The sequence below is a fragment of the Semicossyphus pulcher genome, unplaced genomic scaffold, assembly GCF_022749685.1.
Source record: "Semicossyphus pulcher isolate SPU_LCO1_2020_fin unplaced genomic scaffold, fSemPul1.0.p SCAF_5, whole genome shotgun sequence".
NCBI lineage: Eukaryota > Metazoa > Chordata > Actinopteri > Labriformes > Labridae > Semicossyphus > Semicossyphus pulcher.
Genome location: NW_027211726.1, coordinates 7,560,662 through 7,684,077, shown reverse-complemented (window position 1 = coordinate 7,684,077; position 123,416 = coordinate 7,560,662). Strand labels below are relative to the sequence as shown.

Below are 123,416 nucleotides of genomic sequence, written 5' to 3'. Positions count from 1 at the left end.
TCCCATTGTTTGAGCTAATAGGATCACCAGTAAGATGTGAATGGTTTCTTTTCCCACAGCGCGTCCTCACAGCGGTCCTTTTGGCTGGTAAACAACTCGATGCAAATGTCTTGATGGTCGAAAGCCAACGATTCCATCAACATTTGGCAGGAGCTGATGCACAGAGCTCGCGCATAATGCTATCGTTTGTTTTAGCATCTCAACAATATCATGCTCTCTTGTTTCAAACGGAGGCCCCGGAGGATATTTCTGAGGCTCTGCTGCTTGAAATAAATTACTGCTTTAATCAGGAGATTTTAAACGTCAGAAGGGTCGGAGAGAAGTTACGAGTCGGGGAAGCGTCTTTGAAAGCACAACAGACTTTACACAGGACGAAGTTAATCCACAGTAAAGATACCAATGAAAATAAAGCTAAATATGATGCAAAAAATCACAACTCCAACTTGTTAACATGTCAATAACTAAATAAATATGTCCCACTATTAATGTCAGCTCTGGTTTTGTATTTAATGGCCTGCTTTTCTGGTCTCTACAAGTGTTGCGAGTAAACAGCAATCTACTATGGCTGAATAAACAAAGAAAAGATGGATGACTACAGATACAACTTCAACAATAAGTGAAAATCCAAAGAAAAAGAAACAAACTCGACGCTCAGATGAAGCAAACAGTCTAAAAAGGAAAGCGACCGTCAGCGAGGAAAATCAAGAGTTACAACCGGAGCCAACCGTGGACGTCACACATGCAACACTGTCTGGATATCTGGGAAGTGAGCTCCCGCAATTACCATTTATCGCCATAGGTACCGCCAAAGAGAACGAAACTGAGATCTTTGAGATTATCACTTTAAATAAAGATTAAAAACACTGAAAACTAAAGCCATTATATACATATTATATATATATTTTTACAGCTTCTTGAAATACATTTTAGACCTAAAAAAATCCCATCTGGACTTTTCATGGAGACAAAATTGAAGGTAGTGCTATACCCTCGCTGTAAAGAAATCTGGATTAAACTTCTCTTCCTTTAATGGCCCAAATTAGTTTTTAGTTTCAGTAGTTAACAGCAAAAACTTCTTGAATCACTATGCAAATATGAATCTGGATGAACTACCAGCAAACTACTGCAAAACGTAGTTCAACTATTAGTTTACTACGGAAGCCCTAAGCGGACATGCATCCATACATTTTATTTACTCTGTTTAACGAGTAACTTCTCGTTGTTTTCTTGAGATCTTGACTTGTTTATCTCGTTATCTCAAGATAACAAAGCTGCACCACCGTAACATCAGATGATCATAACCCGGATCCCCAGAGCTGCAAAAGCACAAAACAAACATAGAGACAGGGTCAACTTGAGTCATTAGTGCGGGCAGTGGCAGCATGGCATGTCCTGGTTGTTTTGTTTTCTAGTTCGCCAGAAAATGATCTCATTATCACAACAAAACAAGCTTTGTCATCTCGAGATAACGAGATAAATAAGTCCAGATCTCGAGAAAAACAACCAGAAAATATTCGTTATCACTGGAAAACAGAGTAATTAAATATATGGATGCATGTCCGCTTAGGGCTTCCGTAGTTTGCCACTGCACAAAGCTGGAAGTAAAACTTTATTGAGAAATTCGTTTTATTCCTGTTCCAAGTTTTAGCTCCACTTTTAGTAGTTCACTGTCAGAAATATGACATGAAACTTTGTGCACTACAAATGGAGGTAATTTGAGGCATTTTGGGGTAATATGGGTAACATAGCGTGTCATCTTTTGGAAATGAACACGGCTTTCTCCGTGATATAATATGTCATTGTGACATAGATGCTCTGAAAATACTTATAGATTTTCTAAAATTGTTTATTTAAAATGAATTTATCTCCAGTAATCAGAGTCTCCGGTGCAGGAAACTATTCATACTGAAATTTGCGTCACTTCTATTTAATTTATCAAATATCTGATTCACCACTTTACACTAATCTGTCCTTCTTTTCTCTCTCTTCCCATTCTTCTGCCTCGCACCTGGGAAATAAGCTTTCCTCACAGAAACGCACGAGGTCCTTTGATTATCACAAAACATGCGGCGGCGGCGGCAGAGATTAAAGTCGTGCGCGGCGCTTCATATTCATCAGACTCGCTGATCTGTTCCCAAAAACCTCCCGTGCTGTTATCACAGCGCGTCCTGTGGAACATGACAACAGTAAAGGTCTCTCAGTATTGAAGGTTTTGCACACGTGGGTATTGTTAAGATGTTCCAGTCCTCAAGCGCATGACTGAAACATGCTGTTATGCAACCAAGGTCAGTGAACACAACATGCTTCACAAACATACTGCAGTGAATTAACCTGAGGAACATATCGGCAGGTCATCAATCAGTGTCCTCTTCTGGTTCAGCGACGTGTCCTTTAAAGCTTTAACACAGTCACGGTTGTTATTGTCTCTATTGTTTTTATCGTAACAAAACTTGGCAAATTTTTCTACTTTCACGCCAAAAATCATTTCACAGTTTTCCCTCGCTGCGCTGGGGAGGATGTGTGAAGCGATGTTTGAAGCAGTGGGCCGGCCGCCTGCTGTTTTCATTGATTCTAACAAAACAAACATCTGCTGCGTCCTGGCTTTTACAGCGGCCCTGTTTTTATTCTGAAGAGGATAAACATGAGCAGCGTGGCTCAGCGAGTAAAAGAGAAAAGACTGCAGGTGTAAATGTTGTATAAGATCCAGTGAAATGTCTTCACAAGCAGGTGTTACATCCAGAGCTGAAGTTATAGAAATATTCTACAGAGTACATGTGTGATACTTAGAACTTAACAACCGTCCATCCATCAATTATACCGCTTATCCTGTTCAGGGTCACAGGGGGCTGGAGGCCGGAGGGTCAATAGGCAAGAGGCGGGGTCGCCTGTCAATCACAGGGCTGAAATGTTTGCTGTGTTCAGAATGCCATACTACCCTAGCAGTACGTAAAATGTAGCATGCAGTATGCAAACAACAGCAAAATGTGCAGTACACCAAAAATACCCGGATGTCGTACTGATTCGGAAAAAAATCTCCAGTATGCATCGGACCAGTCTACCTCACTTACTGTATCCCACAATGCAAAGCGCTGGACCGTCACAGCGGCAGTTGAAACGGCAGACGGCAGCAGAAGAGCAGAAGGGGGTGCTGAAGCTAAAGAAGCAGCTTTCTGCTCTTGGCAAGGCTGTTGTTTAGTTCCGCTTTCCAAAACCGGAAACTGGCGCCTGGTGTTGCATACGGCGAAATAAATTTGAACAGCTCCGTACTACATGCTGAACACAGTCTGCAGTATGTAGTATATAGTATATAGTATCTGATGAAACTAGCAATAGACAACCTTTTAAGCTACTGGCAAAGTCACCAATCAATTGAAACATGCAAACTCCACATTAAAAAGACCCCAGCCAGCTGAACCTTCTAGCTATGAAGCACAGCACTAACCACTGCACCACCATGTGGTCTACCGCAGGTCTCTCTTGAGAATGAGAACACACGTCTCACTGAGATTAGCTGTCGAAATAAAATAAAAAATCTCCTGTATATATATATTTACCACAGCATCACAAAGCTGACAGTGCGGTGGGAGGAGCCTACGGAGGACGCCCACGAAAGGAAGAGGACAAAGTATGACTGTCATGAGTTCTTACTGTTTAATTTTGTATTTAATATATTGTGTTCTTGTCTTGATTTAGTCTTGTTTAGTTATGTAATTAATTTGTGTTTCATTGTCTAGAGATTTTCTGCTTGAGTTCTGCTATCACAGTCCTGAGTTTGGTTTTTAGTGTTTCCTGTTTTATTTTGTAGTTCTTGCCCTATGTTTGTTTTGTCTTGTTTTACTTCCTGCCTTTGTGTGTTTTCCCGCCTGTTTGATTATGTGCCCTGCCCTTATTGTTTTCACCTGCTCCCTTGATTGTCTCACCTGTGCCCGTTTAGTTTCACCTCCCCAGCGTATTTAGTCTTTGTCTTCCCTTGTCCCGGTGCTAGTTAGTTGTCGCCCTTCCTCTGGAGTGTCGTCTGTCCATGTCCATGCATCGTGTTATTTCTCTGTGATCCCAGTGTTCCCGTGGATTACTTATCGCCTGTTTTGTTGGACCTTTTTTTACCATTGGACATTATTTGCCTGCCCCCCTTGGATTCCTCATAGCAGTAAGCCTTTTGTTTTCCTTGTGCCTTTTTGTTTCAATAAATACTTATTTTCAGTCTGCATCTGGGTCCTCAACCTTTTGTTTAAACCCTAAACACGTGACATTGACCAACTAATAGTCACGTGCAGGGCTGGTAATCCAAATGTATGCCCATCGATGTAGGCTGCAGAGGTTTTGTGGGACACTCACTCCACAAATCCTTAAGAATGCTGGGCATCAGAGGACTGGCAAGGACAGAAGCATCTGGAAAAGCCTCAAGATGGCTCTGGATCCGGAGAGGAGGCCCATGGGGATTAGCGAGCGCTACATGAACCATGAAGTTGTGGCCTGATCAACCACGGCTGGGTCGCCTGGGCGAGGGTGTCTGATGTTCAAAAGCCCTGAAACATCCTATGAACCCAGGATACATCACTGAAGATGTGTTATTAGAATATCATGTATTCTCTTAAAGGCTAAAATGTGATTCTTTTAACCGTACACATTCGATGTATATCCATATTCACACGTTTATAAGTGCTAAATGCTAACGTTAGCGCACTCACAGTTACAATTCTAACATGCTAACGTTTGGAAGGTATGCTGTTTACCACATTCTTAATTTAGCGTGTTAGCATGCTAACAGTTAATAATTAGAACCAGACAAAAATAACGGCTTACGCTTGGGACCGTCGATGGATTTTGTTCATAAACTCAAGTATTGGACAAATCAAAAACTTGTCCGGCTGGTAGGGCGAAGAAGAGAAGTCAGAGGACACCAAAAGTATTTAGGGTTCGTCCTCCAACCATGAATGTCTGTACAAAACCTTAAAGGCACTCCAACAGTTATTTTGATCATCTGGACCAAACTGAACGGCTCAAACGAAAACCAGTCAACAAATAACTAAACAAACTAACAGTTGATAGAATCAGCAATAAATGTTCATGTCTGAAGCCCTTCTTAGTTTGCCTTTGGCCCAGAAATGCTGGAATATTGTTCTGGATGTCTGCAGTCACAAGGTGGACTCTAATCTCAGTCAGTTACAAGTGTGGGAAAAAGAACAGCATGTATATGTCCTTTACAGGCTACTTCTTTAGGACATTATGTAATTCCTGAGAGTGGTTAAGTATGTGCTGATAATGGATGTTATCAAGTATTCTCATATCGCGCTGCTTGTTGACACGATGTCTGCCTGATGAGACCTGGTACATGACCTCTTCTGTACCTGAAAGCGAACTCATCAGATGAGTCATTTCGCTTCGTCGTTTCTGCACGACGTCCTGCCAAAGAATTACGGGAAGACTTTGAACCTTTTTGCAGTTCAGACGTCACACCTGCTCTAATGAAATACACCGACCCTTTAATCTTCTCTTGCATTGAAGAGCACTGTGTGTTATTTACTCTTCCTCCTCTCATACCTGAGAACAAGCTTCTGCCTTCACTACTGACACATTTCACTTTGAATCTGAAATGTGTTTGACATTTAAAGCAAGTAACCTCAAATACCCAGCATGCAAACCGCCATGTTGCTCCCTTTTAGTTAGCTGCATGTACAGAATATAAAAGCAGCTGTGTGACTGAATACACATTAACCTGCATTTGCTTCAGAGGTTAAGCTCAGGCTCTGGTTGCACTGGGCAGCTCCCACATGACACAGTGTCCCCTTAAAGTTGATGGATCACATTGTGAAGTCTGGAGTGCAGAGACAAACCTCCCTCACTCCCCCTGCTGCTCGTGTGAGGAACTGCGCCCTGCAGGGACACAGGTGGACACAACATGAGAAATTATGGCTGATGGTTAAATGAACTGTAAGTAAACTCTCAGTTTGTTCCACTGAGACTTAGTTAGAGATGTCATCCATCTCTCTGATTCACAAGTACAAAGGTTAACCTTTCTTGCTGTCTTGGCAGATGTAGGTAATTCAAGATTCATACTCAACCTTTTTAGACAAAAAGTACTGTGCTGGCAATGTGTGAGTTTAAAAAAGGAAGACACATTTCATCCTCTTCATCTCCCCGACCTGTAAAAGTCACCTTAATCTGAAGGTTTACTCTTTGTAGAAAAATAATGACAAGAAAAGCAAAGGACTCAGCAGAGCCGAGAAAGATCACCGAGGTCTGTGAGCTGTGAATCACCTAAAAGGCAATCTCTGAATCTGTGTCTCTGAGCTTGTTAGCAGGCACGCTGAGTCCATATTAAATTATTGGGGTTGATGGATGTGCTGTCTCTCCTCTCATGGCTCAGTGTCATGGAAACAGCAGGTCTGACTCCGGTCAGAGCTGAAGGGTGAACACCTGAGAGGCCGGGTCCACAGCAGCTCATCTGCCTGTTACTCTGATAAAGCAGGTTAACTGAATCTCAGAGGAGGAAAGAGATGAAGCCGTGATGCTGTTTTTTGTTGGTATAATATCATTATATTATTATGTATAAAGGCTGGAACTGAAATTAACTTCTGTGATAAGAATGATAAGGATTCATGGGCCTGTGATGACACAAAGGCCTCCGGTGGCGTCTTTCTGACTTCTCCGGTCTGTTGCAACACAAGCAGATTTCTACGGAGGCTCAGAGCTGCCATGCTGGCAATATTTTTAATGCCCTCATTTTGAGATCACAAGTTTAATTTTTCCTTTTCAGACAGAAAACAACATCATCGAAGAGTATAACGAGAAAAAACTGTTTGGGGTCTTTTGTCAAACGTGGAAATTTTAATTTCCCATAAAGCAGCAGGCAGAGTGCACGTTTTGTTTAAAAGCAGGAAGTTAACAGCAGCCGAGAACGCTGAGTTTGAGAGCTTTTAAACACAAACACATAAAACATAGTCCCACAGGTAAGGACTGTCTGACGTTGAAAAAATCCAAAATATAAAACTGATATGTTGTTTATATTTAGGACTTTTTTAAGTGGTTTCAATACGTGTTTCTCTTGTCCATGTTTGCAGCCGTAAAGAGGTTAGCTTCTGTTTCAGTACTCCAGCCGGCATTCCTTTATACCTCATACAACCCCGCTCCAAAAAATCGCTTTAAAAGCTTTTATTGAGCAAGACCTACTGTTTTTTTACGGAGCCCCTGAAGTCCCAAAAGGTGAGAAATTTTATCTTGTTCGCACAAGATAATGATTTTTTTTGTTGTAACTTTTGGAACTTCGGGGGCGCCGTAGTTTTTACCTCACAAGGTATAAACTAAAAGTAATTTCTTTTTTGAGATCAGTTTTATTTCTTTAACATTTGCAGCACTCTGGTTAGATAAAGTGTAACAACAGCACAAGTATGGAAGCATTATCAATCTAGTGCTCGCTATAATCAGTTACTGATCACGACAGATCAAGGAGAAGCTCTGTAGGTGAAACTCCTGAGTGAACTGAAACCAGCAAGGAAATGTTTGTTTTAAAACACACGTTTTTTTTTCTCTTTTTAAGATTTCACTTTGTCAAGATTGTTTCCATTAACTCACATTTGTTTGTGCAATCCCCCGGTAAGGAAGAAGCTTTTTTTCTCTTATGACACACATTTATTGGCAATAACACAACTGAAGTCCTGGTAAAGTAGAAAATGTTCTCTCTGTGATTGATAGATTGAACTGGACGAGTTTTACAGGTTTCAGCACCATGGACAGAGGATCTTACAGCTGAGCTGTCCATGGTGCTGAAATAATACATCACCACACACAGGCAGCAAGAATGTAACATTTTTTCTCAGAATCAGATATGACCGACTCTGCAGCTGTAGTTCAGACAGTATGTTTCTGGTTAAATTGGAAGCTGATCTGCTTTTCTTCTCCTGAGCAGAAAGAGGGAAAACATCTGGGTCGACAGAGTCACCATGGAAACTTCAGGTTGCTTCAGGACATAAGAAACCAATTACAAAACAAACGCCGTGCTCGGAAAGTATAATAACCCCCGGGGTAAAAAAAAGTATCATAATGACTGTTATTAATTTCAGAAGGCTAAGTGAGAAGAAGCTACGAAACCCCTCATCTTCTTCATCATCAAAAACACCACTATCATGATCTTTACAACATAAGAAGAAGAGTTTTTTCCCCCTGTTTAACACCAGAAAAATGAACAATCCGTATAAACAATAACATCTTCAAACGTGTACAATCGTTTGAGGACAAGAGGACCCCCAGATAACATCAGCCTCCGCTCTCAGGTTACATAGCGCGTGCCTCATCCCCGTCATCATTTCCAGACGGTTATCCCCCTCAGATCTCTCAGCATAGCTCTGCCGGAGACTCACATGCTTCATAATGATGGTACAGCTGTTGGCAGACCTGTCTGAGCAGATCAATAACACAAACAGAGGGCCGAGGGCGGTCCATGAACATGAGAAATATGAAATTAAAAGGTATTTCTTAGCTGCCCACTTTATATGTTTAGTATTTGGCTCTAAAGAAAAACACTTTTTGAGTTAAACTCTTCCAGCACAACATTTGACATTTAAAAGGAAATTTAAAGGGCAAATCCACTTATTTAATGAAGCACACATTTTAGCCATGATAGCAGCTTGACTTTGGTCCAGACTGAAATATCTAACATATTCATGTCCTCAGAGGAGGACTCCTGATAACTCTGGGATTATCTTTCAGTTGGGACTATCTTCAATAGTCAATCATAGATTTTGGCTATCATCTGTATTTTCTCTAAAAATTACCATGAGGTTAAAATTCTGGTTGTCAGAGAATTATCTTTACAACTGCTGGCATTAGAGCTCACTCATTTTAGCATACGCGTTCGTGCCGCTTAGGGATGAAGTGTAAAAACTTTGATGAGCTTCTAAACCACCTGCTGAACCACACATTGCTCCCGGGCCGGCGGCATAGCTGTTGGTGTGTGAATCTGATGACTGATTGACAGTTGGCACTTTACATAAGAACAGTCCATTTACCATTGTTGTTAACGCTCCAAACCATAGACTGTGTAAAAATGGATGACATGACAGCTCCCTAAAAGTGAAGCCAAAAGCTCTCTATCGCCCCCTGCTGACTGGCTGCAGTATAGCTCATAAAGCCCGCCTCCTCCATGTTAACAGATGGGACATGAGTCAAACTATAAAATTAAAATACACGTCAAATACATTTTTCTCAAACATGATTTCTGTCATTATAGTTCTTATCATGCTGATTTATGTCCAAGTGTTCATTTTTATAACAAGTTTACTTTTAATGAGTTATTTTATGCTGTAAAAATGGTGATTTGACAGCTCTGTTGACAAATCCGGCTCCTGCAGCCGATCTGTTCCGGTTTTGCAGAGTGGAGGAGGAACGGCGAGAGGAGACGTAACTAAAACAATCACTGCAGTCATTGAAGTTTCCATATCTGTGAACGTTAACTTCAGACCAACACAAAGAAGCTGTTCTGCTGTTAAACACGGCGGCGTGTGGGAGCCTTGCCGTTTTTTCGGTAAGTAAAGTGTGTGTTTTGGTTAGCGGAAGTGGCAACGGCCGCTTCACCTGCCGATCTCTACTGCGGACTGGACTGTTTTGGCATCAGTTCCGTACAATGAGAGCAGATGGAGACGCGCCGTCCAGCTATATATACAGTCATTGCTCCAAATATGCTGAATCCTACAGCTCCCATAATGAAACTTAAAACTCTTTCATTAAGAGTTCACACTACAGGGGGATTTACAAAATATGATATAATATACCAAGAAATATTTGAACAAGAGGAACACCAGAGTGGTTTAATTAAAACAGACAAAAACACACAAACAATTTAGTGAATACAGTATATTTAGAATAAAACTGTGTGTATAGATCTGAATATATTATAACTGGCATGTTAATGACTCATTGACTGTGCTGCTTACTGTTGGTTCTTATCTGACTGGCTGCCGTTCACTGGAAACAGTGGAAGGTATTGGTGGGATCAGTCTGGTGACGTTTCTTGTGAATGCAGGGAGCAGCGTGCAGATCCAGAGCTCCATCCATCCTCAGCCTGAGCTGCATGTGGACGATTTACATCTTTTATATCATCATGTAACTTTTTATCAGTAGTGGAGATAAAGATGGAACTACAGGTGGAAAACCAAACCCGGTCCTTTAACAGCAGCACTGTGGGGCTGCCGGCTAAACACGCGGTTCTGGGGATGGGTGTGGATAACTTTGTTTCTCTGCTCATATTTGGACTCATCTTCATCCTCGGTGTGCTCGGGAACACGTTGGTGATCACGGTGCTCGCGCGCAGCAAACCGGGACAACCGAGGAGCACTACCAACATCTTCATCCTCAACCTGAGCGTGGCGGACCTGTCCTATCTCCTCTTCTGCGTGCCCTTCCAGTCCACCATCTACATGCTGCCCACGTGGGTGCTGGGAGCCTTCATCTGCAAGTTCATCCACTATTTCTTCACCGTGTCCATGCTGGTCAGCATCTTCACTCTGTCCGCGATGTCCGTGGACCGCTACGTGGCGATTGTCCACGTCAGGAAGTCCTCATCGATCCGGGTGAGGAGGCACGCGCTGCTCGGGGTGGTCATGATCTGGGTCCTGTCTCTGGTGATGGCAGCTCCGGTTGCGCACTACCAGAGCATCGTGGAGAGGGAGGACAACAACACGTTCTGCTGGGAGGTTTGGCCGGACCACCAGAGGAAAGTCTACGTGATGTGCACCTTCGTGTTCGGATACCTGCTGCCTCTCTGTTTGATTTCTGTCTGCTATGCAAAGGTGGGTGCGCATGGATCAGAGTCAATGAACGCGCAAATATCTACAGAGTTAATAATGGATTTTCAAATTTGGAGTGAACTCACGGAAGATTTAGACAAGAAAAGTTAAAAAAAAATGATGTCAAATGTCATGTTTGATCTGTTTCATTGCGTAAAATTGCTTCTTTTTAGCCAGAGTACCTTGGCACATCATCTGTCCAAGGAACTGACATGGGTCTCGCACAAAGGATAAAGATTATTATAAGTAATTTATCTCAACAGCTTTATCTTTCACACCTTTTTTTCGCAGGTTTTAAAACATCTGCACAAAAAGCTGAAGAATGTCTCCAAAAAATCCGAGCTCTCCAAAAAGAAGGTTGGTGGGAGCTTCTTTCTGTCTCTCTATGACAGGTCTGTGCTTCTTGAATGGTATATGTTCACAAGGCTCATTGAAAAAGATGCTATAGGCTTGCACATATCGAGCTGAGATTATAGAACTTTAATTGAAAAAATTAATCTGCAACTTTTTATTTTTAAATGGATTCAGTCATTAGTAAAGCAAACACGCCAGAAATGTGTTGGGTGCAGCTTCTGAAATGAGAGGATTTGCTACTTTTCTTGTGAGTCATTTCTTGTCTGTAGGTTTTGGACAGCTGGCGTGATATTGGAAGATATTACCCTTGATTCTGATCAGATGGGTGGGTCTTAGACTAAACAATGGCCAGAAACCTTGCAAACATTTTGCTCTACAATTGGAATGAAAAGTGATCATGTGAATATCATAAATAAAAGAAGTGGACGTAGCCCCTGGATCTACAAATATACACTAGTCAGCCCTTGAAGAAGCCTCGAACCTGCATTATTTCTAACGGCCAGCAGGGGGCGACGCTGCAAGTTGCAAAAGAATAACACATTGTGAAGAAGTCTAGGAGAAAATAGGCCAACTTCTCAATGGATTTATTTCTGCTTTACAACAATTATGAATGAATGATTTTATGGTCTCAGCCACTAGTTTGAAGTCTTCTTTAGCGCAGCATGATGTTCATATATTAAATCTCCTTTTTACAGTAAACAAGACAGTAAAGCAGGATATATTTCATGACGTGGCTGCCACTTGATTAGCAAGTTGCTACCAGTGTATTTTTGAATTCGTTTTTAGCCGCCTTAATATTTCTTCTTCAGCATTCAGTTTTACTAAAAGGGCCAATCTTTTTTTTGTTTTAATTCTGATTTAACAATTACATTTTCTTTTTTTAAAAAGTCTGAATTCCGAGATTTCTGACTTCTGAATTCATATATATATATATATATATATTTTAATTTAATTACATTTTTTATTTTATATTATATTGTTTTCTCAATTTTATATATTACAAAAAATACATTCCAGCGGCCCTAATCCTCTTCCGTAAAAAGACGCTATAAGGATTCGGCTGTTATTTTTCCCAGTAAGCACATTCCGTTTAAAGTCTGTTTTTTCGCTAGCCAAAAAACATGAATTACAGATGCACCTCGCTAACCAAGCTACTTAGCTAGCACTAGCTCATAACGTAGCGTTTGCGTCACTCAAAATGTGGTTATATCTGGCTCCAAAAAACGAAGATGGCGATCGGCAAACTTAAGCGATCAAAACAGTTGACCAACTGTTGACCTCATGTTGGCTGCTTCATATTCGTATATATGCCGTTTATGGTGAAAAGTCTTGGGGATTAAATTCAGTCAGCAAAAAAATTTAAAAAATAGATAAACTGACTTTATTGACTCCATGTTTTGTCACCTTATATTTGACAATCACACTGCACTATCCATAAAATACATCTCTTTTATTGTTATACTTAATCACTTAATCTCTTGTTACTCTTCCTCCATAAACCACCCAGATATGCTTCAATTAATCACATGACATATTATTCCAACTCACTATCTCCTCCACAGACGGCTCAGACAGTCCTGGTTGTAGTCGTGGTCTTCTGCCTGTCATGGCTGCCTCACCACATCGTCCATCTCTGGGTGGAGTTCGGCTCTTTCCCCCTGAACCAGGCCTCCTTCGTGTTCAGGATGGTGGCTCACTGCCTGGCCTACAGCAACTCCTCGGTCAACCCCATCATCTACGCCTTCCTGTCCGAGAACTTCAGGAATTCCTACAAACAGGTGTTCTGGTGTCAGATTCCCAGTAAGTGTCCTGTGAACGATACGAGGGACCTCCGCAGCAGGGTGGAGGCGGCGCCATCCACCAACATCAGTGTGAACTTCAAAGGTCACGACTCACAGATCAGTAAGATGCTTTGATGTCGCTGCTTGTACAGAGCCTGGATGATACTGGAGGTCAATACATTAACTAATATTTGTGATGTTTTAAATTACAATGCAGATGTACAATCAGATTTTTGTTATTTATCATACTGTAAACAGCCTTGAATTCTGCCACTAACCACTGATACAAAGGTGAATGACACTGTAACATTCACATGACCAATGTTTTATGGATCAGGCCACTACAGGAGGGGAACTCTGCAGCTGTGTGAGGTTCAATTTGTGGATCAACTCACCCAGACAGATGTCGGAAAAAAACATTTTTCTCTTCAAAAATAACCTTTTCAGATCACGACAGGTCGCAAAGGTGAAATTCAACCTGTCCTCAGAGAAACACCTGATATTACCATACTGACCTTAAAGCAAAGTGCGTGTTGAACAAGCAGAAAGCCTTCTCAATATGTGTGTGTATGTTTATGTTGTGAAACAGTTGCTTAAGTTCAGGCACCAACATGACTTCTCCTGGTTTAGAAGAACGACTGTGGTTGTGGTTGAACTGCGAGACATTATGTATCATATATATATACACCACATAGTCTCACATCAAAGCAGATATTTTGGTTTCTGACTCTCAGCAACAACGCTAATAAATGTAGCTCCAAAAAAATGGTGAACTATAACTTTAAAACTTTCCAGCTGATACTTTCAAATGAATAATTGTTGCGCACAAGTGCAGAAAAAGTGTGAATCAATGCCCCCTAGTGGAAACACTGTGTAATAACAGCGCTGTTTCTAAATCTCTGAACTGAAATTTGATTCCTATTGACGGATAAAAATTGGACAAAACCAGCCAATGTCCGTATTCTTACGGTCAGGTAAAGAAGGTATGGTGAGGAACAGAGACATTATGCTTGGTCTCCTGCAATCTCCTGCACTTGAGTCAGATACACTTATCTGAAAGCGCACACTGCTTCCTGAATTACATCAAACATTACAAAGTGGAAGTAAATCAAGAGTCCAACATGGATGCTCTTTGTGACTCTGGACATTTTCTCTAGTGAAATTTGTTTGCCAACGTCTATACCAATGCACTGGATCTATGATGAGCTGAAACACGCCTGTAATATCGGCCACGTAGATGTATTGGTCAGGCTCTAGTTCTGACACAGTTAGTGCAATAATGACATTTGTAATGACTTTTTTAACAGGCCCAGTTTGAGGCGGGATGTAATAACAGGAGCTCTTATGGGGATAAATTGCAGCAGAGACTCGAGGGTTAAACCATCTAAGAGAGCTGTAGTCTGAACAACGTACTCCATCTGTAATGGGGTTTCAAGTGTCCGGCTGATGATTTCCAAACTACATTTTAAAAAGGTACAGACAGTTCGATTTATGAAGCACTGCCTTCAAGAAAATACAACAGGCAACAATCGCCTCCAATATCAAGGAGATCAGACTCTGCTTTGATTGTTTGTTGTGTCTGAAGGCTGAGTGGTACATTTTGCCTCTCTACCAGAGAATGTCTGGTACATGCCGAGTAATTAATAATGCAGCCTTTAAATGGTGTTTCAGAACCATCCTGTCCCAAAAGACAAAATGTTAAGGTGGAATTAAGTCGCTGCAGGTTCACACCTGAGCTAACAAAGCCTATTCACAAAAAGGATTGGAGTTTGGGAAGTCTGCAGGGAAAGTTTTATAACATGGCAGTTTGCACATTGCCTCCCGTTTCTCTTTAACATAACCCAACTCAAAATGTAAACTCTCTGAACACTGATTTCTGTTGCCTGAGAATCTCTTATTTAAATGTTGTACTCTTAAAGGTAATGTCACTGTAAAATGTTTGAAAAAGGGGCTATTATGCCATATTTTGACATATAATGTTACAACGTTGGATGTACAGACTAAACGTGGGTGAAGTTTCAAATCTGGAGGTTAAAGCACGTTGGAGTAATCCCCTGATGAAAAACTGTCTCAGTCTGCTGTGAACGCTTGCTTTCATTCAGACTTTCTCACAAGCCCTACTTTGTGAAGTCACAAAGTGGAGGAAGTCTATATTTGGGCATCTGCCCGAGACAGAGCAGAACTTCCTGCCCCTGGCACAGCTCAAGGACACGCCCACCCAGCAGCTCAGTCTGCCCTGGAATCTCCTTTCACTCCACCACTCTGCTCAACGACTCTGCTCGTCAAGTTGGCCAATCAGAAGAAAGCGGATTTGTAGGGGCGGGGTTTCTTAAAGGGACAGAGCTGACTGAGTCGTTTCAGGCAGAGGCTGCCTGAGGGCCTGCATAGAGCACCAGTGTGAGAAAAATGGGGAGTGAACTGTGAATTATGCTAAGCTACTCCGCAGGTATCACAGTGAAAAGAAGCTTGAAATTAGCATAATACCCCACCTTTACACTTCTGCTCAGACAAATGCATAAAATCCTACTTATATAAGTGTATAATATGTTTGTAAATAAATGTCTTACACAGAGAAATGAATAAATTATACTGTAAACTAATCATGTATTTTCTCACTCATGCATGAACCACATCATTAACCCACTTAAGGCACACTTTGTTCTCATGTGATCAGTTTCACTAAAGCAGAGTTCAGCTGCTTCACCTGCTTTCTGATGGCACAGATTACAAACTGTTTCCTGTTTATCCCCGAGGCTGATTAGAACGAAAGAAAAAAAAAGGTACTGCTGCCTGCTCCTCTTTGTGATGTCCATCCCCTGCAGTCACTGTTACATGGAAAAAAAGGATTTACTTTCAATTCATACTGCCTTAGAAAGGAGAGACAGAGAGACAGAGGATCTGCACATGAATATTAGGGTTTATGCGGAGCGTGAAAGGATTTCATGTATGAAAGAGCAGGTACAATACATTGCTCAAAATACTTTTCTTTTTAATCTTCTCAGGTTTGTATGACACCCTGCTGTTAGCAATTTTCTTATTACTGAAGTAGAAGATGTGTTATTATGAGGCAGGCACGTCTAAGTTGGGGATAAATTAAACAGCAGGGTGATCAGTAGCATTCAAACACACAGAGAGCTGTCAAAGCCTCACTGATGCTGATGTTTGGAGAACAGGTTTAATGCAAAAGTCCCTGTGTTAAATTTTGAATCAGTTGTATTAATAGTTTTTTTAATGAAAGGAATTCAGATGTGTTTCCTCGTCAATACATCTAAATAAACATGAGTTTTAACGATACGCAGAGCAGAAATAAGGTGGATGTTTCTCTTTGGTTTCTCTAATACATCCAGCACACATTTCTTTGTAAAACAAGCATTTTAAAATCCACTTTTATGTTTTTAAGAATGTGAAAATTAAGAGTTTGTACAGAGGATAACCTCGTTACAATAGGAGATGAAAATTCACCGTAGAGACTAAGATGGTAAAATGCCGCTTAGAGCGTTAGTGGACGATAACTATGATGTGTATCGTTCCAAAAACAATCCAAAGTTCAGATACATTTTTTTTTTGATGATCAAAAGTACTGAAACAAAAGGGAAAAATGAGGACTTGAAAACCACGATAGTTAAGCTATGACAACGACGGTGAACAGAAAATACTTCCTGCTTCCTGCCACCCAGCTGAACAGATACAAACAATGACGAATCCACCCCAAAAGCACATTACCAGAAATAATGATTAACCCCCCTAAAAGGAGTGAAATGTAACAAAACATCAACACAGGTAAATTATGGCTCCAACATTCACCTTCTGCTCCCTCAGCTTGAAACAGATCTCCAGTAGAGTAAGTCCAATCAGCGCTAATGTTCATTCTCAGGCAAACTGTTCTTCATAGTTGGTGGTTAGCTTGTAATTAGGGAGAACATGGTAATTGAGACCTCTACTGAGACATGGCACATTGTGATTGACGTCAGATTGGAAAGGTGAATGTTGGTTACCTCCTGAAAGTCTGCCGTTTTGCGGTCTTGCAAATACAAAATTAAAACTCTTTATTCATTCACAGTGAATATAAAGTAAGGAGGAGAAGAGGACACAAAGTCTTTAAAAAACATTGTCACTTTGTTTTGCCACCTGCAGGTCAGCTGTGTAAAACCACAGATGACCAGCAGGTGGCAGAGTTAGACCAGGATTCAGTCTTTCATCTTTTCTTTTAGGCTTCATTTTCTTTTCTTTCATTAGTCTCTATTCTTTCTTTCTTTCTTTCTGTATGTCTGTCATTGGTTCCTTCCTTCCTTTTGTTTCTTTCTTTCACTCATTTTTCTTTCTTCATTGCTCTTTTTAAATGAAATTTCCTCCTCATTTTGCCCTCCTCTCTTTGGGATTGTTTGCAGGTTTATTTTTATATCTTTAAATCAGTTTACAACATTATTATCACAAAGTCTTTGGAATTTGGTTTCTGCTGCTCAAAGCCATAACAAAAAAAATCAAGCAACATTTTTTCCTTAAGAAATAAAATCCCACTTACTTTGGCTTCTTGTATAATTTTGTTGCATTTGGTAGTTTTTCTCTCTGTCGTCTAAATCAACCTTAATTCTCCCCCCACTGCTTGTAAATTAATTTCTAGATCATCTATGCTAATCAATAGCCCCGCCTGATAACCTCTCCCATTTCTCATTTCCCCCTGTGGCAGCTGAGGTCTCTATCCCTCCCCTGGGACCCCCACCCCGCCTGTTCAAAGTGTCATAAATAATACCAGCTAATTAGATATGAATTGATCGTGTGTAGGTTGCGGGCGTTTTCATCCATCACTCTAAAAGCAGTTTAACAATAGATTACCAGCCGATACCTCCCGGAGGAGCCGCAGTGAATGGAGCAGGAGGCTACTTCAGCGTGTTTGATATGATGGGGGGCGTCATAAATCTGCTCAATAATAAATATTACTCACGTTCAGTCTTTAAATGCTGGAGGTGGTGTTATTAGCACAGAGGAGGTTATGAATCATTACTTCACTGGAGGGATCTGGGTTTGTTTGTTTGCTGTAGATTATAGGATCTTTCTGTTTTTTTCCTCCATACTTTTGTCTAAGATTACAAGGTTTTTATTTATATTTAATTTGGATTATGTGCTCAAACCATATCAGATTTAGCTGATATTTTATTTGCCTTTTCTTCAATATTTTGAGCACAAAAAGTGTTTAATTTACAGGAGCTAATGCACACTTAAAGCAAAAAAGTAAGATAGATTACCAAGCAGAAAAATTTGCAATCAGACCTTGAAAAACTCACAAGCCAACTGGTTAAATTAGATCAGATAAGGAGTCTAAGGACCTTTGGAAATCATAAAATGTGTGGTGATTATTCCATTTGGTTGGAAACACAGAAATTCAGAGCAGAAAGAGTAAAAACCGAGGTGTTAAGAAGATTTCCTGTTGACGTGCTTAAAGCATGGACAAAGCATGTAAAGTGCTAATTAGAAAATGATACAAAAACTAAGACAGTGAACATCCTAACTGCCCTAACCCTGTAATGGTCTGATATTGCAGTTACTAATCAAAGTTACGCTGAGTTGCCAAAATGCAATGTGTGTTTTTTGTCCTATAGGCTACCTTATGACGGCATGGTTGCAGTTCAGGGCAGGTCACACGGGCTAAGAGGCATTAAGCTAAACAAAGGAGAGAAGGAGACATGAAAGGGAGTGGAAGAGAGAGAGAAAGAAATATACCATTGCCTTTAACAGCTGGACGTATTGTCATTACTTTGACTTTATCTCAGTCACAGATACAAAGAACATCATCCATGGTCGACTTTATACAAGCAACAAAACAGTGAAAACTTAGGTAGCAAAGTAATACAGTATAGTATAACTAACTTACGTTGAAATGTATAGCTTTTTAATGGAGTCATAAGTAAGTTAGCATAGCAGGAATTGTTAGCATTTAACTGTCTTTAAGTACAGCTGACTGCTAGCGTGGCTGTAGCAGACTCTTGCTTAATCACTGACTGTTTCTTGTTTAATCATCAATAATTAATGACACAAATATTTATCCTACTTAATATATTAAATCAGGTTTCAGAGGTCTTATATGACCATTATGCCTCATTATACCTACATACTACATATTATAGATATTGAACTAAGATGGTTTTCCTTTCCTTTCTTTCTCCCCTTTCACACCTGATTTCCTTCATATTATTTCCTTATGACTTCCTGTGTTGGTTTTATGATGTGCCAGAGCTTTATGTGTTGGGATCTTTTGAACTACAACTGTAAACTGTATTTCCCATGTGTACTTGAATGAAAAAGCTAAAGCGCACTCCTTTTGAAGTGTTTAGAGATTCCCTTTTGTACACCCTTTGCGCCATGAAGTGACTGAAATCTTGGCTTCAGAATTGGATCCAAAGTGTGCTGAGCCTTCCTTTCTTTATATTTGTAACCTGTGAGTTAGAGATATTTCTTTGGGTTAAAACTTCTAGTAAACAGATTGCTTTAGAGATAGAAATATCTTGGCCCCTGTTGTGACACAGATAACAGGACGTGAGGTTTGATCTCTCTCTATCCACCTGCCCTCGCCTCCTCAGTTTTCTGAGTGCGGCCGATGAAAAGGTGCAGCTCGACAACCACAGCAGGTCTGGCTGTCAGCCTCTCTGATTAATGGCCCTGCTGAAACATGTCCAGCCACATTAGAGCCCCATGTATCTCCCAGAGTCCACACAGGCCTGGCTCTTTGTTCTGATGGGAAATGGTGTCAGCCGCTCACTGCTGCTCGCCCAGAAACAGATAAAGATTTACTGTCATCAGAGGCCAGATTAAAGCGCACAAACGCAGACATTGATTTCTGAGAGGGAGAGAGCGGGAGGAGGAGAGAAAAAAAACGACACATTTTGGGGAGGAAACTCATTCCAGGGCTGGCGGAGATATGATCAGCTTATTTGGGAGGTGGATAATATGGAGCCCTCTCCCAGAATGAACTTTGAAAGAAGTAAATTGTAAATATTGATTTCTGAAATGAACTGTCAATCTCACTTGGTGAGATTATTCCTATCATCTTGTCCGGAGGGGGCCAATGAATTCAAAACGGCGGACAAAGAGAGGAACGTGCTGGATTTCTGTTAGGGAGTGCTCAAAGGAGCTTTATTCGCTTAGTAATGGTTGTTCAATTTCATCAGATAACAGCTGAGATCTCATCGAAGCCGGAAAAATGAAATGAACTGTGACTTCACATCCAGATCGCAGCTCTTGTCCTCACTGAGATCATCAGAGAGGAGCTTTAAGAGGAGCCCAGTCCACTTTATTACTGGTCCCTGTGCACTGGTGGGAACAAAGACCACTTTCCCTGACTAACCCAGAGGTCAAGTGTGAGGGCCAGTTAACGGGGTGTTGACATATAGAGGAGTCTTTCTGTTACAGCTGAAAGGGTTTGCTCACACAGAACATAAACATAAAATGTTCAACTTACCCTTGCAGTTGAAACCATGATTTGTTACATAAGCCATGACTTCTGCTTATAATCCAATAAACTGGACTTTATGTGGTTCTAAAAGCAGTTAAAACTACCACAGTTAATATTTTCCCCTAGAACCTTTCATGTGAAGAAATAGTACTATTTAGTACTATTTGTTTGCAATTTTACAATTTATTCTATTGCTTTGAACACACTATCCAATAACTGGCTCTAACTTACTAGCTAGCTATTTTTCTAGCTAACTTCCTTGCCAACTGCTAACTAACTACCTATTACCTAACCAGCTTCAGTACATAACTAGCTAGTACGGAACTATCCACGGATCATGAGCTAGCGTCGAACGGTAAAGATTTAGCAGCCGTTTCCCCGCGGTAGATATTCTCGCGTGAAATTGTTATTCTCGCGTAATCTCGCGATATCGTTTCAACCAACTTGACTTCGGCGGAGATGTTGGAGAGAGACTGAAGTTGTAAACACAACAAGGAGGAGGCATTCAAACGGTTCACCTTTAAACAGGTAAGACGTGAAGTAAATGTTCTCAGGCTTACATTTAAAAGACTTTTACTGTTGTTTTTTACTGAAGTGTTGTCCTAAGTGAGGCAGGTGGTTCTGTTTGTATATAAGTATGGTGTAGCAAAGGCTATCTCAAAACCTTGTTCCTACATTTAGGCCTACTACATGGTTACATATCACTATAGGGGTATAGTTTTTGTGTGTGATTGATTTAACTGAAGCCTTTATGTGACTGTTTCTTAAGAGTGAACTTTGTTTGCTAGGCTAATAACTGCAAAAACAAACAAACAAACCAAAACCATGCCATTTATAGCAAGAAAAAAAGGTCATTAACACCTGAAGCCTGATCCTTCACACATTTTCTTTGCAATGTACACACTACTAATGTATATTATTGGTGTCCAAGTAACCTCTCTGGGTCTTCTGTTCAAAGAAGTAGTTAATTGAACGGTTATGTTGCAATATTTAAGGTGTTATAATTTCATATTTATTATGTTTCTTTTAGTAGCATATATAAATGTAACTTTTCAAATAGTCCCTTCCTAGTTTAGAAACTGAAAGAGATTCTGCATATGCTTTCAAGGCCTCTAAACACTCTGAAATGTGTCTTTCTTTAATTTGCGTTACAGCATTAATTAGTCTTTTAAAGCATTATGTCTTTTTTTATTAATCCCGACTACCTTTATGGATAGAGCCTCTCCTTGTTTATAGTGACCAAATTATTTCTGTCTCAGGCTTGAGCTTTTTATCTTTTGTCCTGTGAAGAAATTATCATCCTTCTATTAATAAGCAGGAAAATGAACTTGATGTGTCAGCCCCTCTTCTTCTCATTTCAGAGGTTTTGCATACAAACTCTCACTAGGTGGCAGTGCGCTTCTATGCAAATCCAGTTCCCCTCCGCTGACTGTTCGGAGAGAGAAATCACTGAGGATTTCTACAACCTCTGTGCATCTGTAGCTGTTTGTTGCTCCCCTCTACCTCACTACCTAACCCTAGTCCTTTTTAAGAAACAGCAAGCTCACACACACATCCTTCCGCTTCGATTACACTGCGAGTTAAAGTAAAACTAATGGTGCTCATTTTCAGCAGCTGAACACTGCACTCTGCAATGTCCATCATTTATCAGTGTTTCGGTCAGGATGTGTTGAGTGCGCTCAAAAGTTTCAGACAAACAAAGGAAGTGATTGCAGCTGTATATTATCTCTACATATATATGCACTGGGCTGTGAGCTTATCACTCTGATCACTGTTCCCATTAAACTTAATTGATTTAAAGCAAAGTGCCACATTTTCCCCCCCTCTGCCTCATTTTGACAAATGAGTGTCAGAGGCCAGCGGCTCTCAGCAGCTGGGTGTGTTCCTATCAAAACCAACCGTGAAATACAAGGACAACGCCTGCAGCACTCAGTGTCCTTTAATTGCCATTTACATAGTAGGCTAATCATTATTTTTTTATGTCCCCTATTATCACCACGATCACCCCTCTCCTCTCCTCTCCGCTCTGTCTCTGTGGGCTGAAACAATAAGCTGTTTGTCAGAAGTGATGCTCTGATGGTCGGGTCACTGATGGAGGAAAGACAACAGATTATTTTAGAGGGACACACAGAGTCACAGCAGCCAGGGTTTGGATTAAAGCTGCATTTTTACAACTCAAAGAAGGTGAACAGTTAATTTTTCTCTGATGCATTTGGCAGTTTTATTCAAATCTTTGAAGTTCCATCAGCACAGTATCAGCCCCTTTTCCTAGACTGGGGTAATTAAATAGGCTAAAAAATGTTGACATTTTATGATTAGTCGTGTTGACTCTCGCCTAAAGCAGGCTTTGTGCTGAGCTAAATACATTTTAAATGGTCCATAGGTTACTCTTTGGATAAATTGGAGATTAATTTAGTCTAAAAATGTTAGAAAAGAGTGAAAGAGGCTCAACACAAAGTCCCAGGGCCTGAGATGACGTCTTCAACTTCTGTCAGTTTCTTCAATTTGTTATTTTACACCAGACATGATAATGAATGATCTGTAGCCTCTTGCTAGACAAGGCAAGTTTATGTATAGAGCACCATTCATACTTGAAGCAATTCAGAGTGCTTTACACAGTTAAAATACAAAAAACAAAACATATTAAATATATGTTCAGGTCCGGTCAGCATTATACAGAGTGGTGGAGTTCAGGTGACTTTTAGATCATCAGGTTGTGTTAGTAATGAGAGATCAGAGGAGGCCTGAAGCCTGAAAACCAGCAACGTTTCATAATAGAGGACGAAGGTCTCTCAAAAGGGGATGACATTAGGCATGAAACAGTTTATTCTGTAAATTCATATTATGATCCATTTAAACAACCCCCACTTTCAGCCCAAACCCAAGATTAAACACGGACTAATCTAAACTGAAACTGAAATATAAACAGCATCGTCACATCATCCTCAGCAGGCTGAGTCTTCAGATTAAACGTTTTTAGTTTTACATGCAATAAGGAAAAGAAAGGAAAGCCCACACACCAGCTCAATGCCACAAAAAGTTTAATTATCACAACAAGCGACGCGGGTCTTTTGTGGCATTGTGGAAGTGTGCGGGATTTCCTTTCTTTTTCCTTGCTGCTGTTTTTTGATTGCCCCGCACCGACGTGATTTGCGTATAACAACCCTTCTTCAGTTTTACATGTAACGCAATTTGTACTGATGGTGTCAGGATTAAGAATGCAAGGAATAAAAAAGATGTTTTTTTTTTAGTTTAAGCTGCTTTTTATCCTTCCAAAAAAAAATTTTTTTTTTTGCATAGAAAAAACTATATTCTCTGACTTTCCTCTCGTAACATCTTTCTTTTCCACTCAGTTTAATGTTATTTTACTGCTGATCTTGATGCAGTGCTCATGTTGGAGAAAAGCTAAACTTCTTACTAACTAAACTAACCCTAACCCATTTATCTATGACCACGTGTGCAGTGGAGTCTCAAGTATTTCCCTCTTGAATGGTGTGGAGTAGAAGTATACGGCTGCATAAAACAGAAATACTCACGTTAAGTACGAGTACCTCAGAACAGCACAATACTTGAGTCAATGTTCGTTGTTATTTCGGACTGAAACAGAACCGATTTTCTCTCTGTCTGCTTTGAGTTTGGACTTTCTGAACTGTTTAATTCTCTTTTAAACTTTGACGAGCTGCTCTCTGTGCCAGAGCTGACCCGCTTTATCCTCCGCTCCACGCATCACGGAGTGATAATGACAAATGGAGGCGATGTTTACTAATGATTAGTGGAGATTGTTTCAGCTCACTTGTAAAAGCTGCGTTTAAGAGCTGTATTTATTGTTCCATTTGCACATTTTGTGAGTGTGTTTGAGAGAGGACTAATCGTTATTAATTAGGGTCATTGTTTTAATGCGTGTGTGTGTGTGTTTATGTGTGCTTCTTTTGTATGCAGATGTGTTTCTGTTTGTATGTGAACATCCGTGTGTGTGTGTGTGTGTGTGTGTGTGCGTGTGTAGCCCTGAAGCCATACTCAGCAAGCTGTGACAAAGGTCCATTACCTTGTCTGATCACAATGGCCTGTGATCTATTAGCATCATCTAAAAGCTACATTAGGATGAAGTGGAGACACTCATAAACAGAGCGCTCGGATCGGGCCTTTTAATGGCCTCACTGGTTTTACACGGAGCCTCTCTGGCTTATTCCCCCTGGTTTGTAGGTTAATGCATTTTCAAGTACCCACCAGACAACACTCAATTGACAATGAGGCGTGCACATCAGCCATTCAGTCCCAGAGCAGGGAGGATCCACCAGTGAATCCAGATGGGAAGTGAATGGCAGCTTTTGTTGAGGTATTGAGTTATTAATTTAAAATCTTCTGATGTGCTAACCCAATTAAAAATGTATACATGAAAACCTCTCTGTGAGTATGGAAAACATGCTGCCCAGTCATTCATTCATGTATTTCTAATGAGTGGTTCCAAGTCCTTTTTGGCCTTTGACCCTAATGTATAGATCTTAGATGTGATTACACCAATCTCCATCATTATTTTGATCTGATTGGTGTGGGCCTTATCCCCAATACCCGACCCCAGTTTTTAGGCTGTATCATTGCTGAAACAACTCTGAGAGAGGTGGTTAGTAACGTGCATTGGTGTTTGCCAAGGGGACTTTTTATGACCTGAGATTTTCTATGATTTCAAAGTATACATTTGACAAGTGAGAGCTTTAAAAATAGATTCACACGTAAATGTGAAACAAGGAAACAAAACCAAAATATAATTTTAAATTTTTCGACCCTTCCTATCCGTCTTCTACCCACACTGGGCCCTAACCCCTGGATTAATAACCACAGTTGTAAATCTAAAAAGAAAAAGAATGTGACCGTTTGAAGATGAAACCTAATGAGAAATTATTATAAGGAGAAATATGGTTAATTGCACCATAAAGGTCACAAACAAAATAAAATCAGCTCATCCTTTGTCACTAACTGACTGTATCAGCTCTGTTCCTGATTGTAATCCTGGTTGAGATGAAACTAACGACACAGAAAACATCAGATAAGTTTAAGAGTAAATCGAAACTGTAGCAAAGAAAGGGCAAGGAACAAAAAATATTGGGTTAATAGCAGCTATACAGAAGCCCTAAGAGCATGTGCATCTATACATTTTATGTACTCCGTTTTCCCGTGATATCTCGAGACAACGCTGCACCACCGTAACGTCACATGATCATAACTTGTTGCACAAAGCAAACATAGAAACAGCTTAACTTACCTCATTAGCGTGGGCAGCGGCTGTAATACCACAGTAACCAGTCTGTTGCTTTGTATTTTAAATCGTCAGAAAATTATCTCGTTATCACGAGAAAACCAGCTTTATTTCGAGGTAACGAGATAAATAAATCACTCGAGAAAACTACTGAAATTATCAGTGGAAAGCAGAGTAAATATAATGTACGGATGCACGTCCGCTTGGGGCTTCTATACAGCTAACCAATGTTTGCAAATAATGTTTAGATACATTTATCTGACGTGATTATAGAAGTTTGAACGAAGTGGTTGACCTTTTTGTTTTGTGAGTAGATGAAGAAGGCAGGCCTTTTATTGTATCCCTGTTGTTTGAGCTATCACAGGCTGTATATTAGGCCTGTAAAACACATTACTTTTAACAGGCTTGTATTCATGGTACAGAATTGAAATAAGTTATCTTTTAAAATAGCGAAGTAGTGCGTTCAAATGGTTTATAATAGTCTCACATTAAACACTCCTTTTCTACCTATTTGAACCCTCATACAGGAAACCTAATATTCGTCTTTACTTATGTTTTCTGTCTTTAAAATCGTATGTTGCTGCCGGATTTTCCTTGAAAAATACACCCCTGAATTCAAAGAGTACCTGGTCAGAATAAAAGATAAACTAAAATGAATAAATCATATTCACCTACTTCAAAGGTTTTATCGTGTCATTTGTGGAGCTTGGGGCCTGAATGTAAATGAGACACAGACTAATGCATGACAGACATAAAAGAAATGTTATTAAGAGGGAACGACGCTGAAATCAATGGAGTGAACTTGAAACACGGCGGAATACATTTACAACAGTGCGATAATTAGCCACAGCTCATATCTGCAGCGTGGAATCCCTTAATTATATTTTGCATGATTTCTGCCATCTTTTTATCAAACCATAATGGTCGGATGAGTCTTCAGATGAGATGAGTTCAGATGTCCGGTGCATAAACGGTGGTGTTTTTGATATGCAGAGAGGGAGCATTGAGGCCCGCTCGTGTTATTGTGCGTGAAATTATCATAACCCGGTGCTGCCTTCAGAGTCCTGCAAGATGATCCGGCTTTGAGCAGTCGCTAAGAGCTTCGCTTTACAGGAAATGCAAATTGGATTGTCATAAAAATAAAAAATGGAGGCAGAAAGACGGAGTGTCAAAAAAAAAAACGGAAACCCCGGCCAACATTTTGACACGATAAACAAATAAAAGATGATGAAAATAAGCGCTCTGGCAGCATGACAGTATCAACAGACATTTTCAAAGTGTAAAACCTGATGACTTTATGTATCACTGCGTGTTCTGCATTAAGGCCCGTCTCTGTGCAGGAGCCGGGATATTCTGCTGATTGATATACTACAGTGAGCCATATGGACGCTGTGTTAATCCAATGAGGGAGACATCTGTGAGATGATTTATGATTTTCTTCTGATTGGTAAACTGAGGGTTGCATCAATGACATCATCAGCATTACTCAACCCTTCGCTCCGCGATGCCAACACATTTCCTAATTGATGAAGTAAGACGACCTGCAGTTTGTAGATTACAGCGGACAAGACAAAAAATATACATTAATGTACTTTAAACAGGAGTGTGACACTTTTAAAAGCATTTAAAAAGTAGCTGAAAATTAAGAAATATATAATTATAAATATTGCTTATCCAAAATGAAGTCACTTTAACATTGTTTAAAGTCGAGGTGAAATGAAAAATGTCATTTTAATCCTTTTAGATCACATCCTCTGTAATATTGTGCATCTATTTGACAATATAGGCCAGAAAAAATACAGAAAATTCATTTCTTCGTATTCTTATATCAAAATCTGATCATTTCTTCTTCCGGTAAAACTAAATTTCACGCGCGCTTAGGTAAGTTAGCACAAAACAATTTCAACCAATCAATCAGCAACAGTTAGCCGCAGAGCACCAAGAACGCTCGGTCAGTTAGCTAGCTACTGCGCTGTGGAGAACGTCTGTCTACGCCCACTTCTCAACCATCAAATCAAATCCCTCTAATGATATGTCCCGCCTGCACGTCCTGTTTCACTTGGAAATCAGCACGATACGGAAGCTAGATACTCTCGAAATGCCGTTTCAGCTTGACTTTAACAAATAATAAGATCTACATTTATTCAGAATGAAAGTTCGTTAAAGGCACAGTACCTCATTTCCTCCACTAGGGGTCTCTCAATCAATACAGCCACATCAAAGGACGTACTTTTATTAGCCACTTTCCCATCTGGAAGTGTTTTGTTCTAAGAACGTTCTGGGAATGTTATGTGCGATGTTCTGGTTATGTTTCGAGTGGAAGGTTTTTTTTTGGTTCCCAGAATGTTTCTTTTAACAGCAGGAGAACGTTCTCTGAAAACATTTTCAGCAAGTTGCAGTGAGAATGTTCAAATCACTTTTTTTATAAATCACGTTCCGATAGTTCAGGCCGTATTAACATCCTGAAAAGATCCTCAGAATGTTACAGTGAGCATGTTCTGCCTTTGTTTTTATCATTGAGCAAATGTTTTATAAAAGGCGTTCTTGACATCCCAGGCCTCATCCTGAAAATATCTTCACAATGTTGCAGTTAAAACGTTTTGTCTTAGTTTAAGTTTTAACGTTACAAGAACTTTATTTGAAATGATTAACATTCTTAAAACGTTCTTTGAATATTAGATTAAAACGTTTTCTTTCAAACGTTATTAGAACTTGTAGGTAATGTTAGCCAACATTACGGGAACGTTCCCTGCTAGCTGGGTTTACACTGCCAGTTCAAAGCGGGATTATCACGCCTCTGTTACGTCTCGTCTTTAATGTAAAACGTCAGGAGGCAGAGTGGTGGGGCGAAGACATTCGGCTACTGAGCCGGCATCAGAGGTAACAACAGAGGCGAAAAGACGTCTCTGTAAATGGTGGCTCGGGAGGGTCGAACAGTGCCGTGTCTGTGAAGGATGCGCTGTTTGTTTACACGTCACGCTTTACGCTGGCGTTGCTTGGTTCAATGTAAAATGGCAGAGAACCGCAATGTAAAAAGGGCTATTGACTTTTTGAAGTAGCATAGGATCATGGGAGTTGTAGTCTTAAAAATCAACCACCATTGCAAAGGAAAATCTATATGAACAAACTCGGACAGAAATCATGTTCATTGACGAGGTGTGTCGTAAAAAAAATTTCACGTTATGAATAATTATGTTTATTGAAGTTAGATCATTCAGATTTCATACTGATTAAATAACTGCAAGTAACATTAGCTAACGTAAACAGCCCGCTAATTTCCTTCCTCACTTGGATGTGAAATCTGGCGTCTCCCTTGTTCCCCGAAAGACAGGCAACCAATTGAAACGCACCGCTACCATGAGTAGAACTGAGATAAAGGAAGTAAACAAGTCAACCAATATGCAACATTTTAATGCAGAATATTTACCGACCTTTTAAAGGAAAAAGCAAAGAATGTGATCAAAAGGAAAATAAAGGACATGAAAGAAAACAAAATTAAAGGAAGGAAAAGAAAGACGATAATCTAATCGGAAAAGAAAGAGATATGGAAGAAACATAAGAAAAAGAAGGAAAAATAGGATGTAAAAGAGTTAAAGTGGAGACAGATTGAACGATTGAACAAAGTGAAAGGAGGGATCACAAACACGTGCGCTGACCCTGAAAACTGACCCGCTGACAGTCGACGTGTGACCCAGCTGTCTGAGAACGGCTCTCCAGGTTTGACTCCCACTGGGACGCCGTCACCTCAACTTACACCAGCAGTGATGTGAAGGCTGGAAGTGGACAGACCCCCTCCTCACTCCTCCTCCTTTTACCTATTTATTGAGTCTCTTTAAATGATGGATGGTGCCTGAGCTTGATTCTTCTGTTTTAGCCGTCTAATTAAGTTTTCACGAGTCACAAAGAGAAATAAATGATTCAAGTGACTTTAGTAGTTAAATTATTTCCAAAAGGAAAACAAAGCTGATGATTGCAATTTTTATCCAACCTGCTCAGTAAACTTTGCAGATTAACTTCTTGGTTTGACTTGGTTTTAAGTTCACACAATGCAGTGAGAATTACTGACATTTTTATCTGCTAGGACCTTTGTTTTCTCTTCCACAATACTTACTCGATGGTACAAGCTTAAATACTGTGATAGCAAAGTGTCCAGTTTGATTCTGGGTGCTTGTGTTGCATATAATTCCCCATCTATGTCCACCGCTGAGTGAATGTCATTAAAGTTTACTGAAAAGAGATGTCCACACTTATGTCAGTCAGTGTTTTAGGATTTCCTTTAATCCTCTGCATCTTGTCATTTTCTTAAAATATTTGGTCCCTTTTTGGTTTGTAGTTGTGGAGCTGATATTTGATTGTAAAATTAATATTTGATTTGAAAAAAATCGGCACTACCTGCGAGCTCTCGCCTGTTCTAACGTGTTCTGATACATCCTCGCGCGCACTCTCTTGGTTCCGTCTTTGAATGCACACAACGTCACTTTATACGTTAATTATTAACTTAAATCTGGCTGTAACGAGCCAACACAACGACTGTGTGGTGATGATGACGGAGAATTAAAGCGCTGAATGTCTGTTCTACCGTAACCTAACTATTTTATTTGTTTATTTTGCAGGTGTAGGAAGCCTATGATGATCTTTAAAAAGGCATGTTTATGTTTAAATAAAAATATATTTGCAAGTGAGTTTTAGGGATGCACGATATTGGATTTTTTGCCGATATCAGATATGCCGATATATTTTACAACTCACTGGACATATTGCGCAAAAAAATAGATATTCTATATTCAAACCTGTTTTTTTTTAGAAAGAATAATTGAACGTCATTTTTTGACACCACTGTATGTAGTGCACTCACTATTGATAAGTACCTCAAAGAACCCCACTTCAAAAAACCAGAACTGCCCCTTTAAGCTCTCCACTGACTATCTTTTACCAACACAGCTAGCTACTGTCTGTTTTTAAGGACCCTCTCAGACACGACATAATAAGAAAAGTATTTACTGTACATGTGAGATGATCCTGCAGAAGGAAGAGTAGTTATGTAATCACCACAAACCAGCATTAAACCTGCCAACACTCTCACACTAACTGTCTCGCCATCACTGGAGGCATCAGGCACAGTTTCAATCCATTTCAGAAGAAAATTCCTGCTTAGTTTCTCCTCATTAATATTTAAAAACCAACTTTTTCTTTTTGGCTTTTTATGCCTTTGTTTCAGAGAGAGGACAGTGGATGGTGGCGGAAATGGGGGAAGAGAGAGTGGGAGCGACATGCGGCAAAGGGCCGAGGGTGGGAGTTAAACCCGGGGCCGCCGCATTGAGGACTGTAGCCTCTGTATATGGTCACCGATTTAACCGCTGAGCCAAACCGGCGCCCCAAAACCACCTTTTTCTTATTTAAGAATAGAACCAACAGTTGTATGTTGGTTTTCAGTAGATCCAGGGTGGAAAACAAAAAGACAAATTGATGTTTTCTCTCACCTCAGTAGCGATAATCGGAGCCTCACCATGGGGCTGACAGATTTTCAGCCAAACATACGACGAGAAAAAACAACAACAAATCTCTCTTTTCAGGCCGGGGTCTTTATAAGTAACAGATCAGACACATGACAGCAGCAGCAGCAGCAGCATCTCCCACTGACGGCTCAGAGTTTCCCTGGAGGGAAATCCTCTTTGTCCGGGCGGTCCGAGTCTTTCAACAGGATATCCCAACAGAAGGTGAGGTCAACTATGAGCAAACTCCGCTCAATGGGATCTGGAACTGGATTTGATGTCTCACAAAGCAGTGGTCATATTCTTTGAAGATTTCGCCTCCCCCCTCCGTCAAGTCTGTGAGAGTTAATTAAACATTGGACAGCTTGGGGTCAAGCCTCAGCTGTTGTTTGACTGTGGGTTACATGAATATTTTTATCAGCGTTACTGCAACTTCAGATTAAATGCTTCATTTTTCATGTAAAACCTAAATGAATAATAGTTTTGACTGACCCCAAGTTTACTGTTTTAAAAGTTTAGCATTTTACAGTCCCTCCAGGATTTCTGGTCGATTTCTGTCACGCTACGCCCGACCAAAGTGTGCAACAGTTAAAAGAAACGAAAGTAAATTGTCATAAAATGCTCATGCCTCACTGCAGGTGCACTTTACAAGGCTTTTGATATGTGCAAGGGAGAATCTCCACATTATTACATTTACGCTCGTGCTGTAGTGGTGTGAAAGCATTGATAAGAGAGAGAGATTATCATCTCGCTGAACACAGCCTCTGGTTGGTCAATCGTCTGAACACAGATAGTAGTTAAATTGAGAGCTAACTGCTTTCAACATGTAAACATGATTAAATTATCACAAGAAGACAATGAATGTTGGATTAATGATTACGGATTCACTGTTTAGAGTCTTAGGTCGGATTAGGAAGCTCCTAAATGAGAGACGATTGCGCCGGAGCCTTGTTAGAAGGGCGCATCCGTCTGCTTCACAGCAACAAAATAAAAAAACATCTCTAGCATGCAATGTTTTTAAGATGTTAAAGATATGGTCAAATGATTGGTCCAATTTGCAGAAAAGTTACAGTGATCTGCAAAAGTTGCAAGGCCGTCAAAAAAGTGCGTTGATGGGAGAAAGTCACGTGATCGCACCATCGGCACTTCCTGGATTGACTGATTTTACCTTCTTGTTTCTCTCACTCTACATACGACGATGGACTTACAGTTCAGCTGACACTACGAACCATTTTAACTCCATTCAGTGCTTGAACTTTAACAGAATCTGTAACCGCTTTAGACATTTTAATTTTAAATTATTCGTCAATTTCACCCACTTCCGCTCGCTTTAATCGACACTTCAACTTCATTCAATGATTTCACGTCAACTGAAGTCTTCATTACATTCATCTCTTTCTCTTCATCCGACATTTCAGCTCATTTTACTTCTTAGTCTTAAACTCTAACAAAAAAATCTTTCATTGCTCATAGACGACACACTTCAGTGCACAATTTAACTGATATCATCTCTCAGTTTAAATCCATTATCGGGCACTATCTGTTTGAGGACTTCAACATTTCAGCTCAATTCATCACCTGTACTTGTTCTGACATTTCAACTTACTTCATCTTAAATCACTGTTTATGTTTCATTTTTGCTGATACCTTAACATCTCTTAGTTTTTGTAAATTATTTTAACTTTGTCACTTTTTTATGAATTCAGCTCAATTTAATTCTTACGCCTACAACTTGTACAACTTGTGCAACTCCCTTTAGTGCTTACTTGAACTGGCTCAAACTAGTTTTAGGACCTCCACTTCACCCCATACTTCCAGCTCAATTTATCACCTATACTTATTATGAAAACATATTTCCTTCCAGTCCTTGAATTTCAACTTAATCTCTAACCAACTTTTTACACTAAGTATTTTTCACTAACTTATTTCAGGACTTTCCCAGCTCAATTTATCACCAATACCAAGTCTGCAATTCATCTCCTTTCGGTGCTTGATTGAATCTTTATTGAATCTTCAACTACAATCTGCACTTTCACTTATGATTCGACTTCAGTCACCTAGTACAATTAAAGTGACACCCTTAAACTTTATTCAGGCCTTATGTACTTAAGATGAAACTTCATTTTTATTAAGCACTTCCACTTAAATTCATATAAATTCTTTCAGTATTTAAAATTTGACAGCCAATTTAACAAAAACATCGAGTGAATTTTCAACAACCATTTCTTCTATTTCAAGCTGCAGAATTTTGGCAACATTTCTCACGTGTTAGTCTTATTGTTCTGATGTAAAAACCGAACTGAATATGGGTAAATGTTTGAGTGTTTGAGTTATTTTTCATTTCCCTCTTGAGCGAGTTTGGCAGGGCGTCCGCAGAAGCTGAGCTGTTGGCTGCCCTTCCATGTCTTCTGTTGTTGTTTTCCAAAGGCCTCAATGGGATGGGTAGTTTGTGAAATGACAGGACATGCCAACAAATTGCATCACTTCTGGCTCAGCGGCCAAGGACAATGCCATGCCATATGCCAATCGGGGGGGTTATGGGTAGAGGGATGAATGGGTCTCATTTCCATGTGCTCCCTCCGAAGCCTGACCCCCCCAAAACCGCCCGACTCTAAACTCTCTGTTAGCACCACACTCACACCCAAAAAGCTCTGTCGGGAGGCTGCCTTGGCCAGTGGTGTGACACAGACATACGAGCTGACACTTCAGCCATTAGCCAAAACAAAACAGAGATCCATTTCAGCACACGGGCCGGCCTGAGGAGCGTCATTGTCCGGGCTGATCTCGATCTGTTTCTGCAGTCGACAGAGTCGTCAGAGCGACACAGATTGTACACACTATCAGTTTTTCCCACAGATTATCTTCTTCTGTTCTGTGTCTCATCAAAAGACAAGTTTAATATTATTTTATTTAGAAAACTTTGTATCTTTGTAAACTTCCCGTTGATTTCGGGTCTTCTTTCTTATGTATTATGTTTTGATTTTGTATTTTTCTTTGTTTCAGTTTGTATCTTCTTCTCCATATTCCATGTTTTATTTATTATATAAAAAACCTCACTACTTTCTGCTTTGCGTCAATTTAAAGTTAAAATTTTTTTGGGACTAACACAAGTTGAATCTAAAATTAACATTTTTCAATTAATCAATCAATCAATCAATTTTAATTTATGTAGCACCAAATCATAACCAAAGTTATCTCAAGACACAAAGAGCAGGTCCAGGCCGTATTCTTTGTTATATTATTTACAGAGACCCAACGTTAATCCACCACAAGCTAACACTTAGTGATGGGACAAAATGTCGATGCAGCAGTATATCGCTGTCCTGACTCGGCTATACAATAATCGACAGGCTGGCGCCAAATATCGATATATTTGAGTTTACAAATATACGCCGCTCTAAACAGATTTCCCTGCGATTTAGACTCACCTCGTCACGACTTCATGACTCCTCGTTGTGGCGCTTATGACGTTAACGAGGGTAACGTGAACGTAAATGTATTGCCCGTAGAAGAAGTTAATCAGATATCGTGATGCATCATCACATGATTGTCTTGCAATACATGAGTTCGCAGAATTGCTGTATCGCGATATTATGATTCTAGTGAGTTACCCTGCGATTCGCACCCCTATCTGGCAACATTTAGCAACAGTGGCAGGAAAAACAGAAACCTCGAGCAGAGCCAGGCTCAAGGTGAACAGACATCTGCCTCGAATGGAAGAGTGGGAGATTTATTTATATTTACTTCAACTTTCTAGTTTGTATGATTTTGATTTTATTTTCCACTTTGTGTTTGTTTTTACTTATTTTGAATGAATTTCCACTTCTGCCTGTTTTGTACCTTTTTTATTACTGTAGCTTCTACTTTGTTTTGAATCAACTTTGTATCGTCTTTTCTTTCAATGTAATGCTTGTGACTTTTATGATAAAAAATTCTCTTAAGCACTGAAATTAAGCTGCAACACCACAGGTCTCTTACAAATATTGATGTTACTTGATATTTGTATGGACGAACATGAGATTTTTTTTATTTTATTTACTGCAAAAAAATGATGTATTGTTTTAAAGATATGATATTTGCCATATTTAAAAGGTCATAACAAGCCTACTCCAACAAAATTATATCAGTGAAAATTACATTTCTATTCACAATCGATCGATGTAATGTATTCTGAGGCATCTAATTGCTTCCCTTTTCTCTTAAGTACTACTACTGTTCCAAGCTTTACACTTTTTCTAGGTAGGACAAAATCAAATCCTGGAAAGTTCACTCTTAACTGTGTCTCTTTGCTGTGTCTTTGGGATCACAGGTTTAAAAGTGAGCGGTGATTCGAGCCGGGAGTGAAGAGCAGTGATTTAGGAGCCGTGTTTTCGTTGACATGAAACAAATGAGGATGGTAGCAGAAGGTCAAGCAGCCTGTGCCTTCGCCATAATCGTGCTAATTGGGACAATATGTGTGTGATAAATCACCACGGCCCGCCATCAGATCCTCTTATCGCCTTTATTTAGTAAAGAAAAGTATCATTACGTTCACTTTTGTTTCAAAGTGAGCATTTTCAGTTTTCATTGTGTAAAGAGTTGAAGGTTTGTTGCTGACCATATGTTTTTAAAGAGCATATGTTCTGCTGCTGTGGGAGGGAGGAAACTGTGAAAGGGTTTTAACCTTCTACGTGGGGGAAGTTGTGCGGTTAATACTCCAGCCACCTCGTCACTGGGCCTGTGCCAAGGGTTCCCTCAGCCTCGGCTCTACGAGGGGGGAGGACGAGACCCCGCAGATGCTTTCTCTCAGTCCCCTCTACCTCGCAGCCAGATGCCAAGAGGATAAACTCTGGTAGCTTCAGGACCACAGCATCAAGGTTGTGTCCAAAACTGGAGCTCGTGATATTAGTCACAGAGAGGGTGTGATGCATGATGCCAGTTTTTGTTCTGGCTCGACAACATCTGAAATCACAAGACAAAACAAAAGATTAGCATATCAATGTAATATAAGGTAATTAACTGAAGCTAAAAGTCTGACCGATAGTTAACATAAATAGAAGAATTAACAAAGGTTTAAGTTACTCCAGTACTCACCATTTTCACTTCATTTAGTAAAACTTCTGAACTAATTATGTTGCATTTAACAGTCAATAATGTCATGCTAGCCTACGTAGTTTTTTGCTGTGCACTTAGCTAGCCAACTAGCGAGTAAGAAAACAAAACAAACAAAAAACATGGCCTACAATACTGTCACTGACTGGACATTTGCCACACTTGAATTAAAACTGAAACTCTTATGATAGCATTTCAGCTAATGTGTCTAGCATATAAACTTGTTAATACACTTGAGATTGAAGGGATTTTGGATGCATCAATCAATACATTTGTAATTCAATTTATGTCTTTTTTTTTTGGTTCAATGACGCAAAGCTGTAGTGACAAATTATAAACAATCAATGCTGTTAAGCTACTTTTAAACGTTATGCTAACACGTGTAATTAGCTGGCTAACTGAGCAACACCCAGAACCAAATAAAAACCAAAAACGGAAAACACTGAATTGATATCTGGGATGTTTTATTAAGCTTGTTCTATAGCTAAAAAAATTAAATGTAAGACAAGTTAGGCTTAAGCTAGCATGTTCAGTAGGCTAATTTTTGGTAGTTTAAATGTAAGACAAGAGTTGGGCTTAAGCTAGCATGTTCAGTAGGCTAGTTTTTGGTGGATTAAAGGATAACTTCAGGATTTTTCAACCTAGACCTTATTTTCCCATGTGTTTGTGTGTAAGTGACTAATGGAGACAACAGTTATTGAAATCGATCCAGTATTCGAAATGAGATACAATGTAACTAGTCTGAAAAATCCCGAAGTTATCCTTTAAATGTAAAACAAGAGTTGGGCTTAAGCTAGCATGTTTGGTAGGCTAATTTTCAGTAGAGTGTAAGGTTGTTGTGGCAGTTGATTCTAGAAGAATATTGGACAAAATAGTAAAAGCAATAATTGATAACTTGTTAAATAAATATTTGCTTTGTTCTCTGATGTAAAAAATATTATTTCATCCTCAAAACCAAAGTATATTGATACATTCCAAACAGTCATCAATAAGTCTTATTAACTACCCAAGTAGAAAATTCCTGACACATTAAAAAGACAAATACCATAAACATTACTGATGCTTAATGAATTTTTGCTAAGCTAGTAGTCTAGAAGGGTTTAATCCTCCAAATGTAAGATTATTGTAAATTGGCATGTTAGTTAAGCTAATGTAGCTAGTATGGTTATTATTAATGTGGGTGATTTTGTGGAGATTTTAGTTGCGAAATTTTCAAGGAACTTATGAATAAACTAAAACAGGACAAGGCAAAAAACAGAATATGTTCACTATTTATCATCAGTAGTAGTTTTTTATATCACACTTCATGGCTGTTGTAACCATTAAAAAACAAGTTAAACAAAAGTTGGTCTTGGATCAAAATGTCTTTTCAGATAAAGTAGAAATTTGAAGTCAGTTTGCAGGTGTTACTTTTCTCATCAATGCTGTTTTTCAGCAGCCTTGCACCTGCATGTTGGTGCATGTAATTATTCTGCTTTCCACACATACAAATGCAACAAACCGAACTCAGTTAAAAGAGTAATTGGAAGCTTCCAGCTTTGCTAATTAGACGTTTACAGAAGTCTGCCCAGAAAGTTTCTGCTTTGTCCTGTTTGGAGAGAAAACAGAGAGAAAATTTCAAATTAAAACATATTGAAGATATTTAATTTAGAGAAAGTAATAATTGAAATCTTCGTTTTTATTTTCTTGGCACTTTTTATACTCACTGATGTTTCTTTTGCTCTGAATTAGCAGTGGTAAGAAAAGCTGTCTCATGAAAGGAGAGGCAGCACAAATGTGGGAACATGTATAATTCATAATTACACATGCAGATTTATTCTATCAATCTTACATAATCTTTTTCTCTCTTGTTTTTTGTTTTTTACAGATAACTATGGGGAGGGAGGGGGAGACAGGGGGGAGACCTGTGGATGATTAGCTTCTTTTTGTCCTCTGCTTTATTTTCCCTGAGAAGATTAAATATTTCTGCTTGAGAAAATCTTTTTAAACGGCCACTGACTGCTGTCCCGGCCCCCTCTGTCACTGCCTGAGCACACAGGGTCTCCCTCCAAAAAAACCCACAGTTCTCCCCCATTTTGTCAGTCCAAAATGTGGTGAAAAAATGTAATCTTCTAACAAAGAATAGAAAAGGGTGGCTATAGAGGAATTTTTTTCTGCAAGTGGCCTCTTTATTGGGTGGGGGATGGGCGGCGGAGGGCTCCTTCACAGTATCCACACACAACAGGGCTCCAATCTGTCAAATAATTAGCCAGTGTGGGAGGACAAAGGTTTTTATTTGCCCGAATTTCATACATCACTGCTTGAATACATCATCACTGTATTGTGACGGGTCATGGGAACTCCAGCTCGGAGACAGGGTGACGAGACGGAGACACACAGAGGTCTAGAAAAGTGATAATGAGAAGAAAACGGAAAGAGGAATTTATAAGGGTTTATGTTGTCGCTGTAAAGATAGTGTCGATGCGCGACAAGATTTTTTATGTTAATCAGAAATTAAGGTTTTTTTAAGCTATGTAGCCCTGTGAGAGCGATAGAAGAGTCAAAAAAGCTCTGAATCTGTTTGATTAAAACCTTTATGTTCACCCTTTTCTCTGGGAGAGAGTCCTTATATTGATCGTTTTCTCCGACCAACGTGTCCAAAACATAAACAATATTTTGTTACCAATAAAACAAAAAAAATGTCTGAAGTTGGAGATCCTGGAACATCAGCAATTTTTTAAACACATAAATTAATCGACTCATCATTTCAGCTGTAATAAAATTACTAAGGACAAAAAAACTTCATCTGTCGGGCACCTCTCATACTAGAAATGCAGCTCAGAGTCGTCTAACATCAGACATTTTCATATACAGAGAGAGCTTAATGTTAAAACAGACAGAGTGACCCTAAACAAAGGGATAGATGATCCATCTATCTATCTATCTATCTATCTATCTATAATACACAATATTAAAGACAGTGATAAAAACACAGAATAATGTTCAATTTAAGATGAAAACTATCCATTAAAAGTCACATTCAGCTTGTGGATGATTAAAGTTTTCAACATAGTTGCATATAAATGAATATAGGTAACTGTACCTGATCTGATGAAGGTTTCAATGGCTGAAACATGTTTGGTTTTACTGAGTCTGTAGTCCTAAAGATAAAAAGGCTTTTAATTAATTAATTTTAACTAACCACCCCTCTCAGATCTTTTCAGGAACTATCTGGATCCCCACACTGAAGACCTCCAGAGGGGCAACTTTTTTTATTCCAAAGCAGCCCTCCATGCGTCTGCTTTTTTATGTAACTGTATCTATTGTGTTTATCATCTTCTCCAATGTCTTGATCCTGTTAACAATAGCTACAGCCCTTCAACAGGACTTTTCCTGCTAATCTTTTCATGTTGCATAATTAACATAGATGCCAAGTCTTGGAGTGTTCTGTTGGTAAGAAGTCATTTGCAATCAACAAGTGAGTAAATGCAGATTTGAGTTGCCTGATGACCTTTAACCCTCTGATTGCAGTGGAAGTCTCTGCACAAATGCCTGAACAGTCCAGCGGTAAAAGATGACTTAATCCAAACAGTTCGTCTCAACAATATCAAAGGTGAAGTGTTAGAACTGATGTGTTTGAGTGACACCTTGTGCAGTATGTTGTGCTGCTTTAACCTCCCATGTGTGTGTTTATCTGAGGTGTCAAAATAAGCTGTTAGTTGGACATTTAGACGGGTTTGCGGATTGAACTGTGATTGTCCCTCAGTGTGAAACTCTTCTTCTGTGGTGGCTGAAATCAGAAGTCATCAGGAGCAGGATATTGTCTGCCGTTATAAAGTAGCTTCTCTTCTCGCCTCTGAGCGTAGAGAACAGAGTGTGTATGCTCTTTGTTTGGTGTGATTGCAGCGCTCCGTCACACGCTCCCCTGCAGGATTAGATTGATCCACTGACTGAAGGTGAACTCTGTCTGCTGTCTGAACTGTAACGAGCAGTCTGTCCTTTTCTTTTACTGGAAACTGGATTTAATTACTGGTTTTAAAGGGCCGGGGATCACTCCTGGGTTTGATGGTGTTATTTTAGTGCTGTTCAGATGATTCCTGCAGCAATAAGGTAAAAAAAAGTTCCCTCTATAACCCTGATATTGATCCTTTAACATGTGGAGGAGTAAAAGGTGAATGAAGTGATCAGTGTCGGGAGAAGTTAAGGCCGAAGAAAACATTTATAAAAGAGACATAGTTTCTCTATGATGCTAGAAAACATTAGAGTAGGTTTAAAACATTGCATTAAATCATTTATATTCAGTTTTCTAAGAATTCTCTCTTAATAGTACCTAAACCTTTTATCTATAATCATTAATAAATGCAAAAACTGCCTTTAAAGCTCAAAGTTTCTGCATCTTTACGTTGATAAAGTCATAACATCACAGAAGCACTAATCAGCATTTACAGCAGAAGGACTAAAGCAAAAGGAATACAATTATACTCACACACACACACACACACACACACTCACACACACACACATACACACACACTACACAAGCCAATACAGCCACCCACCCAAAGGCCTGACATACAGATCACTCACCTTCAGGACTAAGAGCCATGTCCAGCGTCGAGCCCGCGTCCATCAGACTCGTGAACAGTGGAATTATTTATTTGAACATTTTAACATTATTTACTGCATATTCATTAAGTTTTATTTATTATACTTAAAAGCTCCATTTAACACCGTTGATTGCTCTATTAAAGTTGTATGTGAAGTGTGTGTGTGTGTGTGTGGTATGTTGTTGGGTACGTGAACTGTACACGCACTGATAAAGTTTCAGATAAATGAAGTTATTTGAATCCTGCAGGAAATGATAGCGCCAGAAAGCTACAAAAATACAAAAAAACAACTCAAATATAAGTGAAAATATAAAATCAAACACAATAAATAAAAGACACGAGATGACGAGGAGCGACTTTTCACCTGGAAGTGGATCGAATTGAATGAATATTCTACCCAATTTATAAGAATATTAATAACCTTAATACACAGTTTAAATTTCCAGTAAAATGCTGCCTTTAAAACTGAATGTTTATTTAGTTTTATTTCATCACAAAAAGCATTTTTTGATGACTCTGACATCTGTACACCTGAAGAAAAGACCGTTTGGACTCAAGACTTTTTACTTTATCTAATGTAATAAAAATAAAAATCTATTTCACATTCATTTTATTAAAATAAAGCCAGTTATACATACAAATTTACAATATGCAACATGTTACAATAGTTAAAATAAGGCCTAGCTGTTGCCTATATTGTGGCTTTTTGGCCTGCTGGGCCTCCTTAGGCTACGTTTTCTGGGGTTTAGTTGTTAGTGTGCTGTCAGAGTAAAGGTGATCATATTTTTGGTTTGCTTCTCAAAGTGTTGATATTTCTGGGATTCAAGCTTTGCATGCAGAAAAAGCGACAAACATCAATATAAGAATATAGTAGAAGTATTTATTGTGGTTGTGACAGAGGAAACTGATTGTGTTAGTGGCATTAAACTCTCAAGATTCAAGATGTTCATTGTCAATCTGTTTTACAAAAACATCTTGTGAAATTCTTATGTTGAGAGGCTCCATTGAGAAACTGTAAATATGAAATATAAGAGACAAGAAATCTCATATATTACTTATATTTTCATCCACAGCAGGTGTTAATATATATTATGAACAGTGTTTCTTCCTCTTCATCTCCTCTCACTGATCTTTCTTCTGTCTGAAGATGAATAAATGGATGAATAAAACCCCGTCTGAAAGGAGGACAAACGGCAGCATAAAATCACAAAGTTAAACACACTCCTGATTGTCATGTGTGACTGAGTGACATTCTCAAATCTCAGCTCAGACTCCGTGTTTTACTTTCCCCCTCGTCTTTTTTCCCTCCCTCTCCCTCAGACGGTGATTTATACTCACAACATGTTGCACAATGGGAGCCTTGTTTGCTAAATGGGATAGCCTTAATGGAGACTTATATTTCCAGGATTATATCTGTATTCAGTTGCAAATGATTTGGAGGGGAGGGAGGAGGAGGAGGGGGGGCCGTTTCAATACTCTTCCTCTGTCTATGAATAATAGTATCATTTGAATTAAGTGGACACCTGGTGCAGTGGGTACGGCTCGGAGGCGCGCTGTTGACCCGCTACCACTGCCAACTTCCCTTTTTCCCAGCCTGTCCTTATCCGTCCCTCCGAGCCTCCGATTTCATTCCCCCTCCACGAAATGCCACACACTTGTAACTTTAGTCTCCCCTCGGCAAAAAACTTGCTCTCTCCTGAAAGACGAAAAGGAGGGGAAAAAAAACCCTGAGAGAGGAGGGGAGAAATTCTTATCAATCTCCTCTTAGATTTGGGCAAAGTCATTTTAAAAGCGCGGTGTAATGTTTCAGGGAAAACTTCCAATTAAATACTGTAAAAAAGATAAAATAACAGCACCCTGGACCTGACTGCGCTGCTATTAAAGCCTTCTTTTGTTGATTTATTGTACATTAGCCACTGAGCCATGCAGGGACGGGGCATTTCAGAGGGGATTCTATTTGTATGCATCCTGCGTCCGCTCCACACACAATCAGGCCTGTATTGCGTTTTGCAAATTTATACCAGGATGTAGGTTTAGAGTGTTCCACCCCCCCACAGCCCCCCACCCCCTCGCCTGAAAGAAAAAGAAAGTTTTTCAAGTAAGTGTCTGCTTTCATGAGCACAAGTGATTGAGGCTCACAAACAAAGCTTTGTTTCTGCACTCACAGATGTACAGCCCCGCCGTAGCTTTGTCCTCTAACCCCTGAGAAGCATTCACAGGTTTCTATTAGAGCACAACATTGGATTGTTTGGGATAGTTTGAGAGTGGACATCCAATAATAACCCGGAGCTTTCCCAGGCCTGTATTTTTCACCCGAGAGGAGCAGCGAGAGAAGTCCTTCCTGCGCAGATATGAGGGGAAAAGGAAGCTGCTTTTTCATTCTTTGCTCATGATTTTATTTTGTAAAACGTCCTGAGACTCTAACGAGGCTTTGAGCGATTTAAATCAAACAACAGCGGTAATATTTGGCACTGTTATTATTTACTTCTAACATTTTTAAACTACTTTATTTCCTAAAACGTTTGGAATAATTGCTATTTGCAGCGACAAAGTACATTTAATCCTGTCTCTCTATTTTCTTCGACTTTAGACCTCTACTCTTTTGTACATCTGCTTACATACTGTATAATTCATACAATAATCCTTAGAAATCCAACATTTTAAAGATGAAACCAACTGTTACAGACCTTTCTGATTGTGACCCAGTCTGGTTGAGGCCTCTTGTCACAATTCAAATGTCGACGAGCTGTTTTCAGTTCAACTAAAGAGACTTTTAACCTCCAAAATGGCTTCTTGTAATAACTGACTCAATTATCCGATATTTCTCAACGGCAGAAAAGCAAAAAAAATTTTAAAAAGTTCTCCTTACAACTTAAGTTTTCTTTCTTTTGTACACAAATGTTTCTGGTGTCACTTTTAAGGGCCCGACCCCCTCGGTCGGGAAACGCTGGATTGAATTGGAGAATGGGTTCCACCTACACAGATACAACAGCAAGATAAAACACGCGCATTGATGCATCAGCTGTATCACTTTTTTGTATAATAATAATAATAATGTAACTTTTTCTGCAGAACAAATACTTTTACTTTGAAACTTTGGAAGTGAAGGCTCTGAAAAGGCCTCGTCCTCCACTGCCGGACATTAAACCCTAAAACTAACATGAACTTGTGCACATTGTTTTCAATTATGCACCAACTTTCTATATAAAATTGCACATTTATTTCAATTTGCTTGCCCCAAACAGGAAGTATATTCATATTAAGATGCTTTTATTTTGAAGGAGCAGTGTGTTCAAATCCAAATCCAATTTAGTATACGCTTTCATAGTGTTGTAATTACCTTAGGATGAGCTCTACATGGGAAGTGAGTCTTATCCTCGGTGTCCGCCATGTTGAACCGAAATGTTTCTACAGTAGCCCAGAATGGACAAACAAAAACTGACTCCACTTACTGCTACATGCCTTAAATCCTACACACTGCTCCTTTAAAGGCATGCTCTGTGAAAACAGGAGACTCCTTCCCTTCATGACTGTCCTTTTGTCAGTCTTTTCAGATAACTGCACACACACACACACACACACACACACACACGGAGGGACACTGATGTTAGAGTTGGACGACAGAGCAACAATTATGTCTGTAATTCTCTTGTCGATAAAGTTATGTGTTATGTGGTCGATGGACACACGCTTGTTATCCCGATCGATCCTGAGTCACTTCATAACACACGTGAGCGTGATAGAAGCTGATACCCTGAACGCCTCGTCCTGATCCGCGCTTAGCTGTGATGCTGTTAGCTGGTTATGGATTCGATACTTTGGCCCTGAAGTGGCTGCTGTTGATGATGTGATTAAATCAATGATCGAGTCTCTGAAGGCTCTTTGATTCGCTCTCGTTTGAGCAACAGACCCGACTGTGTCTGCAGGAGGACGGATTACACCGGTCTCACTGCAGAGGCGTGATGCGTTCACTGGCTAAATATAAATGACTTGACATTTATGCAGTATATTATGTTTACAACAGAATAAAGAGTGATGTAATAATGTGTAAACATTTCTGTTCTGTTCTTCTCTTGGTTTTCAGCAGGTCTCATAGGACGGCTTTACATACAATTTTACATAAAATTTTTCTAGAATTATAAATAATATTTTAATGTTTTTAGAAGGGGGATTAATATTTGATATTTATGGTTTTTAAGTTAGTTTTTAATGACTTTTATCAGATTTATCATGCATAGCATTTTGTTTAAATATTTTTAAATTTGGTTTAGATTTTTAGGGACATTTTTTATTTTTTGTGTAATTTTTGGGGTATTTTAAGTGTTCTTATGGCCTTTTTAAGCACTTTTTATGCATTTTAAAATATTAATCATACATCGCATTTTGTTAAAATATTTTTCATTTGGTTTTACGGTTTTTCTGGATTTTTTTTTTTTTTTTTTTAGTAATTTTTTAGGCAGTTTAAGTATTTTTCTCCATTTAAAACAAGACTTCATGGGTTATTGCTTTTGAAAATATACTTTTTATGATTTGGGGGATTTTATTTAATTTTTTAAGGAATTTTTAAGTTTTGGGGATGAATTTTAAAGATCTGTAGAAACTTTAATTTAGGAATGTTTTTATGGTGTTTTTTGAATGAAATTTGTGTCAAATTTAAATTCTCTTTTTCAACTTGTCAAACTCTTTTACCCACATAGCTTTCTTTGCGACTGTTATCAGTTTAAAAAGGAACCCTAATGCGTTCAACAAATATTTTCCTCTTCAGAAGACTTCATGAAACAGTTCAGAAGTATCACAGACTTTCTCTTCAGTAACACTTGTTAGCATTTTGTCTAAATCTTCCTCCTTTTAGCTGGTTTACAGTCGTAAAATGCTTCTTTTCCTCCGTAGACAAAGAGTGAGCACTGCTGCAGCTCTGCCTCTGTTGTGTCTAGACTACAGGAAATGCAAAATTGCATTTGTTTACAGCCACGCGGAGCTCAAAGCCAGCGGTGGTTTAAAAGTGCAGCAGGCAGCGAGGACGGCAGGGAGCAGGAGAGGCTGCAGCGAGGAAGCCGGATGTGAGAGAGAGTTTGTCTGCAGGCAGCCGGTGTGGCTCGACCCGGGATGTTAAACTGCTGTAAAGCAGATTGGACTCTTTTTACTGTTTGTGTCGCTTGACATTTGCTTTTCTCCCTCCTCCCCCTCCCCCCCACCTCTCTTTGAATGGATTGTTTGACGCACATGCTGCCATTTTGTGGCTGCAGGAAACAAGCTTGAGAGGCAGGTAGAAACAGAAATATTTACTGGGTTTAATTGAGGCCAGTTAGAGAGAAAATCTTTCTTTCTTTCTTTCACAGTCAAAAAGTGTCAGCGAGCCTCGGCACTACCACGATATTTTCCTCGCCTCAGCTACAGACATAATACAAACATTACCCTGACGACAGATCTCGTCAGCTGTCGGACCGTCTGTCCATCCAGTTATTGATTCTCCATCAGCAGGAGGTCATAAACGACCCGCGATCATCTGGCTGAAAAACATATTCCCAACATCTGACCTGTCACTGGAGGTTAATCAAATAAACCACGTCGGCCTTATGGAGCATGACTTTGCAATTACCCGTGACCTGCTCCTCCTGTACCGACTTTTATTGCATCATTAATACGTGGGAAGCCGGGTGACAGCTGAGGGAGATGGTAACTGTTAAAAGCGCTGCATGGTGTGTTTACTGGCATTAAGTAACAGGGGAAACATGCTGAAAGGCACCAAAGCAAAGGAGAGCATGAACGTCTCAAAGCTTTGACAGAGGAAAACAAACTAATGCTGTAACTGTCGTTCTAACAGTTCTCATCTACAGTAAGCCATCTTTGAGTACCATTTAAGAGGCCATGCTGAATGTTACAGGCATGAAAATTACCATACACTTTGAACATCATGTCAACTACATCTGTGTGAAATTTCACACCTGTGAGTCAAACTTTACGGGAGCTGTTAATTTTGTTTGTAGCGTCACTGTCGTCCCAAAACCTAAATCCAGATCTGCTGCTGCGCTGATTTAAACAGGATAAATCAAAACCTGAGATTTTGACACTGAAGAAGAAATCTAACTGAGGACAGACATCGCCTCGACGTCTGCTGCGATTGATGGAGATGCTGTGACATTTAGAATAGCATCAACGTGAGATGTTAGATGTCGGCCTCCTTCAGTGCCACCTCCTCAGTTTGACGCTTGTACGACAAACGTGACACAAAGCTGAGCTTTCTGAAACAAACAGCCTCTTGTTGTTTTATTTAGAAGGCCTTGATGATGACAGACTGACGGAAACTGAGGAGACAGTTGTACATCTCCACAAAAATGTGGAAAATGTTCTTTGGAGGGGGGAGGGCTCGTTTTTAAATATCCTGTGCACCAGGATGATAAGTGGAAACATATTTACCATATTTATACACCATTTAATCATTACACAAACAATAGACTACTGCTATTAAAGTTTAAGCTAGTTATGCTCATATATTCTTCCTGTTTCATTAGCATGTTGCTAATAGGTTAAGCTAAATCCGGAGCCACAAGAAGCTTTAGCCAGAGAAAGACGCTGAGCTGAGACACCAGCCTCACTGTGTCTGCAGCGTGGCTGGTTGTGACAGTGCCTTTGAGAAAAATCAAACCAAAGTGTAAACTTACCGACAACAGTGAATCGAGGTATTACACTCAGCCTCAGCAGGCCTGAGCCAGCCTGGGAGCAGCAGCAGCAGCGGCAGCGGTGGGAGTGAAACCCTGGGAATGTGTGCCATCCTGCATGATAAATATCAGTGATTCGCTCCAGGCTTCAGACTGTTACTCACAGGAAGTCACTGTTTGAGTGGGTTTACACAGATGGAGACCATTCTTAGTCAACATTCACATAAAAATCAGTCTGGCCTCTCTTTAGTTTCTGTTTTTTTTTCTCGCCTCCTTCTCATTGTGTGTAGACAGTGGCGGGGTTTGACTCTTTTACAGGGCCGGGGACAACAGCACCTTTATTTGTTTGAAGGATCTTTGTGAGCTTTAACTTCACGCTTCACACGGATCTGAAGCTTCACACAGACGCGAGTAAGCCTCACCTCATCTTTCATGTTTTTGGAGTTACGAATCTGTCTTCTGATGCAGTTTTTTTTATCTCTTATATTCTTCATTTCTCTACTTTTCCTCTGCTGATGTGGCAGCTGTGGTTAAAGCACCGAAAGGCCTTTTGCTCTAAGTTACGAGGGCGCTCTGCGTTTCTCCTGGTGGGCTTCAGGATGACTTTCCTGATCATTATTCTGTCCTCAGTCTGTCTCCCGCTGAGAGCCACGCAGGACCAGGAGGCTCAAAAATCTTCACATATGTTGCTTCGACGTGTCACAGATGCCTGCAGGGCTGCTCTCGCTGCTTCAGTATGTGTGGAGGACGTATTTAGACTTTTTACTGTACAACAGTAAAAGTGGCCGAACCAACGTCGCCCCAAGACCTGCGTTCAAAATTGTAGTTAGAAAAAAATTAGCAAAGCGCTAAAAAGTAAAGATTTTTAACGCTGTAGCTGGAGGACCTGAAGCTTATTTTCAGCCGTTTAATTTGCTGTTTGGGCATTTGAGCCTGTAGCTTTGCATCTACATGTTATAAGCTGATGGTTTTGTTGTGTTTAAAGCTGTTTTCTGCTCCGAAACGTGAGTAAAGAGTAAAACAGTTACCTCTGAAATGTTCATTAGAATTACACAGAAGTTATGGAAAATTAAAATGCTGTCTTATAAGAGTATGTTTGGGAGTTTTTGTGTCATTTTAGGCATCTTTTAATTGTACTTTTTAGGGACTTTATAGGAGTTTAAAATATCAAAATCAAAAGTAGGAGCGCCCGGGATTCGACCTGAGTAAATCTGCGGTGCTTTTTGGATACACAGACCTCAATATTGTAAGAAGACATTCAAACTATTCAAAGTTTTTTATCGTGTCAGCACGGCCCTGTTAGACCTTAACACAAACTCTGACGCTTTTCCCAATCGAGCCTTTTTCCTGCTTTGAAGGTTTCTTGGAAAAATCTTCACTGTATTGCATTTTACCGACATTTTCCGCCGTACCTGATCTTCTGCACAGGTCACACGTTACACTAAAGCTTTATTGATTCAGTTGTTTTGCAGTAGAAAAAGCTTTTTACTCTAGTACGGTAAAAATTGTACTCACAGTACTTTAAGTTAATTTCTCTCCAGCACTGATTGGATTTGTAGGAAGTCACATTAAAGTTAAAAAATACTCAATTTAATAATAAAATTGTTAAAGAATCAAATTCTCCTTGAAATATCTTTAAGTAGCTTTAACCCTGAAATACACGATCCTCCTGACGGCGCCTCTAAAAGTTCTCAGATGAAGAGATCGACAACGAGCTGATTTGTCCCAGTTAATATGAAATGCTGTTTCTGTTAATGCCTGAAGTGAAACAAAGAGCCGCCTGCAGGTAGTCTGCTTTGTTAGTCGGCTCTGAAAAGACCCCTTACTTTCACTTTGATCCGGAACAGTCCATTCTTATTCGACACTATTGTGCTGTCTAATTGTTTCTGGGATGAGAGAGAGGCTTCCTGCTGCTGCATTCTCCACCGTCTCCTCTTTGTTTGAGGAATCTTCTGCATGAAAGTTTGTTTTTCCTCTTAATTTGGAATTTGATTCTTTGCGATAAGAAAGTACTAAACAGGATGTTCTGTCACAACAGCGTCCGGAGTATTTCATGTAAAGGAGGCGACTACATTATGTTGCACTCTGGGTTTTCTTGGATGCGTCTTGCGCGCAGGTTGTAATTAACTCCTGTTTTATTGCAGCCGTTGTTGTAATTGGCACGCAAGTTTGTGAGAAGGAATAATTTCCTGAAATTCGCAGCTTCTTTTTGCCGTTAGGTTGTTGTCATGCAAACTTGGACGTCAACAGAGTTCCAAACACATCATTATGAAGTTTTTATGTGTAAGAAAACAGCAGCTGGGGAGGTGTTTTAATCTGTTTCTCTCATGCTGCTCGAAACGCAGAGATCACGTCTACACCTCCCTGACTCCCCGAAGGAAATATTTACACCAATTTCATCCTAAACTTTTACAGTTATATATTTTCATCTTCTTTCTACCTCTACCAATTTCCTCCTTTTTGATCCCAGTCCGCTCGTATCATCAGCTTCCTCATTTCCAGCCTGAAGGCGATCCTGACACCCGGGACGTCATGTGAAACCATGAAGGACAGGAGGCAATAAGCCGGAGAATAGCAGCAATCTTCAGGAAAGTTCTCCATTCACTCTCACTCCCGTACTTCTCTGTCCTCTTATCCGGCCTGGAAGATAAAGAGAAAAAATCAATACAGAAACACAGTGTTAGATAAAAGCAGGAGAGCCAAGTTGGGTGTAGTGAATTAAAGCGATCAGAAATTTCCCAGCCGCTCGGGCCTCGGTCTACATAACCTAACAGCCCTGTCTCGCTGCTGTCTATCACTCTGCGCTCTCTCTTCAATCCCTCTTTGTTCACTTTTTGATTTCTTTTTGGTCTATTCCCCGTTTGCTTTGTGTTTTGGGATGAAGGACCTGCTCCCATTCAGCGCCAATAACTGCTGAGTGAAGGTTTTGGATATTGCACAGGAGCCTGTCTGAGCCTCCATATCGGCTTTGACAATTGTTGGTCTCTCTGGAGGGACGTGAGGAAGGACGGCACTGATCGGGCTCTTGTTTTTAGCCGGGCTAGCCGCGTAGCTCGAGGGACTGTCTGCTGGTCTGTCTGGCTCTACACTCCAAAATATCTCAACATCTTTTGGATTAATAGCTAAGACATTTTAGACGGACAGTCATGGTCCCCAGAGGATGAATGCCAATAACTTTGCTGATTGCCCGACTTTTCCCCGGGACTGATATTTGTATTTATTTATATATTAATTATTAATATTATTAATTATATATTATATATTTTTTAATATTCTGACAACTTTTAGATAAATTGCTTTGATTTGATTTGTAATTTCAGTCAAATATCCTGACGACTGGACAATAAATCGCTCTGTCATTCTGTACAGAATTTCATTGTCCCAAGGGGCTAAATACCAATAACTTAATTGATTCCTCAACATTTCTAATAGTACCATAAGCTGGTTGATATTTGTAATTTTATGTGATTCGGACTTTAAGAAAAATTGTTCTGAAATTGTATACAGATATTCATGGTCACCAGAGGATGAATGCTAACTTTGCTGATCGCCTGACTTTTCCCCGGTATTGATTGTGTATTTTCTTGTGAGATATTATATCAATTGCTCTTAAATTTAGACATTCATGGTCCTCAGAGGTACCAAACTCTGATGATCCCTTACCTTTAGAAATAGTAACATAAGTACATCAATATTTTAAATTGTTTGTGAAATGTTCTGGCAACTTTTACACTAAGTGCTCTGAAATGTTAGACTGATATGAAGTTTTGGACAGACAAGTCATGGTCCCCAGAGGATGAATAAGAACCACTTTGCTGACTTTACACATCGGACCAAAAGCGGATTGATAATAACGCTTCTTATTGAGATATCCTGACAACTTTAAGATAAATCGTTCTGTAGTTTTGTACAGACGTTCACGGTCCCAGGGGGGTGATTCCCAACAACTTGCTGATACCACAACTTTTCACTTAGAACCACAAGCACATCTATATTTGTTTCAAGTAAAATATCCTGACAAACTTAGAGATAAATTGCTCTGAAATTTTGTACACATATTCGTGGTCCCCAGAGGATGAATCATAATTACTTCGTAGGACACCAGACATTCTCCCCAGAAGATTAGATTAGAAGATTGAATTTTGTGAAGTGAAATATCCTGAAAACTTTTTGATGAATTGCTCTGAGGTTTTAGAGAAATTCACAGTCCCCTGAGGATGAATATCAATGACTTTGCAGATCCCCTGACTTTTCCTCTCGGACCGTGAGCAGACAGATATTTGTAATTTTTGTGGGAAATATCCTGACAATTTTTATATAAAATGGCACTAAAATTTTGTACAGACATTCATGATCCCAAGGTGATGGTCCCAACTGTTAGCACGCTAATACATGACATTAAAATAGTGCACATGGTAAATATTACCCTTGCTAAACATTAGCATAATAATTACTCCCAAATGTTCCCATAATATTCACCTAATTTAGCAATATATGTGGACATAAAATACATTTGAACAATTCCTCCTAACTTAATACATTTATTTCAAACTTATTTTAATGTAGTTATAGAAAGTCCCATCTTACTACATCATAAACATCTTTTTTTAGCATATATAGCATGTACTGTAAAATGCTTTTGACAAACTTATCTTAAAGAATTATTCCAACTTTAACAAACCTATAAAAGAAAATATGAATTATCTTAATGGTCACTCTTTATCGTCAGCTTGTTAGCGTGGTTAGACAGTTATGATGCTAATGTTAGCATTTAGCTCAAAGCCTCACTCTGCCTAAGTACAGCCTCACAGAGATGCTAGCTTGACTGATTCTTTTACCTGATTCTCGTACAAATCCATGTCCCGTCTCTTGTTCCTCCCCCCCGTCCCCCTGCTCTCCCTCAGCTCCTCAGGTACCAGATCACATCGACATCTGATGAGCTGTGGCGTGTGATGCTCTGCAGGACGTATTTCAAAAGGGGCTGAGGTCATATTTCACTGTTTCAGCGCTGGGCTGCTGTCATGTATTAATTAAAATCCAAATACCCTGTATTGATTGTGTTATCAGGCCGGTGCAGCCCGGGCCCGGCGTATCGATCCGCCCCGTGATTTATGATCATTTTCAGGAAAAATCCCTCCGTGTGATTATATGTGGAAACAAAGCCTGAGTGAGCGTAATTCTTTTAGATCTATTCTGTGGCACGGTACAGGAGGTGGGGGGGGGGGGTAAACAGACTGCCACCCTGAAGCCTCTCAGAGGAGACATATTTTCAACTAAAAAATTGTTATGATCCAAGTTGGGTGAATCAAAGGAAGCAGAGGGCTCTTAAATCACAGTCTGAGGCTGCAGCCTGGAGCACTTCTCGGATGTTTCTAATCCTCGACCACACTGAGGACTTGTTTAAGCTCCTGAAATAGACTTTAAAGGGCCAGTTCACCCAAATTGCAATAAGAAAAAGCACATTTTATTATTTTTTATTGGTGGTATCGGTCCATTCGTACAGCTCAGATTTCAAGGTTTAGGATTTTTGCCTCCAAGAGTTTAGCCCCACCTCAGGACGATGCCGTTAAATGGATTTTATAATTGCTAAAAAGAGCATTAATATTGGAAGATTTTGTGAGCATGAAGAATCTCATAGAAAAGAGAACTGGATAAGATTTTATCAGCTCCGTAAATCATGATTACTTTGGCATAAATAATGACGACGGCGAGTGTTTGGGAGCCTGGCAATTGCCCGCCTGGTGCCCCTATGTCTGAAAAAATGCTGTGAAAGTGCCCTCATGGATGCCCCTGTTGTTGATAAAAATGATAAAGTGACATCTGGGTGGATAAATGATTAATATTGGAAAATGAGTTGGCCTCCGCACACTCCTACACGATAGACAATGTACCCTCAAACGCCCACGTAACTTTCTGCGGGATAGTGCCCCATGGCATACAGCGGGGTCCCTTTTATTTTTGCCCCTGCCCCTCACACAGCCTGAGTGCGCCACTGGCACCATCTAAACATAATTTCTGTGGATACAAAGTTGGCTCAAAGCCTTGAAAAAATTAAAGTTAAAGAGGTCAAACCAAGGTGTCTTTCCAATATAATATCAAAAATGAGGATGGATGAGCCCGTCAGACGAATGACATCATCCGATCTGACGACCTACAGTATGTTTATCTGACAAACGGTCTTATTGTGCAAATAATGAGAGTTTTTCCAAGGTGGAAGTATTGTTAGTTGTAGTTGCTTCAAAGGCAAACGGTGTCCTCTTGTCAACAGAGACCTTAATAGACCTTCAGAGGAATAATGTTTTTCTCCTACTCAGTAAATAGTTCAGCTACAGGAGTCCCAAAGTCTTCAGCGGGGTTCTCGTCGTGTCTTTAAGCTGACATATCTCTGCAGAGTTACATTTTCCTGTAGCTGATCTCCGTCTGTCTGAGCGGGCGGGTCAGGGGCCATTAGCTTGTCATATCTCCATCTGAGGCCTCGCGCTCCGAACAGCAGCGTTCACATTCCTCAGCTGGCACCGGCTGACAGGACGCCGCTGTAACCGCTCCTGAATTCAGCTGCAAGAAAATCACTGCATTTCAGTTTGTTATGGCCATTATTTAATTCTCTCTTTGCTTGATAATTTGCTTTAACTTTAAGTTTGGAAACTGGCTTATTTAAGTGTATTTAATTCATTATTATATGGACTAATTTTGAATTCAAATAAATATTTATTAACGGATTAAAAGTCATCTTGTTTCTTGCTGTCACTTTGAAAGTAAGTAGAAAGTTTGGTGCACAGTTATTAATCAGCTTTTTGTGCACTTGATTTGTGTTACAGTGAATAATATATCACAAACACCTGTATGAAAGTTTTCTATTGTTTTGGGAAACTTTAAGAAACTTTGGTGACTGATGTCCAGAGAGAGGAGGAAGAAAACAGGAACACTCTGAAGTTCGATGCATTTTAATCTGGGTGTATATATTCGACTGTAGCTTCCACTGAGGTCGAGCTGAATGTTCTGGAGGTGTGTGGGTTATGAAGTTTTTATTGGACACAGTTTGAAGGATAATAATCCCAGACTGCATCACTTCTACAACATAATGCATCTAATTTTGTAATTTAGGATTGTGTGGTTTTAAGAAAATTGTCACATATTTAATAGAGACAATAAAGAACAAACTGTTTGATGTACACACGTCTCCATGCCTGCTTGTTTTCACATCAATGCTTCCATTTCACTTTTATATGAATAAAAGGAAATGTAAGACTTGTCTGGAGATTGGCTTTATTGTTGCTACAGCTGTAAGGCTCCTGGTTAATCTTACCAAAACATGGAAAACAAGCGAACACAGATTCATTAAGCATAAAAAAACACCCATATTGTTATTTATAAAAGCCTTGTCTTGGATTCCTGACCGCAGCATGCTGTATAACGCTGGCTGGATACATGATGGCGCCTTGTTAGGTGGCAGCCTGTTGCAGCAGCTCCCGTTGTGTGTGTTGTTTTTTCTCAGCATTTTTCGCGCTTCATTATTGTCAGTAATGTTTTTAAGGTTAAAAACAGAACATCTTTCTCTGGCCCTGCTTATGTTGCAATGTACGGCAACAACTCGGCTCAAAGTGAAGCGGAGAGTTGAACCAACATGTCTCTGATGTTGACAAAAGTTAAACAGCTTAAGCTTTACAGTTGTAGTATTTGTCGCCCAAATGTTATGTCACTCTTTATACACCTCCGTGTATGTTCCTATGGTCGGACTATTTGGTGTAATCATGTATTTGTTTACTTCCTGCAGATAAACTAAAAGGTTTTATTTAAATGCATTTACTTGTAATTGATTTATAAGTAGTCTCTGCTCAGATGTATTTCCTCTGCTCATCTTGTTAAACAATACAAACTAATGTATTTGTGCCTCTAACAGATGTACATAATAATCAGACTGAAGTGGTGCTTCAGGCTGGAGTGCGGTCTGCATCCATGTAGGCCAAGTTAGAATCTGGAAGAGATCACGGTCAAGTAGTCGCTCGTTTGATTCTGTGTGCCGACGCCGGTTACAAAGAATCAATATCGAATCAAGGAGGGTTGAGTTTCCAGATAAGGCCACTCTGGCTATTCATCATAAGTCTGCAGCAACCTGATAGGTCAGAAGAAATTATATTCCAGCAGGAGCGCGGGCCTCCTTATCTCTCCATAGCAGGGGAATAGGAGACATGCCGATCAATACCAGGCTGTTGTGTAGTACTTGCAATTATCAACAGCTGATTCTGTCCTCCCCCAGCTGCATCTTTTAATACCACATAATTACAAGTTTTGGGACAAAGCCTGGTGAAAGGGGATTACAGCTCTGCTGAAGTATGCTTCGTTCTTCTCGCAGCTTTGAAATAGCTACAGTCTGTGGAAGGGGAGGATCAAACAACATCATGGAAACTGAAATATATACCCTTAACACTCTTGATATTTGGTTATCCTAACCTTATGATCGTGTGGTGAAAGATTTTGTGGCAAATAAGAGTTTTAATTTAAACTTTTGACTCTATTTGGAGACTTTTTCTTAACCGAACACGAACATGGAACCAAAAACTACAAAAACGAAGGTTTTCTTCCTCATTAAACCCTCCACACTGCCTTGATCCTCACTACAAGTAAGATTTCTTCTCCAGCATAGAGACATTTTCAGTCTACAATGGCGCCAAATTGTGGGAGGTCGTAACAAATGAAGCAGGCGCTCCAACACCTCCTGTGGTATCCTGGCAGTAGCCTATCGCAGCCGGCTGAAGGGCATCTAATGATGGACCGGAGGCGGAGGCAAAACAAGGAGAGCGCCGGTGCCTCGGACAAGCCAGGGAGTCTCACTTCCGACAGCCAGCAGTGTGAGATCGGACCTATCTGCGTCCGGAGCGAATTTTTTACGCGCTGAGTTTGTTTTTACGCACGTGTTTTATCCGGTGGGAGTTTTTTCACCTTTTACGCAAGAATAAACTTTTCTTAAACGGGTCGATTCTGGAGTTTACGCAGGTTTAGGAGACTCGACACACAGCTTGTCCTCGTGTGGAAGGATAACTGCTCCTTCTTGTGTGAGGCGACGGATTCAAGCGGGGCATCCATCCATCCACAGCCCGAGAAGTCAGTTGAAACTGGAGCGTCTTTTCTGACAAAAACTGCAACAGCTCAGAAAGGAAACACGAATCTTAAACCTAAACGGACTTTATCGAGATGCGGCATTTTCCCACAAAGTTTTACCCATGACACGCTCACACCGAGGAGCTCTGGTCGGACTGAACCATGTTGGAGCTGCTCGGAGTTGTGCGTAAAAGCAGCCGCGCACCGGACAGGAAGTGAACTAATTATTATTAAACCCCACCCCTCATTTCCATATCTAGCGTGAGCTGGCTGGAGCGCAGCCAATCACCCAGCGAAGGGCAGCAAGAGTCGTAAAAGCATTCTCCTTCCTCCATCACAATCGCACTGACATGCGCAATCTGCACACGGGCATCGACAGCAGCCTCAGTTCGCTTATTTCATCGAGCCCGCTCCCTCTGAAGGGTCCCATTCGCTGCTCGTAGATGAGTCGGCGGAAGGCAGCAGCGAGACGCACACAGAGAGCAACATGTCCCGCCGCAAGCAAGCCAAACCCAAGCACCTCAAGTCCGAGGAGGAGGCGACACGGAGCGGACTCCTCAGCACGAATGGTAGGTGTCCTGCAGGCTTTCAGCGACTTTTACCGGGTTTTACTTCAGCTGCTGTTTACAAACCACCGGCTGAGAGAAGAACAAGTGTCGTAAAGGACAGTTTCGTTTTATTGTAAAGAACGTGTTGAAGTGGAAATATGGTGAAATTGACGTCTGAAATTATCCAAAAAAGTTGGATAAACATCGCAAATTAAACAAAGGGGTTCAGGCGATAACTTTGCTCTGACTGTGGGACTCTTGGTTATTTACTTTGTTTCATTTTAGCGAATTTTAGTTTTCAGTTTTGAGGTCAAATAAAAACCACGTTTGTCTGAAAAGTCATTAAAAAGTCCCCAAAAGGTTTTTATGATGAATTTAATGCTGCTTATTTTAATTCGATTTTAATTTTTCCTTTTTTTAAAAATCAAAATTAACCGATGACAATGTTGACAAACAGGCAAATCAATGGAACATTTACAAATGAAACCAAAACAAACTATTAAATATAATAAATGTTGAACAGATTAGAGAGGGTGAGAACAGACAGGGCCTGATGTGTGCAGAATAAACCCATCTGCAGTGTTATGTTTACGGTCTGTTTTGGCTCGAGGCCTTTCTATCAACTAATCAAACTTTTACCTTTTAATAAGAAACATTTACATTTTACACCAGGAGAAAATACGAACATTACAAATGAAAATGTGGCCTTTTATGAACAGATTTTTTACAGGCTGAGGAACTCCTGTATTTATTGCTAAGCCTTACTTATATGTACTGTAATTACACTTCTAATAAGTTAATAAATACTATAAAAAAACAAAAGAGCTAATGCTTCTAAAATCAGCATTTTTTAAACGTAACATTTTGCCAGGAGTGTATAAAATAACTGTTAAAGGTTATCTGCCCCGTACACTTTTTTGTGTAACTAAAGCTCTCTTCTTCAGTATGTTGACAGAAGCCTAACCAAATTTAAAAAATATATATATTTAATACAATTTTTTATTTTCTCTTCATGTACTTTACGCACAGGACAGCCTGGATGTTTTTGGACCCTTTTAATCACAGCTAAAAGCTAAGCACTAAGTCATATCAGCTGTCGCATTATCACTATACAATTACCTTTAAACTATTAGATATTTGTTTAAATCTTAAATTGGCATAATTTTGAATGGAGTTTGGTCTATGGGTTCTAAATTTAGTGCAAAACTTTTAGAAAAAAAGGTTTAAAACCTTCAACTTTTGCTGACAGTTTGTTCATCAGAATAACTGTAAATTAATAATTTAATATGATTCATTTCTCGCATGTGCTTTGGTTTATATTTAATGTTTACTTTGTTTATCATTTATGGCACCACTGAGCAAAAGGCCCGCACAAGACCCAGCCAGTTTCACACATGAACTCAAATCATTGCAGTTGTTGTTCCATGTTTTTCAGTGGAATTATTAGTCACTTTATTATTATTATCTGTGTTATTATTTGTGGGTGTGAAAAGGTGTCGAGTGAGTCAGAGGCCCTCCCACAGCCCTGCAGCCGGGCGGGGGGCTCCACCACCCGGAGACGGGCTTTGATTGAGCCTGCTGATTTAACCTTTGTCAGGCTCACCCTGCGAGGGGCAAGTGCTCCGTGTCAGGATCATAATACAATTAGTACATCTCAACCACTGACCTCTGCGGCCCAGGGGTCACGCAGCGAGGCAGAGAGGCATCACTGCCGACTGTGAGTCTGTTTGCTTTCATGATTTTTCTTTTCTTCTCCAGACGACAGAAAATAACAGACATAAATCTGTTTTCTGCTCCGAACATCGTGGACTGAGTGAGGCTGACCTTTGAAAATAAATTCCTATCAGTGTTATTATATTTGGAAATATATTCACAGCTTTAAATCAACACTGATCTTTTCTTTGTTTTTCCTGGAAGTGAACGTTACAACGTGCAGACAAACTCCTGAGCTGGAACAGTAAAGTTTTTTTTGCGCCTCTGTTTGCTGGATCGCCCTGGTGATCTTCAGACCACCCACGGTGTGAGCCGCGACTCTGATTATTTACTGACCAGTTCCACTTTTAAATAGATTTCACTCACTCAGCTGGGTTTACACTCTTCTTGTTTAAACTTAAAAATAAAGTTTAAACCCGTTTGCTAATCTCAGCTGTGAGACAATTTCAAGCTGAATGCTGTGACGCCTTAACAAACGTTTTACTTATTAATACCTGCTTCACAGTGAGTGTTTGTATGAGCATTTGTTGCTGATAAAACTGTAAATACACCAGACGTCACAGTCGGTGTAGCTCGAGCTCATTCTTTCAGGTGGAGAAGCAGCGTTAACTGGAGTGTATTGACTCTAGAAACACACACATACACGTATACACACATACACACATATTCATGGTCAAATTAAGCACAAGTACACACACACACACGTTTAAATATCTTTTCTAAAGAAGTCTAAATGTTTAAGAACAAAGATGCAGCACATATGTCGGCCACACTTACACCCACCCACACCCTTTTTTCTAACTATGTGTTAGAAAGTGAAACAAAAACGTGTATATTAATAACTTTGTGAAATAAAAGGTGATTCCCACAGTCTTATCTTCACATCAGAAATTGCATTTTTCCGCTTTCAGATCTTTGCACATTGTTATTCACGGTAAAGGGAAGCCCGAGCGTTTGTTACAATAATTTACTATTGATTCCCCCAAATCTTTCCATCTGGTATTGCTGGCTGTTTCCTAATGGGGCAAAGCCTGAACAGATGCAACACTGACTCTAAAGTGTAAAATCTCCTCTCAGAGAATGTGTCACATCAGCTGCTGAACGAGGACAAAAGACAACCATGAAAAAAAAAGATTTCTGTCAAACATTAGAAAAAACATGTTTCATGTGTGTCAGGATATTTACACATTTTTACAGACAGAAGAAAATCTAATTATTTGATTAAAAATCATTAGAATATTCTGAACGTTGAATTGTGTCCTCTTTTATTTTGCTCTGAATTTAGAGCTTAATGTAGAATTGGCAAACTTTGCGCAGGTCATTTAATGTAATAGAAACATCATAACGCTGTCTGTTGTAGAACTCTGATATTGTATGTTGAGGTCTGTCATTAGGATTAATCCAGCATTGATGCAGAATTACAATGGGGAAAAAACATTTGAGTTTTTTAGCGCGACAGAGTAGTAATAACTAATTTGTTATATGTTTTATAAAATGTTGTGATTTGCTGCATTAAAAAATCGCTCCTGCAGTGTTTTATACTGTATCTAAATTAGTGACGACCAGCTGATTTAACACTGTCTAACAAATCTTTGGATTTTCCAATCAGCTTCAAGGCGACTAGAAAAACATTGTTTTACATGCTGTAAAAGTTCCATGTTTTATAAAGATGAGACACATTACGGAAACATATGGGTGCATAAAAAAATCAATATACTGTATGGGATTTCATTATCTGTCTGAATGCACAATTGAGAGGTCAGATAACTTCATTGAACTTTATTGATTTTTTTCTAAAGATTATTAACATGTGAAAAACAAAGGGTGTGAGTTTAAAGCTTTCATTATTATTGGGCCCTGTTGAATTTAACATTTAAAGTGGCGTTCCAAAATTAAAATGAACTCTGCTAGCATTATTGAAAGCAGCAAACATTGAAAGAGCCGGGTAAACTTTAGCTTTCCTGTCATCTAATTTCATATATAAATAGAGAAAAACAAGTGAATAATATTTGCAGTTAAAACTCCAATTTTCCACACTGTATGTCAGAGTTAAATACCTGTTTATGCTGTATTTGTTAAAATTGAGAAATCGAAGATGTTTATTTTACATCAATCCACCTATGTTTTTTTGAAAAGCCTCCTTGTAATCCATCTTAACATGTTTGTTATCAGTGGACACTCTGGGGTTTATTTGATTTAAACAATGCACGTTGTGGGATTAACTAGGATGAGGCAAAGTCTGTCCCTCTGGTGAAATATCCAACAAATGATCAGCTATCAATTTTCTTAATCTTCCTTTTTTTTTTATTCTTTCAGACGTCTTGAAGAGAGAAGAGACTAATGGAGGCTGCAACACCAGTGAGGAGACACACATCTGTGACAAATGCTGTGCTGAGTTCTTCTCTTGGACTGAACTGAGTGAGCATATGAAAGTTTGCACTGAGGATCCCTTGGTGCTAGTAGTAAAGGACAATGACCGGATGCCTGAGGAATCTCCTATTGGACCCTCTCCTGCTCCTAGTGTTGCATCCACAGACTCTTCTGCAGCAGAGTCCACAGATGCCGGCTTTGAGCTGGGAGAGACTCTGGTGAATGACAACGATAGTCTGGATAATTTAGAGGAACGCATTGAGCGGGATGAAGCCATGGAGCTCGAGCATCGCCCAGAGGACATGTACACCACAACTTCCAGCCCCCAGCCTCCAGACTCAGCAGAATCCACTTCCCCCCAGATGTCAGCTGCTGGCAGCTTTGGCATGCCAAGTACAAACGTGACACTGGAGATCCTCCACAGCACCAGGGTGGCAGTTGCCCAGTTCTCCCAGGGGATCAACAGCTGTGGTACTGGAGGAAAGGCAGCTTCAGCAGCCATCCCGGTGATCCTGGAGCACCTGTTGGCGCTGCAGCAACAACAGGTCCACCAGCTGCAGCTTATTGAACAGATATGCAGCCAGGTAGCAGTCATGAACAGGCACCCAACACAGGCAGCGTTAAACCCAGTCTCCAGGTCTCTGTCTCTGGCATCTAACCCTTTCCCTGTTCAAGGCATCGTCCCTCCTCCTATCCTGCCTCTGTCAGGTACGATGCCTTCGTCAATCAATGGACAGGCTGCTGTTTCTATGTCTTCTGTGCTTGAAAAGTCACAAAGTCTCCCCTCACAAACTATATGCGGCCAGTCCAACTTTAGGGAAATAACATGTACCTCAGCTTCTTCAGAGAACTCCACCCCACCTCTTTCCAGCAGCAGCACCATCTCAACATTACTCCCTCCTTACACAGGCTCACACACCAGCAGCATTAGCGGTACTCAGACACTCAGCTCCTCCAGCCCCCTCCCCCTGGGGCAGAGCAGCCTCCTCAGCTCGTCCTCCAGCCTGCCATTTCTACCTCAGAGCCCCCCCAGCAGCGTCATCTTTCCCAATCCCTTGGCAAGCATTGCGGCCACAGCTAATGCACTTGACCCTCTTGCGGCCCTGATGAAGCACAGGAAAGGGAAACTGCCCAGCTTGTCCTTGTTCGAAACGAAGCCCAGCCCAGAGGAGCCTTTCTTCAAGCATAAATGCAGGTTCTGTGCCAAAGTGTTTGGCAGCGACAGCGCTCTGCAGATCCACCTGCGCTCCCATACAGGAGAGCGGCCCTTCAAATGCAACATCTGCGGCAATCGCTTCTCTACAAAAGGGAACTTGAAGGTGCACTTCCAGAGGCACAAAGAGAAGTATCCTCACGTCCAGATGAACCCCTACCCAGTGCCAGAATATCTTGATAATGTGCCAACAAGTTCTGGGATTCCCTACGGTATGTCCATCCCTCCAGAAAAACCTGGCTCCTCATGGTTGGATAGCAAACCTGTTGTAGCAACTCTGCCAGCAACTATGGGTCTTCCGCTTTCCTCAAGTATTGGAGGCTCAAATGACCCTGTAAGTGTAACACCATCCGGTAAATCTCCCTTCCAGCCAGCTCCTTTTGAATGTGTATCTTTGTCACCTAACCACAGAGGCAGTGAGGCTCATTTCTCTCCTGTTTCAGAGTCTCCACAGTCTAATCGTGAGACAGAAGCGTCCAATACACTGAAAACAGAGGGGGTTCACTTGCCCCAAACCTGCTCCCTGAGACCAAGAGCCAACCAAGCGACAGATGCAACCAGTACTACAATCCCATCAGTGGCTACCACACCTGAACACATCGCCTCAGCATCTCCTGTCTCGAACTCTCCACCCATCTCGATCAACTCAGACGAAACTTACTTCCCGACTGGTGGCCTCCTGGACTCTATGCAAACATCCGAAACCTCAAAGCTTCAGCAGCTGGTGGAGAATATTGACAAAAAGATCACAGACCCCAACCAGTGCATCCTCTGTCACCGCGTCCTCAGTTGCCAGAGTGCGCTGAAGATGCACTACCGCATTCACACCGGGGAGAGGCCCTTCAAGTGTAAAGTTTGTGGCAGGGCATTCACTACTAAAGGCAATCTGAAGGCTCACATTGGTGTTCACAGAGAAAACCCTCCCGTTCAGGTGCAACACTCATGCCCCATTTGCCAGAAGAAGTTCACCAACGCTGTTGTTCTTCAGCAGCACATTCGTATGCACATGGTTGGGCAGATTCCAGACTCGACCCTGGTGGACGGGCTTCATGAAATGGACGGCGATATCTCCGTCAATGAGAGGAACTTTGACAGTCTCAGCAACAATAGTAATGACCTCATTGATGATATTTCCATGGAGGATGATATTGAAGAACAGGAAGAGCAGGCTGAAAATATGGAGGACCAATTCAAACCCTTGATCTTTGATTGTAATTCTCCTCCCAAGTCCTCGGCCGTTATCTCGAGTATAGCTGCTTTGGAGAACCAAATGAGGATGATTGACTCTACTGTAAGCCTAAACCACTCCTTTGGGATAAGATCTCTTACAAACGGCTATAAAGACAGCAGCCAACTCAACATTAAAAGTGTTTTATCAGAGAAAAGGGCAGAGAATTGCACTGCAAACAGCCTGAGTATGTCAGATTCCTCCTGTTCACCCCGTGTGTCAACATCTCCGATTCAAAACAACCCAGATAGCATGACGATCAAATCACCTGCAGAGAACAACAACAGACCAGAATCCCAAGATCCTTTGGCAGCTTCAGTGAAGAGAGAGCAATCTGAGTCTCCTACCGCTGCATCAGCAGCAATGGCCCAGGAGCTGAGAGGAATACAGGCCAGTAAGACGAGTGTGAAAGAGGAGACTCCTTATAGTATGTCATTCCACCTTAGCAGAGAAAGAGGTACACTTGCATTTGTTTGGTTTAATTTAGTCAAATTGTGTCCTGTGTTCTTTAAATCTTGTTTCTTTTGTGGGATATCTCAATATTCTCCTCTGCACTTTTATTTCAGGTGCAGGTCAAATCAATCCCAGCCTGGAAACGGGCCCACCTTCAGGAATGATTAAAACCGAGCTGAATGGTCACAGTCAACCAAACAACCCGTCCGAAGCACAGCACCCGTCGTTTAGCGTCCACATCCCCCCGGCTTATGCACCGGTTGGCAGCCCAGGAATGACCTCCCTGCTTGGCCCCGCTCCTCCTCGTCGAACACCCAAGCAGCACAACTGCAACGTCTGTGGGAAGAACTTCTCATCAGCCAGTGCCCTACAGATCCACGAGCGCACACACACCGGAGAGAAGCCGTTTGTTTGCTCCATCTGCGGCAGAGCTTTCACCACCAAAGGCAATCTGAAGGTAGATAAAGGATGATTTTCTCTGCATTCCTGTGGATTCAGGCTGATGCATTTTGTATACATACAGTATTTGGAAGCAATTGTATATACTGTATGTACTTTTTGTGAAATATCAGTTACTCTTATTTGTCTCCACTCCACCCTGGTACTGTCTTTAAGCATTTTAATGCAAGGCAGCATCCATAGCGACAACATACAAATGTAAAGAAATAGCGTCTTCCCCCTCACGTACTTGTCCTCTGTGCCTTTCAATTGAAAAGTTTCTAATGTAAAATTGTGAAAACACAAAATATACACCTCTTGCCAAACAGTCGAAATCAATGACAAATGCTGATTATTTTTTCCATAAATCAACTAATTTTGTGGTAACTAAAATACTAGAAAAAAAACTAACAGTACATCTCCAGATTGCTTCTCATGTCCAAAAAGCAGGAAGATATTTCAGTTTACTCTTTTATTACGCTAAAAAAGCAGCAACTCTTCATATTTGAGCCGCTGGAAACAGCAAATATTGGGAAAGTTTTCAATTGGAAAGTTTGCAAACAATTGCTTGATTATTAAAAAATATTGCTGATTAAATTTCTGTCTAACCCACATCAAAAAAAAAATATATATATATAAAAATATATATACATATATATATATATATATAAGAAATGTTTTTACATTCTGTGCAAAAAATATATAATTTTCAGATAAGCATATCAATTTGTCGATATATACAATGGGGGAGTAGAGAAAATATGTGTAATAGTTTCAAAGTTATTGGGACCATTCATGTTACACATTTCAAAATAAAAGCATCCACCAAATTCAACATCTAATATGTCGTTTTCAGGTTCATATGGGAACTCACATGTGGAACAACGCACCAGCCCGGAGAGGCCGGCGGCTGTCGGTGGAGAACCCCATGGCCCTTCTGGGTGGAGAGGCGGTGAAATTCGGGGAGATGTTTCAGAAGGACCTGGCAGCTCGAGCGATGAATGTAGACCCTGGATTTTGGAACCGCTACGCGACAGCTATCGCCAACAGCCTGGCCACAAAGAACAACGAGATCTCAGTGATTCAGAACAGAGGCATCTCTCAGCTTCACCCTCTGACTGCAGGCATGGACAGGATGAGCACCGCAGGAAGTCCAATAACCAGCCGAACCAAGACGGGCATGGACCTGGGAAATAATAGACACTTTTCTATGCTGATTGACGACAGCAAAGAAATTGGAATCAATTAAAAAGAAGCTGGATGGTGACTTGATACTTATGCAATCTACTATGGACATTGAAGTATTTGTAAAACACCTTGTTTGTTCTTATGTATATAGACTTAAAGAACTTTTTATCAATTGAAAGAGAATAGTAGGGTATTCACATTTTGCTATTTTACTTTGCTGTCATTTGTGAATGTTTTTTTTCTATACATAAAATAAGTTGTTTAACTTGTACCTGAAGATTCCTACGGTGCTTAGACGTATGGTTGCTCTGAAGAAGGGAACATATGTTCAAATCAATAATGCAAAGAGTCTGCTATTTTTTCTGGACAGCTGCCTAATGCTGCTGGTGCAAAGCACAAAACATGCTCATAAATACCCACAATTATGAGTTGCAATGTTGTCAATGTTATGGTGAGAGATTGTCTTCTTAAAGAATACTTGGACCGAATAAAAACTAGAACAAACTGTCTATGTTCAATCTCTACCTCACTGTGTTTCAACACTAAATAGGAGCTTATGTGTCGTTATTGCACACAATGCTCTGTTGCATCAGAGTGAAAAGTCCAGCATAGACTAAGCTCTTTAATTTCAAAACACCTGAATAAAAACAAGTTTATTTCCAAGTGGCATTCATGGAATTTACCTTTTGTTGGATAACAATAAACATAAAGTAGCAAATGTCTATGGCCACAATTATGAAATTGAAATTTTACTTTAAAAGATGTGAAAAATGTATGAAGAACATGTTAAATAAATCTACATTCATCTGTACAGAGGAGAATGGATTATGCAAAATACTGACCAAGGGATGCGCAAATGTTCATGATTTAAAGTGTATAAAATATATGTTATTGCAAATCTGACCTCATTCACGACATTATGCATTAATGTTAGCAAGTCTGTACATTAAAAAGCAGGGGCCAAGAGTTTTTCAGATTGATCACTATGTCTGTGGAAATGGCTGCTGTAGAAATTACTTTATACTTATAACTAATTAAGCCGCTTTATCTGGAATATTATTTGGTAAAATTTGAAAAATTAAAAAAAAATAGCCTAAGAAAAAAAGTCATCAGCTTTAGGGTTGATAAGTAAATGGCTGGGGTAAATAGCAAACCATTTAATATTTAAACACAGTCTATATGGAAAAACATTTTCCACTTAAATGTTAGCCTAGCCTTTACCTTTTTTTGGAGCTTTCAACAGATCATCTAACGGTCATTATCAGCGGATATCTGCTATAAACCCGTTTTCATTTGGGTGAGGACTGTTTGTTTCTCGTTTGATTTCAATATGATTGACAACTGCTGTATGCTATACAATATATATTTCGAATTAATTCTCATGAATGCTTCACACAAGACTTCACAGTCTAATTTTTATCAGATTTAGACAAACAAAGTTATCTTGATCACAGATTGACCGTCGTGAATTTCAGAAAATTATGCTGCCTTCGTCGACTTATGGAAAGCGCAGACTCCGATTGGTTACGTCAAATCAGACATACTTTTGCCGTTACATCCTGTGTCTAATCTGCTCGGTTTTGTAGATCCGTCACCAAAGAGCTAAGTTTGTCAGTTTTTCAGTGACAGAAAGATTGAGATATAATGAAAAATACCACATGTATAGCTTTTCTCTAAATTAACATTTGTCCTCGCATCACAGTACTTTTTTGGCTGCAAGTTCCATATTTACTGACTTTTGCTAGCACCTGAATGCAGCATAAATCCTCAACGTTTTTTAAGGTGACGTCAGGATGTGTACTGCCCAGCCAAGATGGCTGACAGCATCCCGTTAAATCCAGTGCGGAAGAACTCGAAGAGAATCCCGTATTACAACTCAGCCAGACTTTCAAGGTATGAAGCGACCTTACTTGGCTGTTTTCTTTGTTCGCGTACTGAAGTAACAGCCGTTTGTATAAAATGTTTTCATATTGCTGCCTCGCTTGCTGTCTGGGCTCCGTTTCTGTGTGCGGGTCGTGTCTGTTAGCTTGTGTTGCTATTAGCCCGGCTCCTGACAGCTCCTTCGCAAATTCTTCCTTTGACAGGTGCTTGGTTTGCTAACATCTTCCATAAAGCTTAAAATCAATCTGTTGATTAATCTGACTTTACTAATCCAATACAAAAAACACTTTATAACCTCTTCATGTGCGGTAGCAACAGATATTTATTTACCACTGTACTGCTTAGTTCCCTCATTTAACTTAGAGTCACATGATAGCTTATCTGTTAACAACAAGTTCGGCACATGTTATAAAAGTGTTGTTGCATGCTGTAGTCATCATTCACAAGCTTGTTCATTTTTCAGACTGGACGAAGATGAGCTATTAAAGCCCTCAGGGTCAGGATTGGACAGGAAGTGAAGTAGTCCCATGACCAGGTACTTTTAGAACAAGTAGTAGGTTGTTGCTGACTGTTGAAATAGTGTAAGTGAATGTGTTTTTAATTGCTTACCTACCACAGATTAATCTACTACAATTGGCCTTGCATAAACAGATTTTCTTGATTTGTTATGATGTTTATCTACCTCACATTTACACTTGGATTATAAGGAAAACTCCCATTCTTTATTCCTCTCTCTTGCCCTCTGTAATAAAATTCATGTGACAGGTAATTGGGCCCTGTTGTCTAACGTCACTGAGCAAGTCACTGCTGGATCAGCTTCAGAGCAGTCAGAGGCCCTGAAGGTGGTAAAGATATACTTATAAGCTTTCCACCGACACAGGAAGCAATTGTTGGCAAGGAAGCCTGTGCTGCACCGGAGACGGTGAGCCAGCAAACGTTCTTACAAACCAGGCCACGTTTCCACTCGATGTAGGGTTGAATTATTATGTAATCTGTTGTGGGAGTTCCATAGCAAGACACACTGGGGCTATTAATGTACCTTGTTGAAAAGTCCCAGCAGTGTGTAAACAATGTACAAAACGGCAGTGAAAAGTTGCTGGCAATTCATACATTGCTACAAGCCTCAAGAATGTATTCGGAGGTTTGGTTCAGCAAGTCAAAATGTATTCATTATTTACATCATCAAACACTATTTTTTGAGTATTCACCTTGTTTTCAGTTCCTGTCTATTTAGATAAAAGTTGCTACATTTTTTTAGCACTTTTATCCAAAGCAGTTTACTCCACTCCGGCTTACGGGGTGCAAGAATAGATACATGTTTTTAGGAGTAAAAGCTCTTTATTAGTATCCTTATCTCTCTGGTTCTCAAACTAAATCTGCATGAGCTCTAAACTCGAACAGACGGGCGGCAGCAGCTTCTGCATGTTTTGCTGTGGCATGATGAGCAGCTCTGCAGGGCCGCGTCAGTGAGAAGCAGTGTGCATGGTGGATCTTAAGCTCATAATCCTGCTGATGCTAGTTTTTTTGCTTGTTTACAAGACTCTCAATGGTGTACATAGGAGTGACCTTTGAGACGGCTTATAACCCACAGATTCATAAATGTATTTTTCACTGTCTACCCGAATTTACAGTATCTCCCTCCACCCAGGCATATTTGATGATGTTGTCATTTTTTAAATCTTAAAATGAAGTTTAATGTGCAGACTGATTAAAATCGTTTCGGTATTGTGCAAGCAGTTAAATAAAATGATTAGTTTAATTCAGTTCCAGCTTGTGAGCGCAGTCTTGTTTTGCAATCAGCTTTAAAATGTTGGACTCCCTGCCACAATGAACTGACCTCTGAGAAACATTTGTTGTTTACTTTATTATTATTAAGTTGTTATGGTGTGAATGAGCTCTCACAGAACCTTGTACACTTAAAGGGTGTTTTTTTTTTTGCCATCAGTCTTTTATTTTTTGATTCCCATCCTGTGTGCAGAAAACAGTAAATCCTTAATCAGCACATTTTCAGCGAGTCTCTACACCTGCAGTTCTCACCTCCTCAGATTTTCACACATTCACAAACAGTGATGTGATAGAAAGCCTCTGGCCTATGGGGTTCTTTCTGTACATTGGAGCTGGTTTGACTCAACAAGTGGTTGATGGTAGAAGCAGTCATACATTGTAGATGGACGTTACACTTGTTATCATATACTTTAGGTGAACACAGCTGAATAGGAAGTTCGGCATAGGTGGAGGGAACAATCGGTTCTTACCGTAATGTTAGACTTCAACTGACAATCTCGAAGATTTCAGTTCCGTTCTCTCGTAACGGTGTTGTTGCTTGTTGCTATTGATAAAATTAGTCAAATGTGTCTGCCATATCAAGCTACAACTGTTAATTCGCATTAAATAAACAAGTTTTAATCATAAAATCTGAAGAGGTTTTGTTCCTGGTTGAGTTTTCTGTAGAGAGCGACTGTAACACATTTTGGGATCACGGCCATCTTGAATTTACACCGATCAGTGTAATTTGCTTTTGTGACCACAGGTTGGTGGACAAAGTGTCCATGAATGAGACCAACGGGTCTAAGTTTCGCAGAATTAAATATTATGGTGCTGTGAAGCCAAAATGTAATGTCCCCGTATGAGGACGCAGGGTCTTAAAAAAGATTGCTTTAAGATATTTACAGTTTTAGATGCATCTTTCCTTTTCATAAGTTTGTTGTTGTTTGATGTCCTGACCAGTTTCTTCTGATGTGCAACACAATTGTTTACTTATCTCTGTATGTTAACTGCATCTTCTCTTAAAGTGTTTTTATATTTTTGCTGTTTACTTTGTCAACTCTTTGTGCATTTGGTGAATGTGCAGCTGGCTCGGGTTTAGCCAGTGCTGCGATCCCATGTAGGTATTTCCTGGTAGGCCGTCGTTATTCTCGAGAGTGGCCTCATGAATAAGACATTACGTTCTTCTTAAGAGTGTTTCCAGTGTTCCTTTTATAATGTGAACAGAAGAAGTTCTCGACAGTACTTAGTGAAAGAGGAACTGGGCCAACTACTCTAACTAGCTTTAATCTTTGCTTCTCTTCAGTCCGTCGCAGGATTTTGTACGTTGGACCTAATGAAGGGCTTTCTCTTGTGCTTCACTCTTGACAGTCAAACAAGCTTTGAAATGTTTGTGTTTGGATACACGGCCTGTGTGCATGTGGATTAAAAGAGGAGTTTATCGTAAAAAGTAGTCTTTTTTTTTTTTTTTAGTGTGTATATTAAATATAAAATCAGCATGAGTGAATTTTTTTAGAAAATAGTCCTACAGAGCACAATCCATCTTTTTTTCATGTTCCAAGTTTCTTTACATCTGACTGTCCTCTGTCCTCACAGATACTCTTTAGAAGATGAGCCCTCTAACCTGGACGAGATGCCTCTGATGATGTCGGAGGAAGGCTTCGAGAATGATGAGAGCGACTACCAGACGCTGCCCCGGGCCCGAGTCCACCAGAGACGGAGAGGGCTCGGCTGGTTCCTGCTCGGAGGGTGGAAAGTCCTCTGCGGCAGGTAATTCTACACCATCATATAAGATTACTTTTTGGCCTTTTCTGCCTTTATTAAGTGAGAGGACAGTGGATAGTGTGGGAGATGAGATGCGGCAAAGGGCCGAGGGTGGGAGTCGAACCTGGGTCCGCTGCATCGAGGACTGTAGCCTCTGCTTGGGCTGCGCAATCTAACCATTGAGCTAAAGCTGCGCCACAGATTTCTCTTTTTTTCCTGACATGATGACTGCTGTTGGTGGCTGTGTATGATGACTTATGAGTTATGCAATGTTCACATTTTAGTCTTACGTTGGTGCTGATCATGTAGTTCAGTCCCCGTTCTGCTCAGGAGAAAAGTTGTAAGAAACATTTATAAACAAACAAAAATAAACTATTGTTGGGTTTTAAGACATATGAAATGCTCTGCTTGAAATAATAAATTGTGTCTGATATATTTGTTCTACAAAATATGTTTAATTACCTAAAAATCTTCCCAAGGCATCTCCTCCTTCTCCCTCTTTAAAAATTCCAGAATCTGCACAGTCCCACCCACTATGCAAATTTCCAACCGTCCCCTCAGTTGCAAAAACAAAACACGTCTCTGCCATCGTTAAGCGGGAACTTGTTGAAACTTAGCTAGCTTAATATGTAGTAGTTAGTAGTCGTAACGTTATGTTAGTAGTCAGTAGTGAGTTGCAAAAATTACGATGACTGTTACAGCTGGCTTGCGCATCGCAAAATTGGTTGTCATAGGTTACACATAATGATATGCATAGCGTCACCCCGTCCATTAACGGGATTGGCTCCTTAGGTTTGTGACGTCTCAAACCTGCCGATCTGAAAACGTGTTGTTCAGCCTGTCCTTGGTACACTGCCGTCTAAAAGCAGACAGGCCCAGCCATGGAGATGACTGCTGATGTTGTCCCTGATATGTCTTGTAGCACATGAAGAACACCACATGGAGATGTTTACAAGGTTAAACACTTGATTTTCACTGGAGCGGGTCTTTAAAATAGTTTCTGCTTTTTGCCATAGTTGTTTTTACTTTCCACCACATACTGCCTAGGCATTTGAATATCAACTAACATTGTTTTTTGCTGTTATTAAACTAATATAGTAAGATTGATCATTCACAACATTTCCCTAGTTAACCTCAGTCCAAGATTGATCGGGCATTCAGGAAGATATTTTTGAAGAATAATACACAACGATATGTTCTTCTTTCAGACCTTAGAAGTCATGTCATTTTCTGTCTGTAGAGTCCAGTTACCGTGCTTCCATTTGGACCTTTTAAACTGTTCTGAAAGTTGTCCGTGTTTTGTCATTCTGTAAATGTGTAGTGTTAGTGTATAATGTCAGTAAGCGTGCCCGCGATGATCAGTTTGGATTTCAAACGCACCGGTAGTTGTGCATGAAGTGCAAAGAGAGGATAAGGGCATGTTTTTGGTCGAGTTCCTCGATGCGCACCATCAGCCCAAAAAGATTTTCAGGTCAAACAGAACGGTGCGGTTTATCCAGCTAATGATTAATTTGACAGGTTTTGCCCTCTAAAGATGCTGCTGTCTGCCTAAGAGAAGCATGTTTGTTTATGCCAGAACAATAAAGTGCAACATTAATGAACAAATGTTTGTGCAGCTTTTCAGTGCCCCAAAAGAAACATTTAATGATGCATATGCATTTCACATGACATTCTTTTTGTGTGTGTCGTTTTGTTGTTAGTGGTGCGTCTCCAGTTAAAGCTGCATATTGATCCCCCTCCCCATCCCCCCACTAATGAACAAATCGGATTTTTCACAGCTGACCAGTTTGATGCTTTCCAGTAATTTTATGTGTGCTTAGTGTGGGATTATAAAACACAAATAATTCACAGTGAATAAGCCCTGACTGTTCAAATGGCATATTATTTGAATAGCATTCATTTGCTCAAATAATCGCTCTTATGAAACTGGACTGGGAGTGCACAGAGACCCAGAACATGGAGGCCAATACAAACAAGACTTTTACCAAAGTTGATTTATTTAGTTTCATGTTTTTGCCAACTTGCTTAAAAAGTGGAAAAGCCAAGTCGATCAGCATGACGGTATACACTGACACTCTCCCATCGGTCCCCCAGAGGTGCCAGTTTAGGTCATGCTCACATCAAGCTGCTCCCATTGTAATTTCCCCCCACACTACACCTCTGTTTGCGTTAGATATCAGATATGGTAGATAAGCACCAATGTAGTCATTAGCAGGTTGATACAAAGTCAAATACTTTCTAAAAAGTAAATTTTAATCTAAAATCCATCTCTTTAATCTCCTCGCAGAACTTTGATTATATCACGATAATACCATGGGTACATAGGGCAGGGCTCTTAGAGTCAACAAGAGACGAAAATAACAAGGACAAAGGTGTCATCATATCCTGAAATACAGTACGTTCCCCTGTCTGCTTGTTGAGGCTCATTGGGCTCTTAAAGTGTCTGACTCCCGAAGCATTAACAGGGGAATTCCCTCCTGTAGGGACACTAACCTTTCCACAACATTCAAAGCGCTACAAGCCGAGACCGCTTCATAAAACTGTGTCAAAAGAAGAAAGAAGTCTGTAGATGTAATTAACACTGACAGACCAGGGATATAAATAACACCCGTTCTGTAGGATGCAGCGGGGCACAGCTGCAGAGGTCACTGGTTACAACTGAGAATGGAGGTTGTTTAATTCTGAAGTTCTGATATTTGATAAGGAAAAACATGGCATGCTGTCATTTAAAAATCAGGCATTTATTGGCATGAAGCTCCAAATGTTAGCTAAACAGTTGCCTCTTTTTCGGAACTTTTTCCTATACAGGATATTCAGAATTGTACTCCTCGTCAGAAGGCAAGACACAAAACACTCACCAATGCTTGATCTTGAATCTAAGTATAAATCTCTTTCAAACAATCTCGTCCTTGTATAAAAAGAAAACAGGCTTTCGGTTTACTAAAAACAGAAAAATATTTGGACTTACCAAATTGACTGACTGACTTTTTCTTTATTCTGTCATTTAATGTATTTGGCGCATTATTGTTAATGAAAGTGGTCGTTGCAGCCCTTCACATTTAGTCGCATGTGGTGGATATAATGTGTTTACACTGAATCATGTCGACCTCTTCCTCTCTCAGCTGCTGTGACTGTCTGGCCCACATATGTCGGAGGATGAAGGAGCTGAAGGCCAGGACGGTGTGGCTCGGCTGCCCGGAGAAATGTGAAGAGAAGTACCCGAAAAACGCCATCAAAAACCAGAAGTACAACATCTTCACCTTTGTGCCTGGGGTGAGTAGGATTCGAGTTAAATGTGTTTCGTTACGTAACAGAATTCACATTTCACGCTCTGATCTTTGACGATTTTCCCACTATTATTAACTTTTATAGTTCCCTCAGTCCTCCAGTTGAAATATGTTGATCTTTTCGCAGATTAACAGCGCGTAAAGCACAGCAGCGTGCACTGGATTTAATTGTTAACTGCTCTGTCTTTAAGTTAACGGTTTCCTCTGTAGGGGATCCATCAGACTTACTTATTAAAAACCAAACAGTGCCGTGATTAAGAGGGCTGCCTTCGGCCCGGGCCATAAAATGTCAACTGTCTATTAGAGACGTAGATATTCCCATAGATGGTGAGCAAACGGCCCCTGTTCTCCCTCCACTTTGAATTATTAAATGCACACAAATTGAGTTTAGCAGTGTGCATTTTTCCCTAAAGGTCAGGGGGTTCATTAACTGTAGAGCATCGTCCATTGATCCCTTTGTCTCTGATAATCTGTGACTAGAAGCTAGACTCTCATTATTGCAAACATTATTCAAAATCTGACCTTAGATGAATAGAGTACGAAGAGATCCCTGTTGATGGATTGCCCATTAACAAAGAGTCCTCAGGAAGTCGCAGGTGACCAAAGTTGGCCTGTTGTTATCAATCGTTATTGTGCTCATCAGTCCAGTTTGTCTTGTGCTGTATGTTTATTCTGCAAAGCAACATTGTGCTAAGTTACTGAGGAATCGGCACCATGAATGCCATTGGAAACAGAAGTTCTCAAAGTGTCAGAGTTCCCATTAGGTTAATGTAAAGTTAACAGCATTAACACGTATCGTATTCATCTCGTACAGTAACCCATCCCGCCTGCCTGGTGCTGAATCCTCTTTGTGTACTTTGGCAGCTGTCGTCGTCTCTGACTCACCCCGCTGACGCGTTCACTCATCTCCCTGAATCCTTGTCTTCTTCTCCCTCTCAGGTTCTCTACCAGCAGTTCAAGTTCTTCCTCAATCTCTACTTCCTGGTGGTGGCGTGCTCCCAGTTTGTGCCATCACTGAAGATTGGATATTTGTACACGTACTGGGCGCCTTTGGTAAATACTCTTCAGTTTCCACCCTGTCCTTGGGATTTGTATAAAACTTATGTTGGTCATTTGAAGCATGTCTGCCCTGGATTAAGCCACAGATGTTGTGTATTCATAAGTGTTATGGGGGTCAAACAGAAGGGGATTTTTAAATCATGAGACCTTATTTTAGAAAATAAATGTGTGTTAATCTTTGGCAAGGGACCAATCATTCTTTTTCTGGCTTCTACTTACGGGCGCTGAGAGGTCTATGAGCCACTATCTCTTATTTTGCCTGTTTTTTTTCCTATTTTTATTTCCATTTGTACCTCCCTGCTACTTTGTCTTGTGCTGTTGCAACACCCAAATTTTAAATTACACACATGCAAAGTTTGTCAGTTAAGGGCCTGCGTTGTCGGCTTCTATTTTCGATACAAAACCATTGCAGTTCAGCGTATTCAGCAAAAATGCCCTCAGTGTCGGCAGTTTTTTGTCGCTGCACTTTGGAACACCGGTTTGCTCGTCAATGTCGCTTCTCCCACACCGACCAATCAAAATCACAGAGGTGAAGGCGAAGGTACAATCTCCAGGTCTATAGCTGCTGCTAATGTCTGGACATGATTCCTTTACATTATTTTTATGTTTTCTTGGTAAATTTTCCTTGAATAAAAGCAAATATGAAGCATACAGAGCGAACAGACTTGATGATCACTACCGAGGGAAGCGGAAGTGCCACCAGAGAACTTTAGTAACCTAGCAACAGTAAGCGCCAGTGAGAAGCACGCTGACTACTGAGCGCAAAAAACGCTGTTAGTGGACACAGGCCCTTATGAGACAATTTTCAAGTCCAGAAAGTCACATTTTGTTGTAAAACTGTGAAAGACAATGAAATTATGTAATTACAACAGTATACACCTAAAAGTTTTACACTAACCAAAACCTTCAAAACGGCCTTTATCATCCATCCTGGGAGCATGAATTGAAGTGTGCCAAAGAGTCTGCCATGTTGGTGTTGGTGCCGTATTTTGTGTGGGACAATAGATGTAGTTTTCTGAATGGTACTTAATTTATTTTTACCATTTATTTCTGTGGATCTTTTTGCAGTTATATATATTGAAAGACATTATATGTGTAGTTTATATCACAATTCAAGTGTCAAAATAAAGTCTCTTGCTGTAGACTATCTTTGATACTTTTTTGAATAAATTCAGTATATATATATTTTTTCATTTTCTGAAGTTGATTAAAATAAGTATTTGTGTTGCATTAAAGATTCTGATATAAATCTCCCTTTGGTATTGATCAGTTTCATCCTCTTCTGTCGTTCAGGGTTTTGTGTTAGCTGTTACGATGGTGCGAGAGGCTGTGGATGAAGTGCGACGGTACCAACGGGACAAAGAGATGAACTCTCAACTCTACAGCAAGCTCACAGTACGAGGTCAGTGATCCACACTTACTGTTAGCTTACATTATGATAACAGATATTTAAGTTTACAGTCACCTTCATCTGCAGTTTAGAAACAGCTCTCCACTGGATCTACACTCGTAACAGAAGTCGTTCTTCTTGCAGTTATTGCATTGATTTTTCTCTCTCAGTTTCTCGGACTGTATGATCTGTCCCTTTGTTGAATGTGTGGTGAAATCCCCCAGTGTGGTATCTGTGACTGAGGATGTAGCTTTCACACTCTGTATGTGCTCATGTGCATGTACTCAGTTATGAGCACAGAAGAAGAAGGGTCGTAGCGGATGTTGAGGCAATATAATCGAGAGTGACCCCGAGTGCCGTTGATTTTGTCTGTGCCTCAGAGCAGAGGTGAAAACAGAAGGGTATTACATGATCAAGCTGGAGGTAATCAATCTGTGAGGAGGTGAGAGAGAAAGAGAAGAATAGTAGCAGAAAGTGGTTTGTGGTTTTAAGAGTGAGTGTCATTTTCAAGAGACAGAAATCAATACCTGCTTTTTATTTCATAGCTTTTTAAAAAACCTTAAATCTCCTAAATTTAACGTAAAGTTTCTTCTCTCTGTCTTGTTCTTCATTCATCCTCTTTCTTTCCTCAGGTAAAATTCAAGTGAAGAGCTCAGACATACAAGTTGGGGACCTGATCATTGTTGAGAAGGTAAAGTTTCTGGTAGATACCTTTTGCATGAAGATATTTTAAAAACATCAGTTTTAGAAAGTTTTCTACTACAAATGTTACTGCCACAAATAGTTATGTGGGAATTGCTGTAGAGGTACGTCAAATGTTAATGGTATATTTATAACAGAGTTATCACTTTATTGAGTGAGCAGTTTGGAATTCAATTATCTTAATTTTGCTGATCATAACCAGGTCCATTAATAAGCAATGTATGTTTAAAATAGTGTGTTTTACTACATACAAATGTGTTGCTGACCTTAACTTTAAAACCCTTTTTAACACCTTTAACACTTACTTCAGTTGATCCAATATAATTTTACTCTTTGTCTTGTAATGCACACATAACATGTAAAACACATTCTCCCCGTCTCTGAAAGAAAACTTTAAATAGTTAAGAAGGAACTCTAAAGAACATCGAATTTACTGAAGGCACAGTGCATAGTTTTTATCAGAGTTTATTACACGGCTGTGGAAAATACTTGATTTTGATTAGTTAATTACGGCATTCCAAGGTCTGCTATTTCTCGATAATAGACCTTTGCTATGAAGAACAGACTGTTGCTATGAAGAACAGACTGTTGCTATGAAGAACAGACTGTTGCTATGAAGAACAGACCGTTGCTATGAAGAACAGACCGTTGCTATGAAAAATAAACCGTTGCTATGAAAAATAAACCGTTGCTATGAAGAACAGGCCGTTGCTATGAAAAATAAACCGTTGCTATGAAGAACAGGCCGTTGCTATGAAGAACAGGCCGTTGCTATGAAGAACAGACCGTTGCTATGAAAAACAGACCATTGCTATGAAAAATAAACCGTTGCTATGAAGAACAGGCTATTGCTAGGGATGCGGCTCTAATCACACAATCCGTAGGACTAACTGTATCATATTAATTAATCTGGCGAAAGAAGTCCAGTAAATTTGACGTAGGCTTGTTTACAGAGGGAAAAAAAGAAAGAGACGATTCCTGTGGCCGGTTTCATCTCTTTTCTTTTTTTAATTTAAAATTAATGAAATAAAATAAAAATCTTACTTAGCTTCACTGTGACTGTAAACTAAAAATACTCCCTCTCACATGTTAAACATGTGATGTTTAGTTTCAGCTTCGCCCACATGAAATCTAGATGCTGCTAGAAAGTGAACAAGTCACCATTACTGTGTTAGACATGTTAAAGGTGCCGACCTTGTTCAATAATTCAGGACAGTTTAAAGGGCTTTGGCCACAGTGCTCAATAACACATCGACATTTACACTCCTGTTTTCTTTCTCTTTGTAGAACCAAAGGATTCCTGCAGACATGATATTCCTGAGAACATCAGAGAAAACTGGTGAGCTGGTCTAACTTTAAAAATATAAATCAGGTTGATGTTGAGTAAACATAAAAATAATGTGCAGCGAATCTACCTCTTGGATTGATTATGGTTTTACATTAAGAAAATGATCTTGATAAACATTCTTGCAATAGATTTAACCAAATGCAGAAAACCAGAGGAGCTTACAGTTGAACTTTGTTTGCCCCGTGGCGCTCGACCAAACTGTGTCAAGATCATTTGGGTGAGAAATGTGACTTTTCCCGCACCTCCAGTCCCTTGACATCATCGGATCGAGGCAGCCTGTGATTCATATGATTTATGTCACATTCTTCTGGTGACTGATGATGCAAATTCCAATTAATCAATGAGCTGCATCCGATCCCGGCTCTTATAAGGGGCATCGGGAGGAAATGTTCAGAGGACATCATTTCCATCAATCTTTCATGTGCCAATATGCTTGGCAGGGAGTTGTTGATGTCTTTATGCCTCTAAAACACAAACACACACACACACAGACACACACACCTCCATCTTTACTTTGTCTTTCACCTACTCATACACACACGTCTCAGCGATGTTGTGTGAGGAGCTGAAGTGCCATCGCAGCAGAAGGAAAGCATGAATCATCCTCCTTGTGTTAATGTTTTCCATCATAGTTAACCCTCCTGGGATGGTTTACAGCTGCCCTTTACCCTCTCTGTCAAATAGTCGCTCTCATCCATCAGTTTCATATGTAATATTACCTCAGATCAATACAGGTCACCACTGCTCAATGTTTATCGGACCTCTCTGTGTCCACAGCAGCCACAGAAGCTCTGGATCAATGTTCTGCTCTGCTTGTTCTGCCCTGACATATGCCAGCTTATTATAAAGACATTGTTTTAAACGCTTAAAGAGGGGGTATTCTGCTGTTTCACATTTTAAGACATGTAATGTTACAATGTTGGATGTCCAGACTAAACGTGGGTGAAGTTTCAAATCTGTAGGTGAAAGTATGTTGAAGTAATTCCTAGGCTTTTCAGCTCAGTCTGCAGGCTGCTGTGAACGCCAGGTTTCACACTTGTGATGTCACAAAGTGGAGGAACTATTATATATATTTATTTATATATTTTTGGGCATCTGCCCAAGACACAGCAGAACCTCCTGCCCCTGGAACAGTTCAAGGACACGCCCACCCAGCAGCTCTGCTCATCAAGTTGGTTACGAATGCAGCAGATGTTTGTTTGAAATCGAAAAAAGTGAAGTTTACTCTTTGCCGACAACTCTGTAACATGGACACAGGGTAGGAGGCGAGCCTCAAAACTGAGGTCTGCCCCTCGACAGGCTTCGGAGGGCTGGCCAATCAGAAGAAAGTGGGCTTGTAGGGGCGGGGTTTCTTAAAGGGACAGAGCCGTTTCGGGCAGAGGCTGTATGAGGGCCTGCACAGAGCACCAGTGTGAGAAAAATCATAACTTTTTTTAAACTGTGAGTTATGCTAAGCTACTCCACAGGTATCACAGAGTGAAATATGAAGCTTGAAATTAGCATAATACCCCCCCTTTTAAGGTACATTTAGCAGAATCAGGGGTTTCAAGTGGCTAACCTTGGATACTCCTTTGGTAATTACTCACAGTTCTAGGGTAAGGACACCCCATAGTTAGCATAGCTACATATCCTCCCTGATCATGTCTCTGTCTTCTTCTTCAGGTGCTTGTTTCATCAGAACGGATCAGCTGGACGGAGAAACAGACTGGAAACTAAAGGTTGCTGTTGGCTGCACACAGCGACTACCTGCAGTGGGGGTACGGATACATTACGATGTAGGGAACCTTGTGAATAAGTGAATGAGTGTAGCACTAAAAGCATTGCTTCACCTGCTGTGATGGAAACCTAATCACTGATGATAGACAGTGGGAACAGTCTGGACCTGACAGCAGCTACCGTTGACCGGAGGCGACACTCAACACTTAAGATTTAAGTCCAGTTGATGTTTTTTTTTTGTTGCCACTTAATGGGATCATAGAATTAAAGTTTCAGCAAGTCATTATATGATTGAGCTGTGGCATCCATATTGGATTTCAAGATACCTGAAGATAGCAGGAGTTGTCCTCACTTGAACCATTATTAATCCTGTATGTCTGCTCTTAATCACTTAAAAAGTCCAGTTTGTCTGAACAAAGGGTCTACGTTTGAATGCATCGTTCTACTGAGCAGCTGAGCCGTCTTCTGTTAAATGCTGCAGCAACTCTACTCTCCACCGGGGGTTCAGTAAAATAATCTTCCTGCTCCCCTCTAACCGCTCTGCCCGTGTTCTCACCAGGAGAACACTATCTGAGCATGACTGAGGGTTCGCCAGGCTGCTGCAGAGGCCGCCTGTCTGAATAATTTAATATTTACAATCAATTTTCTTCCACTTGAGGCGAAAAAGGTGGCTGCTGTTTGGTGCTCGACGGGCTAAAGGCTGCAGTCTTAATTGTTGGCACGACTGAGGAACAGATGATTGAAGACGTGTGGTTCATTGTTTATTATGTCTTCTTTGAGGTTCTGTCATTTTTTTATTGATAGTTAAACAGCTTCCACGTGTTTGTTTCTGTTCTTCCATTAAAACCCTCTGTTGTGTTTATCATTAAGTACCCAATATGTATCTAAAACAAGAGGGTGCAGGCCAACCTAGTACCCAGAATTTATAGAAAGACTTGGAGAAGAGAGAAAAATGGACAAAATGCAGAGTAGTTCACGTTCATGTTTTGACACTTAATTCTCAGTTTTGTTCTCTTTGGCGCCACCTGTGGCGATTAATGGTAATTGCGGGAGCACACTTCCCAGATATCCAGACAGTGCTGCATGTGTGACGTCCACGGTTGGCTCCGGTTGTAACTCTTGATTTTCCTGGCTGACAGTCGCTTTCCTTTTTAGACTGTTTGCTTCATCTGAGCGTCGAGTTTGTTTCCTTTTCTTTGGATTTTCACTTATTTTTGAAGTTGTATCTGTAGTCATCCATCTTTTCTTTGTTTGTTCAGCCATAGTAGATTACTGTTTACTCGCAACACTTGCAGAGAGCGGAAAAGCAGCCGCTTAGCTCCGCCTACCCTCTCTGGCAGACCAACCACTGCTGGCTGATGGAAAACGCGTCACTAACTGGGCGCTTCTTGTGATTTTTTTCCGTGAAAGTTGCCACAGACACCCAGTCTGTAATACTGCAAATGCTTTCATCAGTGGGCCATAGGCTCAATCACCATTGTGTTACCTCATTCTGCGAAAGATAGCGACTAAACAGACATTTATTTAAAGGAAAATCTTCGAGATTATCACTTTAAATCCCCACAGGAGGTCCTTTTTTAAAGTCAAAATGTGAGTTCTGCTTCTCATAATGTTCGTCCTGCCAATAGAAGATTAAAAGTTAGCTAACTGTGGTTTTATATGAATTTAGTAGTTGTAAAAACTGACTTGTTCTACACCTCACTCTCCCACATTTGTCCTCTCTGTCGCAGGATCTCTTCTCCATCAGCGCCTACGTCTACGCCCAGAAGCCTCAGCTTGACATCCACAGCTTCGAGGGGAACTTCACAAGGGTACAGTAGCTCGTTGACATATTTATAAGCTGTTAAACAAATCTCGAGCACCTGCTGATTTTCCTCTATAGCAGCTGGATTGACAGTGAAGATGTGTATCACTGTAATGTGTTGACAAGCGGCAACAATGAGCGCTTGTGTGTCCATCCGGGCCTGTTGTTATCTCCTGCAGGCGTACCTCTTACATCACAGGCAGGTTCTCGCAGCTCCAGCTCCATCCATCCCGTCTTGCCTGTTGCTCAGTGATTTTTTTTTTTTCTTTCTTTTTTTTTTTATTAATAGCAGATTAGCGCAGCCCCCACAGAGAGGAGAGCTCCGGTACAAAGGGAGGCTTTGTGGCCCGTCTTCACTCTTGGCCACACACCAGGCTTAGTGAGGGAGCACTTCCTCCGCTCATTCATCCTCTGCGGCCTTCCTTTGCATAGCGTGTGCTTTTAGTCCGAGCAGGATGGGAAAAAAATGGGTTCCCACAGATCCGCAGCAAATGAACTTACCTATTTATGAGGGTTTTTCCTTTTTTCTTCCCTCCTCGAGACGGATATGGTGGCTTTGTTTCTGCGGTCCTCATTGAAGCCCTCTGCAGTTATGAACACCGGAGTTTGATGCCAATGTCAGAGCGGTCAAGCTTTCTGCTGCCTGACATTTATTTTTTATGCACCTCTTCCCATGTTTGAGTGGTTTGACAGGATGTGGCTGCTTAGGTATCATAATTATCATATCAGAGAGGCAACTCGAGCCGAAACTGGAGCCTTGACTCTGCACTCCTGACTCGAGCCGTTTTCAGCTTTGGTCTTTATTTAAGAGAGGGTAAAACGGGCAGGGTGTAACAAGAGGCTCTCCAGGGGCTTATTTATCACTGAAATCTCATCTATGTGCACTCTATACTGTTCTTTAAAAAGGAGCCTCTATCGCCATGCCAAATCTAGAGAAAGTATTGATGAAGGGACTACTGTATTGCTACAGTCTGCACAACTGTGTCAGGTGCTTGTGAGAATTAATCGCACAGCAGAGCCCAGCCAGGCTGGATATACACGGACTGAGCTCATGTTGCTCAGTGCTGTTCCTTTGTTTTCAGGGCAATTCTAATGTCCTTGATGAAGTGTTTTGTCCGAAACGGGGAAGAAAAGACAAACACATTTAACTGCTCCGTGTAAAAACAAACATCACAGAATATATACTTCGAACCAAATAACTGCAATATAATTACAACAGAGCTGCTTTATGGTGGAAAACATTTCACCCTCTACTTTTTATTTAGTGTAATTATTTTTTGCGGCATGAAAATTGAAATCAAGTAAAATAAAAAGCCTGAATCACTTTCAGTTCTATTTTTCATTTAATTATTGATAAAAATTTACTTTTTAAGGCATCAATTGTTTCTGTCTTAAGATACGAAACAACTTTATTAATCCTGAAGGAAATTCTTGTGTCATATTGCTCCAAAGTTGAGAAAACAAGTAATGAACTGAAATATACAATATACAGTGTATAGAGGTTAAATGCCAAGAGGCAGTACCTAATCTAATAACAATAGTAGAATAAGATATTTACAGAATTAGGCTTAAAGTGAGAGTAAACAAAGTAATGGTGGCACGGCGATCGGGGTGGTGATCTAACATTGACAGAAGTAATGAAAAACATTGTATTGCACGAGAAGATGACTGTTAAGATGCATGAGATAAAAATGTGATGGTACATGATGATTTGAAAAGTTATATTGTAAATTGAAAGTACTAATAAATGAGCGGTCGTTCTGGAAGTAGAATTCATGGCTTCATAGTCCCGGTTTTATTTTTTGTATTTGCCCGAGGGCTACACTGAACATTACGAATTAGAGGTTGGATAATTGCAGGAATAAATTCACAATGTTGAGGTATTTCTTTCCAGCAGGTGTCTTTTTGGTGACTCAGAAGTTTCTGAAACTAAAATTTGCAGCCATCTTTCTTTTTCATTCCCCTGCAGGAAGACACCGATCCACAGATCCACGAGAGTCTCAGTATTGAAAACACTCTTTGGGCCAGCACAGTTGTTGCATCTGGTAAGTTAAAACAACTTTTATTTATTTATTTGTTATTAAAGTTTTTATTTATTTAAAGATATAGAAACCGACAGTGTCATAACTTTCAGTCAGGAAATATTCAAAGGGTGGGATAAATTTGCACGAACAAAACAGCCAAAATAAAGAAACATTTAGCAATAACAGCAATTCAGCCAGATCGTCACAGTGTCTCAGGGACGCTATGAGTGAGAAAATGACCCATGACCTTTCAAAGATCTCCCCTTCATCATTGATTCTAGCTAACATCTGTTCATTACATATTATTTCTGACATAATTTCCATCCATTTTTTAAGATCTGGAGAGAATGCACTTCTTCATAATCTGAGGAGCCCTACCTTTATCACTGCAGAGTCATATTTTGTTATATTGGACAATTCTGTTTGGTCTCCAAGGATGCATATTCTTGGTGATAAAGGTGTTTTTAAACCTCTGTATTCTAATGCGTCATTTTAAAACTCAGACTGCATTAAAATACTCTCTCTCTTCACCAGAAGGTTTGTTTTCATGCACAATTTCTATGTTATGCTTATTCTGCGTCTTGAATCGTCTGTCATTCTGGGACTCAACCACTACTTGACACCGCTACACAAATAAAGAAAAGATGGACAAAAGAGCGGGGAATGTTTGTAACCTCAACAACCCGAGTTCAAGCCCAGAGAGGAGCCCTTGTTGAGGAGCCCGATTCCCTTTGACCACCGTAGTGGCATGCAGCAGGGTTACTGTGGATCAGTAGAGTAAAACTTATATTAAAATAAATGCAAATGCAGACTAGAATTTTGTACAAAACTTGTGCAACAAGAGGAGCCACTAATATAATTCCTGCTCATCGTTTACTTCATGAGCTCAGTGCTTCTGGTTGGTCTTTTACCCAGGTCGTGTTGCGTGGAGGATTCATGGCATGAAGCCTTGAGGGTGTTTGATTTGATACCACTTGTGTGCTTGTTTGAAGAACTCAGAGAAAAGCCACAGTTGAGGTAATCCTCCCTCGCTCCATCTCAGCGATTCCCCACAGAAGCGGTTGTGTCAGTTGAGAGTGTTTGTGACGCTCTCAGTGATGCCTACACCATTGATTTGCGGTGTTGCTCTCCCCTCCGGCCTGACCTTGACCAGAAGAACGAACACACACACGCACACACGCACACACACACACACACACAAAAAGCCTGACTTAGACCCCTTACATCATCTTCTGCTTGGGAATGTCATTGTTCCCTGCAAGCTTCTTCCTGACAGACACTTCATCCCTCTGCAGTGGCATTCTGGGCGCTTGAACTGGGCCGGATCACCGCGTGTATTCACTCTCTTATACTCTCCCATCCAGCTGTGACAAGTGAATTAGTGGCTCGCATATTCAAATTGAAGCCCCTCTGCATGCTGAGCCACACACCATTTGTCACATGGCTCAATATTTCTGAAGTTCGAAGTCACTGAGAGCGATTCATCACATTCATCCCCTCCGCTCCTGAAGCTGTCGGACTCTTTCTCTTCCTCTCTTCCTCTCTTCACTTCCTTGTTTTGCTTTAAACTTTCTCACCATTTTTATAGTTTGGGGATTTCCGGGGCAGTATTTAGTTTTATTATTGCCTCTGCTCTCCCATTAAGCTCATTTAATATTAATGACTCATTAATCCTCTGTAATAAGGCCACCGTAATGAATTGGCAAATAAAGATGGCAGCGTATTGATCAGGTTTTATGAGCTTCCATAGGGTGCTGAAGGCCCTGAGAGCCTAAACGTATTAAACTCCTGTCTGTTGGCCTGAGTGGCAACGAGACAAAACTGCCTCAGCTCAGCCTTATTGTGTTTCCTCTCATGCAGTTCATCTTACTTGACCAAGACGAGTGTGCACACGGATGTTTTTGCCTCTGTGTGTGTGTGTGTGGGATGTTGGGGGTGGGGTGCAGTTAATGAGCAGCATTACTTTCCTTGTCTCTCTGCTTGGCAGGCACGGTGATCGGGGTGGTGATCTACACAGGCAAAGAGACCAGAAGCGTACTGAACACGTCCTACGCCAAGAACAAGGTGAATACTTTTTGTGTTTCTGCAGGAAAAACATTTGTGATGTGTTATTTGTTTTTTGCATCAACTGTATATAAAGATGGAGGACGTGTCTCCATCTGCTCTCACTGTAGAAAAATTTAAGCCAAAATAGCCCCGTGACAGGTGCTGCCATCTTGAGCTGGTGACGTCATTTGGAGCCAGAGCTGTGCAGTAGAGATCGGCTACTTCGGCTAACCAAAACACACATTTAACTTAACGAAAAAATGTTAAGGATCCAGCACGTCGGCGTGTTTAACAGCTTCTTGTGTTGGTCTGAAGCAGACGTTCACAGATATGTAAACTTCAATGACTGTACTGATTGTTTTAGTTATGTCTCCTCTCTACGTTCTTCCTCCACTCTGCTACTCAGAAACAGATCGGCTGCAGGAGCCGTATTTGTCAGCAGAGCTGTCAATCATCCTTTTTACAGAATCAAATAACTAATTAAAAGTAAACTTGTCATAAAAATTAACACTTGGACATAAATCAGCATGATAAGATCTAACTATAATGACAGAAACCATGTTTGAGAAAAATGTATTTGACGTGTATTTTGATTTTATAGTTTGACTCATGTCCCATCTGTTAACATGGAGGAGGCGGGCTTTATGACCGATACTGCAGCCAGTCAGCAGGGGGCGATAGAGAGGGTTTGGCTTCACTTTTAGGGAGCTGTCATGTCGTCCATCTTTTTATACAGGCTGTGGTTTTTTTGTTTGCAGATTTTTAATGTATGGGTAATTTTAGCTATTTTTTTAGAACAAAAGATTTGTACGTCTTGTAATAAATGTCAACAATTTACTAAAACCCGAGAAGACAACTTCAAATGCTTTACTCTCTTTAACTAACTGTCCAAGAGGAAATAATATTTCATTTATTATCACATCATACAAAGAAAAGCAGCCGATATTCAAAATCGAAAAGCTGCATTTAGGTAATTTTGTATATATGCTTAAAGACTCTATTACCCAAACAGTTGCTGGTTAATTTGTTGTTTTGGCGGTATTTTTACATTTTTACATTTTTACATTTACATGAAAACACACTTGTACACACTTTAGAGTGTTTTTTTTCTTTCTGCACTAATTTTGTGACAGAACTTATTTACAATTATATACAATATTTTGGCAAAGATGAAAAAAACCCAAAGCATTGATAAACTTTAAAATCTAAAAGTCTTGTCAGGTGATGCAAGCATAAACATAAAGCACCTCACTCACAGTAACATCTGCTCCAGGTTCCCCTCACGCCATCGTCCCTCCCCTGCCTCTAATCACTAATCAATCACTTTGGCGAGGTGCTTTTTTAACCTTGACTTTCTAGATAAAGTTGGACCTGTCAATGCAAAAGGTCAGCGCCAGCTGCTAATTAACCAAAAGGGAAATTAACTAAGCGAGGATTTAAATGACATTTTCAGCTGGAAGTTAATCCCACAGAATCCCCATCGAGCGTTTTGTCCCCAGATTGAGGAGATTAATGAAATTTTGAGTCTAAATATAAGATTTCACCTGAAGGATGGCGGAGCTGGATAGACACAGGTCGACTGATAAAGGCAGGAAATCAGCGGTGTTTGTTTTCAGTGACTTTTACACACAAAGTTATCACCTACAACTGTCTGCAGCACTAAAGCTCTCCCTGGCACAACATGGCTTTTTCCTGCTGCGGCACAGTTTTGACACCGGTGTCTTTTATTAAGAACGCTGATGTGGCCGGTCGAACGGCGAGGACCACTGTTTTGTGTAAGCTCGACAGTTGAGAGGAATTCAATATTTCAAGGAGATGATGTCAGAAGTGCCAATATGTGGCCTGGAGATTGGGGGAGAAAGTCGATACAGTGTGGCTGAAGTCGCAGGAACGTTTTGGCCTCATATAATCTGTTGTGACACGGGCCAGGACAAAGCCTGCACTTGATCAATCTGACAGCACGTCAGACATAGATTCACTCTTTGTCTCAGTGTTGTTAGACGGACCTGCGTCTGAGCAAAGAGACGGAACAATGTCACTGACAAGAGGCTGCGCTTCAATAAAGATTGTTCTTTTGAAGCACATATCCAAGTCTCAATATTCTGCTCTCCTCACACGTCTCTCAAACTGGTACTGACTCAGAGGTTTCTCATTCGAGTCTCGTCAAAGCTTTGTCTATTCAACACCACAGTCCTTTATCCTCTATATGAGTCTCATGTTTTACCACCAACATCAAGTCTCTACCGTGTGTTCAACGATTTCAAGCTAGCACGGCCGGCTCTGGCAGTTTTGGCGCCCTAGGCGGGTTCAGAATTTGACGCCCTTACAATTACAAATAGTATAATGTAATTTTTTTATATATTGAATACCATTGTGCCACACAGCCATCCAGAAGAGACGAGATTATTAGTATGATATTGTGATAAAGATCGAGCTTACGTCAATGTGTTGGGATATAAAGACATTCGGGGGCCTTAGACGCCAGTCAGCTTTATTTTGATGCAATTTTCTGCACTCTTTATTAACATTCAAAGTCACCATTGAAAATGTAAAAGATGTGTACCTCAACTGCTTTTATTTAACATTTGACTAGAGTTGGAAAAATGTGAAATGAATTTGTTGCCATTAGTTTATTGTGATATTAAAGGTGCTTCATAGATAACCACTACACATTCTCAGATAGAGTTTATGCATTGTAGTGCTGCACTTCTCCTCTCTCTCTTTCTCCATTACATGCTGCTGTCCCTCTTTTCCTCTCTGTCCGTGTGATTAGACGAGTAGAGCCAGCTAATTAAACAACAGAACATGCATAATATGTACGAGGTTTTCCACCTGGACCTGAACGCATCTCTCCTCTCCTCTCGTTGTAACTTGTGTCGGGAAGTGCGCACTGAGTGAGTGGTTGAGCAAGTAAGAGAGAGAGAGCGGCAGAGTGACGGTTAATGCGAGCGGAGCAGAGAGAGAGGTTGGAGTGAAGGTGTCAGTTTTTCAGTCGGCTTGAATTTAACATTAAAAACTTTTGAGGCTCAAGCCAGCGCCCCCCAGAACGTGGCGACCGCCTATATATTATTCTTTCAAGTCACGTCATCGTCCCTCTCTACCTGGTCTTTTTGTTTTCAGGAGAGGTTGGAATTTTGTCTCTGGGGTAACCTCAGAACAATGATGACTAATTTCAACCCAAATCAAGCTGAGCACCATAAAACAAGTTGCTCGCAGACCCTCCTGATTTAATGTGTCGGATGAATGCGAGCGTCAGAGCAACAATTTTCATGTGAAACTGCTTTGTGTGTTTTTTCCAGTTTTAATAACAGGGTTCGTAAGTTATGAAGAGGAGCAGACCTCTGCGGGTGATTCAGCTCCAGGGAAAAACCCTGTGAACAATAAAAAGTTAGGGGACATTTTGAGACTTGTTTTGTTAAGTTCACAGCCTGCCATCTTTTCTACTGAGGTTTTCAACTATCAACAAGTGAGGGAAGAAAAAACAGAATTAAAAAGAAGGCAAGAACCAGTTTCAGTTCACTCTCCAGACTTCCTTGCCTTGCTGGTGTCACAAAGCGGAACAGTAGACTTCTTCCAGACTGAAGTCCCGATATTCTTTGCTTTGAACTCGATGAATATTCATGTCCCCGGGGCTGCAATCCTTCATCACATTTCACACACATGCTTAAAAAACAAGCCACACAGGCAGATCGAATCATTCCTTTCACTTTTAATGGCTTGGAGATGAATGGAGTAAAATATGCACTTTTTTATTCATTGATAGCATCTTTAGGTTGAGGTAATTGAGTCCCTCTCCCCCCCTTCCCTTGACTGAATGAATAATGACTTCATCTGATCCCCGGCAAAGCTTGAAAAAATTTGGAGCAGCCATTGTTCCAGCAGAAGGGGATCCTTTGCTTCTCAGGCATGCACTGTGCTCTCTGTCTTAATTTTTCTTCATTTTAATCCACCCAAACCCCCTATTTTTCTCAATAGCTCAACCATGAACCATGTAGTGAGGCAGTGGGGTGGGGAGATACCCACCCGCCCACTCACTCAGTGGCTCCCTTTACTCTTCCCTTCTCCGCTCTCTGCTACTGGGAGTTTAACAGCGACTGATAAATCAGTCACACTGGTCTCCCTGCTCTCCCAGTCCTCAGGGGAATGGGCCTGGTGGGGGTTTAGGCTCTGGAGGAATTTCGCTGCTTTTTATACGTGCTCGCCCCCCTCCCCTCCTTTTCAGAGCAGCTCCTTTATTTGAGGGAGGAGAGATGTTATGTTCTGCTGTTTTTGTAAGCGTGGTGCATCAGAAGAAAGCCCTCTGTGTACAGGGCTTTGCTGTGAGCGCTGCCAGAAAGGGGAAGGGCACTTCTTTATTTGACATCTTTTTCCCACATGCTCCATTGGCTGGGAGATACACTCGAAAAATAAAAGACAACTCTGACCCCTTTTCTGTCGTTTTTTTTTTCATCTCAATATGGGAACTTTATTTATTTTTGAGGCCTTTTGACCTTCTGTTGCATTCAGGGACATTACTTCAGCATGCAAAATTAATGCAGCTTGTAGTTTACAGCGAAATAGAGCCACCAATAAACGTATTTATGTGGAACACTCGGTTTGCATGATAAAAGCCTGCAGCCGAGAATGTCTTTCATTGGCTTTGTTTTATTCTCCCTGTGTAGCATATTGTACGGCTTCGGGAGCAGATGGGCAAGTTACAAAGAGTCTTCTCCAGTTTAAGATGTCGGACAACAAATAAGATGCTTAACACAAATCTCCAGTCTGGACTTAATATCATGACTTTATGAAGGATGTGATTCCCACTGATGGAAAACATAACTTCCTCAAGCTATAGAAGCAGAGTGCGAATAAGGGGTGGGTGGTAAACCGGTTTCACACCGCGGTGTCATGATCTGCCACATTCTGCCACGACGTGGATTTTCCAATACCGTCAATACCGTGATAAACAGAAACATTTTGGTTTTCGTACACGTGTTCCATAACTTATCTACAGGAAAGGTCTGTCTGATATCACATCGTCCATCTCTTCCGCACAGAGACCTGACGCTCTGCATGTCACTTGCCTGTAAACATGCACGCGCCACTTTAGCCGTCATATATAATGTGGGATGATGGAGTCAGACGCGCATTATCAGAGGAACCTTGCCCCGGTGTCGTTTAACGCTGTTGCCACATGAACGAACCGTTCACGGAGCAGAGGTGCGGTGGAGTGTTTACTTTTAGCGGCTTCACCTGCTGCGCGCACACGGTTGTGCGTTTGGCGACTGGAAACGAAACTCACGCATCCTACTTCCTAATGTTACCGTCACGGGGCTGCTCACGCTGATTAAACATACATTTGAACACCGTTAGCAACGGTAGATGACAATTAACCCAGCTGCAGCCCACAAGTCTATTTTTAGTCGCTGAACCAAGTGTGGTAAAAGTAGGAGGATGTTTGTTTTTAAAATATAAAATAGACTTTAAAGTCCCAAATAATATGAAGTATAATGTTTATATGTACATGAAAACACATTGATGTGTTCCTTTACATTAACAAAAAGAGTTAGAATCATGTTTTAAGTAGAGTACCTTTTTATTTTGTAATACCATACAATACTGTGATATACATTTTAGGTCATATTGGCCACCTTTGCTATAAACCTGTATAAAAGACCCGGGCATGAAAAAAAAATGAAGTGATATACTGTGAAATACCGCCCAGCACCCGTGCAAATATATAATTAAATGCTCTAACCTAAAATGAGTAAGACGGTGATGGAAATACCTGCTGTTTTGACCTCTGACCTCTTGTTCCTACAGGTTGGTCTACTCGACCTGGAGCTGAACCGCCTCACCAAAGCCCTGTTCCTGGCCCAGGTGGTTCTGTCAATCGTCATGGTAGCGCTGCAGGGGTTTGTGGGTCCTTGGTTCCGAAACCTTTTCCGATTCGTCGTGCTTTTCTCTTACATCATCCCCATCAGGTACTTTGTTTTTTGTTTTTTTTCACCAATAACATTTGGTCTCAACAAGGAAAAAATAAACACAGAAAATGAATAAGAAATCCTTCATCCCAGCTTTAAAAAACAAGCTACAGAGCTGCTACCTTTCCCAGTTTTTACACTCTACAAGACACTTTTAAAAGCATACAAGACCTTTTAATCCAATTTGTGTCAGTTTTTGTTTCTGTTTAATTTCCTCTGTTGTTTCTTCGGTGATAAGTAACATTTTTGTTTTTCCACTGTGTAGTTTGCGTGTAAACCTGGACATGGGGAAGTCGGCGTACGGTTGGATGATCATGAAAGACGAAAACATCCCCGGCACCGTTGTGAGAACGAGCACCATCCCAGAGGAGCTGGGCCGGCTGGTTTATCTGCTCACCGACAAGACCGGTAGGTTTCCAAGCATCCTGAGGAAAGTTTACATTCGCAGTATGTTTTTGGTACTTAAGTCAAAGCAAATTATAATTTATTTTAATTCACAAAAATGTATGTTTATAAGGTGGATTATTGTTTTCATGTTTAACAATAAATAATTTAGGATAAAGAGAAGCACACGATATAATGAAATAAGGTAATAAATCCAGTAAATACACAATAATCACAACAGCTCGCCTCAAACTTCAGGAGCTAAAATAACAGGCCAAGAGTCGGTTGCTCAACATTGCAAAACACTAACCATAAAATACTGATACATTATTTTGCAGTTCAATAATAATTAAAATGAAAACTTGCCTGATCAATCGACATTGAGTGAAACAAAAAAGCTCAAAAATACCTCCTTAAATCCAGGTGTTATCCAGTCCTCCTTTAGCTCCTTCAGTCATGTCTTGTTTCTCTTCTAACAAATAGCCGCTCTTTGCTAATGCTCGACAGCGTGTCAGAGTGATGGACTCCTGCGGTGGTCCCAACATGCTTCTTTGTCTCGCCCTGCTGATCTAGGTAGGAATAGATTAGCTGTGGAGGCCATTTGTCCTGGTTGATAGTTAAAGCACATGGGAAGAAGAACAAGCAATCAATGCAGTAGAATTGGTTAACCCTGTGGCTTTCATGTTTTGAAGTTGGATGTCGTCTAATCTGCTTGATGCTCCATCAGCACTCACTTTAGCTACCAGCATGCTTTAAACAAAACCGTCCTTTGTGGAAGTTTTAGTTTTTTAAGTGTCAAAACATTCACTTATTTTGTCTGCAATGTTGTGTCTTGTTGCAGAGTGAGGACATGCCCTCCATATTAGCAATGACATGAGGTCACGGCACTCTGCAGGGCGCATGACTAATGCAGTCGTCAGAGAGCACCCAGGCACTGAAAGAAAAACATTTGTCCTCCATGATGTTAAAGATCTTTAAATATTCAGGCAATATGTGATTAACTGCTACGACCGACTCACAGCCGTGATGATGTTCAGAACATCACAACCTTTCATGTGATATTGCTTTTATACGACAGTTACAAAAGCGGATCCAGGCTCACTTTATACTTTAGATTTTTGCTCTCATAGTAACACAAATGAATCATTCATTCTGTCAGTAACATCTTAACTGGTCTTCTTAAATGCAGGCACCCTGACACAGAATGAAATGGTCTTCAAGCGGCTGCACTTGGGAACAGTGTCCTATGGCACCGACACCATGGATGAGATACAGAGCCACATAATCCAGTCATATGCACAGGTAAGATTGATCGCTTATTTAGATGGACTGTCCATAAGAATACATCTATTAGAGATTAAACTGCTGAGATTATGTCCTTTATAATTTTTTTTAAAATAAAAAAATATCAGGAAAAAAGGTTCCCAGATTCCGAGCGAAGTTTCCAAATGTCTTGTTCCTTTACTCCGTCGCATCGAAAGGAAGCCAGTTGAAATGTTTCAGGCATCTGATTAGGATGCCTCCTGGGCCCCTCCCTTTAGAGGTTCTCCAGGCACGTTCAACTGGGAGGAGACCCCGGGGCAGACCCAGAGCCCACTGGAGGGATTATATATCCCACCTGGCCTGGGAACGCCTCGGGATCCCCCAGGAGGAGCTGGAAAATATTGCTAGGGAGAGGGACGCCTGGGCTAACTTGCTTGCCGACCCTGGATAAGCAGAGGAAAATGGATGGATGGATTGTTTCGTCTTGACAAAACCTCAAAGATGTTACGTTTACAAAGTGACACAAAACACAAAATCTCTTAATCCTCACATCTGAGAAACATGAACATGAGAATTTCCGAGTTTTCCTTAAAGACAAATGCCCGCTGATTGTAATTTAAACACTCTGTGACTTGTTTATCAGGTACACAAAGCTATAAGTAAATAAATCACACACAACAGGCCTGCTTTAAAGAGACTTTCAACTGACTAATCCATTGTGTAACACTCGACTAAAACTTGTCACTCCAATAGTGGAGCGGATGAACTGAAATCCAAGGATGTTCCATATTTCACTCCATGTATCTCCCGCTCACTCCTTCCCCTCCCTGTAGATCCGTTTAATCCATTTTCATATTAAACTAAGGAAACATTTTCCAGGAAAGAAGCCATATTGTTCATTCATCACGCGGCGTCCCTGAGCGACTCGTCGTACTGTAAGCGAGTGTTTCCCTCGCTGGGTGGCTCAGATCTGGCTGCAGTCTTGACAGGATGATATTGTTCTTACTCAGCCGGCTCCAAACAGCTGCTCGACTCTGAAACCATCTGCCCCACACCCTCGTGTGTAATCTCGGCTAATGAAAAATGACTCGTCTGTTTAGAGCTGAGCAGACGAAGCAGAGCAGCTGATTTTTACTCTGTTGCTGCTTCTTTACTGTCACAGTGACGTAATTACAAGTTACTACTCTTGTTGTAAGTGTATTCACATCATAGTTTAAACAGTATTCCATCTAGATTAGGACAGCAACTACTTTTTTTGTCATTATTCTTATGTTCTTGTCATTGATTTATTGTTTTGTCTGTAAAATACAACAAAATTTTTTCCATAATTTCCCAGAAGTGACTGTAATGAATTTTGCTTGCTATTTTTAATAACAATCCAAAACACATATATAACAAAGAAAAGTAGCGTCTTCTTACGTTTGACAAGCTTGAACATCCATTCTTTTGCTTTTTTACTTTAAATACTTTACTTTATCTCACGATAACGAGTTAATATCAGTTGTTTTCTCAAGATCTCACGTTATTTTTCTAGTTATGTCGAGATAAGATATTTTCCAGGAGATAGTTTATTTATAGCGCACATTTAAAAACAACTCATGCTGACTAAAGTGCTGTACTACCAAGAGAATCCACATACATGATATTACACAGATACTGAAATAAAATGAACAGAGGAATAAAAGAGATGAGAGCAGAGACAAAACCGAAAAACAAAATAAATATAAAAGAAATTTAAAAGAATTGCTGGACGGTGTAAGATAAAATAGGAAGAGTCGAGCGATATAACAGATTATACAACAGTTAGTTCTGACCAAGTAACCTGATTGGACAAAAGGCATTCCATGAGTGCTGATATAGAGAACATCACTCCGCCTCAGCCAGGTGTTCTGAATGCTGTCTACATTAATCAAGCTGGTTCCTCTGAATCACACAGCAGACTCTTATTTCACTGGTTGATGATACATTAAAACAAACAGGTAAATGAACATGATAAAAAACAGCTGATCTGTGGTAACCTGTAGACACAGAGAGCAGGAAAATGTTTGGGTTGCTTGGCAACAAAAGTTCAGTTTCAGTTTATTTGTGGAGCTAGTTGAGTTGGTGGAGTTCTTTATTTCTTTTCACTACTATTTGTCGCTTGTGTAGCTGTTGTATAAAAGCAGTATCACACTCGAGGTTGTGATGTACTGAATATCATCACGACTATGATTCGATAGCGGCACGTTGATGATACTCCGTACTCTTTCTCATGTGATGTTGCTTGACTACGACATGCCATGCAGCCATTGCCCACACGAATGAGTGAAGTTAAGCCTGTTTCTAGGTTTGTTTTGTGACTTTTGCAACTCTGGGGAAACAAGTTATGGTCGCCTTTCTCGCGATAATGAGATAAAAGTCGAGATCTCCAAAAAACAACAGGAAATTACTATGATTATAACGGGAATAATAAAGTAAATAGGGAGTAAATAATATGTATGGATGCATGTCTGCTGAGGGCTTCCGTAGTATAGTATTGTTAGACAACAGATCTGTGTAAACCTATGGTGAGGAAGCAAGTATTCCAGTGTTTTCTTTGATCACTAACTCTGCTATGCATTCACTAACATCCTCCACTCCTACACAGAACATGTCTGACAACATAACTTAATGATGTGTTCATTGATCTTTCAGTCACTCTAGATAAAGGTTGTCATCTTGCGTCCTTACTGTACTCCCTACGCCCCTCTTACCCCGCCTGGAAGGACTGAAGGTTAATAATAAGCTAAAATCAAATGCTTCAGTAGAGCAAATCGGCCGTGTCAAACACAGCTGGCACAGTGGGCTGTCCGCCTGCTCGCTTGTCACCACCCAGTTAAACTGATGGTTGGTGTCAAAACGGCGGCACACACAAAAGAGCCGCAAACCAGATATGACACGATAAAGACGGTGATACACGACTTCCCCTCGCTGTGTCATTTAGCTTGAAAGGGGTGTCCGAGTGAAGTGGCTGCAAGTATAGGATCAGATCTAGATGTCTGCTTTATGTATGGATCACATACTTTTCATTGTATTTTTAACATCTTCGAGCTCTGAAAACTGAGTGTTATATATTTAATATGTTATCATGTATAGACATTAAGGCTGCTTATCTTTAAGTTTGGTTTGTAGTAGCTTCTCTGGATGTCTTTTACAAGGATTTTTGTTTCAAAATGTTAGCCTCAACAATAAAATGTAATTTGGTGCTTGAAAACTTTGGTACACAACCCTCATGATTCAGCGATGATGGCATCAAATACCAATCCATATATAAATGATCAAAACATTCTCCTGTTTGTTGTTCTGGAAGTCTGAAGTCAACATATGCCAGGCTTTTTTTAAGCTACAGATCATTGATTGACACTTATTTATTGTCATGTCAGGGGACCTCCCAGCCCTCAAGCGGTACCACCACCAGCTCCACTCCCTCGAGAAAGACCCAGTCCTCTGCCCCAAAAGTCCGAAAGAGTGTCAGCAGCCGCATCCACGAGGCCGTGAAAGCCATCGCCTTGTGTCACAACGTCACGCCCGTCTACGAGTCACACACGGGCGTAAACGGGGAGACGGAATCTGCGGAAGCTGACCAGGATTACAGCGATGACAACCGCACCTACCAGGCCTCCAGCCCTGATGAGGTAAATATGACAAACGGGGAGCTTTTTTTAGCACTTCAAGCTTAAAACAGAAATCAAAAGATAAATGGAGGGATGCAGCTTGCAAGATGATCAGACGTTGCCATCATTTAGATCTAGTATTTCTTTTTTTTTTTATCCATATCTTTTAGTGTTTTTTTTCTGCCAAAAGAACAACTATAAACTAGCAAGTTGTTGCTTAATGGCTTCACTCACACTTGTCATTTAAAGTGTGTCATATCTGGATTAGATCCAGACACAGTTTCATAAATATCTGCTCTTCTAAGACTAAAGATGGCAGATTATCAGGAGCAAACCCTGTGTGCCTCTCTACAGTTTCCTCTCTGTTAAAGTAAATACGTTTTATTGGTTATCCTAAATAACCCTGGTTTGTCATGATAGTCATTTCATGGACAGAGAGTCAGAGGTCATGAACTCCTCGTAGAGGTTAAGCTATTTAATTGTCTGTATGTGCTTCCTGAGAATTTACTGCTAACTGACGGAAGAATGCAGCACAAAAATGATCCCCAAAGGCGTCGCTTCGGTTTCCTCTCCTCTGGCTGTTTATCCCGGAATCCCAAGAGTTGAAGCTTATATGACTGAGTCTTTTAATTAAGCTTATTGTGTATATTTTTTAATCAATAGAGAAATCCAAGGAGGATAATTGAGGTTTGGGAACACAGAGGCATATTTTTTAACCTGAAAGGTTACCCTTTTTGTTTGTTTAATAGATGTTTAATGTATATTGAAGGGTAATTCATCTTCCGTATGCACCCTGTTCTCAACTGTTGACATGTTTATCACCCATGACATGTGAAACTTGCATCGTTTGCCTCGAACCCTCAGCCAAGTCTAGCAAAATGGAAAACTCAGATTTATCTTTCGCCACCTTTTTATCTTCTTTTTGATTGCTAGTCTGTCCTCCCGCAGAGTTGATGTGTATATTTATTTATATCCCTTTTCACTCTGCTCTATCTCCGCTCTCTACATTGTCTCACACTGCTTGGATTGATCAATATTTAATTTTCTCTCAGAGACGATGAGAGGTGGTGGTCTGGGATTGTTGCTCCAGCTCTCCCTTCCCCTTCTACTATATTCTTTGTTCTGTCTCTGTCCTTTTATTTCCACTTCTCTCTCTTTCTCTCCTCTGCCTGCAGCATCTGATCTTGGCCACAGAAACCTCTGTTAGTGATAGTGTGTTTGGCCCTGGCTTTCTCCGCTCAGCCTCTCTAATGTAATGAGCCGTCATTAAGGAGATGAAGTGGGCCGGCCGCAGAGGGCAGAACAGAGGTCATCTGACCTGCTGGTCAGCCAGGCTGCAAACAGAGTCCTCCAGTGACCTTTGACCCTCGTAATATCAGACAAGAGCATCTGACTGTAGCCTTTAATGACTGCCATGCACAGGAGAGTGGGTGCTTTATCAATTACAATTGGATGTAACAGGCAGAATCAGTAAGGAAGAGTAGGAGTACCTCGAGGGCTGTAGACAGAATCCTTAATATGCAGTATATAAGTGAAGTATATTTTCAACATTTAAGTCATTGTTATATGAATTGATAATGGTACAATGTGATTTAACACAATATTTATATAATAAAAGTGATTTATTTGTTAAATATTTGATTTCAACCTGTTAAATCAGATTTTTCTTTTCCTGGTTTCTTTTACTCCTCTTGACAGTTAACTGAATATGTTTTGGCTGTGGACAAAACGGCACGTTATCTTTACTGTTGGAAACACTGATCGACTGAATTTTCTCTATTTGTTGGTTTTTTTGACGGAACAACTAAGCAATTAATCGAGAAAATAATAAACACAACCGCGCTCGTCAATGTCACTTCTTTCACGATCAATCAAAATCAAGTAGGGGCGGGACTTACGATATCAACTTTGTCAACAACAATGGCGGAGGAGAAGCTAATCCTTTCGTTTTTTTTCGAGAGTAAAATTTCCAGGTCTAGAGCTGCTGCTAATGAAAGGACACGATTCATTTAAATTGTTTTTATGTTTTCTTTGTAAAATGTCCTTGAATTAAAGCAAATATTAAGCATACAGAGCAATTTAAATCAGACTTAACAGTCGCTACTAAGGGAAGCGGAAGTGCTGCGAGACGACTTTTGTAACCTAGCAACAGTAAGCGCCGGTGAGACGTGCTCTGAAATAGAAATCGACGGCGCTCCCAGCGCAAAAAACGGCTAAGTAAGTTTGTGAACTCAGCTTCTTCTTTTTTTAAAATTAATTTCACACCATAAATACTTGAAACTAGAAGTAGTAAATATATGTGTAGAACTAGATACATATAGTATTACTCCTTCAGATTCCAAAGTAGTAAAAGTGCGTTTAACTAACCAAAATATATTCCTCTCTTGAATGGCAGTGCTGCTATTGTGATTTGCCTGATCACTAGAACATGTTGAACACAGTTGAAATGATTGATCAGGTTGTTTAAGCAGGTCGGCTCATTAAGATTTTTTTATATTACAGCTGTAACAAATAATTAACCTGCAGTTTGTATCGTAGTTGACAAAGCCTTAAATAGTTTCTGTAGAGCTAATAAAATAGATTTTAGAGGGAGGTTTGGGATCACACTCACACACACACACACACACACACACACACACACACACACACACACCAGGATAATGACACACAGATGTGTGTTAAGTAAATATAGGCAGCCCTTTTTACGGAGCTCAAAGGGGGAGCGGGAGAAATGATGGGGTATTAACAGGAAGTTCCAATTTGTAGGTCAGAGTATAATAACAACCTTTGAGTGAGCAAATTGAAAATGAACCCATTGAGGATTGAGTCGTGTGCAGCTGAAGGCTCACTCGGGGGCTGCAGTTCCTGCTGAGGAGAGAAAGAGGAAAGAGAAACAGAAAAACACTTATGAGGAGCTGAATGAGGAGAGCTCCGCAGCTCTGGAGATACCCAAACCCTGTCGAGCCTTGTATGTCAGAGGACAGGAGAATTTGATTCAATCAGCCTACGGTCTACATTTGTTTTTAATTAACCCCCTTGTTAACCTGTTTCATATTTTGTAACACTTGTTTTTCTCAATAAAATATTGAAATATACACCAGGATACTCTTCAAAAATGGATAAAATGCTTTGTAAATCCTTTGATGAAGAACCTGCAAATTAAGGTCCCCATGAAACTTCAATCCATTCCGTCTAAAATTTTTCGCATTGCTATGTTTTTGTAAAAGTTGAAGCATAAATTTCATTTTGTAGGTGTCAAAATATCAAAGTTTGTGGTCTTAAGGCTTCAATAAAAGGTTTATTTCATGTGTTCTCCTCAGGTGGAGCTGGTGCGGTGGACAGAGAGCGTCGGCCTGACCCTGGTGAACAGAGACCTGACCTCCCTGCAGCTGAAGACTCCCTCTGGACAGATGCTCTCCTTCTACATCCTGCAGATCTTCCCCTTCACTTCAGAGAGCAAGAGGATGGGCATCATCGTCAGGGTGTGTGGTGTTTTATGAAACAATATGATGAATGGATGCTGCTTCCTGTGTGGTGTTCCTGGTGCTGAATCATCATATTCAGTGTTTTTGTTTCCGTGTGTGTCAGTTTGTACTTTACAACTTGTGTATTGTAGTTCTTTTGATGTCAAACCCACTATTATTCTTTATTCCCTCCTGTTTCCTTCTCTTGTTTAGAACTGCACAGAACCCGCTTTTTACATTATTCTGCATTTCCTGCAAAAGGAAAATCCACTTATTGTCATTGTGATTTTATTCAGGAGGAGTCGACAGGAGACATCACCTTCTACATGAAGGGTGCTGATGTGGCCATGGCGAGCATCGTCCAGTATAACGACTGGTTGGAAGAAGAGGTAAACTAAAGCTGTGTTGCAAATCTTTACATTAAAAGGATTAAATGTCCAGAGAAAGGGAAGAACACAAATTCTTGTAGTTAACATACATAACAACAGTTAAAATCTAAAGGGACGCAGTAAACTCCCTATCCATGCGTCACAGGGGCACACCTCATCTTCCCATATGGAACGACACATCGTGAACAACAAACTCTTGTTAAAATCACAGTAATCAGAAAAGAAACCTGTCTGTCAGAGCACCGCTGTTTCAACACTCTGCGCATTTAATCAGAGCAGACGAGCCCGTGAGATCTCGACTTATTTATCTCGTTATCATGAGATAACGTCGCGGGACCACCATAACGCCAGATGATCATAACTCGTACCCCAGAGTTGTAAAAGCACAAAACGAACAAAGAAACAGGCTTAACTTCTCTCATCAGTGTGGGCAATGTCAGCATGGCATGTTCTGGTCTGTAATATCAGTGACCAGCCTGTTGTTTTGTTTTCTAGATTGCCAAAAAATTATCCCGTTATCACGAGAAAACAAGCTTTGTTTTCCTGAGATAACAAGAAAAATAAGTCGAGATCTTGAGAAAACAACCAGAAAGAACTCGTTATCACGGGAAAACAGGGTACATAAAATATATGGATGCATGTCCGCTAAGGGCTTCCATACATTTCAACAATTAAGGAAACAAACTTAGTAGTGATGATAAACTTGCGTTTCCACCACTCATGCTGTGTTCACTCATGTTGATGATGTTTTACCGTCTGGGGGTGGCGTGTTTCACCGCGGTTGGAAAAATTCAGTACTGTGACGTCCTTATGATTGGATGGTAAGTTAGTAACTTTCTTTGAACAACCTGACAAGAGTTGGTGGTACTAGTGTCTTATTAGATTTTGCCAACCATCTGCTGACACTTCCTTTCACCAAGAGAAACTGACTCTGAGTTAATAGTGTGGGGCTGACTTGACAGGCTTGGTTGCTCATAATTGCACTCTAAATCACACTATATGATATGACTTGAACACCACAATGGAAAAACAGACATAATATCCAAAGCAGTGAGTATGCATACAAAACAAACACTAGATTATTGTGTGTGCTACTACACTTTACTCCCCCAATGCAATGGAAGAAGAAAACTAGGAGCTTTTAGGAGGTATACAACGACAAACTGAATCTTAAAGTTTAATTTGCACGTTTGACCCAGCAGCGACGTCTCATCTTAAATCTTAAGTTTTTGCAAGATCAGAAATCTAGATGCTGTTTACTCGTTGTTTGCAGAGCAGTAACATGATACTGTACATGACTATTTATGCTCTCTGAAATTAACATTTAGGTCATCATCTATATTATTTGTATTAATTTACCCATATTTATCATGTTTGTTTTGGATAGAACATTTGCTGTTCTGCTGTTATGAGTGATCATTTTTCAGTCTAGCACTCTCCTGTAATCAGGACATTCATGCAGAGATCAGCAGCCGTGTCTACACCCGTTTGGTGGTCGAAGGTCTTGTGTGCGTATGTTCATAATTATATTGGCATTATTGAGTCATTTAGCTCTGGGGGCAGCGTTTGATTTAATTAGTGACCTACATAAAGTTGTGGTAATTACAGTATGTCATATTCTTGAACAATGGTGCTAATGATGTCCTGTTGGCTGTAATATCCCGCTGTCAAATCAGCCGGCGCTACGGTTACTCTGCTCGTCAATAACCAATCAACAGGACAGATTCGCCCCATTGGTGTTTCATATCAAAAATAAACCGCCATCCATCCCATTGTTTTACTGTGTCCTCTGAATTGCACCCGAGGCGCTGTTATTCACTATTGATTTCTTTGGTGTTGGTAACAATATGCTGCTATTGACGGCACTGTACATGGTGTTCTTATACTGCAGCTGCTCTGATAGGACAGATCATCTGCCCTCTATTTGATTTGATTCATCTTTGGGAAAAGACATGAACATTTATGTAAACTATCTCAAAGCTTCAAATTCAACTGTGAAATTAAGCTTTAGAAAAATGCTTGGAATGGAAAATCCTCCTTAATATGCATCCTTGTTTATTAACATCTTTCCTTCTTCTTCTTGTGTCAGTGTGGGAACATGGCCAGAGAAGGCCTGAGGACGCTGGTGGTCGCCAAGAAGTCTCTGTCTGAGGAGCAGTATCAGGACTTTGAGGTATAAGCCCTATTGTATGTGCTCTGTATCTATTTATCTAGCTCTCATTACGTGCCTTACTTAACTCTTCTTTAATTATTGCCTTCAATAATAGAGCTAAGATGTCTATTCTTGGTTCGTGTTCACCCTGTCGGGCTTCCATTCCACTATAACAGCCTGCTCACTGTACATTATCCCACCTATTACACCGCTTTTTATTTACGAAATTATTATCTTTCTGTTTTCCTTTTAAAAGTAGCCTGTTACACTCCCAGCGAGAGCTGCGTCCATAGCAACGGTTAAGTCTTTAACCGTCTTAAAAGGAGCTAACCGAGCTAATATTACTCACATTAAATGGAAGCATTTCCACTGATGGTGAAGTAAGACACGATGAACAGGTGCGGTTTTCTGTCTCGTCACTGTCAGAGTCTGTTGACATCTCCTTTTCCATTCACCGTCTTTAAACACAACAGTATCCCGTACTGTGTTCTGTTTGATGTTTAGTTCATGTGCCGTCTTCAGTTTTGTAGACCTCTCTGCCATAGCCTTAGTTTTTGCATAGTTTAACCTTTGTTGCTTTCTCTCCGCTGTTTGGTCCCTTTTCTTTTGTTCCGATGTCAAATTTACCAGACTTCTTTTGGCGGATTGATATGATTACAGTTAGTCCTCTGGAGTGTGTGATTAGAGCTGGATCCCTAGCAACGGTCTGTTCTTCATAGCAACAGTCTGCTATTGAGAAATAACAGACCTCGGAATGCTGTTATTAACCAATCAGAATCAAGTATTTAACACAGTCGTGTAATAAAGTAAAATAATACATTAACTAATACCTAACACTGTAAGTAATAATCAAAAACTAAGTATCACAGTATCTTTATTACTTTGGTTTTAGAATTGATAACTTTAAACAGCAGAATTGTGGGATAAAATTGCTCTGAATTTAATTTCTATTGTCTTGATACATTTATTATAACAGCCTTTTATCATAAAATGTCCTCCTAGTTTATCTCCCTTTTTTCTCGCCTCCCTTTCTGTACAGAACCGCTACAACCAGGCCAAGCTGAGCATCCATGACCGGGGCCTGAAGGTCGCAGCAGTGGTGGAGAGCCTGGAGAGGGAGATGGAGCTTCTGTGTCTCACCGGTGTGGAAGACCAGCTCCAGGCAGACGTCAGGCCCACGCTGGAGCTGCTCAGAAACGCTGGAATCAAGGTTAGCAAGGAGATAAACCCTCCTGCCATGGTGTTAAAATCTGTTGCCGAGAAACAGATATAAACGCTCTATATCTCAACAGTATTTTAGGGTCAATCAGATACACAAATATTAGGAAAATGACAATCTTATGTTGGCAATTTGTTGTATTTACGGTCCTTAAAATGCAACAATGTTAAAGTCAATAGAACTGTCCTGTTTTTGAAGCCATATCTTCAGCCCACTTGTATGTTGATCTTGTTTTCCTTTCAGATCTGGATGCTAACGGGGGACAAGCTTGAGACGGCTACATGCATCGCTAAAAGCTCCCACTTGGTGTCTAGAAGCCAAGATATCCACGTCTTCAAACCCGTACGCAGTTTTTACTCTTCCCCTGCACTTTGATGTTATAATAAAGCACCGGTTTTATGAGCGATGACAAAAAGCCTTGATATCCTCACAGCTAATTGTATCATGTGGCTCTCGAGCAGGTCTCAAACCGCGGAGAGGCCCATCTGGAGCTCAACGCCTTCAGAAGGAAACATGACTGTGCTCTGGTCATCTCTGGAGACTCCTTAGAGGTACAACAACACAACACAGAGCAGCTCACAGTGACATTTCCCTTTTGCAGCAGATGATGCTGAGGATGAAGCCAAACATGCAATGAAAGAATAAAAAGTACTTCTCAGCCAAAACTAACACATTAGAGTTCAATAAAGCCTCGAGGATTTGGAGAGGGAAACGAATCACAAAAACATCTTGGTCATTTTTAATGAGACAAAACAAATGGAACTTGTTTGTAACAGCTAAGTGGGACTTTAGCAGGAAGAGAACCGGATCAGTGTTTTTACACATATGGTCTACATGTAAAAACATCTCACTTTTAGCTCTAATAAGCTTTGTTCTGTGTTGCAGGTTTGCTTGCGGTATTACGAACATGAGTTCGTAGAGCTGGCGTGTCAGTGTCCGGCGGTGGTCTGCTGTCGCTGCTCCCCGACTCAGAAGGCCCAGATCGTCACGCTCCTCCAGCAGCACACGGCCAACAGAACCTGCGCCATAGGTGGGTGTTGACGGATACTTCGGAAGCATCATTAAAAGCCTGGACGGGTGTTAGCTCCGATCCAATCTCGGAACCCGTCAGCTATAGTCTGACGACATTATAGCCTCTGAGGACAACGGTGAACATGCCGGGCGTGTAGCCAGCAGTTAGCGATAAACAACTTCCAGCCAAGACTTCCTTTTTCGTGTGCTGCATTGTTTAGCAGCTTGAGAAGCGACCGTGTGTTCAGATCAAAAGTGAAGCGAATTTTGCCCCTTCAGATATGTCTGCAAAATAAACAGCGTCATTTCTTGGTTCATTAAATCCCCCGGGAGAACGCCCGCTCATCTGTTTCTGCTCAGTTTACACAGGCTCTTTTTACACTGCCAGTTCAAGGCGGGATTATTACACCTCTGTTTCGTTCCGTCTTCCGTAATGGTGGGGCGAAGTCGTTCCACCTATGAGCCGGCATCGGAGGTGGTAACAGAGGCGAAACAACATCTGTGTAAACTGCAGAGCCAGCAGGACGGAACAGTGCTGTGTGTGTGTGTGTGTGTGTGTGTATTTAAAGCACGCCTTGTTTGTTTACACCTTGCGCATGTTTTGCTTCTGCAACACTGTAACGCTTTGTAAAAACACACACTGGGGCGGCTTTACGCCGGCGTTGCTTGGTCCAATGTAGAACGACAAAGGTGGCATGAGGACAGAGCTTCGTTACAGCGCTGAGGAGGAACCGCAGTGTAAAAAGGGCTACAGAGGCTGCACTCTGGCTTATGTCAGCGGTATGAACCCAAAAAAGAAACGTGTTTTTCTTGTGATTGACTTTTATTAACGGGTCTTACTTTTGCTGAAATTCAACATCATGATGCAGATTAGTAAAAAGTAAAAATGAAGCTTTGTCAGGTCTGTCCTCAAGAGGAGAAGAAAACTACTACTTTTAACATTTGTTGAACGGAGGTCGGATCAATCGTTCCTGATGCATTGAAGGACGTCTGGAAATCTAAACACCAAATGGCTTTTGTGACACAGGGTCAAGGGAATTTGTCTCAAGCAGAATTTTAGATCTAGAACGGATTGTTAGCTGTTAGCATGCAGATGTGTGTTTATAGAGATTAATAAGAAGCTGATGCTGATGGGAGCCGGGATGTCATTACGCCGCTTTACCATCCACCTGCTTTTGCTCTCCACACTGTTTTTCCCTCATATGACGCAGCCTGCTGATACCTGATTGGTCAATATTACTCGGACTACAAACGGAAACCAGAACACTTGCCATCCCTAAAATCCACGTCCCTGCCTACAGATTCAGCATTTCTATGTAGAATCTGTAAATAGAGATCTAGCCTGAGAGATCTGTCAGGGGGGGAAATATCTGTGTAGATTCATCTCAGTCCCTTAGGAGGGAAAATGTTAAACAAAATGTCAAACAATCCATTTAACAGTTTATCAAATAAAAAGTTCAGTGGATTGAGAAGGTGAATTAGTTACTACTGCCTATAAACTGAACTGCTACGTCCTTGTTGTGACTGCACTGATATTCAGCAAGGTGCACAAAAGGCATTCAAGCTGAGAGACTAGATTTATATTATTGTAACACATATTGTCACCATGTCTTACTCATTATGTCCACAAGATGGCAGTCAAAGCTCACAAAGAGAAGCTGCCAGCAAAGTCAGATACTTTTATAACCTCAGGCGTAGCTGTATGTTATAGTATAGTATATTATATATAAATATTGTGTAGCCTTTTTAAAACATGTTTTATCTCATTTGCTGACAGGTGATGGAGGAAACGATGTCAGTATGATTCAGGCTGCAGACTGTGGGATCGGAATTGAAGGAAAGGTAAAGGCAACCGACAAACTACATCAACTCGCTTTTCTTTCAGACCTCCGGTGCTCTCCTTCCAAAACACCTGAATAAACATAATAAGCATTTAATTCATTAAGAAGTAAAACATTAGTCTGAACAGAAGCTGTTTTTAGTTTTGAAAATCGTCCACAGGTTTCTTAAAACTAATGGCGCCTGTGTTTTCTTTCAAACTTCAGATACACTTTCTCTGCCTTTTTTCAGTTGTAGGTTTGCATGCGTTGTCTCTCAGAAGCAGATGGCTCTTAAATAGTCGTGCTTTACGACCCCGCAGTAGCATTGCGTCTTTGTGTGTAAACAGGAAGGGAAGCAGGCGTCTCTGGCCGCAGACTTCTCCATCACTCAGTTTAAGCACATCGGCCGCCTGCTCATGGTTCACGGCAGGAACAGCTACAAGCGCTCTGCGGCGCTGGGGCAGTTCGTCATGCACAGAGGCATGATCATCTCCGCCATGCAGGTACACTCGTCACTGAACAAATATATTTGTATTTTGTGCTGAAAACTTTTTGGGGCTTTTCATGAACATCTGTGTTTTATAAAGTTTGTTGATGTTTTGTTCTAAATGTCTGTTTTCAGTTGTTTTTTAATGTGCGCTGTATGCTGCAGCCAAAGACAATTCACCACATCGTGGACAATAAAGTTTATTACTAAAACTTGAACTAACTTTATGACTCATGTTCCTTCCTCAGGCCGTCTTCTCCTCCGTCTTCTACTTTGCCTCTGTGCCCTTGTACCAGGGTTTCCTCATGGTTGGGTATGTACCTTTCTAAACATTAAAGGATGTAGTTTTAGCCACCACATCACAGATTCACCCAGTCACTCCTGCATAGCTCACATGCTGGCTGTGCTAACAGCCTCTGAGGCTGCTTTTAATTATGCTAACATGTGCTTCTCTGTGTCTGTGACACGTAAATTGTTCCCCCTCTGTCGTACCGGAGGAACTTACGATCCCTTAAATGCAGCTTGAGAGAACAAGGAGAGAGGAGGCTTCTGGAGGGGCTTAGAGAAAGGAAACACTGTTGTATCCTTAGCTTAACATAGCTTGAAACTCATTATATTGAAGTAAGGACTCTTATTTGGCAGCTTGTCCTCATGTCTCCTCCTTTAATCTCTCACATTCGCGCCAGGAGGAGCAAAGACGCAAGAAGAGACACGAGTGGAGAAGTTAGGCGATATGTTAGCATAATCAAAAGTAGCCCCAGTTGCCTGTTAGCATTATACATGTTATTTAGTCACTTACAGTCTTTTGGAAGACAAGATATAAAGAGGCTAATCATGGCTAATGAGCAACCTTTCATGAGCTTAAGTGTGGACATATTTGATGATATAAGCATGTGCTTTTGTTACCCTGCCCAAATGAAACTTCTCTCTGATCACTGCTTCGTTCTCTGCAGGTATGCCACCATGTACACCATGTTCCCTGTGTTCTCTTTGGTTCTGGACCAAGATGTGAAGCCAGAGATGGCTCTCCTTTACCCAGAGCTTTATAAAGACCTCACCAAGGTACAGTTCCTTTTTTAAAAATGCACTTTATCCACATTTTCTTTTTAATTACAACTTTTAGCAGGTTGCAAAGATGTGAAGGTGCAGAATGTTGCACTCATGGATGTTTTTGTTTTTCAGGGGCGTTCGTTGTCCTTCAAAACCTTCCTCATTTGGGTTTTGATCAGCGTGTATCAAGGTAAGGAGCACCGACTCATTCTTAATGTTCTGTGTCTGGCGTATTCATACCGTAGCTTCATAAAAAATAACCTTTACATGACCGTATCTGTAACTAAAGAGCTGTCTGGTTGTGCAGACTGTCAAACCAGCTCTTCAACCAGCATTTCATCATTTCTTCTTCTTTAATACCAGGCCCCTTCAAACTCACAGACAGTCACTTTCTCAGTATCTTAAGTTTCCAACCGCCATCCGCTTTTACATGCAGCCTTTTGTCTGTCCAGTAAATCGATATTTCTGTAATCGCTAAGCCATGCAGCGTGTGAGAAAGATCTATGTTCCCGCTCGAGCGTGACTTCCTGACAGCTCGAGGTTTTTAATTAAAGGCCAAAAGCAGGTCTGTGGAGGACGAAAAAAGACACACAAAGACGTTTATTAGGCACCAATCTGGCTTCATTTATTACAGAGTTTGACTCGCTGGAATGCAGTGTATGAAGACTGTATGAAAAAAGCAATTATGTGATCAGTTATAGGCGATTAGGCTCAATTTGTGTGGTGTTATGATGAATTAAGAAGGCTATCAAGATACAGGAGGCGCCCAAAGATGAGTGAGCGTCTCGAGGCTTAAAGATGTTGACGCAGAAGGAGACACACTGGGGATCATTGTGCATCGTAACCCTCATAAATAAAGTTATTAAATCAGCCCTTATCTCCACACTTTCATCATTAACTCGATGTCCCGTCACCTGATTGTTCTGTGCCTGGCAGACCTGAGGGAAAATGTGGAGTGGAAAGAATGCATGAAAGAAAATGTCATAAAAGTCCTGCAGGAAAGCGTCCAAACACAGACACAACAACATTCCTTCAACTAAAATAAACTTAAGTTATATAACTATTATTATTACCTCTTGCGCCACCAGGGGGCATCCTCATGTACGGCGCTCTGGTGCTGTTTGAGTCGGAGTTCGTGCACGTGGTCGCCATCTCCTTCACAGCGCTCATCCTGACCGAGCTGCTGATGGTGGCGCTGACGATCCGGACCTGGCACTGGCTCATGGTGGTGGCCGAGTTCTTCAGCCTGGGCTGCTACCTGGCCTCGCTCGCCTTCCTCAACGAGTACTTTGGTAAGTAAACTTTTTATTTTTCTCTCACAAGCTTCTAGTTTTTATATATAAAACTTATATCTTAAAGAAATGCATTTATGAAAGTAGTTTTTAAAAGTTTTATGTTTGATAAAACCTGTGCTTCCCAAAAAAACCGTCAGATAAACATTACAGTGTTGTAAAGTTACAAAAGACAAGATTTAGGCATTTTCTGTTACGGAGACACCAGATCATTATTTCCTGTTTTGATTATTCTAGGATATTTTTCTTTCTTTAAAATCTTTTTAAAATTCTAATATTCTTGTCCCTCAACATAAGTTGCAGTCTTCAAAGTGCTTGTTCAGTTCACCAAACCATCCTAACCCCAAAGAAGCTTCACTTTAGTTTCTCATGGGTCCACAAAAAGAGCAAATACTCACTTTTCAGGAGCTGTAAAGATTATTTTTCATCCTTCCTTGAAAAATTACTAAAATACTGTAAAATCCGGAATATAAGTCGCACCCAAATAGAGGACGCAGTCTGTTTTTGGGTGTCTCCCAGAGGGGAAAAGGTTTTCTATAACTATTCATTGATTAAAAAAAAAAAGTTATTTCAACACTATTTCAATTTATTTTCATTTGAAACACATTCAAAACACACAAATTGCAGCCTACCATCTGTTTCCGCCATGTTGAGTTTGCAGTCCTGCTAGCTGCTGGTGCGATAGTTGAGCTTAGCCTACGGTAATGTTGATTGTTTTCAAAGTTGCGGCTGCACTAAGCGATCATGGCGGTGCATGTCCGTGACGAAGCTTTGGCTAGATTATAGCGCCACTGTCTGGGTAAAATACCGTAACACAATAAAATACCTCTCTGCATTTTATACTGGTATCTTGCTAACACCAGGATATCGGATGCAGCCCACTTTTCAGATTAAAAGTCTTATGCACCGAATTTTACAGTATTTTGACGTTACTTGCAGCTGTGACTTTCTCTCATGTTTGCTGACTGAAGATACTAATGAGATGTTAAACAGCAGACGGACAGCTTTAACTTTTTTACGTCCAGTATTGAATGATTTGAGCACTTTAAGGAGCCACGGTCTTCATCACTGCACCTGCTTCTGTTGACTTGGATGTAGCGCTACCTGACAGCCAAGTGTTGTGCAGCCGTTCAGCCGTCAGCTCTGTGCTTTTATTGCTCCTCCTCTTCCTCTCTTTCTTTCTGTTTCACTGCTAACCTTTTCCTGCTCTCACTCCTTTTTCTGCTGCGTTTCTTTTGCTTCTGTATGTCGGCCACAGGCATAGGCAGGGTGTCCTTTGGAGCTTTTCTTGGTAGGTGTGCAGCCTGTATGTTCATGTCCTCATTCCCCTCATGAATATATCTGTATGTTATGTTATGTTATGTCTGTTTCATTTGCGTGGTTTTCTTTTGCACTTGTATCTTGTCTCGTTTGTGTCGTGTCATTAACATCACTATTTAGTTTTCATTAAGTTCTCTGACAGACAAAAAAACTCCTTCACATCAAGACCTGCATCTGACTTTCGACACTGTTTCTCATGTTGCCTGTAACAAGCTATGTCGTCTCGTGCATGACTTTACTGGACGCTCACCACCCCGTGCACTCACTAAGACGTGTGCACCTAATCTGTTTCTCCTCTGTTCGCCCTCCCAGACTTGTCCTTCATCACGACTTGGCCTTTCCTGTGGAAGGTGTCCGCCATCACGCTGGTCAGCTGTCTTCCTCTCTACATAATCAAATACCTGAAGCGCAAGTTTTCCCCTCCGAGCTACTCCAAACTCTCCTCGTGAGCCGAAACTCGGATTACCCGGTTTGTTTTTGTAGTTTCCTGCTTCTCTGAGCTTTTTTCTATTTTCAGCACTTTTTTTACTCACTGATCTTCAGTGACGTGCGAGGCGACCTGCGGAGAGGTCGAGGAACCACTGGAACAATCGACAAAAGAGACAAATGATGAACCTTGATTGATGTCACTGAGACTTGGGATAACTTGAAGAAAACAGAGCACATAGGAAAAAGACTATAAAAGGATGCAGAGGAGACGATGAAGAAGGCGTCAGTGACTGCACTTGGAAGGCCTGACAGAAACACGGGACCCCGTTTTGTCAGAAAGGGTCAATTTGCCTTCTTTAGTTTTAACCAGATCAGCTTCATACGTCATTTTATACACTTCTGATGCATTTCTTTCAATGTTAAACTTTTTATATGTGGACTTTTTTTAAGTGTTATTTTTTATTCTGGGTATTTACTACAGTTGCATCTGCATCTGTGAGCAGTGTTGAGTTGCATTAAGGGATAAAAAGAATCATATATTTCCTACGTTACTGTAAATACATGCAGCTTTGAGTCCTGCAGCTGTCCGTGTGAACCTCACTCCCTCTCTTAGAAACGTGCATTACAGAAACATCAAGATGACAGTCACAAAGAAAATGCTGGATTTCGCTTCAAACTGTGTTTGCTGCTTTACATGTACAAGACAGCGAATGACCATCATCCATCGTCTCTATATAAAACCAGCACTCCATAGCAACATCACGTGTTGTATTGTCTGCATATTTGGCCTTGATTCTCCTGCATACTTTAACGATGTCTGTCGGGCTTCCTGTTGGGACATGGAGCTCGGTTTGTGCCTCATTATGATGTATTTTAATGTATCTCACAGCATTGGATGTTCAACAATCAGAGGTTTTCCTTGTTACCTCTGCAGCCGGATCAGAACCTCCAGGCGCTTCAGTCCTGCTGCTCTATCCTGAAACAATTCTATGAAGGTAAAAGTACTTTAAAAGTCACAAGAAGGACCCTGAAACTCTATCAGCGGTGTATTTTTAGGCCTTTATTGACAATATGACTCCCCTGGGCCTTCATGTGACTTTGGCCTGTAGCGGACGTTGACATTCAGCTCTTATTTTGAAGGAGGAATGAGTTTTATCATTGACTCCGTGTACTGTAAGTGATGAGGATGTTCGAGCACAACGGAAAAAGAATCAGAAGGAAGTTGATCTTAAAAATGTACAGTCAAGTAAACAGGAAGTAGTTTAGCTATGTTTAAAAGGAGAGGTTGCCACTTTTTCTGATCATAATTGAGTCCGAGTCGAGTTCCTAAACAAAGTATTTAGTTTAAACGTTGGCAACCGTGCTGTAAAATGTAGCTACACTGAGAGACTGAAGAAAAGTAGGCGGATGTAGTGAGTAGGGAAAGCGTCGGTGTGACTGCGACACTTTAATGCAAATTGCATTTAAGGTTTAAATGTTCTGATTTACGTTCTTATGAAGAGAAATTCCACGTCGATTCCTGTTTTCTGTTGGGATCTTTGTTCTGTGTGTGTGTGCGTGTGCGTGCGTGTGTGTGTGTGTGTGTGTGTGTGTTTTCTTTCTCGTGAACTTGCTTTCCATGTCCTTCACTGCGATTTCTAACAATGTCTGTTATTTATAATATTGTTATTGATTAATGATTAATAAAAGGAAAGACACATGCCATAAAGTTCCACTTTTTCTGTGTCTGCAGACACTTGATGGTGTTCATTGTTTGGCCACTAGATGGAGGTAGAGACTAATGTCTGTGACAGAAGAGGATGTGGCTCAAAGTAAAGGAGCGTTACAGAAATGAAGGTATTAAAATTGATCTTCAAACATTCTCTCCAAGTTTAGTTTATGAAAATACAGCTGCCCTTATAGATACATCACACAAATGCCCTTCAACTTAACAAACCTTCACAGCCTTTGATGCGGTCCTCACTTTGTAAATAAGACAACATTCAAAAGAAAAAACCATCAGCTTTTAAATCCAGAACGTTCACTGTCTGAGTCATACCTTAAAGTCCCTCTCCAGTCAAACGGTTTGCTCTCTGTGTTTCTTGTTGTTATTTGGATGACTGAGCTACACTGCCCAGTTTGAACCTTGTATACTGTTCTTACTTTTACTGAATGAAGGAGAAAAGCTTCTTCGTGCTCGCCTGAGTTTATTTGTTTATCCTCCGGTGGCTGTAGTAATTCTGAAGGGAGCAAAGGTGAAAGTCAGGGGCCAGAATGTCCTTTAGAGGTGGTGGTCGAGGATGACGGCTCTTGTGGTAAACCAAAAACTCTCACTGACGTCTGTTTTGTTACATGAGTAACTTAACTCTTGAGGCGGGAATAGCAGGGTAACTTGCTATAAGATACATGAAACGTGGCCTACAGTAGCGATAATATCCAGTGTGCAGGATTCATGTATTTATTCGCTCCAATGTTGTGTCAGTTTCAAATAATTTGACACAAACTGAGGTGAAACGATGTATTTGTTTTCGGTCTGTAAATTTAATTTACAGAACTATTGTGTGACATCATGAATTTTGATTCATGTCATAAGCGCCACACCGAGGAGCGTGAGTCAAACTCGCAGGGAAATCTGTTGAGAGAGCCGTATATTAGTAAATTAAAATATCGACAATTTGCGTCAGCATATCGGTAATTATATTGCATGAGTCAGGACGATGATATATTGCCATATTGATATTTTGTTCCACCCCTACTTAAAGTAATAATCTCAAACTTTTTTTTTTAACTAAACATCTGTTAAGTCACTATCTATCACTGAATGAGGTAACACAATGGTGATTGAGCTTATGGCCCACTGATGAAAGACTTTGCATTTGCAGTATTACAGACTGGGTGTCTGTGGCGACATTCATGTAAAAAATCACAAGCGGCGCCCAGTTAGTGACGCGTTTTCCATCAGCCAGCAGTGGTTGGTCTGCCAGAGAGGGTAGGCGGAGCTAAGCGGCTGCTTTTCCGGTCTCTGCAAGTGTTGCGAGTAAACAGTAATCTACTATGGCTGAACAAACACAGAAAAGATGGATGACTACAGATACAACCTCAACAATAAGTGAAAATCCAAAGAAAAAGAAACAAACTGGACGCTCAGATGAAGCAAACCGTTAACAAATGAAAGTGGGGAAAATCAAGAGTGCACCGTGACAAAGGGAGCCAGCTGAAGACTTTAACACAGAAACATAATTTTCCTAATGTAGCTACCTTTTCTTATTTTAACTCAAACCTCAATTATTTTCTGGATCTAACCTCAAGGTTTGCTGCCTAAACTTTACAAACGGAGGCTGTTTCACTTTGTAAACCACGTGTTACACATGTTGTAATGTGTTGTAATGTGGTATAACCACATGTTATAGATTGAAGCACTAACTTCTGAGGGTTCGAGGGTAGGAACTATCGATCAATGGGTTGGAGGACATGTTGCTCCCCTGTAGATATTAATTCTAAGGTTGAAAAAACTCACATCAGTACTTATTCTTGGTTGATTATAGACTAAAGAACACAATGACTTTGACATTCCTTCTGATAGATCCCCTGAATCTTACACACTGCTCCTCTAAAACATGTCTGTAGGTGATGTTTAATATAGCAGCCTGACTGTGTAAAGAGAGCTGTAACATTTTATAAACATGTCCATCACTTACTAACTACAGCTTGTGCTTTCAATGTGCAGAGGAACACTGAATGTATACAGTCAGATATAGATGTTTGGCTGTGTAATCAGAGGCAGTCATGAGCAAACAGACAATGTGTTATCAATCTGTCCCCGCGGAGCAGGAAGCAGGCTGACCCCGTGATGGATGTGATGGTCCGATGGTTTTTACATGTTGGGAGATGTTCTCTTTCATGTCCTCGTTTTCACTCCGTAGCTGCACGTCTCCAGCAGCCAGGGAAATCTGTGTTTCACTTTACATCGTGTCTAACCGCTCCTAAGATGTCTGCGACTGTGTTTTTCCAAAGCAGCTGCTCCTAATGTGCTGCATGAGGAGCTGTGATGGAGCGGATAATGTTCATGTGACTAATGATTTATTGTCCGCGCAGAGAACAGTCGCTCTTTGTTGGAGCGATCTTCTTTTCATGTCGATTCTGTGTGTTGATTTATGGATTCTTGATGAAACATTGAAGTGTTGAACAGTCTGGATCTTCTCTGTAAATATTATGACAGTCAAAGAAAATCAATAGATTAGAAATAATGGACTTTTTTATAAGAGAAACTTGAATAAAAACAACCTTTGTTAAAAGCCGTTCTTCATGAAGCTTGTTATATAATACAGCACTGATTCAGTTTTGGATACGTGCTTTACCGCTGTATATTTAGACATAAACCTTCTAGATAGCAACTTTTTATTCTTTACTCTTTGGTCTCTTATGCCTTTATTGAGAGAGAGGACAGTGGATAGTACTGTAACAGGGGAAGAGAGAGTGGGGGATGATGAGCCAAAGGGCTGAGGGTGGGAGGCGAACCTGCGGCTGCCGCTTGGAGGACTGTGGACCCTGTATATGAGATGCAAGATTTAACAGCTGAGCTAAACTGGCGCTCCGAGATATTTTATTTTTTTGGCTTTTACCTTTATTTGTAGGACAGCTAAAGAGAGACAGGAAATGTTGGGAGAGTGGAGGATGATATGCACCAAATGACCGCCAGACCAGAACCTGCGATCAGTAGCAGAGGACATGTATAAAGGTCGCACGCGATTTAACAGCTGAGCTAACCCGGAGCTCCTACAAAGTAACTCTTAAAGTCAAGCTGAAACGGCATTTCTAGAGTATCTAGCTTCCGTATCGCGACGTATTTCCGAGTGAAACAGGACGTGCAGGCGGGACATATCATTAGAGGGATTTGATTTGATCGCTGAGAAGTGGGCGTAGACAGACGTTCTCCACAGCGCAGTAGCTAGCTAACTGACCGAGCGTTCTTGGTGCTCTGCGGCTAAATGTTGCACATTGATTGGTTGAAATTGTTTGGTGCTAACTTACGTAAGCACGCGTGAAATTTAGTTTTACCGGAAGAAAAAATGATCAGATTTTAAAGATAATGTGTGTTTGTCTCCGTCAGCTGTTTATCTTTTACTCTCCCTGCAGCACTTTGACCGTCATGTGTGTTTACATACATTGAGTGCATTCTTCATGTAAATAGCCTGTTCTTATATTCATCCATCCATTATACCTGTTGCTTATCCTGTTCACGCGTGGGGCTGGAGCCTATCCCAGCTGTCATTGGGCGAGAGGCAGGGTACACCCTGGACTGCTCTCCAGTAAATCACAGGGCTGACACACAGAGACAGACAACCTTTCACACTCACACCCACGGGCAATTAGAGTCCAGATGAAGCTATCGAGCATGTCTTTGGACTGTGGGAGGAAGCCGGAGCACCCGGAGGGAACCCACGCATGCACAGGGGAGAACATGCAGACTCCACACAGAAAGGACCACTTTGTTCAAACCGGGACTCCAATTGGAGACCTTCCAGCTGTGAGGCGACAGCGCTAACCACTGCACCACTGGGCCACCTTGTACTTATATTATTATTATATTATACAGCGCTTTTCTAGTCTGACTGATGGCAAGGCTACTATACCAATCTCCAATCAGATTTATGCACAAGTCTTGCCCAAGCACACTTCAACATGTGGACTGTAGCCGTCAGGGATCGAACCCCCAACATGCCAATTGAGAGACGACCGACTCCACCACTGAGCCACAGCCGGTTTGTGTACGTGTAAAACCATCACAAACCTGGACTCTCTTTCTGTAGCTTCACGAAGCTGCTGAATCAGCGGCACACTCTGATTCAGAATGGACCCTAATGATCAAATGTTTCATCTCTTGTCAAACAAACTGTCAGCTTTTGACAAATATGACTCCATAGCTGAATCCAAGCCCTCCAGGATGAGACGAAAACACTTCTCTAAACTCGATTTGATCCAGCCCATAAGTGGGACAGAAAACACTCACGCAGCAGAAACTTCAGATGCATGGAACATTTGTCAGAGTAGTTTTTTCACATTTTTTTTTATGCTTAGGAGAGAGACCTGCCATTATGCCATTATACTATCCTGTTACTGAGCAGCTAAGTGGCTCATGTATCCATATTCCATCTGACTGAGCTTGTTATGAAATTCCTCAGAACTGTGTTTGGATACAGAAACCTTCAGAGGTAAAGTTACATGTAATGATATTCCCAGAGAGAGTTAAAATGTTGTGAGCAAAACAAAGCTGTTCTTCTTCTCGGGGGTCCGGTCGGGAACATTTCCAACATTCAGATATTTATACACAAAAAGTGTAAAGTTGTAACATCGGCTACTGCACTTTCATTACTGCAAACATTGTATTCTTTTATGATGATGAGTTTGAGGAGTGGGGCGGTGGCTGTGACTGTGGTCAGTGTTGTGATAGAGAAGCAGGGTGTTCCTGAAAAAGACAACATGGCTCTCAGTGAAAGTACCATTTATAAATAAAGCTTTATTTTATTACACTTCAACTGTTTCAGCTAATTTTGACAGTTTAGAAACTTCAGCTGACTTTTTTTCACTCCCTGCGTAACAACTCACACTTCAAGTTTAGCTGAAAGTTTAATTACTTTAGGCCCTGTGTCCACGAACAGCGTTTCAGAGCTCTTCTCACCGGCGCTTACTGTTGCTAGGTTACTAAAGTTGTCTGGCATCACTTCCGCTTCCCTCGGTAGTGACTGTTCATGGCCCGATCAGACAGAATGCGTTTTAGCAGCCAGGGGCAACTTTCTTGTCATTGTTTTCAATGAGAGGGACACTTTCTGTGCGCTGCTTTTGCGTTGCAGAGCACCTCGCATTTTTCCACTCTGTGCGCCTCATGTTTTTGAGGAAATGCTCCGAGCACCTCAAGTTGAAAAAACTTTAACTCAAAGCAGAAAAGCGCCCAACGTCATGTCTGTTTTTTCTCAATGTCCTATCGGATGAAAGGAGAGGCGGGCCTTCTATTAGTTTACAATGTAATGGTAAGGTTGATGACGGCTAGCTGCTTTTTTAAATGTAGGCTTCAACAAAAAAGGAAGTGCGGTAGGCCTTTTACAGCCTTTTACAGCCTGCAAAACGCGCTCTGTCTGATCGGGCCCTAAGTCTGTTTTAAACTGCTCTGTATGCTTAGCATTTGCTTTTATTCAATTATATTTTACCAACATGTAAAAAAGATGTAAAGGAATCACGTCCTGGCATTAGCAGCAGCTCTACACCTGGAAATTGAACCCTAGAAAAACTAAAGGATCAGTTTCTCCTCCGCCATTGTTGTTGACAAAGTTGGTACCTGAAGCCACGCCCCTTCTTGATTTTTATTGGTCGCTGAGGGAGAAGTGACATTGTGGTGTTCCAAAAATTGAACTATTTTCAACTGAGAGCGCTGTAAGAGCAGCTGAACTGCATTGGTTTTGTGCAGAAAATAGCCGCTGCCAGCACAAAAATGCTTTTAGTGGACACAGGCCTTTAATATTTATCTCATCTCATTCTTTAAATGTAGCTTTAGCAAAGGTTCACTTCTCTTTATTGGGCATTCTTGTGTTTTCCTTTTTTTCCCCCTTTCCAAACTTCTCAGACACTTTTACATATGCGCTGCCAAAAAAGTGTAAGTAACGGAAGTAGCCACCGTTTGGTTGGTGGCTGCTCTTTAGAGAATTCAGGCCGTCGCCATCTTGTTTTGTTGCAGAAAGAATTGACCATAATTGGATAAGCTGGTGAAGTTTGGAAGCGAAGAGCTAGATTTTCTCTTGACCATAGACTGTATAAAAAGATGGACGACATGACAACCAAATCATCTCTATCGCCCCCTGCTGACTGGCTTCAGTATAGCTCATAAAACCCGCCTCCTCCATGTTAACAGATGGGACATGAGTCAAAGTATAAAATACACTTCAAATACATTATATATGTGCATACCACGGTTTCACAATTAATGTACATTTATTTTTCTAACCAAGTGAAAAAACTTAATAGGCGGGCATTTCTACTCTTCTTAGTCTTGTTACAATGAGTGGACCACAGTAACAAAGCCGTCTATGGTAACCACGTTCCCCTGTAGTCACACTCCCTCTGGCACGTGGAGCCTGAGCGGCCCTGACCAGCAGCTGACAGATAGTAAAGTGCTGTGTGCCTCGGGGCGCTGTGGCTCAGTGTTGTGCTCCAGTTTTAGAAGAGAGAACGAACCTCCCGGCCCTCTGCTGACTCCGCCCCCGGCTGTCACTAAGCAACGGGCCTTCACAACAGGAAACAGAGCAGGGGATTCCGTCAGAGCGGCCGAGAAAAAAGGAACATTGACGGGAGACAGGAAGTCTGACTGTAAGACGGAGCAGGGATGGTGCTGGGGTGTGGCGTGGTGAGGGGTCAACACTCCCCTAACAGCCTGAATAACAACAAAACATCCAAAAAAGAAGCGTTTCTAAAGTGCAAAGAGATATTTACTCATAGCTCAAATAAAAAAAGAATACAGGGTTGATCAACACCAGTGACTTAATGATGAGGTCACCAGATTGCAGAGGTGGCAAAAGTACAGTTCAGGCTCTGAAAAGTCCAAAGTGTCCGTCTGAAGGACTTTTCAACCGGTCTCGTCACGTCATAACTTCACATCAAATGCGCAAACATTTATGTACTGGAAATAGTGGACATTAACTTTGCTGTAATTGGTAAATGAGTTGGATGTGGAGTTTTGTACGGTGCTGAATGTTGACTGCTTCACTTTAACCCTATTTCTACAAGTTATCCCTCTTTGTCACAGATGTCCCTCTTCTCTGAGGTCGGGTTTCTCTCTCTTGTCTGTCTTGTTACGTCTGTCGTAAGTCATATGCACTCATGGTTAAGGCAAGGAATCGTCTTTTCTATGTGTCAATGTACCATCCATTTAGGCTGAAATTGGTCATGATGTCCAAAATGCAGCTGAAAATAATAGATGATTTCCCGACATGCATTAAAAATGACAGGAACGTGTAAAGAGAAGCAGATTTGTGTATAAAACAAGATGCATCAGGCATGTGAGCATCAGAACTGGACCGCGGAGCGATGGAAGAAGGCGGCCTGGTCTGATGAATCACATTCTCTTTTACATCATGTGGATGGCCCGGTGCGTGTGCGCCTCTTACCTGGTGGAGACATGGCACCAGGATGCACTAGAGAGGCAGTGTGATGCTTTGGGCAATGCTCTGCTGGTAAACCTTGGGTCTTGCCATTCATGTGGATGTTACTTTGACACGTACCACCTACCTAAACATTGTTGCAGACCAAGTACAACCCTTCATTGAAACCGTCCTAATGGCAGTGGCCTCTTTCAGCAGGATAATGCGCCCTGCCACACTGCAAACATGCTTCAGGAATGGTTTGAGGAACGACGAGTTCAAAGTGTTGACTTGGCCTCAAAGTTCCCCAGATCTCAATCCAATGGAGCATCTGTGGGATGTGCTGGACCAACAAGTCTGATCCATGGAGGCCCCACATCGCAGCTTACAGGATTTAACGGATCTGCTGCTAACGTCCTGGTGCCAGATACCTCAGCACACCTTCAGAGGTCTAGTGGAGTCCACGCCTCGACAGGTCAGGGCTGTTTCAGCGGCTAAAGGGTGACCTACATGATATGAGGCAGGTGGTCATAATGTTACGGCTGATTGGTGTGTATGTACTTAAGTACGAGTATTTGTACTTTGTGTCTTCCCTCCTCTGCCAGACGGTGACATTCCTGGCTTCAAAAACTCAATTTAAGCTGTCAAACATTTCCACACCAGCATTATTCATGTTGTGTTTTCTCATGGTTAAACGTAAAGTTTTCACCACACGTTCTCCTTTGATCTCAGCTCTGACTACCTTTCTTTTTAACTCTTGTCTTTCAGGCCAAAGAAAGCTGCCAAACACCATTTGAAGTTCTCTTACAGTTCTTGGTCGCCCATAAAGGCTGCAAATGACTTTACGTCTCCTGCAGCCAGCGTTCTGGTCACAGTCTGAACCCGACATGCGGCTGTAGGGACTGTTCAGAATGTTTTATTATTCTTCATCAAGAAACACTTTATAAAACGGCGGTTCAGAGTGCACATATGGTGAGAGGGGCGTGTGAGCCGGCTGAAAAACACAAAGAAGTACAGTTAAATTTTTTCACTTTCCCTTCTGTTCATTTTTCCAACACAAACAGGTGATTCAGCAGTGGGAACGGCAGCTTCTTGGGCCGCTTGTTTCTCGGGTTATGAATAACTTACAGCGCGGTCCAATGTTCCATCGTGTTTTTGTTCAGACACAAATAAAGCCAGACTCTGGATTCTGAGGGTTAGAAATGTGGAAAGAAAGGCGAGTTGAGGTCTTTTCCACCTCGCTGCGGCCAAACCACGTCATGCCGGGCCGAGTGTTCACAAAGTTCTGGCAGTGGCCGCATTCGGGATGGCAGACGACAAAAAATATGTGGGTTTGTGAGAGTGAGACAACCCTCAGTACTTTACCCCTCCCACGCTCTGAAAACGATGATACACCAGGCAAAAGTTGGGCAATGCTGGCAGCGAGCATCACAATGAAACACGGGGTCAAGAATGTATTTCCCGGACACGAGATGATCTATGGCCTGATTAAATTAGCAATGTGATTGTGCCACACGTTAGCCAGTAAGATTGCAACATAAAGGATGCAGTGTGAAGTATGTTTGTCTTTGTGTCGTCCTCAATAAGCTGCGCTGTTAGCTCGCTGTATGAAGATTGAAACCTACTTCTGTGATGTTGTGATGGCTTCGTGCTGGCAAAAACACACTTTCACATATAAACCATTTCAAATTTAATAGCAGCACTGGCAGGCAGGAAAGTGTACCACAGTGTTGTTCACTGGTTAACTGGGAACGAGATGTTCCTATGAGATTAAAGTAACAGCTCTGAGCCCATTCACTGTCTCCCAAAACTGTTTGTTTTGTCCCTGTATCGCTGCAGAGTTTAACAGCAACTTTACAACTGCTGAATATCTTGTTTTGTCTTTTGGTTGAACTCCTCACGCTTCTTCAGTGATGTAAACATGTACTCTAGGGGCGTGTCCGCACACTGTGAC

At 40.7% G+C, this 123,416-nt stretch overlaps 3 protein-coding genes across 3 annotated transcripts; all 3 read left to right on the top strand.

Moving 5' to 3' along the window:
* Positions 1 to 10,085: 10,085 nt before the first annotated feature.
* On the top strand, positions 10,086 to 13,051 carry galr1a (galanin receptor 1a). The gene is made up of 3 exons (XM_069681810.1): positions 10,086 to 10,784; positions 11,073 to 11,138; positions 12,698 to 13,051. Exons 1-3 carry the CDS (start codon positions 10,128 to 10,130, stop codon positions 13,049 to 13,051), a joined length of 1,077 nt encoding a protein of 358 aa, XP_069537911.1. The 5' UTR covers positions 10,086 to 10,127.
* Positions 13,052 to 57,031: 43,980 nt separating this feature from the next.
* On the top strand, positions 57,032 to 66,210 carry sall3b (spalt-like transcription factor 3b). Its single transcript, XM_069681290.1, has 4 exons — positions 57,032 to 57,113; positions 61,122 to 64,073; positions 64,183 to 64,526; positions 65,364 to 66,210. The coding sequence occupies exons 1-4, from the start codon at positions 57,032 to 57,034 to the stop codon at positions 65,754 to 65,756; spliced, it is 3,771 nt and encodes a 1,256-aa protein (XP_069537391.1). The 3' UTR covers positions 65,757 to 66,210.
* A 1,298-nt stretch (positions 66,211 to 67,508) lies between these two features.
* Positions 67,509 to 114,051, top strand: atp9b (ATPase phospholipid transporting 9B). The gene is made up of 29 exons (XM_069681540.1): positions 67,509 to 67,588; positions 70,937 to 71,110; positions 74,227 to 74,377; positions 75,331 to 75,444; positions 76,744 to 76,852; positions 77,473 to 77,531; positions 78,830 to 78,881; positions 80,553 to 80,647; positions 82,337 to 82,417; positions 84,380 to 84,455; positions 86,422 to 86,498; positions 92,283 to 92,443; positions 92,709 to 92,851; positions 94,017 to 94,129; positions 97,492 to 97,743; positions 101,043 to 101,204; positions 101,483 to 101,575; positions 103,665 to 103,748; positions 104,767 to 104,937; positions 105,190 to 105,288; positions 105,408 to 105,497; positions 105,832 to 105,976; positions 107,735 to 107,799; positions 108,125 to 108,280; positions 108,513 to 108,577; positions 109,218 to 109,326; positions 109,447 to 109,504; positions 110,403 to 110,606; positions 112,239 to 114,051. The coding sequence occupies exons 1-29, from the start codon at positions 67,509 to 67,511 to the stop codon at positions 112,373 to 112,375; spliced, it is 3,375 nt and encodes a 1,124-aa protein (XP_069537641.1). The 3' UTR covers positions 112,376 to 114,051.
* The last annotated feature ends 9,365 nt before the right edge of the window (positions 114,052 to 123,416 follow it).

What these genes read in the sequence shown, in the direction of transcription:
- galr1a (XM_069681810.1), top strand. Translation starts at nt 10,128, where the DNA reads ATGGAACTACAGGTGGAAAACCAAACCCGGTCCTTTAACAGCAGCACT. An exon ending in TTTCTGTCTGCTATGCAAAG is followed by an intron (nt 10,785 to 11,072) that starts GTGGGTGCGCAT and finishes TTTTTTTCGCAG; the next exon opens with GTTTTAAAACATCTGCACAA. An exon ending in CCGAGCTCTCCAAAAAGAAG is followed by an intron (nt 11,139 to 12,697) that starts GTTGGTGGGAGC and finishes TCTCCTCCACAG; the next exon opens with ACGGCTCAGACAGTCCTGGT.
- sall3b (XM_069681290.1), top strand. Translation starts at nt 57,032, where the DNA reads ATGTCCCGCCGCAAGCAAGCCAAACCCAAGCACCTCAAGTCCGAGGAG. An exon ending in CGGACTCCTCAGCACGAATG is followed by an intron (nt 57,114 to 61,121) that starts GTAGGTGTCCTG and finishes TTATTCTTTCAG; the next exon opens with ACGTCTTGAAGAGAGAAGAG. An exon ending in CCACCTTAGCAGAGAAAGAG is followed by an intron (nt 64,074 to 64,182) that starts GTACACTTGCAT and finishes CTTTTATTTCAG; the next exon opens with GTGCAGGTCAAATCAATCCC.
- atp9b (XM_069681540.1), top strand. Translation starts at nt 67,509, where the DNA reads ATGGCTGACAGCATCCCGTTAAATCCAGTGCGGAAGAACTCGAAGAGA. An exon ending in TCTTACATCATCCCCATCAG is followed by an intron (nt 92,444 to 92,708) that starts GTACTTTGTTTT and finishes TCCACTGTGTAG; the next exon opens with TTTGCGTGTAAACCTGGACA. An exon ending in TTTGATCAGCGTGTATCAAG is followed by an intron (nt 109,505 to 110,402) that starts GTAAGGAGCACC and finishes TTGCGCCACCAG; the next exon opens with GGGGCATCCTCATGTACGGC.